The sequence below is a fragment of the Scyliorhinus canicula genome, chromosome 1, assembly GCF_902713615.1.
Source record: "Scyliorhinus canicula chromosome 1, sScyCan1.1, whole genome shotgun sequence".
NCBI classification, from domain to species: domain Eukaryota; kingdom Metazoa; phylum Chordata; class Chondrichthyes; order Carcharhiniformes; family Scyliorhinidae; genus Scyliorhinus; species Scyliorhinus canicula.
The window spans coordinates 118,601,824-118,746,002 of NC_052146.1; the positions used below are offsets into that span (position 1 = coordinate 118,601,824).

Genomic DNA, 144,179 nt, shown 5'->3' on the forward strand with positions numbered 1-144,179 from the left:
CTACAAACAAAAGAGTCTGTTCTGGGCGGGAAGCGAGGGGTCTTTCCCGGCACTTGTAGCGTTGGAAACAACCCCGCTATCTAACAGCACTCTGGGGGCCTTTTCTGCTTCTGGCTGGGAACACCCCACTGAGGCCGCATTTAGCCACATTTCCGGCACTGTGTGTAGAGTGAGATCGGGGCGCCATTTTTAAATGGCCCCCCAATCTCTCAACCACCGCTACACGACCCCGGACTCCCCCAATACCCCAGCTCACCTGTTGGGGGGGTCTTCGAGCCCTCTTGCCCCCACCACATACAGGCAGGACACCCCCAGGCCTGATTTCTACATGGGCAAAATGCCAGCCTAGCACCTTGGCACTGCCAGCCTGGCACTCTGGCACTGTCCCTACCAGCTTGCCAGTACCATATGGGCACTCTGGATGTGCCAGGCTGGTACCTGGGTGGCAGTGCCAGGGTGCCCATGTGGCACCGCCAGTGGGCCAGGCTGGCATGTCAATGTGCCCGAGTGGTACCAGCAGTGACAGGGTGCCAGCCTGGCCAGAGGCTGACCACCTAGGGGCTTCCGATCGCCTGGGAGACCCCTCCCCCAAAGTGCCGGTACACCTGGATCCCGCCGGTTGTGGGGACCAGTACTAATTGCCGCCAGGCTGGGTTCTCTTCAGCCAGGCCGGTAAGATGCCGGGTGGCCTATCGATCCAGCAAAGGCAGATATAAGTGGGTTGTGGGCAGGATCCAGATCGCGTAAATACTATTGGGAATCCGGGGGGGTGCGCCTCTTCCGGGAAATACAAGCTGCATCCTGACCTGGGGCGAAATTCTCCGCGGACCGACGTGACGCCCATTTCCGGCGGGAAAAAGCGGTGCGGATGACTCCGGCGTCGGGGCCTTCTTTTAAGCCGTTAATCTCCGTTCCCGAAAGGGCCAGCAGCAGACTGACGCGATATGCGTCAGTTTCACCCGCTGCGGAAGTGGCGAGTCCCGGCGTTTGTGTGGTGAGGAGAGAGAGACCCGGCCGGGGGGGGGGGGGGGGGGGGGGGGGGGGGAGAAGAGAGAGACCCGGCGTTTGGGGGGTGGGGGGAGAGAGACCCGGCGTTTGGGGGGTGGGGGGAGAGAGACCCGGCGTTTGGGGGGGGGGGGAGGAGAAGAGAGAGACCCGGCGTTTGGGGGGGGGGGGAGAGAGACCCAGCGTTGGGGGGGGGAGAGAGACCCGGCGTTGGGGGGGGGGGAGGAGAAGAGAGAGACCCAGCGTTTGGTGGGGGGGGAGAGGAGAAGAGAGAGACCCGGCGTTTGAGGGTGGGGGGAGAGAGACCCGGCGTTTGGGGGGTGGGGGGAGAGAGACCCGGCGTTTGGGGGGGGGGGAGGAGAAGAGAGAGACCCGGTGTTTGGGGGGGGGGGAGGAGAAGAGAGAGACCCGGCGTTTTGGGGGGGGGAAGAGAGAGACCTGGCGTTGGGGGGGGGGAGGAGAAGAGAGAGACTCGGCGTTTGGGGGGGGAAGAGAGAGACCCGGCGTTGGGAGGGGGGGGAGGAGAAGAGAGAGACCCGGCGTTTGGGGGGGGGGGGGGTTCCGGCGTTCAGTTGAGAGGAGAGGAGGGAGGGAGGGAGGGGGGGGTTGCGGCGTTGAGTTGAGAGGAGAGGGGAGGGGGGGGGGTTGCGGCGTTGCGTTGAGAGGAGAGGGGAGGGGGGGGGTTGTGGCGTTGAGTTGAGAGGAGAGGGGGGGGTTCCTGCGTTGAGAGAGGGGGGGGGCGGCGTTGGAGGGGGTAGGGTGGTGAGGAGGGTAGGGGCGTTGGAGGGGGGTGGGGCGTTGGAGGGGGGTAGGGGTGGTGGGGGGGGTTGGGGTAGGGGGCAGCGGCGTACAGGGGGGGCGACGGATGCCCGGGGCCAACGCACCGTCGCCCCCCCTGCACGCCGCTGCCCCCCTACTCCAACCCCCCCTCACCACCCCTACCCCCTCCAACGCCCCTACCCCCCTCACCACCCCTACCCCCTCACTACCCTACCCCCTCCAATGCCCCTACCCCCCTCCCCAACCCCCCTCCCCACCACCCCTACCCCCTCCCCACCACCCCTACCCCCCTCCCCACCACCCCTACCCCCTTCCCCACCACCCCTACCCCCTCCCCCACCACCCCTACCCCCCCTCCAACGCCGCCCCCTCTCTCTCAACGCCGGTACACACCCATCTCAACGCCGCAACCCCCCCCTCAACGCCGCAACCCCCCCAAACGCCGCAACCCCCCCAACGCCGCAACCCCCCCCAAACGCCGCAACCCCCCCACGCCGCAAAAACCCCTCCCAACGCCGCAACCCCCCCCAAATGCCGCAACCCCCCCCCCAAACGCCGCAACCCCCCCCCCCATCCACCCCTCTCCAATGCCGTTACCCCCCGCACTCGCCCTAGGTCACTGAACGGCATCAACCGTCATCAATGGTTGACGCCGTTTTAAAGCTACTGCGTTTTTCGCCGACGTGACCCATGGCCACGTCGGCGGGACTTCGGCCCATCCGGGCCGGAGATTTGTTGAAAGTAAAAAATCAATGACATCCCGCCGGCGCCAGCTGTTTTCAGAGGCTGCCGACGGGATTTGCACAACGCCGGTTTTTGGCCGCTCGGAGAATAAAAAACCCGGCGGGAGCGGGATTAACGCCGCTGCCGGCCAATTCTCCAACCCTGCGTGGGGTCGGAGAATTTCGCCCCTGATTCTTGAGCAGGACGTGGCAGGTAGATTCCAGCTGAGGCCTAGCCAGTGATTGAATAGATGCTCACGTGCGGTGATATAAAATAAGTAGCGTGGTGCACATCTCAAAGCAATCCCATGACAACATTTGACATCATGAGAATTTATGCCCGCTACCCAAATCTCTATTTACAATATCCAGCCAATCATACTTTTCCACCTGCAGAAATTCACAAGTGTCTTACCAAGTTCAGCCAACAGGAGGAGTGCTGAACACACTTCTCAACACAAGGCAGGAATCGTGTCGCGGCCTCTAGCATTGTACTACATTACAACACAGCTTCTTAAAGAAAGTCCTTGCATTTCTGTTGCACCACTATGACCTCAGAAGTCCCAAAGCCCTGTGCCACCAACAAAGTACTGTTTTTGAAGTATCGGCACTGTTGTAATGTAGGAAACAGAACAGCCAATCAGCACACAGAAAGCTCCCGCAAGCATCAATGTGGAATGACTGCTTTAGTGATGAGGGGTAAATATTAATCAAGACACTGAAGAGAGCTGCCCTGCTCTTAAATATATTTGTGGAGGTTTACTTACATGGCCTATAATCTCCAGATTCCTGCCATTGGTCACACGACATGCCAATCGTCACAGAATCCCGCCTCTCCATAGTCAATTAAAAATCAAACAATCTTCTGCGTAGGTTTCACCCCCACAACCCAAAGATGTGCAGGTTTGGTGGATTGGCCATGTTAAATTGCCTCTTAATTGGGAAAAAAAATAATTGGGTCCTCTAAATTAAAAAAAAAATCAAACAATCTTCGTTGCACCCTAATTGAATGATTCTCCCATGTCCAAAATTTTTTATGGCTGATAAACAAGAGAGAATGAAAATAAACACAGTTAATTTAACTTTTTATTTCTCCTTGGGTTTTGCTGGCAGGGAATCGTGGATATTAATTTTTAATTCCTGGAGACCGGAAGGCAGACCTGGAGGGTTGGCATGGCTAACACTGTGAGAAGGTATCCACTCGTCACAGAAAAGGGGGAGTTTCAAGCCAACTCTTTCTCTGTGGCATCAGAGTTTGTAGCCACCCCTCTGAAGAATTAGTAAGTGGAGCATTCCTGTTGGGTGGGGGGGGCAGTGGTGGTAGGCGGGGAAGGAAGGGTGAAGCTGGTGGTTCAGTCCTAATTCTGCAATGACACAGCCAACAGTTAGTTCATAGCAGTGCTTGTCTCTGGAGTTTATCCTGCAGGAGTGCCTTTAACACAATGTTGACCAGAGAGGCAGCACCGAGAGGACGCTTTCTGCTGGAAATTCCCAGTGATGGTCACAGTCACAGCCTGTTTTGTGGTGGTCAGTGTGTCATTTCATTTCAAATTACTAGTAATATGACCATAATGCGAGGCTTGAATGTGAGATTGCCTGCGTTCAATTACAAGTGTGTTGTTCACTTAACCAGTTCACTTTGTGTGAAACTCTGCTTACCAGGTGACTGGTCTTTTATGATGTCTTGCGTGTCGTATAGCTGTTGTGTTAAACAGGGAGAAGTCTTACAACACCAGGTTAAAGTCCAACAGGTTTGTTTCAAACACGAGCTTTCGGAGCACGGCTCCTTCTTCAGCATTCACCTGAAGAAGGAGCCGTGCTCCGAAAGCTCGTGTTTGAAACAAACCTGTTGGACTTTAACCTGGTGTTGTAAGACTTCTCACTGTGCTCACCCCAGTCCAACGCCGGCATCTCCACATCGTGTTAAACAGGCTAAGTGCTTGACCATATGTCTGGGTGTATCCACAATAAATGAATTTGGTTCCTTTGGGCAGCTACTGTTTAACTTTATGCTGCTGCTGCTCCACAGGTTTCAAATATATTAGGATACAGATAACAGCAAAAGTTAAATAAATATTTAATTGTGCAATTGTACTTCGACAGGATCCTGTTAATCCTACAGGGAAAATTCTTGACTCTAGGATGCTTTCCCTCCTGACTATTCCAGCTGGACGCGAAAGGAAGACTTACATTAGTAAAGCAGGATGTTCCTAAGTGCCAAAAAGCTGGGAAGTACTTTTTGAAAGTTGCGAAGCACAAAGCATAACAGTCAATTAACACACAGCAAACTTCCACAAACAGCAGTTTGACAATAACCAGATACCTGTTTAGTGGTTGGTTAAGGTATAAATATTGGTCAGGGAATAAATAGGGAGAATTTCCCTGCTCTTTGATGTAATGACGTGGGATAACTTATGTCCATCTGAGACAGGAGACGAGGCCTTCGCTTAATGACTTATCCAAAAGACAACACCTCCAATGGTGCAGCACTCCTTCGGTACTGCACTGGGAAGTGTCAGCCTGAGTTATATGCTCAAGTCTCTGGAGTGGGACTGGCAACAAAAGCCTCATGATTTGGAAGCAAGACTGCTTGCTAGCCACTTCCTGCGCTTTTGTCCCTTCTCTCTTGGAGGATCCGTCACCTACAAACAGGGGCCGGGAGTCCCCCTTCTGGGGACTAAGTCCCCATGACGGCGGGGAAAACCGGCGCCAACCACTCCGGCGTCACCAGCCCCTGAAAGTGCGGAGTTCTCTGTATTTTCAGGAGCTAGGTGGCCGCTGGAGGAGTTGGCGCAGCTCCAGCCGCCGCCGACGGGACGGCGTGAGTTCGCGCATGCGCAGACCGGCTGGCATATTTTGGCACGTGCACGGGGGGGTTTCTCTTCTCCATGCTAGCCATGACGGAGTCCTACAGGGGCCGGCGTGGAAGAAAGAAGTGCCTCCATGGAACAAGCCCGCCCGATGATCGGTGGGCCCCAATCGCGGTCAAGGCCACTGTGGGGGCCCCTCCTGGGACCGGATCCCCCCGTGCCCCACCCCCGAGGACCGCCCACACTTACTCACCTGCCAGGTCCCGGCGGTGCGTGAGTTGAGTGATTCACGCCGGCGGGACTGGCCAGAAATGGCCGGCCGCTCAGTCCATTGGGACCCGGAGAATGGCCGGGGGGGTGGGGGGGGGGGGGGGGGGGGGGGTTTACCAACGGCCCCCGACCGGCGTGGCGGGAATCTTGCCCCTGCCCAAAAAAATGGCGGGTCAGAGAATCCCGCCCTACTGGTGCCTCACATAACTGACCCTTCATCCCACAGGCAGTGAGACTACCCGGCTATTCGACTGTGTGGTGCATTACAACTGACGGCTACACTTTTCAGCTGTGCTCAGCAGAGAGCCTCCAGGAGCAGGAACCAGGTCTCATTGTAGTTTTGTGACCCCTCTCTATAATCTACATGGTGCTGAAGTCAGTTGTAACCTGTCCACCAGATGCTGTATTGACATCCCAGCATGTTTTGGAGGAACAGGCGACGTTGGAACGATAAGCTCCAAAACTATGCTCAACTACTTGTCTTATATTTTGGTCCATTGCAGCCTGATCATAACGATCGATTGTTTTGATTGGTCATTAAAGTGGTTATCAGGTGATTACCAGGACAGTAGAAGTGATGGATCTGGGTCTTTTGATTCGAGCCATTCCTATATTCTTGTATCAGGTAGCTCCTTGTGGATAGGAGTTCCCTTCAGTGACATTCCAGTTCTGTTCAGTAGAGCACGCAACATGCTTTATATAATCTGGAGACTTTTGATTCGAGACTCCAGTTTGTGGGTAGAAGAGTAATAAGAAATGGAAATGGGGGTTGGGATTCTCCCCTACCCGGCAGGGCAGGGGGTCCCGGTGTGTTGGAGTGGCGTGAACCACTCCAGTGTCGGGCCGCCCCAAAGGTGCGGATGTATCCGCACCTTTAGGGGCCAAGCCCTCACATTGAGGGCTAGGCCCGCGCCGGAGTTGCCCCCTGCTCCGCCGGCTGGCATGAACGCCCTTTGGCGCCATGCCAGCCAGGGCCAAAAGGACTTCACTAGCCGGCGTAAGTCCGCGCATGCGCCGGAGCGTCAGTGGCTGCTGATGTCATCCCGGCGCATGTGCAGGGGAAGACCGTGGCAAAGGCGGAAGAAAAAGAGTGCCCCCACGGCACAGGCCAGCCGGCTGATCGGTGGGCCCCGATCGCGGGCCAGGCCACCGTGGGGGCACCCCTCGGGGTCAGATCGCCCCGCGCCGACCCCCCCCCCCCCCCCCAGGCCCCCGGCGCCCGCCCGCGCCGCCAATCCCACCGGTCAGGGCGGTGGTTTAATCCATGCCAGCGGCGGGAGAGGCTTGTCAGTGGCGGGACTTCGGCCCCCACCGAATCTTGGGTGTCGGAATATTCGGGGCACGGAGGGGGCGGGATTGACGCCGGCTCCAGGCGATTCTCCGACACGGCGGGGGTCGGAGAATCCCACCCAGGGTTTCAAAAAAATGTTTCGTTACATATTCTCCCCGTGTTTGCGTGGGTTTCGCCCCCACAACCCAAAGCTGTGCAGGGTAGGTGGATTGGGCACGATAAATTACCCCTTAATTGGAAAAAATGAATTGGGTACTCTAAATTTATAAAAAAAAACAAAAAAAATGTTTAGACTAACTTCAAGCTTCTCAGTTTCAGACCTTCATCTCTCAGTAATACATAAACTAATAGCACTGTTTCTTTCTTAATCGCACTGTGGGTGTACCTACTTCAAATGTACAGCTGCAATTCACAAATTGGCAGCTGACCTTCTCATGGGAAATTATGGATGGGCAATAAATGCTGGCCCAGCCAGTGATGTCCACATCCACAGAGCTAATAAATACTTTTAAGAATTGGTAATTATCCCTTACAATCCCCCGAGATCTCTGTGCTCTTCCAATTCTGGCATTTTGAGCATCTCTGAGTTTAATTACTTTGCCATTGCCGGCAGTTCCTTCTGTTGCATAGACCCTCAGCACTGGAATTATCTCCCTAAACCACTCTCCCTCTCTCTCCTCCTTCTCAAATAACACTGACCCATTGCCCATGCTTTGGCCCTAACAAGCGCTCATGGGATTCGGTGTCAAGCTTTGTCTGTTAAAGTTCATGTGAAACACCTTAGGAGATGCAGTGGAGGCCAGAATTGGAAGAGTTCTGAGGTGCGGGAGGATTATAGGACAAGAGGAGATTACAGACGGAGGGAGAGGACAGTCATTGGTGGGATTTACAAACTAGTATGAGAATTTTAAAATTGAGATAATGGATGTCTACACCAGTCAGTGAACTGCTGCAAGTTTGGATGAAAGTCTGGCTTTACCATGTTTACACATTCAGTGCATTGGTTGCAGGCATAGTGCATGCAGCTCAGCCATGCACTGTTTCTTCAAATAGACACAATTATGACTTAAAGTCTCGAGCTGCAAACCTTCCCATGCTTCAGTGGGAAGAGGGTAGGACATGAAAAGATCCACATAGGCAAGAAAAGTTCAGTTAACCACCAGCGCATTTCCTCTCCTACTCTGCAACCACTATCCCAATCTGTATTGGGTTATCTGTGTGGTGATGCGAATGTTTGCTGCTGGCGGTAATTTGCCTCTCAAGGTTCCATGTAGACCTTCAAAAGGGAAGGGACGGGGGTAGATGGATGGCAGAGGCATGAGCCCCTCAGTGGGCTGCCTTAATGATACAGCCAGAGTGCAATTTGGGCACCACGGGGGCGATTCTCCGAGCCCTGCGCCAGGCCAGAGAATCGCCGCAACCACGCCACGATGCCCCTACACCGGCGCGCAATTCTCCGAGGTGCGGAGAATCTGCGCCATTTGCACCGGTGCGTTTGACGCGGCGCTGGCTGCGGGCCACTGGAATCGGCGGGGCCCCCGATTCTCTGGCCCGGATGGGCTGAGTGGCCACGCGGATACGACAGAGTCCCGCCGGCGCTGTTCACCCCTGGTCACTGCCGGTGGGAACTCTGCGCGAAGGGTTGGCGGGCAGCCTGTGGGGGAGGGGGGAGCTGGAGGGGGGCTCCGTTCCCGGGTTGGGGGGGGGACTCCAATGGGGTCTGGCCCGCGATCGGGGCCCATCGATCGGCGGGCCGGCCTCTCCCCCTCAGGCCTACATTCCTGCGCGGCCGGCCCCTGAACACCGATACCATGTTGAGTTGGGTCCGGCGTGCTGAAGAGGTCCCCTGCGCATACGCAGTTTGGCATGGTCCAACTGTGAAGCACTGGTTGGCACGGCGCTCATTTGGCACCAGGAAGGGAGGCTCGAGCGCCGTGCTGGCCCCCTGTGGGGGACAGAATCGGTCGTCCCCATGCCCGTTTCACGCTGTCGTGTTTCACGACGGCGCGAACACTCCATCTCCATTTTGGAGAATCCCTCCCAACATCGGAATCATCTCACAAAAATGTCCCCTCCACCACTAGGACAGGAGCAGCAAGGACATGGGAACACCACCACCACCAAATTCCCTCCAAACCGCACACTATCCTTTTTTTTATTACTTTATCAGAGTTACAAAGCCAGAGCTCAGTGTGGGCAGGGGCAAACCCCTAATCCAGCTCCTTGCCTGCACCAAAAACCATTTCAAATTCAAATTGAATTCCATTCATGGTCCCCACAAGAGAGACATACCAGATCCAGGCATTACACCTGACCTCACCCTCATCTTAGCCAAAAGGCCAAGAAACGATGACCGCACACTATCCTGATTTTGAACTATAACATGTTCCTTCATCACCATCAGGTCAAAACCCTCAAACCTAACAGCATTTATAGAACCCCACACAGCAGAAGGCGGCTTTTCAGCCCATTGAGTCTGCACTGGCCCTTAAAGAGAGCACCTTATTTAAGTCCACGTCTCTACCCTATCCCTGAAACCCAGTAAGGCTACCTAATCTTTTGGACACCAAGTGGCAATTGATCACGGCCAATCCACCTGACCTGCACATCTTCCGATTGTGGGAGGAAACCGGAGCATCCGGAGGAAACCCATGCAGACACGGGGAAATAGTGCAAATTCCACACAGACAGTCATCCGAGGCCAGAATTGAACCCTGGTTCTGGCGCTGTGAGTCAGCAGTGCTAACCACTGTGCCACTGTGCTGCCCGATTGTGGGTGTGTACATGCGCCACACAGACTGTAGCGAATCAAGAATGCCTTCTCGAGGGCAATTCATGATGGGCAACAAATGCCTGTCTTGCCAGTGATTTCCACATCAGAGAATGAATTTAAAAAAGTAAAAAGTAGTATGCAGCAAGACATTTAATTTGTTCCATTATTTTTACCTGGCTCTGTATTTGCTTAAAAGCTGCTAATCTTTTAAGATCTTCCAGTTCTGATGAAATATGAGCAACCTGAAATGTTAACCCTTGTTTCACCCTCTACAACTGTCACCTGGCCTTTTTTTAAATACACTGTCCAGATGTGAGTATCACTGGTCTGTCCTAGCCCGAGATGACCTTGAGAAGGTGGTGGCGAGCCAACTTCCTGAACCACTGCGATCCGTTTGTGTGCTGTTAGGTAGGGAGCGACCTGCTGTACTCGGTTCAGCTTGCCAGCATCGGCAGGGTTTTACCTGGTGTTTTTATCAGTTAACCAGCTGTGTTTATCGGGGAAAGTTCTGCAAAGTGTCTCACCTGAATATCACTGCTCTTACACCAGCACGTCCAATCGAAAGTTTATGGGACATACCGTAAAACTTGGGTGTGCCATGGGATTGTGTCAAATGCTGTTTTTAAAACTACATAGTGTTAACGTTGATTAATGTTAGCAAGATCAGTTTATTTTGAAACAAAAGAAAGTTAAATTCCTAATGAAACTTTAGACAGAGGCTGGGATTGTTTTCATTGGAACAGAGGAGACTGAGGTGTCCAAGGTTGTTGAGGGATCTGGATAGAGTGGATGGAAAGGACCTATTTCCCTTAGCAGAGAGGTCAGCGACTAGGTGGCATAATGCGCTTGGTAGAAGGATTAGAGTTAGATAAGGAAAGCTTTTTCACCCAGAGGTTGGTCTGAAACTCACTGCTTGAAAGGATAGGAGAGGCAGAATGCCTCAATTCCTTTAAAAGATGTCAGGATATGCACCTGAAGTCCTGTAACCTCCAGGGCTACGGTCCAAGTGCTGGAAAATGGGATTAGGCTAGGAAATGTTTTTGGACCGACAGAGGCACAATGGGCAGAGTGGCCTCCTTCTGGTCCATTGAATTTTCTACATTTAAAGGATGCTTGTGCAGGGATGTGGGGAGAAGGTACGGGAGTGGCAAAAGGTGAATTGCTCCTTAAGAGAGCCAGCATCAACATGATGGGCTGAATGGCCTTCTTTCCATGAAAGTTACATCAATTGTCCGATCTAACCATTTTTTTCTTTCTTTTTATAAATTTAGAGTACCCAATTATTTTTTTTTCCAATTAAGTTGCAATTTAGCGTGGCCAACCCACCTACCCTGCACATCTTTTAGCTGTGGGAGTGAAACCCACACAGAAAGGAGGAGAATGTGCAAACTCCACAAGGACATTGACCCGGGGCCGGGATTAAACCGCGTCCTCGATGCTGTGAGGTAGCAGTGCTAACCACTGCACCACTGTGCTGCCCTTGGGCCCAATCTAACCAAATGGAAACAGAGTCCCATAGTGAGTGTATTCTGCTGCTTGTTTCCCGGTGCTCGCTGCGTCGAGAAACACCTTCTATGTCACGCTCATCTGGTTAGATATGGAGCCTCAGCAGGGAGTGCGCACCCGAGGCCACACTTAGCCCTGTTTTCTGCACTGGGGACGTCTGCTCACCGGAACTCCTCAGTGCAGCAAGAGATCGGGACGCCACTTTTAAATAGTGTCCCAATATCCTGAGCTCCCAACGTGGACCCCCCTCAAGCCACAACTTACTATGGTGGGATCTGCAGACCCCCCCCCCCCCCCCCCCCCCCCCACCCAACGCAGAAACCCCCTGGCCCAATCACCACCATGTGAGAAATGCCAGCATTGTACACAGGTGGCACTGCCAGGGTGCTCAGGCAGTATCAGCAGTGCCAGAGCACCACCCTGCCCAGAGGGCAGGCACCTGCGGGTCCTGGGAGACCGCCAGAAGTACTGCTCTGTCTGGTCCCCGTTTGTGGGGACCAGTGCATAACAGCTCTTACCTGAGGTCTCCAAGGCAAGAGAGTTAGATCCCACCGCCTTGATTTCCTCAGGGAACTGCATTTAGACTAACTGTCTCACTCTAATATGCAGATTTGCCAAAATGGTGAGCTTCATATTGTAACGCCTCACGAGATTGTCTTAGATCCCACAAGGCGTAGCGAACCAGGTAGATCCCAGGAGCCGGGTCTACCATAATTTACCAGCCACATTACGCCGTGACGCACTGCTTTTTGGGTGCAGCGTGGCCAGTGGATCACGCTCCAAGTCTATGCACAGAAGCAGACCATTCAGCCCAAATGGTCAATGCTGATGCCTGTGCTCCACATAGGCCCCTTCGCACTGTACTTCCTCTGATTGTATTAGCCTTTCTCCCTCATGTATTTAGCTAGCTTCCTCTTAAATACATCTATGCTACTTGCCTGTGTTGCTCGTTATGTTTTCCTTAATTTTGCTCTGTTTTAATTACTTTTGCTCAAGAGTCGCCAGGTATCTTTCTGATACCATCACAAGGTTCAAAGCCGAATACTGATCAATGACTCTATACACCAATTAGTAAGTTTGAAATCAATGCACATTTATTTACACACAGTCAATCATTACTCATGCACAAACTCTACTCACTAAACTACAACTAAAAGCCTATACTTAGCTTCGGGCGCCCACTCAGTCAGAGGAACAATGGCCGTTGTCCGGTTCTGATACTGCTGGCTTCGGACTGGTATAGAATAGTAGCTAGGAGCGCCTATCTCAAAGCGTGCGTTGACCTTAGACGTACTTGGCTGGTGCTTGGCGGCCTCTCGTCGCTGAGAGCCAAATGCCAAGGTGGAGATGAAGAGTTCAAGAGTTCTTAAGAGAGCGTTCTGACCTTGGGGACTCTGTTTTATAGCTTAAAGGGTTTTGCGCCCATCTGGGCGGACCCTGGACTTGGTCCCAATTAATTGGACCATGTCCCAATCGTTTGTATCGATTCTCTCCAATAACAGGGTTGTTCCCCGATCGCTGGGCGGGCTCTAGGTAACCGTTGGCCTGCCTTTGTTTTAGTCTCCACTGGTGCCGGGGAGTCTGCCCTGGTACCGATTGTTTAAATGTTTCTTTTTTGTCCCCGGAGATAGCTCATTACTATGCTAATGAATTGTAGTTTCAGTTCTGTCTGGACTCTGCAAGTTCCAATCCACAGGAAACCTTGCACCTGCTTGTTTTCCTAGCACTGTCCAATTTTCCCTGTATTCTTTGCGAATGTCCATTTTGGAATCGGTACATGGCCACCCTAGGTGGCTACACCTGTAAATTGCATGTTCTAACCACTCTCTCCTCACTATCCTTTTTATGCTTATGCTTATTGTTTTGGACTCACCCAGAAGTGGAAATTCTTTTTAAAATCTGCCCCATCAAACTCTCAAATTTTTAAACCCCTTCGTCAAGTTGCCCATCTTTTCCAGAGAAAAGTGCCCCAATCTCTTCACCCGTACCTGCTCAAAAACTAATTGAGGTGTAAAAACTACAAATAGCCATCAAATCTAGTAACTCAGTAGATTAATGTATATGCACAGATTAATATAAATGGCTTTGACGAGGAAAACATTTATCCTGATCGCAAGCCCCTGATTCTGTCTAGGTAATGCAAAAGAAAAAGGTTGCGATGCCTGCACAGTGGAATAGCCACTGCCATGCTCAGTTTAATGTTGCACATGGAAAATGGCTGCATGAACAAGTTTTGGAAAAATTTGATCGATATGGCAGCATTAGCTCCAAAGAAGAATCATGAGGACTTGAAACGTTAACTCTCTTTCCGCAGCCAGACCAACTGAGATTTTCCAGCATTTTCTGTTTTCACATCAGTATTATTGGTGTTCTCACAAAGGGTGTTCACCTGAGACAGTAGCCTTTCAGTTCAAGAGTTAGTAAGAACTTACATTTATCTAAGCCTCTTTTAGGTGGTGCAGTGGTTAGCACTGCTGCCTACGGCGCTGATGTCCCAGGTTCGATCCCAGCCCCGGGTCACTGTCCGTGTGGAGTTTGCACGTTCTCCCCGTGTCTGCGTGGGTTTCACCCCCACAACCCAAAGATGTGCAGGTTTGGTGGATTGGCCACTCTAAAATTGCCCCTTAATTGGAAAAAACATAATTGGGTACTCTAAATTTATTTTTTTTGAAACTCATTCTAATATTTAAGGATGGGATAAACAGATTTTGGTCTAATGGAAGCCAGACTGGTGAAGGATACAACGGGCTGAATTCTCCGATCCCCGATGCCGTAATCGCTTTCGGCAACGGGGCGGAGGATCCCCGAAATTGGGGGTGGCGCCGCTTTTGGATTGCTCCGCCCCCCCGAAAAGTGGAGTACTCGCAGGGTATCCACGGCCTCCGTACGTTGGCTGAGGCGTGGATCTCACAGTCTCACCCGTCGGGAACTCAGCGTGGGTTTCACTCTCACAACCCAAAGATGTTCAGGTGAGCTGGATTGGCCACACTCAATTGTCCCTTAATTGGAAAAAATAATTGGGTATTCTAAATTTAAAAAATATTAGGGGCAGCACGGTAGCATGGTGGTTAGCATAAATGCTTCACAGCTCCAGGGTCCCAGGTTCGATTCCCGGCTGGGTCACTGTCTATGCGGAGTCTGCACGTCCTCCCCGTGTGTGCGTGGGTTTCCTCCGGGTGCTCCGGTTCCCTCCCACAGTCCAAAGATGTGCGGGTTAGGTGGATTGGCCATGCTAAATTGCCCGTAGTGTCCTAATAGTAAGGTTAAGGGGGGGGGGGGGGGGGAGTTGTTGGGTTACGGGTATAGGGTGGATACGTGGGTTTGAGTAGGGTGATCATGGCTCGGCACAACATCGAGGGCCGAAGGGCCTGTTCTGTGCTGCACTGTTCTATGTTCTATGTTCTAAGCATCTTTCACAACCTCAGGATGTCCCAAAACATTTTGAGTCCAATAAAAGTGCAGTAACCATTGTAATTTGGAGAAATGTGGTGGCCAGTTTGTGTACAGCAACATCCCACAGACAGTAACGGGATAATGATGGGGCAATCCATGTTAGCTGCTAGTTGAGGGATTAAATATTAAACAGGACACTGGGGAGCATCTCCATGTTCTTCTTTGAAATAGATTTTTCACATCCACTCGATAGGGCCGACTAGGCCTCCGTCCAAATCCAAAATACCTTCCACCGTGTAGCATTCCCTCAGTTTGCCAAAGGCCTGTTGGGCCTAGATTTTTGTGCTCAAGGCTAACGATGAGGACTTGATCTTCCAAGTTTCTAACCCAGAGGCAAGAATGGTAGCAACTGATCCCCTGCGGATTCAGTCATTGGTTTACATTTCCAGCATTTTCTTGTTTTATTTCAGATCCTTCTCACCTCCAATATGTTAAATAGTCAGTGTGGTTAACCATGGCTTCCTGTACCCATTGTGTACCTAATACCCATGATACCTAATACCCATGGTGCCCTTTCCCAACACAGAGCCAGCAGTAATGGAGAAGCATGTAAAAGAAAGGGGTCTTACCATAGAATCTCTACAGTGGAGAAGGAGGCCATTTGGCCCATCGAGTCTCACTGATCCTCTGAAAGAGCAGCCTACCCCCACCCACTCCCCTACCTAACCTGCACATCCCTGGACACAAAAGGGCAATTTAACATGGCCATTCCACCTGGCGCGCTCATCTTTGGACTGTGGGAGGAAATCGGAGCACCCGGAGGAAACTTATGCAGACACGGGAGAAAGATGCAGACTCCACACAGACAGTGACTCAGGGCTGGAATTGAACCCGAGTCCCTGACGCTGTGAGGCAGCAGCGCTAATCACCATGCCACCGTGCAGCCCGTTAGCCTCAAAGAAATCAGCCCGTGTAAGTGTGACACTCTCAAATACTGAAGGGTAAGAACTTTAACTGTTGGGGCTGACACAATTATTACGTCAGTTTGGATATTTTTGAAGGGCATTGGTGCGTTGTGTGGAAGCAAGGCTCCAATTTCTGTCTTCGGATCTATAGAATAAAATCTGTTTTTCAAAAGAAAACAAAATGCATTGTCATCCCCGTAAAGTCGATAAATGGCTGCCGCCTCCAGGCAAACCCCAGCATCGATCCCCTCGGGGTGAACTTAATCTTCTCAAGCCAGAGAAACCCAGCCATGTCACTGACCGCATCCCCGACTTTGGGGGCTCCGCGTCCCTCTATATGCCAATAAATTCCGTCTCCGGGCTACCAGGGAGGCAAATGCCAAGACATTGGCCTCTCTTTCCCCCTGGACTCCAACCCACCAAAAATCACCACCTCTGGAACCCGGAACCACTCTTACCTTCAGTACCTCTGACATATCGTCAGCAAACCCCTGCCCGAATCCCTTAAGCTTCGGACATGCCCAAACATGTGAACATGATTCGCACGCCCACCCACACACCGCACACACCTATCCTCCACCCCTTCAAAGAACCAGCTCATCCGGGCCACAGTCTGGTGTGCCCTGTGGAAAAAAAATAATTGGATACTCTAAATTTATTTTTAAATATTCAACAAACTGTGGGACAAATTACTGCCCTTAATAAAAACAAAGAGCAAATGAAACCTAAAATCATCAAACCAAAAGGTGATTAAAAGGGTCATTAAAGCAACCTAAACCTTTGGGTGCCCACTGGGCATGGAAGACCATTGGTGAGCCCAAGCTGGAGGAATCGGAACATTGAGAACTGAATTAATTCCCAATTTCCATTGTCAAACCTGTCAGCACCAAGGTCTATTACTTTCACCCCTGTAACATCGTCTCTCTCCAACTCTGCCGCAGATCATCTGCTGTTGAAGCTCTCAGCATCTCCTGACTCAGAAATTCTAATACTCACCTGGCTGGTCTCCAACTTGGACCTTCTATAAACCTGAGTTCATCCAAAACTCTGCTGCCCACTTCCTATCTTGGACTAACACACATTCACCCATCACTCCTGTGCTCACTGATTCCAGTCAGACTCCAGCCTGACAATCCCTCTGTTTTTAAAATTCCTTTTCTTGTTTATCAAATCCCTCCATTGTCTTGTCTACCCTATCTCTGCATCCTCGGATCCCAGCCCTGGGTCACTATCCGTGTGGAGTTTGCACATTCTCCCCATGTCTGCGTGGGTTTCACCCCCACAACCCAAAGATGTGCAGATTAGATGGATTGGCCATGCTAAATTGTCCCTTAATTGGAAAAAAATAATTGGGTACTCTAAATTTATAAAAACATCTCTGTATCCTCTTCCAACCCCACAGCTTTCCAAGACCCTTGTGCTTCTCTAGGTCTGTTCTCTTGTGCATCTCCAATTTTTAATTGCTCCACCATTATAGACTATAGATTCACAAGGGGCCATTCGGCCCATTGGATCTGCACCAACCCTCTGAAAGAACACCTCACCCAGGCCCACTCCCCCATCCTATCCCTGTAACCCCACCTAATCTTTGAACACTAATGGGCGATTTAGCATGGCCAATCCACCTAACCTGAACACCTTTGGACTGTGGCAGGAAACCAGAGCACCCGGAGGAAACCCACGCAGACAAGGAGCGTAAGTGCAAACTCCACACAGTCACCCAAGGTCGGAATCAAACCCAGGTCCTCGCACTGTGAGGCAGCAGTGCTAACCGCTGTGCCACTGTTCTGCTGTGCTTTCAGCTCCTTAGCTTGAGAATTATTTCGCTAATCCTATCCAATTCTCTGCTTGAATCTCATCCTCAAAATCTACTTATTTGTACCAAGAGTTTAATCACCTGTCCTAATATTTGCTTATTCGACTGGTGTCAATTTTTGTCTTAATTATATGTCAGCCGTTATTCAGCTGATAGCACTCCTGCGTCTGAGTTGCAAAGTTCTGCATTCATTTGCCACTCCAGACCTTGAGCATTGACGGAGTGCTGCACTGTTGGAGGCGCTGCCATTCAGATGTGATTTAAACTAAGACCCTGCCTGCCCACTCTGATGGACATAAAATAACACATTGGACTATTTTGAAGAGAAGGTAGCTTGACCAATATTTATCCCTTAATCAATATCACAAAAACAGATCATCTCATCATGATTGCATTGATGTTTGTGAGACCTTGCTGGGCACAAACTGCTGCTTTGTGTCCTATATTACAGCACACATCAAAAAGTACTTTCTTGGGCGATAAGTGCTTTGAGATGTCCAGTGGTAGAAAAAAGTTATATAAGTGCAAATCTTTCTTTTTTTTTCTTAATCTATGCTCCTGTGGAGCACTTTGATTACTTTAAAGATGGCATATAAATGCAAGCTGTTGTAGCAAAACAAGAACCTCATTTAAAGTCCGCATAAACAAGAATTTGCTGTAAACATTTATTGTTCAGGGTGGGGCGGCATGGTGGCACAGTGGTCAGCACTGCTGCCTCACAGCTCAAGAGTCCCAGCTTTATTCCAGCCTCGGGTGACTGTCTTTGTGGAGTCTGCACATCCTCTCCGTGTGTGCGTGGGTTTCCTCCGGGTGCTCCGGTTTCCTCCCACAGTCCAAAGATGTGCAGGTTAGGTGGATTGGCCATGATAAATTGCCCTTTAGTTTCCAAAAGGTTAGGTGGGGTTACTGGGTTGCAGGGATAGGGTGGAGACGTGGGCTTCAGTAAGGTGCTCATTCCAAGGGCCGGTGCAGACTTTATCGGCTGAATAGCCTCCTTCTGCATTGTAAATTCTATGATTCTATGGTTTTCAAAAGTACAAAATATAAACAAGTCCCACTAATAAAAAGAGAAACTGTGAATGCTGGAAACTGAAATAAGGTGTCACCTGGACAAAGCACCTGAGAGAGAAAAGACATGTTTACATTTTCACTGGCAATGCTGCCGAAAACTGTCTCCAGTTAGCCAACTTTTCTCTTTCAAATACTGACTGGATACTTTACTGGCTTTGAGTTCCTTTTTTAAAAATAAATTGAGAGTATCATTAATTTTTTTTCCGATTAAGGGGCAATTTTGCATGACCAATCCACCGAGCCTGCACATCTTTGGATTGTGGGGGTGAAACGCACGCAGATATGGGGAGAATCTATAAAGTGCACACAGGCAGTGACCCAGGGCCGGAATTCGAACCTGGGTCCTCAGCGCCATAGGCAGCAGTGCTAGCCACTGTGCCAAGTGCCGGCCCGGCTTTTACTTCCTACGCGTAGCATCACCGAAACAGATTTCATGATCATCAGCATATTGCTGCTTGTGGGATCTTGCTGTGCATCAACTGGCTAACTGTTTTCTACACTTCAGCAATGGCCACACTTCACATAATTCAACTGGCTGTAGATACTTTGAGACATACTGAAGTCACGAAATATGTTATAAAAATGTAAGTCTTTCTTTTTGTGCTTGATCTTTCGCTCACTCTCTTGCTTCTGCTCGCCCTCTTAGTTTAGCTCGCTGGCTCTCTCTTTTGCCCTCTCTCTCCTCCTCTCTTGCTCTGTTCTGTGTGCTCTCTCTCATGTGCTCTTCGTTTGACTCTCTTGCAGTTTTGCTCTCTCTCTGTCTCTCTCTCTCGCTCTCTCACTCTTTTGTAAAACTCCTCACAAATTACAGAATTTTAGCAAAAATTTAAAGTGCCCAATTCTTTTTTTTCCAATGAAGGGGCAATTTAGCGTGACCAATGTACCTACCCTACATATCTTTAGGTTCTGGCGCTGAGACCCATGCAGAGACGGGGAGGATGTGCAAACTCCACACGGACAGTGACCCGGGACCGGGATTGAACCCGAGTCCTCGGTGCCGCGAGGCAGCAGTGCTAACCATTCTGCCACCATGCCGCCCCTTAACTTGCAGAGTTCTTGAAAATCCTTTAAATTCTGTCTTTGCCTGGAACTCAGTTCTTCCAATTTTATCCCTCCCTTTGCCCTCTGCCCCTGCTCCAGCTCAGGCTTTCAGCCATCTTTGCTTCTTATCCTTGCACTTGACTGGCCATCTAATGAGATCCAGGTGCTTGTGTGAAGCTGACTGCAGGGGCTGACATCTGTCTGCACTTGAGAAGCCCAGAGATGTTGTTGTCCCTTCCAGATTGTGTGTTATTGATATCCAGGGCTGTACAGGGCCCTGTGTTACCAACTCTGATCAGTACAGTCCCCAGGCTTCATCATTGAATTGCCTCCAAATGCCTCAACCAATCAAACAATCACATTTGCACATTAAATAGCTTCATAACTAATAGTCCAGGAAAATGAGAAACCATTTTAACCCACCAATGATATTGTCCATGTGTGTTGCTTGCAGCAGTGTCCAGGGAATTGAGTTCAATTCCTGGAGGCTCCACGCCAATCAGGAGGAGTTGGCAACCCTAACTGCCTCAGAAATTTGTGGATCTTTCTTTGTAAATAGTTCATTACAGCTCGATGCTCCTAAACTATGAGAGGCTCCCGACAGAGAACGGCGTCTGAATAAAGCACAGTGATATTTGATTTTAAAGCTTATTCCAGAGTTTTCCATTATTATTAATGAGAAATGTTTGGTGAAGGCCCAAGACCTGTGGAGGCTAACACCAAGTTGGGGACAAAGTGAATCCAGGGTTACCAAGTCTAGGATTGCATTGTATAACCTTCCGTCGACCAGAAAGCTGTCAGGGAAAGTTGTGAATGCGCACTCAGCCCACACTGCGTTATTATTTTACATGCCTTTAGAAAGCTTGAGTTAAACTTTTCTTCCTGTATTCCTGGGCGCTGTCCGAAGAATAATAACAATAATCTTTATTGTCACATGTAGGCTTACATTAACACTGCAACAGTGTTACTGTGAAAAGCCCCTAGTTGCCACATTCCGGCACCTGTTTGGGTACACAGAGGGAGAATTCAGAAAGTCAAATTCACCTAACAAGCATGCCTTTCGGGACTAGTGGGAGGAAACCGGAGCACCCGGAGGAAACCCACGCAGACACGGGGAGAACGTACAGACTCTGCGCAGACAGTGACCCAAGCCGGGAATCGAACCTGGGACCCTAGCGCTGTAAAGCAACAGTGCTAACCCCGGTGCTACCGTGAAATAGACCTTTCGCAATGTTGGTGACCTACTTGACCCTAAGCTGACGCTAACACTTACGTTCACCTTCTTAACGCCACCTGTCTCAGTTAATTTGCTGCTGAAACTCTCAGTCATGCCTTTTGTTATATCAGGATTTAACTATTCCAATGCCCTTCTGGTCAGTCACGCATATTATTCCCTCCCTAAACTTGAACTCATACAAAACTTTAGCTTAGCTTGCATCAACCCCTGTCTTCCCCTCCCTCCTCCATATCTCTGTAGCCTCTTCTGCAATCCTTTTTTAGTATAAATTTAGAGTACCTAATTCATGTTTTCCAATTAAGGGGCAATTTAGTGTGGCCAATCCACCTAGCTTGCACATTTTTAGGTTGTGGGGACAAAACCCACGCAAACACGGGGAGCATGTACAAACTCCACATGGACAGTGTCTCAGAGCCGGGATCGAACCTGGGACCTCGGCGCCGTGAGGCAGCAGGGCTAACCCGCTGTGCCACCATGCTGCCCTATCTCTTCTACAATCCTTTAAGATCACTGCACTTCTGATCTCTTGAGCATCTCTAACTTCCTCGCCATTGGTGGCTCTGCCTTCAGCTGCCTAGGTCTAAGTTCTGGACTTTCCTCCCTGAACCTCTTGGCATTCTTCCCCTTTCTCTTCCTTTAAAATGCTCCTTTACGGGCAGCACAGTGGCGCAGTGGTTAGCAGTGCTGCCTCACAGCGCTGAGGCCCCAGGTTCGATCCCGGCTCTGGGTCACCGTCAGTGTGGAGTTTGTACATTCTCCCCGTGTTTGCGTGGGTTTCGCCCCCACAACCCAAAGATGTGCAGGGTAGGTGAATTGGCCACACTAAATTGCCCCTTAATTGGAAAAAATGAATTGGGTACTCTAAATTTATATTTAAAAAATAATAAAATGCTCCTTCACACCAATGTTTAACTTTGGATTCTGATACCTCTTTACGCAGTGAGTTTTTACGATATAGAATGCACTGCCTAAAAGGATGATGGAAAAGATTAAATTGTGACTTATCAAAAGGCAATTGGATAAATATTTGGATTGGAAATGTTTGCTGTGTTAGGAGGAAAGAGCTGGGGTGCGGGACAAATTGGATAGGTAAAGGACCAGCACAGTTGAATGGCCTCCTTCCTTGCACTGTCATTCTATAATTCTGGCTCAGTGTTACATTTTGTCTGATGACCACACCTGTGACATGCCCTGGAGTATTTTACTGCACTAAATGTGCTATCTAAATACAAGTTAATTGTTTTCATGCAAATCTGTGGATGCAAAACAGTTCCACCCACATAAATGCGATAATGAGAACCTGTTGCTTGTGTTTGCACCAATAATTTACTTCCTTATCCTTTCATGGGATGTGTCCGTCGCTGGCAAGGCCAGCATTTGTTGCCCATCTCTAATTGCCCTTCCCCATTGCTGTGGATCTGGAGTCACCCATAGGTCAGACCAGGTAAGGATGACAGATTCCCTTCCCTAAAAGACATCAATGAATCATTTGGGTTCTATAATAATTGGTGATAGTTGTCATGGTCACCATTACTGAGACATGCTTTATATTCCAGCATTGTTAATTGAATTCAAATTCTACCAGCCGCAGAGCTGAGAATTGAAGCCGTATTGCCCTATCATTCGCCTGGATTACCTCGGTTGGCTAGATGGCTAGCATGTAGTTTGGAGTGGTTTTCTGGGCTCTTTCAGAGGGCAGTTAAGAGTCAACCACATTGTTGTGGTCTGGAGTCACATGTAGGCAAGATTAGGTAAGGATAGCAGGTTTCTTTCTCTAAAGACATTAGTGAACCAGATGAGCTTTTAGGACAATCAATGATAATTTTGTGGTCATCATTACTGAGGCATGATCCAACGGCCAAGTTGCGCCCGAAAAGCAGCTCGCCGTAGTGTAGCGTGACCGTTGAAAGCTGGGAGACCACACCATCATGATCTACCTGGCTCGCAACACCTCACGAGATTCAACGTGATCTAGTGAAACTTTGCTGTGTCAATCCCACCCACAATGGCGGGATCACCTTTTGGCAAATCTGTATATTGAAGCAAGGTAGTTAGCCTCACTCTAATGTGCAGATTCCTGAGGTCCCTGAGGCTTTGGGATTCAACCCCTTTGCCTCAGAGACCTTGGGTGAGCGCCATTCGGCACTGGTCCCCACAAACTGGGACTAAACGCAACTGCACTCATCAGGGTCTTGCAGGGGATGGAAGGCCCTCAGCTGCATGTCTTTTGGACAGGATGGCATGGCTGGTGCCACCTGGGCACCTTGACAGTGCCACCTGGGCACCCTGGTAGTGCAACCTGGGCCAAGGTGGCACTGCCAGCTGGCATGGCCACTGCCAGGGCGCCAGGTTTAGACATGTAGAACATAGAACAGTACAGCACAGAACAGGCCCTTCGGCCCTCAATGTTGTGCCGAGCCATGATCACCCTACTCAAACCCACGTATCCACCCTATACCCGTAACCCAACAACCCCCCCCTTAACCTTACTTTTATTAGGACACTACGGGCAATTTAGCATGGCCAATCCACCTAACCCCCACATCTTTGGACTGTGGGAGGAAACCGGAGCACCCGGAGGAAACCCACGCACACAGGGGGAGGACGTGCAGACTCCACACAGACAGTGACCCAGCCGGGAATCGAACCTGGGACCCTGGAGCTGTGAAGCATTTATGCTAACCACCATGCTACCCTGCTGCCCCAGTGATCTGGCATGTGATCTGGCATTGATGTTGGGTGGGTGTGTGGGGGGCCAGGATGCTCCCATATTGTATTTGGGCTGGGGGGTGGGGGATCGGGTATTGTTTCAGGGGTCTTGGGGAACGGGGCACCATTTACAAATGGTGTCCTAATCCCTTAGCAATGGGGAGTTCCGGCGAGTGGAGCTCCCCACTCTACAAAACGGGGCTATGTGTGGTTTCGCCTACGAGTTACCCATTCAGGCCCCTTATTCAATGTGAATCACATTGACTAGCCATGTGTTTCTCGGCACTGTGGGCGCCAGGATACACGCAACAAAATGTGCTCACGAGGGAACTTTGTTCCCTTTTGGGAGAATCGCACCCGAGTTTCCAATTCCAGATTTGTTTGGTCATTCTCTAAAATACAGCAGGAAATGGCTCGTGGTGAAGTTTTCACTGCTCCACGTTACTTGGGATTTGTCTGGTACAAAACAAGGCTCCCGTCACCTCCTTAGACACAGATATTTTCTGAAGTTTGCGTTAAGAGGACAAAAATTCAGCAGCTGCAGATTCCTGAGCAGATTTTCAATGCGGGATTTCCTCACGATAGCTCTTTAACCTGCGTCGCACATTTATAGCAGTTTATTTTTAGCAGAAGAGGATAAAACAGCTCAAGCAGAAAATATTGGAAAGGAACAACAGGTGAAATTCAGTCAGTACATGTAAAGAAAATGGCAGATCATCCTTAAAATCCCAGAGATCAATTTAACTTAGAATAACACAGCACATTTCCCATTTGGCCTCTGCTGTCTTTTTGAAAGAACAATGATATCAGAGCAGGAGTAGAATATGCTGCTCCCATGCTCAGTACAATCATAGTAAGAAGTCTTACAACACCAGGTTAAAGTCCAACAGGTTTGTTTCAAACACGAGCTTTCGGAGCACGGCTCCTTCTTCAGGTGAATGGAAAGCCTTTCCATTCACCTGAAGAAGGAGCCGTGCTCCGAAAGCTCGTGTTTGAAACAAACCTGTTGGACTTTAACCTGGTGTTGTAAGACTTCTTACTGTGCTCACCCCAGTCCAACGCCGGCATCTCCACATCACAGTACAATCATGACTAATCTTCCGCCTCAACTCTACTTTCCCACCCATTCCCCAAATTCCTTCCCCCTTAACTAATCCGTCCATGTTAAAAATATTACCCCCAAAGCACCCGAAATCAGAGATCTGGGCCAGTGACATGGCTGGGTTTCTCAGACTTGAGAAAATTAAAGCTCGTCCTAAGAGGGTCAATGCTAGGGTTCGTTCAAAGGTGGCAGCCATTTGTCGACTTCTTTGGAGAGATCTAACTATCAGCAGAGGCGGGGGGGGGGCGTTGGGGAGGGAGTTAGATTATTGTTTAGAGGAAGTGGGACTTGTTAGGATGGAGAGGAGTTTTTTTTGCACTACGTTTATACTTATATTTGTACTGTATACCGTTATTATTATAAAATTCTAAAAGCCAAAATAAAATATTTTACAAAAACAAAATTACCCCCAACTCCCGCACCCTTATCTTGCATATTAATCTTTTTGTGGCACCTTGAGAGCCTTTTGGAAATCCAAGTATACTACACCTGCATCCCTACATTTCTGCTCCCCTTTATCTACCTAGTTACATCCTCAAAAAGCTCTAGTGAATTTGTCAACTCCCAAACTAGTCTCAGCAATGGTGACGACAAAAGTATCACTGATTGTGGTAAAAACCCATCTGATTCACCAATGTCCTTTGGAGGAGGAAATCTGGGGGCTGGATTCTCCGATTTGGAGACTATGTCCCCACGTGACCGATTCCCCGTTTTGCTGAGGGCTAGCAGGGAGGCAGCGTAGAGCACCCGGATCTAGCTGCCAATACGGCCTGGAGAATTGCTGGGTCTGTGGCCACGCATGCGCACGGCGGCGGCCTGCAGCCACCGTGCCATGCTCCATGGCAGGTGCCACTCGCGAACCCGGCCTGCAAATTAGTTTCCCCACCACCACCCCCCCCCCCCCCCCCCCTTCAGCTGGCCCGCGTGCAGAGTACGCCGCTTTTCAGGGGGTGGAGCATCGTAAAAGCGTTGCCGCCACGATTTTGGTGTCATTGGGGATTCTCCGCCCCGTTGCCGAATGCGATTTTGGCATCTGGGATCAGAGAACCCATCCCGTGGTATCCTCACCCAGTCTGGTTTACGTTAGACCAAAATCTGTTTATCCCAGCCTTAAATACTTGAATGATTTTCGAAAAAAATAAGTTTAGAGCACCCAATTATTTTGTTTCCAATTAAGGGGCAATTTTAGAGTGGCCAGTTCCCCTACTCTGCACATCTTTGGGTTGTGGGGGTGAAACCCACGCAGACACAGGAAGACTGTGTGAATTCCACACGGACAGTGACCCAGGGATGGGATTCGAACCCGGGTCCTCAGCGTTTCAATATTTTAATGATGCAGCATTCATAACCCTCTGGTGTAGAGAATTCCAAAGGTTTACAACCTTTTGAGTGAAGAACTTTCTCCTCATCTCAGTTTTAAATAATTGATCCTTGTCCTGAGCCTAAATCCTCGTGTTTTAGATGCAGCCAGTGGAGACAACCACTCAGGGCGAGATTCTCCCATCGGGAGACAAAGTCCCAGCGCCGGAGTGAAAACCGGAGTGTTTCACTCCGGCGTCGGAGGCCGCTCCTCGCCCCCTATTCTCCCGCCCCGGGGGGCTAGGAGCGGCACCGCGTCAATTACGCGCACCGGGCCTTGGTGCTGCGCAAAAGCGGTGCCGCGTAAATGACGGCATCCGCGCATGCGCAGGTTGGACGGCGCCAAACCGCGCATGCGCGGTTGCCACCCTCCCCATGGGCGGCCCGCAAGAAATCTTGGATTGATCTTGCGGGGCAGCGGAGGAAAGGAGTCCATCCTTCAGAGAGGCCGGCCCGGCCCGATCGCGGGCCAGACTTCTTTTGAGCGCCCCCCCGGTGCTGGATCCCCCCCCCCTCCCCCCCACAGGCTGCCCCCCCAGCGTTCCCGCGCTGTTCCCATCGGCAGCGATCAGGTGTGGACGGTGCCGACGGGAACACGTCGTATTCGGCAGGCCGCTCGGCCCATCCAGGCCGGAGAATCGCCGCTCGCCCGTTACAAACGGCGAGCGGCGATTCTCCGAGCGGCCAGCTGTAAATCTCGGCATGCCGGTTTGGGGGGGTGGGAGAATTGCGGGTGCCGGAGCGGCGTAGCAGGACTCGCCCGGCGCCCCAACGATTCTCCCACCCGGCGTAGGGGCAGAGAATTGCGCCCTTTGTGACTTCCTCACATGTTGCATTACAATCTAGTTTTGCATCACCAGAAAACTTGGGATGCATTGCTCTCTGCCTCTTTGTCTAGGACATTAATATAGATTGTAACTGTGGGTTTTGTACTCTGGGATAACACAGGCTGCAACTGGATGCAGCTTTAACAAAATGATACTCCAGACCTTGAAGTTAGTTCAATCTGATTTATTGAACCAGTAGCACAGTTAGCACAGTTCTCTATGGGTTTGACTCTCTGCTAACCTAAGTGTGGTTACTCTGTCTGACTGAACCAGACTAGCTCTGAGCCACATGCTGGAGGTGTGATACTGTAAATACACCCTGACTCACTCTGTAGATGGTCATCAGTGGAAAGAGGCGGAGTGTGAGTGCCTCGTGCCTTTTATAATGAGATACCACCCCTGAGTGTCCTGCCTGCTCATTGGTCATGTCCTGTTCTCTGTGTTCATTAGCTGCCTGTCTGTGCCCGTCTGTATATCATTATCTGCATGTCTGCATATCATGACAGTAACTAGCTGAAGCCCCAGCATTGATCCTTGCGACTCTTCAGTAGTTACAGTTTGCCAATTTGAAAATGTTCAGTTTATTCCTACATCTGCAGTAATTTGCTTTTATCCCTAATCTCTGTCCATGAACTAATCCATCCATGTTAAAAATATTACCCCCAACTCCTTGCAACCTTATCTAATATTAATTTTTTATGCGGCACCTCAAGAACCTTTTGGTAATCCAAGTATATACATACCTAGTTACTGTGGTAGTCACCACTGATGTATATATTGTATATAGAGGATGTCAGTGTAGGTGTTTTGTGGTAAGGCCCTGTACTACAGGTAGGGGGGTAGTTCCCTGCCTGCTGGCTCTGCATAAATATTAATATGTGTGCTCCCAGTACAGCAGCCACTTCGCCAGCTGCTTTAGGAGGCCACACATCTTTTTAAATTTAGATTACCAAATTATTTTTTCCAATTAAGGGGCAATTTAGCACGGTCAATCCACCTAAACTGCACATCTTTGGGTTGTCATGTGTTGGGTACTCTGGATCTGTGGAGACTGCGTTTACCCTAGCAGTAACACATATAGGCTACCAACACTTGAAATAGTACAACACTTATTTTATTAAGCTAGGAACTATTGAACATACTTTCACTGTGGGTCGACACTATGTTAGATTAAACTGAAGACCTATGCCTATCCTGACCAGTCTAGACTATCAGCACATGGTGAAGATCTGTGCTACAAGCTGTGAGCTCCTTCCTTCTCAGAGGCTGCATCCCGAATGAGCGGGAAAACTAGTGACCTCTGGCTTTATAGTGAGCGTGCTCTAACTGGTGATTGGCTGTTGTGTTGATTGGTCTTGCAGTGTGTCAGTCAGTGTGCGCCTGCACCATTATATACTAATGTGTATATTATGACAGGTTGTGAGGGTGAAACCGACGCAGACACGGAGAAAATGTGAAAACTCCACATGGACAATGACCCAGAATCAAACCTGGGACCTCAGCGCCGTGAGGCAGCTGTGCTAACCACTAGGCCACCATGCTGCCCTGGAGGCCACACATCTTGCAACCAACTCTCGTCTTTGTCTAATTGATCGTGCGTCAGTTACATCCTCAAAAAAACTAATGAATTTGTAAGCGACGATTTTCTTTTTGTAACAGCACATTGACTCTGTTTGAGAAATAGCCCCACTGTCTCTGCTCTTTCCCCAGGACCCTGCATTTTTTTCCTTCCAGAGTTACCCAAATCTTAACTGAATATTACAATTCAATCTGCATTGACCACCTGGCAATACATTCCTGGGGCAAAATTCTCCGACCCCCAGCAGGGTCGGAGAATCGCCTGGGGCCGCCGAAAATCCCACCCCCGCCGTGGCAGAGATTCTCTGCCACCCGGGAAGTGGCGGGGGCAGGAATCTCGCCACTCCGATCGGCAAGGCCCCTGCGGTGATTCTCCGGCCCGGATGGGCCGAAGTCCCGCTGCTGGGAGGCCTCTCCCGCCGCCGAGGTTTGAACCACCTCTGTAACGGCGGGATCAGCGGCGCGAGCGGGCCCCGGGGTCCTTGGGGGGGCGGGGGGTGATCGAACCCCGGGGGGGTGCCCCCACGGTGGCCTGGCCCGCGATCGGGGGCCCCCCGCTCAGACTCCAGGCCAGTGCCCTGGGTGCACTCTTTCTCCTTCCGCGGCCGCCACGGCCTCCGCCACGGCGGAAGCGGAAGAGAAACCCACATCGCGCATGCACCGGTGGTGACGTCAGCGGCAGCTGGCCGCTGACGTCACTGCCGGCGCATGCGCCGACCGGCGAAAGCCTTTCGGCCAGCCCCACTGCAGGGGGCGCCGTTTTTTTGCACCAGTCTTCTGGTGCCAACCGCTCCGGCGCGGGGCTGGCCCCCAAAGGTGGGGAGAATTCCCCGCCTTTGGGGAGGCCTGACCCCGGAGTGGTTGGCGCCACTCCCCTACTCCGGGACCCTCCGTCACACCGGGTAGGGGAGAATCCAGCCCCTTATTCCGAATGGGTGCCTTAACTAGTCGCGTCAACTATTTCTCTCACTGACGCTGCCTGACCAGCTCGGTATTTCCAATTTCCAGCATCCGCAATATTTACATTTTGCTGACTGTGATTATTGAGCATTCTCCTCCTTTCCTCTTCCCCTCGGTATTTCCAGCTGTTGTTTGCCAATTGTTGTCCTAACTGGTTCACAATGGTGTAAAATGCTTAAAACTGGACAATTACATCATCAACAGGGCTCACTGGAGAGAGTCACTGTTCACAGTGTGAGATGGAGTCAGAGAAGTGCTGGCTAAAATAGTCACACAGTCCCTTCACAGAGATTTTTAACATTCTGAAAATAACCTTTCATTTGGCTTGCTGTGTGTTTCTAGCATTTACAGTTCTGTGTCACTTTTCTTAATGCTCTCCTGGCTGCCCCCCACGTCCCTCAGTAGTAATGATTTATTGTCACAAGGCTTCAATGAAGTTACTGTGAAAAGCCCTAGTTGCCACTTTCCAGCACCTGTTCAGGGAGGCTGGTACAGGAATTGAACCCGTACTGCTGGCTGTGTGCTGCATTACAAGCCAGCGACTTAGCCCACTGTGCTAAACTTGAGCTCATGCAAAACTCTGCTGCCCAACTCTTAAGTCCTCTTCACCCAACATTCTTGTAATAATAATATTCATTGTCACAAGTAAGGTTACATTAACATTGCAATGAAGTTATTATGAAAAGCCATCAGTTAGAAAATTCACCTAAGAAGCACGTCTTTCGGGACGCGTGGGAGGAAACCGGAGCACCCGGAAGAAACCCACACAGACACAGGGAGAACGTGCAGACTCCACACAGACAATGACCCAAGCCGGGAATCAAACCTGAGACCCTGGTGCTGTAAATCAACAGTGCTAACCACTGTGCTACCGCGCTCCCGCTCTGGTCACACCTCGATTTTTAAAATCCTCCTCTGAATCGTCAGATCCCTTTATGGTCACAACCCTCCCTACATGATCCAGCCCTATAACCCACCGAGATTTGTGCTCTCATTTCTGGCTGCATGTGCACTGCTCCAAACTGGTGGCGGTTTTTTCAGTGCAAAAGCCCTGAACTCTGGATTTCCCTCGATCTTTTAGGTTACTTCTTAAATCTACTGCTGACATTTTGATTTCCTGCCCTAATACATTAGAGAGGTGTTGGTGATCACAGAGTACCTGATAGCCCTGGTGTGAGAAGCCATAAACCAGTGAAATTCAGCATCAGATTGCATAAACATGTCTTAATTTAATAAAAGGCTTCTCGGCCTTTTGGTCTATCAGATCAGGTGTAATGCCTGTTCTTTTCAGCTTAGATTTAGTATGTGTCTCTTATGGGGACCATGAATTGGATTTAATTTGAATTAAACCAATTTGAATTGGTTTTTGGAACAAGCAAGGGGATGGATTAAGGGCTCGCCCTGTCCACTCTACGCATTGGCTTTGTAACTTTAAGAAAGGAATAACGGGCGGGATTCTCTGACCCTCCGCGCTGGAATCACGCCCGGCGCAGGGGCGGAGAATAGCCATTCACACCGTAAATCTGGCGAGACGACGCTTCCGCGGACCCGCCAGTCACTTGCGCGGTCGACCCGGCGGCGGTTGGGGGCTGTTAAAAGCAGCCCCCGCGGCGATTCTTTGCGCACGACGGGCAAAGTGCCCGCCGAGTTCTGCCGGCGTGGTTCACATGGTCTCGGCGTTCTGGCTGCGGGGGCCATCCTGGTGGAGGGGCGGGGGGAATCCGACTCGAGGGGGGGCCTCCACGGTGGCCAGGTCCGTGAATGGTGGCTACCGATCAGCGGGTACGCTCATTCCGTGGTGGGGCGTCCGCCTGTTGCGCGGGGGCCGGCGCGGTGATGGCGGTCATGCACATGCGCAGACCTGTGCCAGCCGTGCAGGGCCGCCTTTCGCCGCCGGAGCAGCACGCAGCTCTCCGGTGCTGTCCTAGCCCCCTGAACAGCGGTGAATTGCTGGGCCAGGAGGGCCATTGGCGCCGCCGAACACCACTACGGTGTTTACGCCGGCGTCAACACTTGGTCGGGATTTCAGAGAATCCCAGCCAACATTTTTTTAAATGCCTTAATTCCACCTGCAGTTTGCTCTCTTTCCTGGGATGAAACTGCTGCTTGGTGAGGTACATTTCCACAGGTACAGGTTTCGTATTGGTACTTTACCCGGAACTATCTCAGTTGTGGCTCTGTAACAACAGTCTCATCTGACTCAGAGGTTTGTCGGTTCAAGTCTAGCTGTTCAGACATGAGCACAAAATCTTTATTTAGCACCCTTCACAATTACAGGAAGTCCCAAACAGTTTCACAGTCAGTGAAGTACTTTTGAAGCATAGGAACTGTGGCTGCCAATTTACTCACAACAATTAAACAAATGACCCAGGTCAGCTGTTTTAGTGATGTTGTTTGACTGATAAATATTGGCCAGGACACAGGGGAGAACTCCCTTCCGGTGCAGTTGATCTTTTACATCCACCTGAGAGGACATTTGGGACCTCAGTTTTAACGTCTCGTCAAAAAGGAGCGCACAACTCAGAGCTCACAACTCCCTCAGTATTGTGTTAGATGCGTCAGCCTCAGGGCAGCATGGTGGTGCTGTGGTTCGCATTACTGCCTCACGGTGCTGAGGTCCCAGGTTCAATCCCAGCTCTGGGTCACAGCCCATGTGGAGTTTGCACATTCACCCCCACAACCCAAAGATATGTAGGGTAGGTGGATTGGCCTTGCTAAATTGCCCTTTAATTGGAAAAAGAAATGCATTGGGTACTCTAAATTTAAAATAAAAAGATGTGTTAGCCTCAACTAAGCAACCATGGTTATTCAATGGGCTTTCTCTAGTTACCTAAAACAAACCTCTTGGGAGCTGCATAACACTCCTTGTGAAATAGAATGTACTTTTTTTTGTCTAGGAGTTCTTCAGCAGTCACACCAGTGTAGGCCCAGTCATGGCTAGTTGATAAATACAAGATAATTTCCATGCAGATTAACAGGCAGAGAGAAAATGCCACCTCAGACTCACTGCTCTTTTGTGACAATTCACCATTGCTCCCGGTCAGTTTATACACTTTGACACCTTGCCCACAGATAAGAGAAGAGTCTCCCCTGATGATTGTGTCTAGATGTTCCCATAGAGCACCTTGGCATAGATCAAAAGCTTCAGGCCCAGTCTGTGGAGTTGTTTGGTAGTTTTGAGAAGGGTTAGGATGATTGATTGGTTGTCGTGTTCTTTGATGGACAGCCCGGTAGTTATGGAGTTTCCAATTACAGATTATATTGGGTGGTGTACGTAATTCAAAGGGAGTTTACATCAGTCCTGACCTGCGTCAGGGAGCTATGCTTTTTGAAGTTTTATGTGAACCAGTTGAGGAGCTTGCCAGATTGAAGTTACAAGTCAACTTCTGTTTAAGGTCTCTGCTGGGAGAGGAAGCTATTGAACTCTCTTTATTATTTTGCATATCAAGCGTCGAGGAGTACTGCTCTGTGATATGCTTCATGACATTCATTCATCCACCATTTGCTGAGTGAACAAAACCACTTGTTAATCAGTCGAGTAATTGTGTACATTTAGAGTGTGCTGGAAACACTCAGCAAGTCAAGCAGCATCTGAGGAAACGTGAACTGCTAGCCGCGTTGTGCTCAAGCAAGAATGCAACGCAGCCGGTAGATCCCAGGAGAGGCTCCTGTGGACTTCCCAGCAGCCATTACACTTGACGGAATATACCCATGTCCCACAAGGCATCAGAATCGGAATTCCGCACAAAGAGGGCGTGACCTAATGCTGCGCGCTTAAGTAGGGTTTAAACCTACTTAAGTGAGCTCAGCCAGGATCTACTGGCCTCCCAGTGAGGCTGCAGCCAGGCGCCGTTCAGTACTGGTCCACACAAATATGGACCAAGTGGAATGGCACCGGGGGGAGGGGAGAGGGGCCTCCCGGTGGGGGGTTCTCCCAGGCCATTGGAGGCCCCTTGATGGTCAGGGTTAATGTCTCCCTGGCCCTCTCCCCCGGAGCATGGGCACCTTGGCACTGTCCTGTTGTCACCTTGGCGCTGCCAAGATGCTCAGGTGGCATTGCCAGGCTGGCAGGAGCACCTTAAGGGTGTCAGGGTAGCAGTGCAAGAATGCCAGGTAAAGGGCAGCAGGGTGGCGCAAGTGGTTAGCACGGTTGCCTCACTGCGCCGAGGTCCCAGGTTCGATCCTGGCTCTGGGTCACTGTCTGTGTGGAGTTTGCACATTCTCCCCGTGTTTGCGTGGGTTTCGTCCCACAATCCAAAAGATGTGCAGGGTAGGTGGATTGACCACACTAAATTGCCCCTTAATTGGAACAAAATAAAAATTGGATACTCTAAACTTTTTTTTAAATGCCCAGGTACCATGGTGGCACTGCCAAGGGTCAGGGCCCGAGGGCAGGCATGCCATAAAAGGAGGGTGGAGGGGGATTTTGAATGGTGGATGGTACAGGGCAGGTAAGTAGGGGAGGTTGGGAGGGTGATGGGTATGGTCCTGGAGAGAGGGTGCGGTAGGGGGTGTGGTGGGGCCTGAAGAGGTAGGGCCCCCAGGGACCCCATGGCAGGGTGTTCTCACTGGGAGGGGTGTGGGGTAGTGCCGATGTCTGTGGGGGTAACATTGCCCATGTGTGGAAGGCGTGGGGGACCCAGAAACTCACTTGGAGATCGGGGCACCCTTTCAAAATAGCGGGCCGATCTCTGAGCTCAGTTCACCAGTGCAAAATTATTTTTTAAATTCTTTTTTTTCCCAATTAAGGTGTAATTTAGCATGGCCAACCCACCTACACTGCACATCTTTGGGTTTGTGGGGTGAGACTCACACAAACATGGGGAGAATGTGCAAACTCCATACGGTCAGTGATCTGGGGCCGGGATAGAACACGGGTCCTCAGCGCCATGAGGATCAGGGGTTATGGGGAGAAGGCAGGAGAATGGGGAGGAGAAAATATCAGCCATGATTGAATGGCGGAGCAGACTCGATGGGCCGAGTGGCCTAATTTTGCTCCTATGTCTTATGGTCTTATGGCAGCAGTGCTAGCCCCTGCGTCACTGTGCCACCCCACAGAAAAAAGACTTTAAATGTGGGCTAAACCGGTGAAAAACTTACCGGGACCCCAAAAATTGACTAAGGGCGCGATTTAATTAAATGGGAACAAAGTCCCATAGCGAGCAAGTTTAGCGCCGTGATTTCTGGCGCCGAGGCCACACATAGAACCATCTTTACAATGAGGAGCTCCACTTGCCAGAACGCCTCAGTGTAGTGAGAGATCATAGGCCTCCCACACACACACTCCCCCAAAACCTACACAGGGCACCCTGGTCCAATCACACCCGTACACAAAATGTCAGCTAGACACCTTGGCAGTGCCAACCTGGCAGTGCTGCTCAGGCATCTTGGCAGTGCCAGGTGCCACCCTGCTCAAAGGGCACACACCTGGGGCCTCTTATCCCCACTTGTGGAGGCCACTATTGAACAGCCCTCACCCATGGTCTCCGAGATGACAGAAGTTTATCCCACGCCTCAGGTAACTCGGGAATCTGCACAATAAAGTGAGACTAGCTGTCTTGCTTTAATATCCAGATTTGCTAAAAAGTGATCCCACCCACAATGTGCAGGATTTACATCATTGAATCATAGAACCTTAAAATTTACAGTGCAAAAAGGAGGCCATTCGGCCCATCATGTCTGCACCGGTCCTTGGAAAGAGCATCCTACTTAAGCCCACGCCTCCACTCTCTCCCTGTAAACCAGTAACCCCACTTAACCTTTTGGACACTAAGGGGCAATTTAGCATGGCCAATCCACCTAACCTGCACATCTGCACAAAAACAAACCTGTTGGACTTCATCCTGGTGTTGTAAGACTTCTTACTGTGCACATCTTTGGACTGTGGGAGGAAACCGGAGCACCCGGAGGAGAAAGTGCAAACTCCACACAGACTGTCACCCGAGGCTAGAATTGAACCTGGGACCCTGGAGCTGTGAGGCAGCAGTGCTAACCACTGTGCCACCGTGCAGCCCATAACACATCATAACGTCTCGTAAGATTGCATTAGATCTCGTGAGGTGTTGCGCGCCAGTTGGATCCCAGGAGCAGGGTCTCCCGGCTTCTAATGGCCACACTGCGCTGCAGCGAGCTGCTTTTTGGGCGCTGTTTGGCCATTAAATCACACCAAAGTGTCGTTTGATAGAGGTGGGGAACTCGCCGGCAGATACGGCGGGAAACTCCGCGCAAATGAACTTTGGAATTTTTCCATTAAATTCCACACATTTTTTCTTTCTTTCTCCCACTCTTACTCCTTTCCTCACTCACTGCTTCTTTTTCTTTCTCCCTCTCTTGCTCTTCCTCGAGCTCCCATCCTTGTTCTGTTTCCGTCACTATTGTCCTCTCTCCCTCTCCAACTGTGTGTCTGTCCAGCTTGTGCTCCCTCGCTCCTTTGCTCACTCAAGTTTCTCCTTCTTTCTCTTTTACTTTCTCCTTCACCCGCTGACACTTTAATTTTCTTCCCTGCTGCTTCCCTCCCCTACTCCTTCCCTTTCACTCACTCACATCTGTTCCTCTCTCTCCGTCTTTTCCTGTCTGCCTCTCTCTCTCTCTCCCTACCATTTACTCCCTTTTCTCACTCACATTATTTTTCTACTTCTTGCCCTTCAATTTACTTTCTCTGTGTCCTTCATGCACCTACTCTGTATTTCTCTGTCTCTCTCTCCTACTCTCCTCTCATTTCCTCTGCTGTTCTCTTCTTGTTCATGAATACCCTCCCCTTCCCGCTCCTGTCTGAGTAATGCAGCCTGAGAACAGCTTGCTGTAATGGAGGGTAGCCACTGTTTGATGTGTAGAGGGCAGATCCCAGGAGCCTCAGTGCCGGCCCCTCATTCCTTGAAACTAATGACTTTATTCTGGCCGATTATGAGCCGCGGATAAATCCTGGACCTCCCGACCAAACATGAGAGGGGAGGCAGACAGCAGAGCAAACATGTGTTCACCTGATGTTTGAACTGCAGGGTATTATATGGCCACTCTCACAATTTGAAAGGCAAAATTCCCATGCATTTGCCATGTTTCTTTAGTGCGGTTTTCAGAAGTTGTAAGCTTTTGAGTTCAAGAAACCAAACTTGACACTGACGGCAAATGACAGCAGTTTTACTCACAGGAGATCTGCTGTCACTTTCCTCTTTTCCACATTCTGTCCTTTGCAGGTGTTCTGGGCTCTGTGACTGAAAACAAAGCAACGTTTTGCATTGATATACACATTTAATGTAGGATATGGCATCCCAAGGGATGGCAAATGGCGCAGTGGTTAGCACTGGGACTGTGGCACTGAGGACCCGGGTTCAAATCCTGGCCCTGGGTCACTGTCCGTGTGGAGTTTGCACATTCTCCCAGTGTCTGCATGGGTTTCACCCCCACAGCCCAAAGATGTGCAGGTTAGGTAGATTGGACAAGCTAAATTGCCCCTTAATTGGAAAAAAAAATATTTGGGTATTCTCAATTTAAAAAAAAAAGGCTGCTCTCTTATGGGGTTGGAAAATACCTTGTGCATAATTTTGAAGAAAAGCAGGGGAATTCTCTATGGTGTCTTGAAACATATTTATCCCCCAACCAAACATCACTAAAACAGTTCATCTTCTTAAATACTTGAAGGAGAAGATATTGGAGGGATATGGCTAAAGGAACTGGGGAGTGAGGCTTATAGGATTTGTTCTTCAAAAGAGCCAGTCCAGACTCCATGAGACGAATGACCTCCTTCGGATCTGTGCTGTACTACACTATGTTTGTATGAACACCGACATTTCTGTTGCTCGTTATGCTCTCTCCTTAATTTGCTCTGTTTATGACGGTTAATATGGTCGCCGTCCTTAATTCTAATTATGTTTGCTCAAGAGTCGCCACGTATCTTTCCGATACCGCCACAAGGTTCAAAACCGAATACTGATCAAAGACTCAATACACCAGTTAGTAAGTTTGAAACCAATACTCATTTATTTACACACAGTCAATTATACTCATGCACAAACCCTACTAACTAAACTATCACTACTACTAAAAGCCTATACTTAGCTTCGGGCACCCACTCAGTCAGAGGAACAATGGCCGTTGTCCGGTTCTGAGGCTGCTGGCATCGAACTTGTATAGAATAGTAGCTAGGAGCGTCTATTTCGTAGCGTGCGTTGACTTTGGACTTACTTGTTCTGGTGCAGTTGCTAGGCAGATCTCTCGTTGCTGAGAGCCAAGGCCAAGAAGAACGATTCTGTCTTGGGGGCTTCCTTTATACCCCAAAGGGGCTTCGTGCGCTTTTGGGCGGGCCTTGAACTTGGCCCCAATTAATTGGACCATATCCTAATCATCGGTATTGTTTTTCTCCAATAAAGGGGTGGCTGCCTGATCGCTGGGCGGGCCCTAGGTGACCGTTGGCCTGCTTTTGTTTTAGTCTCCTCTGACGCCAGGGTGTCTGCTTTGGTATCGTTTGCTTAAGTGTTTCTCTTTTGTCCCTGGAGACAGCTCATTAGTATGCTAATTGCTTTGCAGTATCGGTCTTGTCTGGGAGCTGCAAACCTCAATCCACAGACAAACCTTGCACCTGCTTGCTTTCTTAGCATTGTCCAATTTTCCCTTCATTCTTTGTAAGTGTCCATTTTGTAATCGGAACGTGGCCACCCCAGGTGGCTACGCTTCCTGGTGGGATGTTGGAGAGCAGGGCCAATCCAGACGCAAGAAGGAGAAGGCCGAGAGGTGACCTGGTACAATTCTTTGTATTTATAAAGGGGTTCATAGGATAAACAAATTGCAGATGCTCCCACCAGAACCAGGATCCATCAATCTGAGATACTCAGCAACAAATCCAATCAGGAACTCAGGAGGAACATCTTTACCTAGAGCGTGGGGAAAATGTGGAATTCAATACCAAGAGGCAGTGATTAAGATGAAAAGTATAGATACATTTAATGGTAAATCAGATAAACACATCAGGTCGAATGGATAGAAGGATATGTTGATGTGATAAATAAAATAGGGTGACAGGAGATTGTGTGGAGCATAAATGGCCACTTCAGGTGCTTTACTATTGATATAAATGTAGGCGGTGGTTGTTCTTGTTTCGATCTATGTAAAAACATACCCTGGTGATGCTTTGTGTATGGCAGCCTTTAAATTCTGCCCCTTTGCTAGCACCACTGATTTTGTTTATGTTGTTTCTTATTTAAATTTTAAAAAAATTCTTTCTTTTTTTTATTAATTTAGAGTACCCAATTAATTTTTTTCGAATTAAGGGGCAATTTAGCATGTTCAATTCACCTTGCGTGCACATCTTTGGGTTGTGGGGGTGAGACCCATGCAAACACGGGGAAAATGTGCAAACTTCACACGGACAGTGGCCCAGAGCCGGGATCGAACCTGGGACCTCGGCGCCATGAAACTGCAGTGCTACCACTGCGCCACCGTGCTGCCCGCTAGCACCACTGATGACTTAGTGTGGTCGAATTGAATCTTTGGGAAGGCTTGTGACAGTGAAGTGTTTAATAGATGACTTTAAAATGTCTGTAGAGAACAGGAAAGTCTCAGATTTCATAACCGCTCTGTGATAATTTGGCTGGGACATTGATAGGGGAACTGTGAGTTCCACCAAGTTAAGGATCGCCAACCGCCCACCTTGCACCGTCTGTAAACGTGAGCATGTTCAAACTTCTGCTGCAGGTATCATAACACGCACCAAATTGAATCAATCATATCACACTGTGCTCACTGGCTTACATTAGCTCCTGGAAATGCTACAATGTTAAGATTCTCATCTGTGTTCAAATTCCTTCATAGCCTTCGCCCTCTCTATTGCTGTAAGCTCCTCCAGACCCACCCTTTGTATGATTTGCTCCACTCCATTTCTGGCCTCTTGATTACTCTCAATTCTAGCCTCTCGATCACAGCATGGCGGCACAGTTGTTAGCTCACCTTTGATTCCGACCCTGGGTCACTGTCTGTGTGGAGTTTGCACTTTCCCTCTGTGTTTTCGTGGGTTTCCTTAGGGTACTCCGGTTTCCTCCCACAGTCCAAAGATGTGTAGGTTAGGTGGATTGGTCATGATCAATGTGCAGGTCTATGGGAATAGGAAGGGGGAGTGGGCCTAGGATTTGGATTTGTTTTTTTTTAGAAAATATTTTATTAAGGCATTTATAATTTTACCACTTTTAAGCAGAAAAATCCAACAAGACAAAAAATCCACAATAACATAGCCATCCCTCCCAAACACAGACCCCAACCAACATGGTTCATATAAACACTCCGCCTCATGGCCCTCTCTTTGTTGGTTTTCCTACCCTCATTCGTCACTTCCATGCCTCCCCACTTTTCACCCTACGCCCCCCATTCTCCCCCGCCTTTGCTGACAGCTTAATTTTCTTTAAAGAAGTTGTTGAACGGCTGCCACCTCCAAGCGAGCCCATGTAACAAACCCCTTAAGGCGAATTTGTTTTTTCTCCAACCTGAGAAACCCCGCCATGTCGCTAACCCACACCCCCAATTTCGGGGCCTCTCTTCCACCCCCCTCCCCCCCCCCCCCCCCCTCCCACCCCCACCCCCGGGCTCTCGGATCGTCCGACACTCCGAATAACGTCACCTCTGGACTCGGAGTCACCCTCCCTTGGAGGACCTCAGACATGACGTCCGCAAATCCCTGCCAAAAGCCCCTCAACCTCGGACACACCCAGAACATGTGCGTATCATTTGAAGGACCACCCCCCACGGCACCCACACCTGTCCTCCACCTCCTCAAAGAACCTGCTCATCTGGGCCACAGTCATATGAGCCCTGTGGACCACCTTGAATTTGATCAGGCTGAGCCTGGCACATGATGAGGACGCTTTCACTCTCCACAGTGCCTCCTCCCATAGAACAACCTCCAACTCCCCTCCCAACTCTTCTTGCCACTTCCTCTTCACCTCCCCTATTGGAACCGCTTCCCACTGCATCAGCTCCTTATATACATCTGAGACCTGCCCCTCCCCAACTCCTGTTTTTGACATCACCTTGTTCTGTAGCCCCCTTAGTGGGAGGCGCAGAAAGCTCGAGATTTGCCTCCGAACAAAATCCTGAACCTGCAGGTACCGGAACCCATTCCCACCTGGCAACTTGAACTCCTCCTCTAGCTCCTCCAAGCTTTGGAAGCCCTCCTGAATAGAAAGATCTCCAAATCTCTCGATCTCTGCCAACTGCCACCTCCTAAAGCCTCCATCCAGCTTCCCCGGAGTGAACCAATGGTTGTCACAGATCGGTGCCCACACTGACGCCCCCTCCAACCCCGTGTGTTGTCCCCACTGCCCCCACATCCTCAGGGCTGCCACTACCACCGGGCTTGTGGAGTACCGAGCCGGCGAGAACGGCAGAGGTGCCGTCAACAAAGCCTTCAGGTTCGTGCCCTTACAGGATGCAGCTTCCACCCGCACCTCCCACTACCCACTTACTAAACATCGATATATTAGCTGCCCAGTAGTAATTGATAAAGTTCGGAAGAACCAGTACCCCCTTGCCACGCCCCCACTCCAGCAGAACCTTCCTCACCCGCGGGGTTTATCCGGCCCAAATAAAACACGAGATCATCACATTCATCTTCCTGAAAAATGCCTTAGGGATGAAAATTGGGCGACACTAAAACAGCAATCTCAGAGGACTGTCATTTTCATAGTCTGTATAATCCCCGCCAGTGACAGCGGGAGCACGTCCCACCTTCAGAAGTCTCCTTTCATCTGTTCCATTAGTCTATCCAAATTCAACTTGTGAAGCTGACCCCATTCCTGAGCCACTTGAATACCCAGGTACCTAAAGTACCCGCCCATCACCTTGAATGGCATCTCCTGCAATCTCTTCCCCTGCCCCCTTGCCTGGATCGAAAAAACCTCGCTTTGGCCCATATTCAATTTATAACCTGAGAACCAACCAAATTCCTCCAGTATCCTCATAATCCCACCAATCCCCCCCAGCGGGCCTGCTATATATAAAGGAGCAAATTGTCTGCATAAAGCAAGACCCTAAGCGGCATTTTCTGCAATCGGCGCGATGGCGTCAAAAACGGTGCGAACCACTACGGCGTGGGCCGACTGGAAGTAGTGGAATTCTCCGCATTTCCGGGGGCTCGGTGGACGCCGGAGGGGTTGGCGCTGTGCCAGCCGGGGCCGAAGGGACTGCGCGAGTCTGCGCATGCGCCAAAGGACGGGAGTGATCCCGCGCATGCGCGGAACCACCTGCGTATGCTGGCGCATGCGCGGGGGGGGGGTCTACTCGGTGCCGGCCATGGCGGAGCCCTACAGGTTCTGGCGCGGAAGGAAGAGGTACCCCCACAGCACAGGCCCGTATGTACATCGGTGGGCCCCGATCGCGGGCCAGGCCACCATGGGCCCACCCCCCTCCCGGGGTCGGATCCCCCCTGCGGCCCCCAGAGGACCGCACCAGCCGACTTACCTGCCAGGTCCCGCCGTGTGGGACCATGTCCAATCCACGCCGGCGGGACTGGCCACAAACCGGGGCCGGGAGATTTGCGGGCGGGGCCACTTGTCAATGGCCCCTGACCGGATTCGCGCCGCCCCGCCGGGGATTCTCTGACCAGGGTGGGGGGGGGGGGGTCAGAGAATCCCGCCCCTGTGTTCCACTCCCCCTCGCACCATCCCCCGCCAAACGTTTGATGTTCGCAGCACCATTGCCAAAGGGTCTATGGCCAGGACAAACGGCAGTGGGGAGAGAGACACCCCTGCCTCGTCCCCCGAAACAAGCTAAAATACTCCGAACACACCCGATTCGGCCTTACACTTGCCACCAGTGCCCGATGGAACAACCGCACCCAATTCACAAATCCCTGCCCGAAGCCAAACCATCCCAGGACCTCCCATAAATATTTCCACTCCACTCGATCAAAGGCCTTCTGTGCATCCATGGGCACCATCACCTCGACCTCGCGCCCCTCCATAGGCATCATTATTACATTTAAGAGCTGCCTAATATTGGCTGCCAGGTGTTGCCCCTTAACAAACCCTGTCTGATCCTCCCCTATTACCCCTGGGATGCCGTCCTCAACCCATGTGGCCAGGTTCTTTGCCAGCAGTTTAGCATTCGCATTTAATAAGGTCTACATGTCCCACAGCTTTCCGGATCTTTGTCCCGTTTCAAGATGAGAGAGATCGATGCCTGCGATAATGTCGGGAGAAAGCACTCCCAAATCCTTCGACTCATTAAATGCCTTTACCAAAAGCGGCCCCAGCACCCCGGAAAACTTCTTCTAAAATTCCACCGGGTATCCGTCCGGTCTGGGGGCCTTACCTGATTGCATCACCCTCAGCCCCTCTTTTACCTCCTCATGCCCGATTGAGGCCCCCAGGCCCTCACCAGCTCCTCTTCCACATTCGGGAACTCCAGCACCCCCCAAAATTGTTTCACCCCTCCTCCCCGGCTGGGGGGTTCCGATTTATACAACTTACTATAAAAATCTTGAAACACACCATTCACCCCTGCCGGGTCCAAAACCACCTTCGCACCTGCATCCTTTACTTTCCCAATCTCTCTCGCCGTCTCCTGCTTCCTCAACTGATGCGGCAGCACCCTGCTCGTTTTCTCCCCGTATTCATAGACTGCACCCCTAACCCTCCTCAGCTGCCCCACCGCCTTACTTATGGACAGGAGCCCAAATTCTAGCTGCTGCCTCCAGCGTTCTTTCAAAAGTCCATCCTCCGGAGTCTCCGCATACCTCCTGTCCACCTGTTACGATTTCTCCCACCGATCGTTCTAACTCCACCCGCTCTGCCTTCCCTTGTGTGCCCGAATAGAAATAAATTCCCCTCTAATAATTGCCTTCAGTGCCTCCCAGACCACCCCCGCCGACACCTCACCCGTATCATTGATCTTCATATATCCCCGGATGGCCTCCCTCACCCGCTCACACACCTTCTCCTCCGCTAACAGCCCCACATCCAACCTCCATTGAGGGCGCTGGGCCTTTCTTTTACTCACTCGCAAGCCCACCAGTGCGGAGTGTGGTCTGACACCAGTATTGCTGAATATTCAGCATCTAACACCTCTACCTGCAGCGTTTTGTCCATCACAAAGATGTCGATCTGGGAATATACCTTATGTACATGGGAGTAGAACGAAAATTCCTTACTCCTCAGCCTCCCAAATCGCTACGGATCGACCCCCCCATGTGCTCCATAAACCCCCGGAGCTCCTTCACCATAACTGATACCTTCCCAGACCTAGAACTCGACTGGTCCAACCTTGGATCAAGAACAGTGTTGAAATTTCCCTCCATAATCAGTCGATGAGAATCTAGGTCCGGAATCTTCCCCAGCATCCGTCTCATAAATTCCATGTCATTCCAGTTCGGGGCATATATATTCACCAACACCACCAACATTCCCTCCAATTTCCCACTAACCATAACATATCTCTCGCCCCCCCCCCCCCCCCCCCCCCGGGTCTGCCTCTATTTTCCTCATCTCGAACGCCAAACGCTTATTCAACAAAATCGCCACCCCCTTCGTTTTAAAGTCTAATCCTGAATGAAACACCTGCCCGACCCATCCCTTCCTCAACCTAATCAGATCCCCCAACTGCAAATGTGTCTCTTGCAGCCACATCCGCCTTCAGTTCCCTCAAGTGCACAAACACATGGGCCCTTTTGACTGGCCCATTCTGTCCCCAAACGTTCCACATGACCAGCCTGGTTGGGGGGCACCGTGCCCCCCCCCCCCCCCCCCCCCCCCCCCCCGATTGCCCATAGGCTCTCCTGGGCCGGGCCGGTTTACGGCCCATGCCCCGTGCCTCCCTTGGCCTGCCCTTGGGTGTCCACCGTCATCAACCGTACTGTTCCCCCCCCTGCCAGGTATCCCAACTCCCCCCCCCCCCCCCCCCCCCGCCCAACTCCTCCTCCCCCCACCTGACCTTCAGCTGACCCTCCACTGTGCTTCCATGAACTAGCCTGCCCAGCAAGCCTGGCAGCACCTGCCCCTGGCGCCTAGCAACCTACCCCCGCTGAATCCCCCCCCCCCCCACCCCGTTCAAACAACCGTGCAAACAATCAAAGGAAGAAAGAAAAACCCCTCCCCGGGCCCGAACACTGGAACCAACCCTCCCCATCCCTTAACAAAGATACAAAGATCGATAAAGAACCCTGAAGCAGAAAAAGAGAGAAAAGAAGAAGAAAAAGGAAAAGGGCATGGCCTCGAATACCATAAACATTTTTTTTTTCCACAGTACAGTAGAGCAACTTCACATCTCCTTCACCAAAGTTCAAAGTCCTCCTTCTCCTGCCAGTCCATTGTCTCTCATGAACTCCACTACCTCTTCCGACGAGCCAAAATATCGCTCCCGACCCCCATAGGTCACCCATAGGCGAGCCGGATACAGTAGTCCGATCTTTATGCCCTTCCTGTATAGGGCCACCTTGAGCTTATTAAAGCTCGCCCTCCTCTTCGCCAGCTCTGCCCCCAGGTCCTGGTACACATGGATCTCGCCACATTCCCAGGTGCAATACCTCGTCTGCCTGGCCCACCTCATGATACGCTCCTTGCCCCCACCCCCCTCCCAGGACTTGCGCATAGCACCCTGTGGGCTCAATCCACCTCCAACGATTGGTCAAATGCACCTTGCCCATGTAGCTTCTCAAGCATCTTCCCCACGTATGCACCAACATCAGCTCCTTCGCACCTCTCCGGCAGACCCACGATCCGAATGTTCTGGAGACCGGTTCTCCAGATCCTCCTCCACCTTCTCCTGCAGTCCCTTCTGCTGGTCCCTCATCAGTCCCATCTCCGCTGCCATCGAGGTGGACTGTTCTTCATGCTCCCCCGCAGCTCCTCCAACTTCTGGATTGCCTGCCCCTGGGCTGCCAGTCTCGTCTCAACGCGGTCAACCACCGCCTTGACTGAGTCCACCGCCCGGGCCAGGTCCTCCAAACTTTCCTTCCGTTGCTGAGGGAACTTCTCGTTCAAGAAGCTCACCAGCTGCTCCGTCGACCACTGAGCCGGTAGGGCTGACCCCTGCCCTTCCGCCATCTCCGCCTGCGTTGGCAGCACCACACCCATCTCAACCAACTGATTTCCTCTTTTACGGGCACTTCTGGTCCACAGCTCCATAAACTAGGAGGTCAATCTCTCCTGCTCACACTCCTACACCTTTTTCCTTCACAATTCCAACTGCAAACCGGGGAAAAGGCTGCAAAAAGGCCGCCACAAGCGGGAGCTACCACGTATGCGACCACTCACTCCATGGCCGCCACTGGAAGTGATTTGGATTTGTTTATTGTCACGTGTACCGAGGTAGAGTGAAAAGTATTGTTCTGCATATAGTCGAGATCATTCCATACATGAAAAAACATAAGGCATACATAAATACACAATGGGCTGCTGGATTCTCCATTATTGGGACTATGTCCCCAGGCTGGCATCAAAAAGGTAGAATTTTACACCAGAAAAACTGGGATCAAAGGACACGAATTCCTAGCCCTGCAGGGGGCTAGCAGGGACCCGGAGTAGATCTTGCAGCTTTTGCTACTTCCGGGTCGGAGGCCGCACATGCACACGGCGGCGGCCTCCAGCGGCCACGCTGTGCTCCATGGCAGACTCGGACCGCGGAGCTAGACACAAACAATTTGGCCACCCAATCGGCCGCACGCCAGACCCTCAAACCCCGCACAAGCGTTCCCTGGCCGCCTATAAGGCCCGTCTGGCCTCCGATTGGCCCACCCCCTCCCCCAACCAGGGCGGCCGCAGACTGAGTCCACAGCTGCCATGCGAGTATCCCGGCCGGCTGGAGCACATTAGTTCCACACCATCAGGACTTTGGCCGCTCAGGGGCAGAGAATGGTTGAGAGGTGCTCTGGAAATGGCCCCAGGTAGGTCGCAGGCGGCGTGAGTACGCCGCTTTTTGGGGCGCTGGTCCCAATTTCTTGCGGGACCATGGATTCTCCGCCCCCACATCAGCCGCAATTTTGGCGCGAGGATGCGGAGAATCCAGCCCAACGTAAATACATAGACACAGGCATCTGGTGAAGCATACACGAGTGCAGTACTACTCAGTAGAGAAGATGCGTGAAGAGATCAGATCAGTCCATAAGAGGGTCATTCAGGAGTCTGGTAATAGCGGGGGAGATGTTGCTTTCGAATCTGATATGCATGTTTTCAGACATTTGTATCTCATGCCCGATGGAAGAAGTTGGAAGAGTGAATAAACTGGTGGGAGGGGTCTTTGATTACGCTGCCCACTTTTCTAAGGCAGCAGGAGGTGTAGACACTCCTTTTTTTATAAGTTTAGAGTACCCAATTAATTTTTCCAATTAAGGGGCAATTTAGCGTGGCCAATCCTCCTACCCTGCGCTTCTTTGGGTTGTGGGGGCGAAATCCACACAAACATGGGGAGAATGTGCAAACTCCACACAGACAGTGACCCAGAGCTGGGATCGAACCTGGGACCTCAGCGCCATGAAGCAGCAGTGCTAACCTCTGAGCCACCGTGCTGCCGGGTGAAGACAGATCAATAGATGGGAGGCGGGTTCGCGTGATGGATGGTGGCGTGCTCTTTCAGAGGGCCGGTGCATACTCAATGGGCCGAATGGCCTCCTTCTGCACTATAGGGATTCTATGGATTCTAATAGCTTTCATCCCACCATTGGCTCCTGTGCCTTCTGTTGCCTGGGCCCAAATCTCTGGAATGACCTTTCTAAACTCACTGCTGTCTCCAACTCCCAATACTCCTTAACTCTTTGACCAAGCTTTTGGTTCCAACATATCTTTCTTTGGCTTAGTGTTGAATTATTTTTGTCTGATTATAGTCCAGCGAACCTGGGGATGTTTAGCTATGTCAAAGGTGCTATATAAATGCAAGGTGATTGTAGTTGTCTTATAAGTTGCCATGGAAACACAGAAAGGAACTAGACATAAAAGGAGCATGGCTTGGATGGAAGGTTACACTGACCCACGCATCCTGTCCCTGACAATGGGAGTTTGTTGACATTACCTTCTCCCAGTGTGAATTCTCACCTCCAGAGAAGGGAATGAATATTTTAAAGTTCATTGTCTTTATGCACAGCGCCTTGAGGGAAGCAGGAAAGGGTGGAGACGCTAGCACTTTGTATTTGTGCCATGTGTGGAAAAATGGTGAATGCGTTCTTTAAAAAAATGTGTCAACTGGAGGAAATGTTCTCCCCGGGAATGGAAAATTCAGGAACTAATCTGTGCTTCTAGTTTTGGGAGGCTGTTTCCACAAAAAACAGTTCACTACACACATTCAATGCTGATTATGGGATGTGAGACTTCAGGTAAATAGGAGCAGATTATATAGTAAGATTCCCACCACTCTGAGAGACTATTAATAGATTGAAAGGTTATGGACATCTGGTGGTGATGATGATGGCTTTTGAAAAGCCCCTGTGGTTGGCGGGGGTGGGAGCGTCTATAAAACATTGCACCAGTCTCTCCAACTGGCTAATTACAGAGGAACCACAACAGATTGCCTCAAGGTCATCGTAAACCACAGCTCCCTCCGAAAGCTACTGGAAGAAAATGAAGATTTTTCTATTGCCCGCCCATCCTTTCCTTTTTGTCTGATCACTGAGTGGGCCTTATTGACTCTGGAGTTGTTCTGAAGTCTGTGGGAGTTTGAAATTGTTCTCAACACTGCCCTGCCAATTAAGCCCAAGGGAAAAATCATGAAACAAATTTGAAAGAACGTAAGCTTTTACTTTGAAAATGATTGGACAGGGGCGGGGGGGGGGGGGGGGGGGGGAAGTCATCCAGTCACGGATTATAACAAGCCTACCCGCTCTCTGAATCCCTATGGGAAGGCGGAGCACCTGTCATTGTGGGCAGGACATCTGGGGGGGTGCTCTGATGAAACCACTAGTGATGCGCCCCACCAGATTCGGCAACCATGAAGGCCTCCTACTCATTTGTTTTGAGCTACTTAAACGAGAGGATCAAGAAGCAAACGTTGGAATAGAGTTGCCCACGTGCTTGTATTGCGGAGTAATGTCTGAGTATTATTTTGCTCCCCAGTCTTCTTCAGCAAGATGGAGGCAAAGAAACACTTGGGAGGCATGTAACAAAAAAGGAAAAATCCAGAGAAATGAAAATGGAAGAAATTGTTGTTCCAAAAAAAAGAGAAGAGCGAAACAGGGAACAGAAAAGAGAAATAACTTGCATTTCTATCAGCTTCTCCGAACCTCGGCTCATCTCAAAGTCAATGAAGTGGCCAATTTACGGACACTTCCCAACGCCACTGGCATTTATTTCTTGTGGGGAGGGGATACAGTCATGAGGGGAAACCAACAGCTAAATCCTGCAGCCGTTTCGTTAGCTTCCTAGGGGTTGACGGTTGAGGAGTGGGGTGATAACTCCTTCATGGCTGTTCCATGGCCCACCAAGATCCAGCCAGCAGAAATGGCTGCCCTCACAGCAATGGAAGGTTCCCAATTCTGCCCCCACTCCTGATTGCTGTGGCCTGGCCACAGTAATCCGCAATTACTAAACAGCCAGTTTGTAATGTAGCGCAAGGCCAGCAACGTTGGTTCAATTCCCATACCAGCTGAGAATTCTGAATTCTCCCTCTGTGTACCCAAACAGGTGCTGGAATGTAGCGACTAGGGGCTTTTCATTGTAACTTTGTTGCAGTGTTAATGTAAGCCTACTTGTGACAATAAAAGATTATTATTATTTACTTCTTCAATTAAAGTTTTGACCAACCCCTCCTGTCATCTCCTGTTTTAGTTACATAGCAATTTTTCTCTGTAGATCTCTTTTTATGTTGAAGGTGCTTTGTAAGCTTTAGAAAAATTGACAAATGTTAGGATGTTTACTCATTAAAATGAGTTCCCCTTTCTCTCCACTCCATCCTTCCTGCAACCCCGTGTGGCCTTCTCACTGTCCCTTCAGTTTCACAATCATTATCCTCATTTAATGTTCCTGCATATCTCTCAATGCTTCATGTTGCTGGTGACTTCATGACATACACTATTAGTAAGACATTGTTAGGTATGTTCATGTCTCACTTCAGAGACTTGAGCACAAAACTTGACTGCCACTCTGTGTCAGTCTTGAAGGAGTGCTGCACTGTTGGAGGTACTGGTAGCATTCTCTGTTTGGAAGACTAAGGGCATGATTTGTCTGAATGGGAACATAGTCCCATAGAGCAAGCGATTAGCTGGGTGTTTCCCGAATTAGCGCTAAAGGGCTGGCAGCTGCAACTGTTTTTAAGTGCTCCACTTACCACACACACACTACAGCCACGAAAGTGACTCACAGAAGACCTGCCCCCCGTGGCCAGGGGTCCGAGGTTTAGCCACAGCTCCATGTCAGTGAGGAGCGGAGGGACACCCGCCTCCCCAGGGTGGGCCGCAGACTCGAGCCTGCCCTCCTGAACAGTGGCTGGGAAATGGTGGCAGAGACAGTCAGCGTTGCCAGCCTCGCCAAGAGGAGACAGCTAGTGAGGTGGGGAGTCACTGGTGAGGCCTAGCCTCTGAGAGGGGCACAGAATCAGGGAGGGTTCCACAGGCAATGATGCAGGTGTACTAACGCCCAGGAGGACCATGGAGAAACAATCATTGATCTCCATGTGGGTTGTGTGGAGTATGAGCTCCCTAGGAAGGAAGCGCGGAGACCAGCCACCTGGGGCTCATTATGAGCAAGGTATAAAAGCAGGCCCAATTTAGGGCCTGGTGTAGCAAATCCTCCCAGCAAGGATTGCACTTGGGAGTGAGATGCTGCATTACACAGACTATTGTAAATATGTAAATAAATTCATCTTTGTTAACAACAGTTTCCGTGGGAGTGAGTTCTGCTGATCCCCTGCTTCCTCTGCAGTGGGGCAGCGTTTCTGAGAAGTGCCAACACCTGGTGGGCTCCTAATTGTGATTGGCCACGCCCATCCCCTTGATGAAACAGCTGGGGTATGAGATAACGGGAGGGACGGCTTGGGTGGGCTCCCAGATGATCAGAGGCTCCATGAGCATTCAAAGGTCACAGGCAGCACTTAGCCGAGTGAACAGCCAGGAGACTGTAAGGAGCACAAAAGGGGTGCATTTAAAAGACAGACTGAATGGGTGGCACGGTGGCACAGTAGTTAGCAGTGCTGCCTCACAGCATGGAGGATCGGGATCGATTCCAGCCACGAGTCACTGTCCGTGTGGAGTTTGTACATTCTCCCTGTGTCTGCGTGGATCTCACCCCACAACCCAAGGATGTGCGAGGTAGCTGGATTGACCATGCTAAATTGCCCCATAATTGTAAAAAAATAATTGGGTATTCTAAATTTATTAAAAGTATATAAATAAAAGACAGGCTGCAGCAGTAGCAGTCTAAACCAGGCCATCCCAATCCCAAGGGGGACACCCCAAGTCGACGGACCTGGCATCAAGTTGTACCCCGCTGCTGCCCGTGGCCCAGGCAGCCACCCACTAGCAAGCCCGACAACCTTCCAGGGTTTTTCAGTGTTCTTTTTAGCCTTCCACTCCTCCTCGGCAGCCATGGCTCCTTGTCAATACTTGCACTAATTCCAGCCTAAGAGGGGTAGAGCACCGCGGAAGAGCACTGGGGCATACTGTGTCCAAGCCACTAGTGTTATTGAAATCAACGCAAATCTTGGTTTTGCATGGAACTGCGACGCACAAACATCGATACCGCTGCCAGCAAGGAGCCAGAGCATGATTTCTGAATCGGCACCGGATGCAAACCTCGATTTTTGGATTACCTGTGATTCTCCGCCTGATCATGAGTCGCGTTTCCGGCATCGCCAATTAGAGAATTCAGCCCACTGTCTTTTTGATGAGAGTTGAATGGTCATCCAATCTGCCCCTCCAGGTTGAAATAATAATAATGAAAATAATCTTTATTAGTGTCACAAGCAGGCTTACATTAACACTGCAATGAAGTTACTGTGAAAAGCCCCTCGTCGCCACACTCCGGTGCCTGTTCGGGTACACAGAGGGAGAATTCAGAATGTCCAATTCACCTAACAGCACGTCTTTCGGGACTTGTGGAAGGAAACCGGAGCACCCGGAGGAAACCCACGCCGACACGGGGAGAAGGTACGGACTCAGCACAGACAGTGACCCAAGCCGGGAATCGAACCCGGGTCCCTGGTGCTGTGAAGCAGCAGAGCTTACCACTGTGCTACCGTGCCGCCCATACTGATCCCAAGGCACTATTTGGAAGAAAGTAGGGAGTTCTTCCCTGTGTCCCGGCTAGGGAAGCAACATTATTTTTTTTTAGAACAGCTGGTACACTTGTTAAAACATTGTTGTTTGTGGAGCATTGCTGTGCACAAATTGGCTGTCATGTTCCCTATAATACAATGAATTAACAAAAAAATTTAAAGTGCCCAATCCACCTACCCTGCACATCTTTGGGTTGTGGGGTGAGACCCACGCAGACACGGGGACAATGTGCAAACTCCACACGGACAGTGACCCGGGACCGGGATCGAACCCGGTTCCTCGGTGGCGGATGGACCTGAGTTTGATCCTGGCACAGGGTCACTGTTCGTGTGGAGTTTGCACATCATCCCCGTGTCTGCACGGGTCTCACCCCCACAACCTAATATTGCAATGATGGCTACACTTCAGAAGTGCATCATTGGCTAAAAAGAGCTTTGGGACATTCAAGATTTTGAAAGGCACTATATAAATGAAGTCTTTCTGTGTTTTTTTTAACCCCTGGGTTTACGGCGCTGTGGTAAACCAGTGATTGTGAGTTAGGTTTAACCAAGACTTTCCCCTGGTATTATGTTCTGGTATAATAACATGTCAGTCAGGCCAGGATAACTGGGTGGACAGTTTGCAGGCATGACAGACCTCTCTCTCTCTGGGCTGCTCCTAATGTATTCATGATTTCTGTTTCAGTCTTTGAAAATGCTGCCCTGGGTTATAAATTTGGAATGGAAAGTACAACTTGCTGCACATGTTGTTCACTTTGTAGTTCCAGTTGATTACAGTCTCCCCATGTGGTCTTGTGGATAATGTCACCGTCCAGTGTTACAATAAGTCATGGAAATCAGGCAGGTCCCAGATTCAATCAGTGGTCTGAAAGATTTACCTTTACATAGCACTTTTCCCAAATACCAGACATTTCAAATCACTTAAATTTATAGCCATTGAGGTATTTTCCAAGTCCACTGTTGTAATGTAGGAAACTGGGCATCCAATTTCACCCAGCAAACTCTCACAAACAGCAATGTGATAAATGACCAGATAACAGTAGATCACACAGCACAGTAGATAGAATCATAGAATTTACAGTGCAGAAGGAGGCCATTCAGCCCCATCGTGTCTGCACCGGCCCTTGGAAAGAGCACCCTATCTAAGCCCATGCCTCCACCCTATCCTCATAACCCAGTAACCCCACCTAAACATTTTGGACACTAAGAGCAATTCAGCATGGCCAATCCACCTAGCACAGATCACACAGCACCCTCTAACAGTAGATCACGTGTCACTCTCTAATAGTAGATCACACCACACTCTCTAACAGATCAGTGCCACTCTTTAACAGATTTTCACACAGCACTGTCTCACAGTAGATCACGCGCCACTCTCTAACAGTAGATTGTGTGCCATTCTCTAACAATAGATCACACAGTAAGAAGTCTTACAACACCAGGTTAAAGTTCAACATGTTTGTTTCAAACACTAGCTCAGGTGGAAGGAGCTGTGCTCCGAAAGCTAGTGTTTGAAACAAACCTGTTGGACTTTAACCTGGTTGTAAGACGTCTTACTGTGCTCACCCCAGTCCAACGCCAGCATCTCCACATAATAGATCACGCAGCACTCTCGAGGTTCGACATTGTCAGCTTCAATTTTTATGTTCATGTCTTGAGTGGCACTTGAACAGGAAAGCTTGTGATTCCAAGGGGAGAGTACAACCAATGGAGCCATAGTTGACACTGCATTCTGCTAGCTAATCTCAATTTTCTGCAGTTGGTTTAATCACTAGCCCTGTGTTAGCGACACGGAGGGAGGGTGGAAAATTGACCCAATTCCTGTTCCCAACTCTGTTATGTGTGTGGAGAGGCCTGGGGTCATGGCCATCCCTATGATTGGTCAGTTTGTCAATCCTCCCTAACTTGATTTGGGATGCGGAGCAAGCACTTGGGTAAAGTGTTGAAGAGAAAATGGACAGCAAATTATATGGAGTGCTTCAATACAAAATAACTTGCATTAATGTAGCACCTTTTTAACATTGTAAAACAACCAAGGCACTTCATAGAAGTGATTTCAAATCAAATCTGACACCAAGCCACATAAGGGCTTATTAGGATAGGTGACTAAAAGTTTGGTCAATGTGATATGTTTTTGAGGATCTGTTTTAATGTCTGAAAGGAGGAGAAAATTAAAGAGAGTTTAAGAATTGAATTCCAGAGCTGAGGCCCTTAGCAGCTGCACGGCCACCAATTGTGAGGTGAATAGAGTGTGGGATACAGAAAAGACCAGAGTTGGTGGAGCACTGCTGCAATCAAATTGTTTGAGGCATTTTTAAAAATGCCCTTTCATTTTCTTTGAAGATTTTTATTCTAAACATTTTGGAGATGTGGTGGGAAGAAGCTGTAAACCCAATAGCCAAGAATGATCCAATTGAGTAAGAGTCTATCCATTTGCTGATTGCCTGTGGAAAGCAGGGCACTGCGAGAATAAATAAACGTAGTGACCAATGGCATGAGTGTGGGGTTGGAGGCGGAATGACATGCGATGAAACCTCCTGGGACACCTCCAAGTCGGGTTGGTAACCCGAGTAGAGTTTCAAATGTGGTAATGAAACTGTCTGATGGTTCGTTCAATCAGGTGAAGGGCCAGGACCCAGAATGCAGCACATACACCTTCACACATGCTTTGTTTCGGCTTTGTCTACTTTAGTACATTTATGGTGTTTCCACCTCTGTTCATACAACTATTACCCTAAATCACCTTTGCAAAGTTACCATTATTTTCCAGCTTCCTTTTTTGAGATTTTTCAGTCAAGTGCCTCTCTTTTTTTGTTCATAAATTGCAGTCTTTAAATCCTTGAAACACGGATATCGTAAATCAGAACTTGAAATGCACCGAAGGATCTCATTGAGGTGCAATTTCAAGCAGTTTTTATTGGGGGCTGTAAAAGGCAGTGAACAGCTGGGGTCAATGAATCTCTCTCTTCCCGAGTCCTTTGGTCGCATGGGGTCACCAAGTCTGATTATTCCCTGGCCATTTGGCAATGTGGATGACAGGCCATTGAAAATGTGATTGAAAATCTTTACACAAGTCTGTGGTTTTCAGCCAATGAAACTGAGGTCAAAGTGTCAGAGTCGATGAATAGCTGATTACTATTGCTAACACCACAAGCATTTAATTAGTCAAGAAAATGACAGTGAGTTGTAGAGAACTTGTACCAGAAAAGTCCTATACATTTAATGTTTTCTTCATGACACTAGATATGCAGTTCCACAATTTGCATTTGTCTAGTAAACAATCCTATGGTGTGGGATTATCAGACATAATTTGATCCCGAGTCACATAAGGAAATATTAGGACATGGTTCAAGGAGCTTGGTCAGAAGGTTTCAGAGCTTGTTGTGACTGAAGAGCGAGAGATGGAAAGAGTGAAGGAGGGAAATCCAGAGATTAGGATCATGGCAGCTGAGGACATAGTTAACATTGGAGTGATGGGAGAATGGGATGTGTAAGAGATCAGGATTGGGGGAACACAGTGATCTCGGAGAGTTGTATGGTAGGAGAAAGTTACAATTATAGGGAGGGCCAAAGTCTTGGGATTTACCTGCTTTTTTAAAGTAGGAGGGCTATCTAAGGGGCTGGGTTGGCACACTGGGCTAAACAGCTGGCTTGTAATGCAGAGCAAGGCAGCAGCGCGGGATGCATTCTCGTACCGGCCTCCCCAAACAGATGCCGGAATGTGGCGACTAGGGGCTCTTCACAGTAACTTCATTGAAGCCTACTTGTGACAATAAGTGATTATTATTATTAGGAGGAGCTTGATTTTCAAAAAAACACAGAACATTTAGTCACACAGACCAGGGGAAATCAGGTACAAACCGTGGGCAGTGATAAACAAATTGATCGCAGCCTTGTTGGGATTGTTCTCCGATCCCTGGTCTAGGGAAAGGGCATGCGTTGATGATGGGTAAAGAGAAACTTGGTCTGCTTTAAGACCCGCTACATCCAGATAGCGTGCTCACTCAATTCAAAGATCCATCTGATCCCACTGACAGACACTGCCTTCAGGAGAAGAGAAGAAAATTGAAAGGGAAAATGGCTCCAGCGCAAATGAGAAGGTAACTCCAGGAGTACCAACCTCAAAATATCCAGACTTTTGAGTTTTGAAGTTCAAGAATGATCTATGCTCCCAGTTTCTCCATATCCATAGAGAGAAAATAAATATATTCTACTCGATTCCTGTGGGATTACAGTTGGTTTAAGCTTCAATAGGGATGTGAGGTTCCTTAAACAGATGCAGAGATTTCCCAACTGGTTCCAGGAATTAGGAAACTCGGCTTCAAAGCTATGTTGATGGAACTGAGGTTGCGGCTGGAGGCTGAAGGAGGTTGGATAGAGCTGTACAAGATTATGAACAGTACAGATAAGGTATATGATGTGTTGGGTACTCTGGATCTGTGGAGACTGCGTTTGCCCTAGCAGTAACACATATAGACCAACACTTGAAATAGTACAACACTATTTTATTAAGCTAGAAACTGTTGAGCATACTTTCACTGTGGGTCGACACTATGTTAGATTAAACTAAAGACCTATGCTATCCTAACAAGTCTATGCACTCAGCACATGGTAAAGATCGGTGCTACAAGCTGTGAGCTCTGTCCTTCTGAGAGGCTGCATCCCGAATGAGCGGGAAAACTAGTGCCCTCTGTCCTTATAGTGAGTGTGCTCTAACTGGTGATTGGCTGCGGTGTTGTGTGTGTTGATTGGTCTTGCTGTGTGTTAATCAGTGTGTGTGTCTGCACCATCATATACTGGTGTATATTATGACAGTATATAAAGAAAACCTGTTCCTATTAGTTTATAGTACAAGGACCCTCCGACACAGATTTAAGCTTTTCGCAAGAGATGCAGGGGAATGTGAAGATTTCTTTTTCTCTCTGTAGTGAGTCTTAATGACATGGAATTCATTACCAATGAGGGTGGTGATAACAAAATGGTCAATGATTTTAACGGATAAGTACTTAAGCGAAAAAAATACTTGTAGAACCATGGATATCAAATGGGAAAATAGATTGCTCCAAAAGAGCCAGCATGGACTCAATGGGCTGAACGGCCTCCTTCTGTGCTGCATTGACCCCATGACATAAATGTTCATCGATCTAGGAGCTTTTCGGATCGTGTGATGACCACACCTTTATAATTTTCAATCCCTCGTTGTGTTTTCTTGGATGTAAAACGTCTTTTAGTTGTGATTGACTTTTTGCAAGAGAACTTCAGTTGCCAGGTCACTGGTCTCTGTACTATTGTGTTTCAATGCTGCCTCAACACTACAGTAAGTGCTTGAGGGTGCAGGAAGGCATAAACCTGTTGTGTGCTACAAGTCAGTGATGCATCAAGAGGCTGAGGTGATGTCAAACCACCCGGGTAGCTTTATCAAAGTCATCTTGACCCAGAGGTCTTATTCTGTGGAACACCATGTAACTTGTACTGTATTCTGAATAGGTAAACAGACTTAATTATTATTTTGCTGGTTTCTGCTGAAGGCACTGACTCTGTGGTTTATGCATTGGGCACACTCTGTTACTTGAGAAACAGAAAATAGGAGCAGGAGGACCCCATTCGACCCTTCGGGCCTATTCAACCATTCACTATGATCATGGCTGATCATCCAACTCAACAGCCTGTTCCTGTCTTCCCCCATATTCCTTGATGCCTTTCGCCCCAAGAGCATTATGTAACTTCTTCAAAACAAACACTGCAGGATTCTCCGTCGGCAGGATCCTCTGCCCCGCTGGCAGCCCATCCACACCCGCGTGATTCCTGGTGGTGTGGGGTGGCCCACAATGGAAAACTCCATTGGCCGGCTGCGGAAACAGAGAATCCTGCTGCCGCACTGGAAAACGGGGCTGGCGGAATGGAGAATCCCACCCAGACTGTTTTGGCCTCAGCTACTTTCTGCGGTAGCAAATTCCACAGACTGACCACTCTCTGGGAGAAGCAATTTCTCATTATCTCAGTCCTAAATGTCTCCTCAGGCTGTGACCCCTGGCTCTGGACTCCCCCATCATCGGGAACATCCTTCCCCCATCTACCCTGTCTCGTCCTGTTCGAATTTTAGAGGTTTCTATGAAATCCCCCTCATTCTTCTGAACTCTATCGAATATAATCCTAATCGACTCAATCTGTCCTCATATGCCAGTCCTGTAATTTCAGGAATCAGTCTGGTAAACCTTCACTGCACTCCCTGTACAGTAAGAACAACCGTATTCAGACAAGGAGACCAAAACTGCACACAATGGGCGGAATTCTACCCCCCCATGCCTGGTGGGAGAATCGCAGGGTGCCGCGCGAGTCCCACTGCGCCTCCCCGGCACACGCACGCGATTCTCCTCGCCCCCCCCCCCTCTCAAACTAGCGCGGCGAGAATCACGGATTGGGTCAATTGCTGTTAGCAAAAGGCGAGCGTAGATTCTCCAGCCCGGATGGGCCGAGCGGCCGCCCCAACACGACAGGTTCCCGCCGGCACCGTCCACACCTGGTCACTGCCGGCGGGAACTGCACGGGAACACTGAGGAGGGGGGGGCTTGTGTGGGGGGGGGGGGGGTTTCCTGCGCCGAGGGCGCATCCGATGGGGTCTGGCCCGCGATCGGGGCCCACCGATTGGCGGGCCAACCTCACTAAAGGCGGACCTCCTTTCCTCCGCCGCACCGCAAGATCCATCCGCAATCATCTTGCGGGACGGCCTCATGGAGGATTTCATTTGTGCGCGCCGGCCGCGTCATTTACGCGGCGCCGCTTTTTACACGGCACCAAGGTCCAGCGCGCGTAAAATATGCGACGCTGCTTCTAGCCTCCCGGGGGCGGGAGAATGGGGGCTGGGAGCGGGCTCCGACGCCGGAGTGAAACACTCCGGTTTTCACTCCGGCGTCGGGACTTTGTCTCCATTTCGGAGAATCGCGCCCAATATTCCAGGAGTGGACTCACTAAGGCCCTGTAGTAATGCAGCAAGACATCCCTGCTCCTGTGCTTGAATCCTCGCGCTATGAAGGCCAACATACCATTTGCCTTCTTTCGTGTCTGTTGTACCTGCACGCTTACCTTCAGTGACTGATATAGAAGGACACACAGGTCTTGTTGCACATTCCCTTCTCTCAAACTATCTCCATTCTGATAATAATCTGCCTTCCTGTTTTTGCTACCAAAGTGGATAACCTCACGTTTATTCATATTATACTGCATCTGTCACTTACTCAACTTGCCCAAATCACACTGGAGAATTTCTGCATCCTCCTCACAGTTCACCTTCCCACCCAGCTTTGTGCTGAAAGAGAGTTTAATGGTTTTCAAGGCTGCAGAGGGAAGACCTGCCACATGATCCACGTCCTAAGAAAGACCCCCAAGTCTGCCCGACTCCCACCTCAGCTGAAGAACCCCGCACGGCACCCTGGACATAAATGTAGAGAGGGTACTCACCCCCTCACCCCTTTGCTCAACCACTGTGTCCCTGGTGCCCACTTTTAGGGGCTAGTAATGATTTGCACATAGGTGATCGCCCGCTGCAGGGGTGGGGGGAGGGGAGGGGTGGGGGCAGGGGTAGGGGGCGTGCATCGTACACCGGCAGGCATTCAACTTTAATCTCACTAATAAGATTTAAATGAATATAAATGAGTTGTGATCAAGTTCCTGCCCATTGTTCCAGCTGGAGCGGGCTGGGGGAATGGGAAACTAATTTGTAGCCGGCACAAATCCCTTTTCAGGGCTTTCCTACAATTCTCCGCACATAGGATGATTTGCGCCAGGCGGAATGTGGCCTGAGAATCGCCCCATTGAGTATTTAATCTTTTGCTAATGCCACAAATTAATGGCTAGAAGTGATCCAGTTCCCCCATTTTCATTCCCCTTCCTCCTCGGATGGAATTCAAAACTTTAATGTGTGAAATTTTCCTGCTGCAAATAGGAAAAACTTCAGTTGCACGTTTGGAGATAACACAGAAGGAAGATGCGTCCGACTGCGTTTTTCATGATTTCAGACCATCCCAAGTACTTTGCTTTGGTTCTTTTTGAAATGAAGTCACTGTTGTAATGTAAGCAATCAATTTGCACTCTGCACGTTCCCACAAAGAGTAATGTGATAATGGTCAGGAGATCTAGTTTAGCAACGTTAGTTGAGAGATAAATATTGACCCAGAATACCAGAGAGAACTCTCCTATTCTTCAAAATATCAGTGGTGGGATCTTTATGCCCACATGAGAGGGTGAGTTCTCATCTGAAAGGCGCTGGGCAACTGGTGTGACACACCCCTGCCGTCAGCGGGATTCTCCATCCTGGGGTTTCCCATTGTGGACAGCTCCATGCCGTTGGGAAATCCCCGGGCGTGGGTGTGCTGCCAGGGCAACGGAGAAACCTGCCAGCAGAGAATCCAGCCAGGTACCTCTGACAAAGGAATTTCACAGATCCCTTCTCCCAAATTGCCTTGACTTTTAGAACATAGAACAGTACAGCACAGAACAGGCCCTTCGGCCCTCGATGTTGTGCCGAGCAATGATCACCCTACTCAAACCCACGTATCCACCTTATACCCGTAACCCAACAACTCACGGTAGCATGGTGGTTAGCATCAATGCTTCACAGCTCCAGGGTCCCAGGTTCGATTCCCGGCTGGGTCACTGTCTGTGTGGAGTCTGCACGTCCTCCCCGTGTGTGCGTGGGTTTCCTCCGGGTGCTCCGGTTTCCTCCCACAGTCCAAAGATGTGCGGGTTAGGTGGATTGGCCATGCTAAATTGCCTGTAGTGTAAGGTTAATGGGGGGGATTGTCGGGTTACGTGGGTTTAAGTGGGGTGATCATTGCTCGGCACAACATCGAGGGCCGAAGGGCCTGTTCTGTGCTGTACTGTTCTATGTTCTATGTAACTCCTCCCCTTAACCTTACTATTAGGACACTACGGGCAATTTAGCATGGCCAATCCACCTAACCCGCACATCTTTGGACTGTGGGAGGAAACCGGAGCACCCGGAGGAAACCCACGCACACACGGGGAGGACGTGCAGACTCCACACAGACAGTGACCCAGCCAGGAATCGAACCTGGGACCCTGGAGCTGTGAAGCATTTATGCTAACCACCATGCTACCGTGCTGCCCCAAGCAGCACCATTGAATCCCCACCATACTAAATATTTTAATGACTGGAAATGAAAATTTAAAAAAAAAATAAAGCCAGGTTGTCTTGGAAATGTGGAGAATAGGTCTGTCAGCAGGCTTGACTCAGTCGTTAGTGTTCTCACCTATGAGTCAGAAAGGTGTCTGCTGAAGCCCCTTCCAGAGACCACAGCCTATAGTGTAGACTAGCACTCCATCGGAAAGCTATATCCTCTAGCCTGCTCATGTAACATGGGCTAAGCGATCTTGTACTGTGTGGTATGATTCTCTGATACCCTACCTTCACCTTCGTTCCCTTTGAAATCATAGGATAAAGCAACACGGAAGGAGGCAATTCAAGCCATCATACGTGTGTCAGCTCTTTGAAAGAACTCTCCGAACAGTCCCACTTCGATGCTGTTTTCGCCATAATCCTGCTGAGTATTTATCCTATTCTGTTTCAGATATTATTACTCAGTCTGCATCTGAAATGAAAATCGCTTATTGTCACAAGTAGGCTTCAAATTAAGTTACTGTGAAAAGCCCCTAGTCGCCACATTCCGGCGCCTGTTCGGGGAGGCTGGTACGGGAATTGAACCGTACTGCTGGCCTGCCTTGGTCTGCTTTCAAAGCCAGCGATTTAGCCCTGTGCTAAACCAGCCCCTACCATCCTTTCAGGCAGTGCAATCAGTACATTGGCCGGAATTCTCCAGCCGTTGGGATTCTCTGTTCCCGCCAGCAGTTCACCTCCGTCCGCGGGTTTCCCAGTGGTGTGGGGTGGGCTTCAATGGAAAATCCCATTGACAAGAGGCAGGAGTAGAGAATCCCGCTGCCTGTGAACAGCGCACCGTCGAGAAACACTTGGCTGAGGTACCGGATAATCCTGCACATTGTATTTTAATCTCCCTGCTGTTGGTTCTTTTCCCAATTACCTTAAATCTGTGACCTGTTTGTTGGCCCTTCCGCCAGTGGTAAGTGTTTCCCCTTATTTTCACTATACCCTTCATTGTTTTGACACAGCTCCATCAAATCTTCCCTCACCTTCGGTGCTCGAGGTGAAGAAATAGGATGGGCGGACGCTCATAATCTAATTGAGCTGAATGACCCGTTTCTGTACTGCTTATGCAATGTAGCTATATATGAAGCATCAAGACACCAATTAAAACTTATCCTCTGCTTTGATCTTTGTTCTGCCTTGCCCACATGGAGGGTGGAGTAGAAAAAAATTAGGCTGCGACTGTATATGTCTGTCACTATAAAAAGCAAGAGAAAATACTAAGATAGCACTAGCGATGGAGTTTGGGATAGATTTGAAAGTGATTGTGGTCTAAAAACCTGTGGTTTCATACTCTATAAACTGTTTCATTGTGGCGTGCTGTTTTCAACAGATTTCCATTTAAAGTGAAACATCTCAGAAACATTTAACAGGACAGGAAAAGAGGAGATGCTGGTCAGCAAACATACGAGCTTAAATTTTGGTCTGAAGGCACAGCCAAAACAAATAAAAGCAAAATGGAGGTGGCACAGATGGGAATTTAATTCAGAGCTTCATGTGACACCAGTTTCATACGGTGGAGGGTTGTCGGACTGGTGGAGGTTAGACAAATAGTGGGCTGAGGTTATGAAAGGGGTTTGCAAGCAAGGATAAGAAGTTTAAAATTGAGGCTCCATTAGACAGTGAGCCATTCTAGGTTGGCACGGGGTGATAGAATGGATGGGATTGGCCCGGGTTAGGATGTGAACAGTACAGTGTTGGATGTGCTCAAGTTAATGGGGGCAAATCTCCGAGCCCCGGGCCGGAGAATTGCCGCAACTATGCAACGACGCCCCGACACCGGGGCATGATTCTCCGAGGTGCGGAGAATCGGTGCCATTTGCGCTGGCGCGGTGCTGGCCACGGGCCACTGGAATCGGCACGGCCGCCGATTCTCCGGCCCGGATGCGAGCGGCCACACCGATATGACAGAGTCTCGCCGGCGCCGTTCACCCCTGGTCACTGCCGGCAGGAACTCTGCGGGAACGGTCTGTTGGCGACCTGTTTGGGGGGGGGGGGGCTCCTTCACCGGGGACGGCCTCTGATGGGGTCTGGCCTGCAATTGGGGCCCACCCAATTGGCGGGCCGGCCTCTTCCCCCCCCCCCCCCCCCCCCCCCCCCCCCCCCCCCCCCCCCCCCCCCCCCCCCCCCCCCCCCCCCCCCCCCCCCCCCCCCCCCCAAGTCTACTTTCTGGCGCGCTGGCCCCTGAACACCGACTCCATGTTGAGTCAGGGCCTGCATGTTAAAGAAGTCCCCCGCGCATGCGCAGGTTGGCGTGGCGCCCATTCGGCGCTGCAAAAGGAGGCTGGAGCGGCATGAACCGCTCCAGTGCTGTGCTGGCCCCCTGGTTCGTGCCGTCATGAAACGCGACAGCGTTCACGACGGCACAAACACTTGGGCTCCGTATCGGAGAATTGCCCCCTAGAAGTTTGCTGTTCTTCATTGACTGGCAGTCTCATGAGGAAGACTTACATTTATGTCCGAGAATTGCTTTGCCCCTCAGCAATGCACGAAGCTGGTAATTCCCAGCACCTCCCTCAATGCAGAAAGAGGGGAGGCAGGACATCATTGTCATCAAGGCTGCAGTTGTGGTGCAGTCCAGACAATGGCTCACATTGTTCAAGAGTGTCTGCTCAGGCAACCTCAAAGAACACCATCCAACCACAGACTAGGAATTACTTGGCTTTGTGACTATAAACATGCTAAATAAATTAAATGAATTGCCATGGTGGCATAGTATTTCTAACATTCATTGTGATAGTGAAAGCTTTTGATTAAAATTGCAATTGTCTCAATAGTAAAATGTCATAGAAACGTAGAAAATAGGAGCAGGAGTCGGCCATTGGGCCCATCGAGACTGCTCTGCCATTCAATGTGGCCATGGTTGATATTCAATCTCAACCCCATACTCCCGCTCTCTCCCCATACCCCTCAACCCCTTTAGTATCTAGAAATCTAACTATTTAGTTTTAAAATATGTTCAATGACTTGGTCTCCACAGGCTTATGTGGTAAAAGATTCCATAGGTTCACAGTCTGTTCTCATCTCAGTCCTAAATGGCTTACCGTGTATCTTGAGACTGTGTCCCTTTGTTCTGGACTCCCCCCCACACTGCCCCCCCCCCTCCCCCCTCACCCACAGCCAGAGGAAGCATCCAGTTTGTGCAGCCCTGTCAGAATTGTATACATTTCAAGTAGATCCCCTCTCATTCTTCCAGTGTTTTCCAGTTGCGGAAGTCCCACCAATGTCTATGGCGCTTTGCGTGGCATGTCTGTACCGCCACGACGGAACTCACAGTGCGGAAGATCCTGTTGGCAGGAAGGACTGCAGAATCATGCCCAAGGGATGTTTGCTTTATAAGTAGTGGTATCAAGTTCAAAAGCCAGGAAGTTGTGTATAAATCACTGGTTATAAGCTCCGTCGGGTAGTATTGTGTACAACTATGGACAACACATATTACAAAGGGTGTCAAGAACTTGGAGAGGTTGCAGGGGAGATTTACTAGAATAGTCCCACGAGATGATGGAGTTCAGTTATATCGCGAGATTAGAGGAGCGGGGATTGCACTCTTTTGAATGAGAAGGTTCAGGGTAGACAAAAACAGAAAATGCTGGGAAAACTCAGCAGTTCTGGCAGCAACTGTGGAGAGAAGGAGTAGAGTTTTTTTTAAATAAATTTAGATTAGCCAATTATTTTTTCCAATTAAGGGGCAATTTAGCGTGGCCAATCCACCTACTCTGCACATTTTTGGGTTGTGGGGGCGAAACCCACGCAGACACGGGGAGAATGTGCAAACTCCACACGGACAGTGACCCAGAGCCGGGATCGAACCTGGGACCTCAGCGCCGTGAGGCAGTTGTGCTAACCACTAGGCCACCGTGCTGCCCGAGAAGGAGTAGAGTTAACGGGCGCGAATGAATGATCTGTGTGCTGGGCGAGATCCAGATCTAAATATTTAAATGAGCTAATGCCTAATTTCAAAACCCAGATGCTGGATTTACTCGGCGCCCGGGACTCAGTGGGCGTGCCTGTGAGACCTCGTCAGGGCATCATCTAGACCGACGTGGGTAACGTCACCTGGGGGGGTCTTCCAGGCCATTGGAACTCCTGTGCGGTGGGGTACAGGGCAGGGTAGTACCCTGGCACCCAGACATCTTGGCACTGCCAGGATTCCAGACAGACAGTGCCAGGCTGTCCAGGTTGGCACTGCCAGGGGTCGGATCTAGAGGGGGGGGGGGGCTTCGCCAAGTAGAGCGGGGGTAAGGGGGGGGGTGGGGGGTTTGCATTTGCTTCCCCAAGGTTGGGAATATCAAAAAGGTGGGGGGTAGGGGGGGGGGGGGGGGGGCTGAAAGGACAGAGGTGGGGGGGAAGATCAGGGCTGCTGGACAAACTCTGTGAAGAGCCTTTCCTGACGGTGAGATAAGCTGGCCAGCAGGAAATTCCTCTAAGTGCAGCTCCGGTGGAGAGAATCTCCCCAAGATAAACAGCAAGGTGCGTTGGATAGCGGGATGTTTCTTGGCGCTGCAGCTGCCGTGAAACACCCTGTTAAACGTGCCATTCAGCAGACTTTAACTTCAGTCCGCTGAATCGCACCCAACGTTTCATGTGATTCCTTCAGATAGCAGAGGCAGATTCAGTCATAACTTTCAAAAGGAATCTGGATGAAACTTGAAGGGAAAAAGGTAATGTTGTGAGGAGAGAGTAGGGGAGTGGGAGTAATTGGATACTTCTACCACAGAGCTGACAAAGACACATTGGATTGAAAGGCTTCCTCCTGTACTGTGCTGTGAATTACTCTAAAATTATATTGACCCAATCATAATCTTAAAAACCCCAATATGTCACCCCTCCTCCTTCCGTTTGCTAGAAAAATGAGCTCCAACATATTCATTCCTTCCGTTCATAACCAGAACCTTTCAGTTCTGGTATCTTCCTCATAAATCTTTTTAGCTTCTATATCCTTAAAAGTGACGTTATCCGAATTGCCTAAATAGGTGCAGAACATGCATTTCTGGCAAAAAAAGCATTTCTAAGTAATTCTGCAGGGTTGCACAAGTGTGCCTTTGAGTGAAGCTGCTTTAGAAGGTTGAGGGATAATTGGCTGCAGTGTGAAGGTATAACAATTTTAATAGGTTTTCAATATGAATGTCTTTTTTGAACGGTTCAGAAATCTGCTTCCTTTCAGTAACCAGTCACCACACAGCCTAACTCCAACAGGACAGAAGTGATGTCTTCCAGGTGCCCCTCTTCATCTCCCCCAAATACCCCACCCCAGCAACATGCCCCCTTTCGTACTCTGACCAGATTGCTCTTCGGTCTAGCCCTGTCCCTCTGTAAGCAATGGGTTGCCCTTCTCTCTGCTACCCTTACATATGTCTTCTTCCCTCCCTTTAAAAGTGGATTGTGCTTGAACAGTTTATACAGCCAGGTTGTTGTTAAAGCTGCCCAGGCACTCTGAAGAAAAGCAGGGAGTTTTCACCAGCTTCCTGGGCCAACACCCACCAGTTAATTAACCTGATTAGGAGCAATGTAACTTGTTATTTTTCAGATGTTGCTGTGTGTAAAGGGTGTGCATTATTAACCCAAGTAACAATAGGCTGCAGTTTTTCTTAATTAAAAAGATCATTGGATGTGAAGAACTTTGGAACATCCTGAAGATGTGATATGAATGCAAGTTTTCCTGTTATATTAATGATTGGTTGATTGGGATATTGCTGTACATAAAACAGCAGTTGCAATTGCTTACGCATCATGATAACCGGTTGGATTAACACTTTTGTTAGGCATGTGATATAAACTCATTAACATGGTCATTATCAATATCACACCGTGCCATTTCACACCAAGGGTACTCTAACAAAGACAAGTCAAAAATTACTACCCTCATGGAATCAATCCCAAATGATGTTTCAAATGTTTTAAAAATAAAAGCAAATTACTGCGGATGCTGGAATCTGAAATGAAAGAGAAAATGCTGAAAAATCTCAGCAGGTCTGGCAGCATCTGTAGGGAGAGAAAAGAGCTAACGTTTCGAGTCCAATGACTCTTTGTCAAAGCTCAAATGTTTTGTCAGAAGATTTTCACAAACCTAAGCAGTAAACTTCACCGAGCAAACATCCAAACAAAAGAATACTACGCAGCAACAGAGAATAGAATAAAATCGTAAAATCATTACGGCGCAGAAGAAGGCTATTCGGCCCATCAAGCCTGTACTGACTCTCCTAAGTAGCAATTCACTTACTGTCCCCCCCCCCCCCCCCAATTTTCTCCCCACATCCCTGAACACAATGCTGATTGCAATTAAAGAAACCCCCCATAAATCCAGGCGGGATTCTCCCATCTGATGCCGAGTGTTGACGCCGTTGTAAAAACTGAAGAGTTTAATGACGGCGTCATCGGACCGCTATGTGTAGCGATCCTCTGCCCCACAGGAGGCCAGCACGGCACTGCAGTGACCCACGCCGCTCCAGCTGCCGATACTGGCATCAAATGGGCGCTGCGGGTCTGCGCATGCGCGCTTCGACCGGCGCGAATTTGTGCATGCACAGTGTGACCGGCGCGAATGCGCAGTAGCCTCCTTCACCGCACCAGCCCCGATGCAACATGGCATAGGGCTACAGGGGCCGGCATGGAGCAAAAGAGGCTACCCACCTGGAGAAGCCGGCCCGCCGATCGGTAGGCCCCGATTGTGGGCCAGGCCATGGTGGAGGCCCCCCCCCCGGGGTCGGACCCCCCTTCCCCCCCAACCAGGCCGCCCCCGACAGGATGGACGCTGGGTAAAACCAGATGTGAACGGCGCTGGCGGGACTCACGCTTTTTTGGGCGGCCACTCGGCTCTTCCCGAGCAGAGAATCGCCGGGGGGCCACGCCGACCGCACCAGCGCCAGTGCCGCCGATTCTCCGGTGACTGGGGTGTCACGAGAATCGTGCCTGGCCCGGCAATTCTCTGAACCGGTGTGGGCTGAGACAATCCCACCCCTCATCTCTTGATATTGACTTTCATGATATAAATTTAAAATGGAACAAACTGAAGTCCACCTTTGGCTGGCAGCGGGATCTTCCAGTTCTGCCGCTGTCAACATGTTTTCCCGTTGTTTACAACCTCCATTGCCGGAGAACCCGTAAAATGCCAGTGGGACTGGAGGATCCTTCAGGTGGGAGCGGCCAGAAAATCCCACCGCTGTTTTTTTTAAAGCTGTAGTGAAGATCCGTCATTGTGTTGTGAAGTCCCTTGAACAACAACAACCTTCATTTATATCATGCTTTAAGACATTTTCACAAACATTATCAGGCAACATGAGACACCAAACCAAAGAGGAAACATTTGGGCAGGCAACCAAATCCTTGGTCAAAGAGGTAGGCTCCAAGAAGCATCTTATGAAAAGAGAGGCAGACAGATTTGGGGAAGAAATTCCAGAGCTTTGGGACCAATCAGCAGAAGACACAGCTGCCAATGGTGAGGTGAAGAAAGCGGGGGCTTCGGGAGACCAGAATTGGCTCAACACTGATCACGGACTGGAAGGTGAGAGACATTTCAGAGCCAGGAAAGGGAGAAACCAGGAAGGCATATGAACCTAGCACAGTAAAAAAAAAGCACGCTGGCACAGTGGCTAGCACAGCTGCCTCACAGCACCAGAGACTGGGGTTCATACATTCTTCCCGTTCCTGCGTGGGTTTCCTACAGGTGCTCCGGTTTCTTCCCACATTCCAAAGATGTGCAGGTTAGGTGGGTTGGCCACGCTAAATTACTCCTAAATGGGGTTGCGGGGATAGGGTGCTCTTTCCAAGGGTCAGTGCAGACTCGTTGGGCCATATCATTCATCTTCTCAGGCTCAGAAAAGGAACAATTGAAATTGCAAAGTTTCCTCCTGCAGGTAGCATATTGTTGTCAAGAGTTTTTTAAAAATTTAAAGCATATTTATTTTTCTTTCATTTTCTTGTCTCCCTTAGGCAATTAATCCAATCTTTCTTTCCTTCTCTTTATTTCTCTGTATCGGATTTGACTCTGGTTCACTCTATTTCTTTTACAGTTATTCATCCGTTGCTTTCTCAATCCTTAAATCTCATTGGTTAGGGAAATAGGTTGCTGGCACAGCTGTTCACTCAGGGCCCATTGCCCTTGTTCTGCTGTAGTCAGCTCGTACTTCCAGCAAGTTATGGAACTCATTCAGCAAAGGTGAAAGTCATTTGGCCCATCATGCCCACACCACCTCTTTGGAGAATGTACTGTAGGAAATGCAGCAACCAATTTATACATTCCTGCAGTCTCCTGGGGCTGGTTTAGCACAGGGCTAAAGAGCTGGCATTTAAAGCAGACCAAGGCAGGCCAGCAGCAGGGTTCAATTCCCGTAACAGCCTCCCTGAACAGGCGCCGGAATGTGGCGACTAGGAGCTTTTCACAGTAACTTCATTTGAAGCCTACTTGTGACAATAAGCGATTTTCATACACAGCAAGCTCCCACAAACAGCAGTTAGATAAAGGCAATCGGTTTTTGTGAATGGACTGACACTTCAGTGCAGTGCTGAGGAACTGCTCCATTGCCAGAGATGCCACCCAAGTGCCTATTTAATGGTCAGTCCACCTCAAAATAATTCATTGTAATTCAAACACAGCCATTTCTGACCAATGTGTTAAAAATTGTCAGACATATGCAAAGCTCTCTTTGCATATACAGATATGGCAAACGGAATAAATGTATCTCTGTGTTAGGGCAGCACAGTGGTGCAGTGGTCAGCACTGCTGCCTCACAGCACTGAGGTCCCAGGTTCGATCCCGGCTCTGGGTCACTGTCTATGTGGAGTTTGCACATTCTCCCCGTGTCTGCGAGGGTCTCACCCCCACAACCCAAAAAGATCTGCAGGGTAGGTGGATTGGCCACGCTAAATTGCCCCTTAATTGGATACTCTAAATTTTAGAAAATGCACTGAACTATCGGCATGACATTTCTTGATGACTAGTTTTGCCCTTTTCTCATGAGTGGTGGCTATGGTTCGCACTCCTGCCTCTGAGTCAGAAGGTTGTGAGGGTTCAAGTCCTACTCCAGAGATTTGAGCACAGAATCTAGGTTGACCGTCCAGTGCAGTTTTGAAGGAGGCGCTGCACTGTCGGAGTGCTGTGGTTTGGATTAAACCCATCTGCCCTCTCAAGCAGATATATAAAAAGAAAACCCCATGATAATGTGGGGTAGTTCTTCCAGGTGTCCTGCTCAACATTTCTCCTTGGGTCAAGCTAAAGATAAAATATCTGGTCATTATCATATTATGGGATGTTTCTGTGTGCTGATCGGCTGCTACGCTTCCTTATGCTACAATAGCAACTAAACATAAGGTGCCTCATTGGCTGTGAATTGCTTGGTGAGGTCCTGAAGTCATGAAAGGCGTTATATAATTGTACACTGTTTCTGTTGGTTGCAGAGAATTCATGTCACTGGGCTTTGTGTGTATGTCTCTTGCTTGGAGGCCGTCTCTCCCTGGTGCATTGTGAGTTTTGGTTGCCTTTAAGCTAAGCCAGCTGACCCTCCATGTCAGCTCAGTACTGGTGCTGGTGCATTGGATCTGTCAGCACTGAGAGACAAAATAGCTTTTAGTGTGAAGTCCAGAGGCTTTGAACTGATCCACGGCATACTTTGATTTATTTTTCAGGAGACTGCATGAAGCTGAGAGGAAAGTTCGGTGAAGCGTTCCAGTTGAGGGTCGAGTACCTTAATAGAAGCATGCTGAAAGATTACTATCGTTTCGCTTGCTGTTTTCTGCAATAAAGAAATCATTGAGGAGTCTGCGTTCTCATACTCCACCAAAACAAAACTTACAAGGCTTTATTCAGGTAACCCGATTTCAGTGGCTTGGATATGGGAGATTTGGTCTGAATGCTGCTGTGGGGCACAGCTCTGGGCTTGTCGTATTGCCCTCAACTGCTAGCAAAGTGAAGAGAATGAAGCCAGTCACTCCAGTCAGTTCCCCATCGCCTCTCAGGCTCCTGAACAAAGGCCCTGAGTATCTACGTAGGCAGATGGAAAGCGACAATAGGGGTCGGACGCTGAGTGCTGTTGAGAGGCTTGAAGCTGACAAGCCAAAGTATGTTAAAAGTCAGAAAGCGATGAACACTAAGCAAGAGCCCATCGTCAGTCCTTGTGTGACTCCGCAGTCTTCTGCTGTACCTTGGCTCAGATCAGGTGAGGCGAGAGATCCATGCCCAGGCTTTGATACCAGAAAAGAGAATGCCAATATGGAACAGTTTAACAACGTCAAGAACATCTCGGTGGACAGGCCGTCCCTCGACCCAGCGGTTACTAGGAGGACCACCTCCAAGAGAGTCTTGAGGCCTGACTCCTTAATCATTTATCGACAGAAACGTGACTGCAAGACAGGAAGCAACGACAACTCCAGGGGCTACAACTTCATCCGACGCCTGTTTCAGGGGTCCATGAGGGACAAACAAGTGACCTCCCTGGAGTTTCCAAAGATCATCCTGAAGGAACACAGTAGGCCCTTTTCTGAAGGTAGCTCCCCACTGTCGCATATGTGTCACCTCAATGACAATGAAGCAACAAAGGTCGAGAATCATTGCGTCAATCTCTTCATCCACAAAGAAATCGCAGGTTCAGTTTCTCCAAACCTTCACATAACTAGAACTCAAGACCTGCCAAGCGACCCCTCTGAAGCAAATGGCCGAGCAGCTTTGAGAAGCAGGGCTTTGCAACGCACAAACTCGGACCTTCTCCTGCGTAACTCAGTTGCCCTGTCGGAAGAAGAAAGGTTTTTTAATTATTGCGGGCTTGACCCGGATATGGCAGAGCATCTCGGGTTGGTGAACTTCTCTCCCACTGCCTCGGACTCTATCTCACCCCAAATTCAGCATGTCAGTATGACTGAGAGCGACGGCAGTGAATTATCTCATGGAAGCAGAGGTGGTGAAGGACTTTATGAAGAAGAAATTCATGAGCAGGTCTCATTGGGGATATCTGTCATTGAACGGAACGCACGGGTCATCAAGTGGTTGTATGGTTGCAAAAAGGCCAAAGAGGGTCCAAAGGAGTCAACAGTGTAGGGAGGAAAAGAGGAGAGTTTATGAATTACCCCAACACGCTAAGAGGACATTTTCACAAAGTACACTACTGCTTCATTGATAACTTGGGGAATTGAAACAGAATCTGTCTTGAACTCAACCATTTGGCACATATATAAGAAGTTTTATTTTCTTAATTTAACTCCTAAACCTGATGTTCAGATTTGGTATGAAAGTTTTGGCTGAAGTAATTCAATGACACACACACACAAACTTACACACACTTCAACAGCAAACGCACACACCCTTCAACAGCAAACACACACACACTTCAGCAGCGAACACACACACATTCACACAATTTAACAGCAAACAGATACACAATTCAACAGCAAACACACATACACAATTCAACAGCAAACACACAGACTTCAACAACAAACACACATACACAATTCAACAGCAAACACACACTTCAACAGCAAACACACACTTCAGCAAACACACAGACTTCAACAAAATACACACACACTTCAACAGCACACACCCTTCAACAGCAAACGCACACAAACACTTCAACTGCAAACACACTTCAACAGCAAACACACACAATTCAACAGAAAACACACAAACTTCAACAGCACACACCCTTCAACAGCAAACACAAACACACACACTTGAACAGCAAACACACACATACTTCAACAGCAAACACACACACAAACACACAATTTAGCAGCAAACACACACACACTTCAACAGCAAACACACACACACTTCAACAGCAAACCCACACTAACACTTTTCAACAGCAAACACACACTAACACTTTTCAACAGCAAACACACACAAACACTTCAACAGCAAACACACACATACACTTCAACAGCAAACACACACTAACACTTTTCAACAGCAAACACACACATACTTCAACAGCAAACACACACATACACTTCAACAGTGAACACACACTAACACTTTTCAACAGCAAACACACACAAACACTTCAACAGCAAACACACACATACACTTCAACAGCAAACACACACTAACACTTTTCAACAGCAAACACACACTAACACTTTTCAACAGCAAACACACACAAACACTTCAACAGCAAACACACACATACACTTCAACAGCAAACACACACTAACACTTTTCAACAGCAAACACGCACATACACTTCAACAGCGAACACACATACACAATTCAACAGCAAACACACACTAAAACTTTTCAACAGCAAACACACACATACTTCAACAGCAAACACAAACACACACACACATCAACAGCAAACACACACTAACACTTTTCAACAGCAAACACACACATACTTCAACAGCAAACACACACATACACTTCAACAGCGAACACACACACAAACACACAATTTAGCAGCAAACACACACACTTCAACAGCAAACACATAAGAACATAAGAACTAGGAGCAGGAGTAGGCCATCTGGCCCCTCGAGCCTGCTCCGCCATTCAATTAGATCATGGCTGATCTTTTGTGGACTCAGCTCCACTTTCCGGCCCGAACACCATAACCCTTAATCCCTTTATTCTTCAAAAAACTATCTATCTTTACCTTAAAAACATGTAATGAAGGAGCCTCAACTGCTTCACTGGGCAAGGAATTCCATAGATTCACAACCCTTTGGGTGAAGAAGTTCCTCCTAAACTCAGTCCTAAATCTACTTCCCCTTATTTTGAGGCTATGCCCCCTAGTTCTGCTGTCACCCGCCAGTGGAAACAACCTGCCCGCATCTATCCTATCTATTCCCTTCATAATTTTAAATGTTTCTATAAGATCCCCCCTGATCCTTCTAAATTCCAACGAGTACAGTCCCAGTCTACTCAACCTCTCCTCATAATCCAACCCCTTCAGCTCTGGGATTAACCTAGTGAATCTCCTCTGCACACCCGCCAGCGCCAGTACGTCCTTTCTCAAGTAAGGTGACCAAAACTGAACACAATACTCCAGGTGTGGCCGCACTAACACCTTATACAATTGCAACATAACCTCCCTAGTCTTAAACTCCATCCCTCTAGCAATGAAGGACAAAATTCCATTTGCCTTCTTAATCACCTGTTGCACTTGTAAACCAACCTTCTGTGACTCATGCACTAGCACACCCAAGTCTCTCTGAACAGCGGCATGCTTTAATATTTTATCGTTTAAATAATAATCCCGTTTGCTGTTATTCCTACCAAAATGGATAACCTCACATTTGTCAACATTGTATTCCATCTGCCAGACCCGAGCCCATTCACTTAACCTATCCAAATCCCTTTGCAGACTTCCAGTATCCTCTGCACTTTTCGCTTTACCACTCATCTTAGTGTCATCTGCAAACTTGGACACATTGCCCTTGGTCCCCAACTCCAAATCATCAATGTAAATTGTGAACAATTGTGGGCCCAACACGGATCCCTGAGGGACACCACTAGCTACTGATTGCCAACCAGAGAAACACCCATTTATCCCAACGCTTTGCTTTCTATTAATTAACCAATCCTCTTGTAATCATCAGTAGGGTAAAACTAACCTGTCTCACGACGGTCTAAACCCAGCTCACGTTCCCTATTAGTGGGTGAACAATCCAACGCTTGGTGAATTCTGCTTCACAATGATTCACAGTGAACACACATACACAATTCAACAGCAAACACACACACTTCAACAGAAAACACACACACTTCAACAGCACACACCCTTCAACAGCAAACACACATACACAATTCAACAGCGAACACACACACAAACACACAATTTAGCAGCAAACACACAATTCAACAGCAAACACACACACACTTCAACAGCAAACACACACACTTCAACAGCAAACACACATACACAATTCAACAGCAAACCCACAGACTTCAACAGAAAACACACACACTTCAACAGCATACACAAACGCACACTCACACACACTTCAACAGCAAACAGACACTAACACTTTTCAACAGCAAACGCACACAAACACTTCAACTGCAAACGCACACACACACTTCAACAGCAAACACACTTCAACAGCAAACACACATACACAATTCAACAGCAAACACACAGACTTCAACAGAAAACACACACACTTCAACAGCAAACACACTTCAACAGCAAACACACTTCAACAGCAAACACAAACACACACACTTCAACAGCAAACACACTTCAACAGCAAACACAAACACACACACTTCAACAGCAAACACACACTAACACTTTTCAACAGCAAACACACACACTTCAACAGCACACATACACTTCAACAGCGAACACACACACAAACACACAATTTAGCAGCAAACACACAATTCAACAGCAAACACACACACACTTCAACAGCAAACATACACACTTCAACAGCAAACACACACTAACACTTTTCAACAGCAAACACACACACTTTCAACAGCAAACACAGACACACACACATCAACAGCAAACACACACTAACACTTTTCAACAGCAAACACACACATACTTCAACAGCACACACCCTTCAACAGCAAACACAAACACACACACACATCAACAGCAAACACACACTAACACTTTTCAACAGCAAACACACACATACTTCAACAGCAAACACACACATACACTTCAACAGCGAACACACACACAAACACACAATTTAGCAGCAAACACACAATTCAACAGCAAACACACACACACTTCAACAGCAAACACACACACTTCAACAGCAAACACACATACACAATTCAACAGCAAACCCACAGACTTCAACAGCAAACACAAACACACTTCAACAGCATACACAAACGCACACTCACACACACTTCAACAGCAAACAAACACTAACACTTCTCAACAGCAAACACACACACACTTCAACAGCAAAAGCACACAAACACTTCAACTGCAAACGCACACACACTTCAACAGCAAATACACTTTAACAGCAAACACACATACACAATTCAACAGCAAACACACAGACTTCAACAGAAAACACACACACTTCAACAGCAAACACACTTCAACAGCAAACACAAACACACACACTTCAACAGCAAACATACACTAACACTTTTCAACAGCAAACACACACAAACACTTCAACAGCAAACACACACATACACTTCAACAGCGAACACACACACAAACACACAATTTAGCAGCAAACACACAATTCAACAGCAAACACACACACACTTCAACAGCAAACATACATACTTCAACAGCAAACACACAGTAAACTCCCAGAAAAGTAAATCTGACAATAACCACTTATTTTGTGACTGATAGAAGGATTAATGTTGGTCAAACACTGGGAAGAACACCCCTGCTCTTTAGAAAAGCTCAATGGGCACTTTTATACTCATCTGGAGGACAGACAGGGCCTCCGTTTCAAGTCCTACCCAACAATTGACACCTCAGTATTCCCTCAGTAAAGCATTTGGAGGGTCAGCCTCGATTTTGTTCTCGTATCTCGGGAGGGGGCACTGAACCCACAACTTTCTGCCTCTAGGATGAGAGTGCTACTCACTGAGCAGCATGGTAGCATGGTGGTTAGCATAAATGCTTCACAGCTCCAGGGTCCCAGGTTCGATTCCCGGCTGAGTCACTGTCTGTGTGGAGTCTGCACGTCCTCCCCGTGTGTGCGTGGGTTTCCTCCGGGTGCTCCGGTTTCCTCCCACAGTCCAAAGATGTGCGGGTTAGGTGGTTTGGCCATGCTAAATTGCCCGTAGTATCCTAAAATGTAAGGTTAGGGGGGGGGGTTGTTGGGTTACGGGTACAGGGTGGATACGTGGGTTTGAGTAGGGTGATCATTACTCGGCACAACATTGAGGGCCGAAGGGCCTGTTCTGTGCTGTACTGTTCTAAGTTCTAACAGGCACACCCAGTGCAAAATACAAATTAGAGGCAGAGTAAAGTTCTTCTACAGTTTCCTCAATATGTCTCGGACATAACCTCACAAGAACATCCTTTACTGTACCAACATAACCATCTCCAAGTAGGGCAGCACGGTGGCCTAGTGGTTAGCACAACCGCCTCACGGCGCTGAGGTCCCAGGTTCGATCCCGGCTCTGGGTCACTGTCCGTGTGGAGTTTGCACATTCTCCCCGTGTCTGCGTGGGTTTCGCCCCCACAACCCAAAAATGTGCAGAGTAGGTGGATTGGCCACGCTAAATTGCCCCTTAATTGGAAAAAAAAATAATTGGGTAATCTAAATTTATAAAAAAAAAGAAGAAAAAAAAACCCATCTCCAAGTGAGATTGTCAAGTTAGGGACAGTCCTGTTGCCCATCAAACACACGATTGTGACTGCCCAAACTGATCTCTTGTGGGACAAGTAGGAAGAAGAGTGCCTTTTGTTTCTTGGGATGAATTTGAACCCAGGCCCTGGAACAATTCAGCAACTTTAAGGAAAATCCCAGTGTTGGACCAACACCGTTTTATATATTATAGAAAACATGCAGCAAAAGGTTAAATGAAGTGGAGATCCTGGAACGGAAGCAACATCACATTGCTTCCCAAACACAACGTGACAAATGATGTAAATCATATCTCAATCGAACCTAAAATTAAAAGGACTTTTTTTTCAGAGGGGTTTTAAAGCTTTTTCTTTCAAAACTAAATTCTATTAAGGAAATTTTTAAAAAATGAAACCAGAATTTGATTTTGATCGATTACTTGCTGAGGGAATAAAGATGTTTGGTGCGATTCTCCTGTCTCGTCTGTGGCGGGACCCATTTGTGAGCGAGACTGGAAAATTTGGCACTCCAGCCAAAATTCACTCGCTTTTAGCGACAGTCGTGAACGAGGACAAAAATGAAATGAAATAAAATGAATGAAATTCGCTTATTGTCACAAGTAGGCTTCAAATGAAGTTACTGTGGAAAGCCCCCAGTCGCCACATTTCGGCGCCTGTTTGGGGAGGCTGGTACGGGAATTGAGCCGTGCTGCTGGCCTGCCTTGGTCTGCTTTCAAAGCCAGCGATTTAGCCCAGTGTGCTAATCCAGCCCCTAAAAAAGTCGTTGTCTCAGCTTCTGATGCGGTCATTGCATCAAAGTGACTAGTTGGTTTAACCCGTGAAAGAGAGGCTGAAGATTTCTCTTTCATTCCAATGTTTCCTCCTCTCCGCTCGGTAAGGCAATTCTATGGGCGCTGGTGACCCACCTGTGCGATGTGTGTGAGTACCATGACCATGGGAGACATTGCATTGCACCCTGACCTAGTTCATACCCAATATTCACACACATGGGCCGGGATTCTCCCCTACCCGGCGGGGCGGAGGGTCCCGGCGTACCGGAGTGGCGAGAACCACTCCGGCGTCGGGCCTCCCCAAAGGTGCAGAATTCTCCGCACCTTTAGGGGCTAGGCCCGCGCCGGAGTGGCTCCCGCTCTGCCGACCGGCGCCAATGGCCTTTGGACCCATGTCGACCGGCGTCAGGGCTGGCCGAAAGGCCTTCGCCGGTCGACGTGAGTCCTTGCATGCGCCAGAGCCTCAGCGGCCACTGACTTCACCCCGGCGCATGCGCGGGGGTCTCTTCCGCCTCCGCCATGGTGGAGGCCGTGGCGGTGGCGGAAGAAAAAGAGTGCCCCCACGGCACAGGCCCGCCCGCCGATTGGTGGGCCTTGATCGCGGGCCAGGCCAACGTGGGGGCACCCCCCGGGGTCAGATCACCCCGCGCCTCCCCCAGGACCCCGGGGCCCGCTCGCGCCGCCTACTCCCGCCGGCACCAGAGGTGGTTTAAACCACGTCGGTGGGAGAGGCCTGACAGCGGCGGGACTTTGGCCCGTTGCGGGCCGGAGAATTGCCACGGGGGGCCCGCCGACCGGCGCGGCGTGATTCCTGCCCCCGCCAATTCCCGGGTGGCGGAGAATTCCCCCTGCGGGGGTCGGAGAATTCCGCCCATGAACCTTCCAGCTGGGGTCACTGGAGCTCTGCTGATACCCGCAGCACCCCCCCCCCCCCCCCCCCCCCCCCCCTCCTCAAACTTGCTCTTGCAGCCCAGCTTTCCTGGGCCTGACGTGTGTCCCACTTTCATGTCTTGGTGTGATTGCATAGAGTGTACAGAATAGAACCAGTCTGCTCGAACCATCTGGTTTATGCTGGCCTTTATTCCACACAAGCACATCCCATTCTAATTGCTCCCTTCCCATCCGTCCTCACCGTATTCCTCCCCCATGGTGCATGTATCACCCTCCCCTTTAATGTGCCACTGCTCTCTGCTCCAACCACCCCCATATAACACACCACCCTGTGTGAGGAAATTCCTTGTTCTGTGGCTAGGACCTTTCCTGTGGTGGGACCCACTGCAGATGGGAATGGAAAACTTGGCCAGCCAACCATAAGGCGATTGACTTATTGGCGGCACCGTAAAATTCCAGCCACGGGCAACTCCGGTTAAAATCCCAGCCTTTATTTATTTTAGATTTGTTGGTGCTAGCTACCTCTTACTTTTGTCCACTCCCTTGTCCTGGATTCACACACAGGTGGAATCCATCTATCCTCTCGAAACCCTTCATAATTTTTAAAGGTCTTTATTGGGTCACCCCTCAGCCTTCAGTTTTCCCATTTTAAAAAAAACCCAGCCTGCTCAATCTATCTGGATAGTTGCACCCTTTCAATTCTGGTTGATCTTTCTTAAACTTACCAGCTGAACCGTTTTATAAAATCATCTTTGTAATACCGAAAGCTGAGCTGCACAGGGTGTGGTCTAACTAACTCAGCGTAGTTCTTTCCATGGAACCAAGGTGATGACTTTGCTCCATCTAATACAGGGAGATGAAGTTATGGTTTAAGTGGGTTGCACATTGAATCATTGGGGGTAATTTTAACCCCCTAGAATGGACCTGATGGTGAGTCAACATTTCATCTAATGATTTATATTTTTAACCGGAAAGCACAAGTGAAAGAGAAGTGAGTTCATCAATTAAACTAATTTATGGCACTGGATGTGGGCCAGAAGAATCATAAAATCCCTACAGTGCAGAAGGAGACCATTCAGCCCATTGAATCTGCACCGACCCTCTGAAAGAGCACCCTACCCAAACCCGGCAACCCCACCTATCCCCGTAACCCCAATTTTAGCATGGCCAATGCACCTAACCTGTGCATCTTTGGACTATGGGAGGAAACCTGAGCACTCGGAGGAAACCCATGCAGACACGGGGAGAAAGTGCAAACTCCACACAGCTACCCAAGGCCGGCATTTAACCCGGGTCACTGGTGCTGTAAGGCTGCAGTGCTAACCACTGTGCCACAGTGCCATGCTCTCATGGCTTATTCTTGGAAGGTTCATCTCCGATAGGCACCCCAGCTCTGCAGCCTTGTTCCTGGATCGTGGTGCTAAATCCCACCCATGGACGCCAACATCCTAACGCTCTGGCTACCCATCCTGAAGAACCAAGATAAAGTCGCTTGGGGATATTTATACAAAACAACATTGGTTCAGTAACAGATAGTAGGACAATCGCTTGTCAGTCCTTTGTTCAATCAATAGTCGGACCTTGCAACAATAAGCAATTTCGAGACCCACACCTCCATAATTCATGTTTGGTGTAACCCAAGGGTCATCCTGTGATGTTGATACACATTATTAGAAGCAAAGTAGAGGAAGCTTTACTCTGCACCTACCTGGGCCCACCTATAAATGTCAGGTTCTTATAATTACATTTAGAATTACTGATGTTAGAAACTGCCTCCATTGGAAGGAGGGTGCGTTATGAGGGGAGTGATAATTGGTTAAAAAAAAAATTTAATTTGTTATGGGCCAAGGTTTAGAGAATCCCAAAGTGTATCATGGAGTTCACCTGACCCACAACCTTTAATAGATTATGGTATGGGGAACACACGGTCCACTCTACAGGTGTGGGCTAGCAGAAACGGTAAAGTATTTTTAAAAAACAAAACAATGTTTATTCTATGAACGCAAGTTAACCTTTTTAAAACATACAGTGAACATCTTAGCAACCATCAATTCAAATACAACCCCCAAAGAATATAACACTGAGTAATTCTTACTTTCCTTTTAACATCCATGAGACTTAAAACACCTTTTAACAGAAGCACATCAGGTTAAAGTCACTACTGAGAGCAGTTATTAGTTTTAAAGCACCAGGTCTGATTTACAGTCTTTAGATTACAGAGAGGGATTCAGACACCTTCTGGCTGTGACTGCAGCTATCCAGCTCTGAAAACGAAACTAAAACACACCCTGCAGCAAACAGCCTAAAATAAAAGTAAAAAACTGACAGACAGCCCAGCTCCACCCACTCCCTGACGTCACTGCAGTAATAAACACCCATTTCTCAAAGGTACTCTCACGACAGATATTTATATACACACCCATTTATAAACACCCATTTCTTAAAGGTACTCTCACATGACAAAATGCAGCAATTTATGATCAGGGCGGCGTGAACTGTTGGTGGGAGTAAAGTTTTTTTAAAAATTTCGAATGTCCAATTCATTCCTTCCAATTAAGGAGCAATTTTTTTTCAGCATGGCCAATCCACCTACCCTGCCCACCTTTGGGTTGTGGGGGCTAAACCCGTGCAAACACAGGGAGAATGTGCAATCTCTCCACGGATAGTGACCCAGAGCCGGGATCGAACTGGGACCTCGGCGCAGTGAGGCAGCAGTGCTAACCACTGCGCCACCGTGCTGTCCTTGCTGGGATAAAAGTTAATAGTAACTTTCATGCGAATAGGATAAATACCAGAGAAAGGAAAATATTGCAAAGTTATGGGGGAAGAGCAGAAAAGCCAATGGGCCAAATGGCCTCCTTGTGTGCTGTGAGATTGTGGGCGGGATTCTCTCAGGCTGGGGCTGGGCCGGAGAATCCCAGCGACCGGCGCGAATCGCTCCATGCCGCCCCGATGCCTGGTCGCGATTCTCCGCAGCCCTCCCGCCGATCCTCAGCAGCAAAACACCCGGGTCCCGCCGGCGGCATGCTAATCTGCTCTAAACCTGTGGGACCTCGGCATGGAAGGGTCTGGGGGCGGCCTGTGGGGGTGGAGGGGGGATCGACCCAGGGGGGTGGGGGGCCCTCCGTTGTGGCGTGGCCCGCGATCATGGCCCATCGATAGGCAGGCCGACCTCTCGGGCTGGGGGCCTCCTTTCTTTCGCGCCAGCCTCTGTCGCCCTAAGCCATGTTGTGTCGGGGCCAGCGCGGAGAAGGGTGCCACTGCGCATGCGCGGATCCCGCGGCGCCCTGTTCATGACACGATCGGCAGCTGGAGTGGCGTCAACCGCTCCAGTGCCGTGCTGGCACCCTGTATGGGCCAGAATTGCTGATCCTGAGGCCGTGTTGATGCCGTCGAGACATGCAACGGCGTGTCCGACAGCGTCAATTCTTTGCCTCAGGATCAGAGAATCCTGCCCCATATGTTTTTTAATATTTTCAGGAACATACGGGAGGAGAGCACGGTAGCATTGTGGATAGCACAATGGCTTCACAGCTCCAGGGTCCCAGGTTCAATTCCGGCTTGGGTCACTGTCTGTGCGGAGTCTGCACATCCTCCCCATGTGTTTCCTCCGGGTGCTCCGGTTTCCTCCCACAGTCCAAAGATGTGCAAGATAGGTGGATTGGCCGTGCTAAATTGCCCTTAGTGTCCAAAATTGCCCTTAGTGTTGGGTGGGGTTACTGGGTTATTGGGATAGGGGGAGGTGTTGACCTTGGGTAGTGTGCTCTTTCCAAGAGCCGGTGCAGACTCGATGGGCCGAATGGCCTCCTTCTGCACTGTATGATAAGGAGATAGAGTTAGGGATGGGAAACTCAGAAGTACAGGTTTGCTGCAACACCATTTGCATTTTTTTTGTATGCCTTTCCTGCCCCACCAGCCAGCTTGATAACCAACCTCATTAACAGGCTGGCTGCCTGCTTGACAGCCAGAAATCCTGTAACAGGAGGAGATGGTCGAGAAGCAGGAAGGGAGGGAGGGAAAGATCACGGTTGTGAGAAGGGGGTGTGTAGTGTTCAGGATAGGCAATTATTGGTGGCAAGGTCAGGTTTATGAGGTAAGATTTTTGGCCTTGGACAACGCTCCTGCTCCTCATGTTGTCACGTTTCTCCCTAACGCTTTGTCTATATATATTGGCTGGGATTCTCCGAGCCCACGCCGGGTCGAAATTCGTCAGGGGAGCGCAGGAATCCCGCCACGCCGCTCCGACGCCAGGCCGCCGATTCTTCGGCAACCGTAGAATCGGCGGCAATCACGTCCGCGGGGTCGCCGCCGCGCTGGTTGGGGGCTGCTCCTCTGCGCCGGGCCCCTGTAGGACTCCGCCATGTTGCCCGGGGGCCGGCATGAAGATGGCCGTGACGTGCATGCGCGGACCCCCGCTGGCCGTGTAGGGCCGGCTCTCGGTGCCGGAGCAACACACAGCACTCTGGCGCCATTCTAGCCCCCGAGGAAGGGGTGAATGACTGGGCCTGGAGGCCCATTGAAGCCGGCATCGCTCGCGCCGGTTTTGACACCGGCGTCAACACTTGGCCGTGATTTCGGAGAATCCCGGACATTATATTTCTCTCTTGACGTTTCCCTTACTGTTCACTATGGTTCACTTTACCTCATTCTCCGTCACTCTTTCACAAGCAGTGAACTTCATTCCAGAACTTTGAAAAGAAGAAACTAACTCAGGAGAATCTGGTACTCTTCAAAACATGAACCGCACCTGGTACCTCTGATTAAATAGTATTTTGATGGTGGTGGAGGGGGCTGATGGAAAAAAACGAATGCAAGATGTGTTTAGTGCAACATGTCGAGAGTTAAATCCAGATTGTGACTTGGGGCCTGACCTCAGTCTGGTCACTGCAACACTGTTTATACTCAGGCCTCTTACTTGGCCAGATGTTGTTTGGGCTCTGGAGTGGTACCAGTCTGTGAGGTGCTTTTTTCCGTTCTTGTGAACAGCAGTTTGGGAGAGAGTTTATCTTAGAGCTGCCTCTTGACAACTGTATAGAGCTTGATAGATTAGAAATTCCTCCAAATGCTTCATTAATTCCGATAGACAGTTGAACAAGTAAGCTTGCAACAGTTTAAGTGATTCAAAGTCTCCTTCAAGACCGGGTCACTTTAAAAAAAATATTTAGGCTTCTCATTTGCTCACCATCTAGTTCTCCAGTTCTTCCATCCCAAAATTCACTCTTTTAGTCAAGTTCCATCATTTACCTCATCATTCCCTACCCTGTCCCCCCATTCATGGCTGAGTGGCCTACTCCTCCACGTTCGCATGTTTATATTGTCTCCTTCCACTGCTCCATCATTAGAGTTCGAGCCATTATCCACCTTTACCTCACAATATATTTCTCTTCATAATTATTTCTACTTAGTCACCTCTCTCGACGCATTCAAAACTCTCCTCACTACTGAGCTTGATAACGGTGTAATCTTTCCTTCCAATTTGCCAGCCTTCCCCATCTTGTTTCCCATATTGGGACATCATACGAAAGTTGTTGTACAGAAATGGGGCCTTGCAGTCCCTCAAACCTGTTCACATATTCAATTAGATCATGGCTGATCTGTATTTTAGCTCCAGTTAACCTTCATAGTTCTGTAACATTTGAACCATTGATGAACAAAAGTCTCTGGGTGCGATTTTCCCATCCCCACCCCCCGCTCCGTAGCGTTTTTCCCTGAGGCTCGCCATTGGCCGCCAGTATCTTCCATCCTGCAGATGTCTGTGGTGTTTTGCATGGATCGCCCGTCCCGATGCTGGGGAACCCTCTTGAGGGTGGTTGTCTTTGAGGGAGACCGGAAGATTCCACCGGCAGGAAGGGCTGGAAATGCCGCCCTATCAATCTTAGTTTTGACATTTTCAATTGCAACCTTCCTCTCCCCAGCTTTCTGGGGGGAATGATTTCCACTACCCTTTGTAAAGAAGTCCTTCCTGACCTGAGCCCTGAACAGCTCAGCTCTAACATTACGATTATGGCCATTTATTTCGGACTCGCTGACCAGAGAAAATAGTTTCCCTGGATCCACCCGATCAAGTCATCTTTTTAAAAATAAATTTAGAGTACCCAATTTATTTTTCCAATTAAAGGGCAATTTAGTGTGGCCAATCCACCTACCCTGGGTTGTGGGGGTGAAACCCACGCAAACACGAGGAGAATGTGCAATCTCCACACAGACAGTGACCCAGAGCTGGGATTGAACCTGAGACCTCGGTGCCGTTGAGGCTGCAGTGCGACTCACTGCGCCACCCTGCTGCCCTAACTCCTTTAGTCATCTTAAGCACCTCAGCAAGATCACTCCTAAGCTTCTATACCCGAGGGAATACAAGCACAACAAACAGGCTGCATATGGAGTGAATCTTTCCAGTTGTGGGAGAATCCAATACTGGGGCCGTAAATGTAGGATAGTTGCTGATAAATGTAATAGGGGAATAAAGGAAAAGGTCTTTACTCAGAGATGGGTTTGAAATTTCTTAATTCAAAAGGAGACCAAATGAGAATGAATGGAAACAGAATAAAAGTTATGTCGAAAAGTTGAGGTGTGGTTGATAGACTGGGATGAGATTTATGTGGGCCAGGGTCTTCTGAACAGCGTCAATAACAGTTGGACTGCCATTCCACATGAAAGTTTCCCCCAACTTGATGCAGCTGCACGTTTCTTCCAGGGTTTTCCGAAACTGGATTTGACGGAAATGTGCCGCACTGCATCCCTTTGGGAACTCTGTCAGAGGTAGAGTTGGAAATAGACAGGATATGCCCCTTTTTATGGCACTGGCGGCTGAAAGGTAACTTTATCTGTGGAATTCCCTGTGAAGCCGCTACCACGTTGAATGTTTTTAAGTCAAAAATAGATAGCTTTTGGACCTGTAAATTAAGGGAGATGGTGAGCAGGCAGGTAAGTGAAGCTAAGTCCACAAAAAGATCAGCGATGATCTTATTGAATGGCGCAGCAGCCTCGAGGGGCCAGATGGCCTACCCCTGCTTCTAGATCTTATGTTCTTCTGTGTCAAAGTCTTTGAATGTTGGTGAATGAGTAAGTGGGCAGGTAGATAGGGCATGTATGTGGTGAGTGGGTAGGTTTTCAGGGGAGTAGTTGGGTTGGTTGGGTAGTCGGGTCAGAGGTTAGTCTGGTCAGGTCCTGAGGGGTATGCAGGTAGGAGGTTAGTCAAATCAGGTCGGGAGTGTAGTCAGGTGGATTGAGAGTAGTGCGGTGGTGAGGAAGGATAGTCAGATCTGGTAGGAGGTTAACTAATTGATTGGGAGGGTAGTCGGGTTGGGTTAGGTAGGGTGGGCGTAGTTAAGTGTCGGCTGGAAGGGTGATCAGGTGGTTGGGAAGGGTAGCTAGTTTCAGAGGGTAGTCAGGTGGTTGGGAGGTATGGTCCAATCAGGGGGTAGTCAGGTGGTTGGGGGGTAGTCATTCTGGTTGGGAGGGTCGTTAGGTGGTCGAGAAGGCTAGTCAGGCCAGGTGGGGTAGTCAGGTCTAGGTTGGGAGGCAGTCGGGTGATCAAGTGATTAGTCAGGGGTCAGGCGAGGTGATTGGCAGTCAGCTGTTGAGTTGCCTCGGTGTTAAACTAGGTTTTGCTCTGTCTAACAATTCCTGGGTCACTATCCAGGTAAATACCACAGAACTGCCTGATGTTTCTGACTCTAGCTCAGAGTTGGGGACATTCACAGGGGGTCCTGGGGAGCAGGGAAGTTCCATGTTGAAAGTTTAAACCTCCTGGCCAATTCCCACGTAGGAGCATGCATCAAGACCTCCGCAAGGTTGTGACCCTGATCTTGAGTCATCTGTCTGCGTAATATTTGGCCCATGGAGTGTAAACAAAGTACAGTCTAGTTGGGCTGAGTGGCTGTTTCTGTGCTGTATATACTGTGTAACTATTCATTCTCAGGATGTGGGTGTCATTAGCTAGGCCAGCATATATTTTCCATCCCTATTTACCCCTGAGAAGGCGGCGGTGGGCCTGCTTCTTGATCCCAACAAGGTACAGTGTGAGTAAACGGGCAGAGAGCTGGGGTATGGCAAACCATCTCTGAGTCAAACTCACTGACACCAGAACACTACTTCCTGTTCTGAGTCATTGCTCAGTGAGAACTCTGGAATGAATACATAGGATGAATTGATACTGTTCAGTCAGGTTCGACAGAGAGAGACTCTTGCGTATTCTCTGCCTCTGGAGGCTGACGTCAGAGTTTAATGCTTTGGCAATGCTAAATCTTCTCTCTGCGCAAACACATACACAAACACACACACACACACAGCCTTTATAGTGTTGAGAGATCCTAAACATTTTTAAGACAGTGCCAAGATTGGAACAAGTAGGAAAGAAGCCGAGCAGCTTTGGTTTTAAAAGACTCAAGGGTTTTTAAATGAAGGGAAGACTGAGGAAGGTAGAGTTCCATAGTTTGAAGGATCAACAAAGGAATTCCGCTTTCAGCAGTGCAAATATGGCTACATAGCACTCATGGTGAACATGATTGAAAGGAATGAGCGTGGGTAACATGGCCTAACATGGTTCAAAGGGCATGGCCTTGGGCACGATTCAACCAAAATTCAGCTTCACAGCTGAAGCCTATTTCAAATGAGGAATTAGCCTTGTTAGTTGTGGTAGCACTTCACACTCCTCAATGCTCAAGTGCCTCCTTGAGGGCACATGTGCCATTTCTCAGAGAATGATGTGTGCACTGAATGTCCAGCAAACTTTGAAGTCTGAACTCTGCCTGAAGTCCAGTAGCCTCAGCAGCATGGAGGCTGCTGCCAACAATCAAACACTAAAGAACAGGGCTTCAGCACTGTGGATTTTCTCACGGAAGGGTAAGTGTGTAGTTGAGTGTAGGGCAGCTGAGCACAGTCTCTGTAATGTTCTTGGCAGAGGTCTGGGGTCTATTTCACAATCTACAGCCCACAGGTGCCTCCGTGAGGTTACGGATGCTATGTATGTCTGGGTACCCGACTGTATCAACTTCCAGCTTGACCAGGCCCACCAAGATGCCCGGGCTACAGGATTTCCTGCTATCACCAGGATGCCCCAGGTCCAGAGGGCAACCAATGGCACGCATGTCGCCTTGCAAGTGGGGTGAATTCGTGGCCTTTATTGACAGGAAGGAGTTCCACTCCCTGCATGTTCAGATTATGTGCGAGTACCACCTCCGAATCATGCACGTGTGTGCCCACTACCCAGAGACTGTGCATGACAGCTACATCCTGGAGCACTCGCAGATCCCCAGTGTCTTGTTGGCTTGTAAGGGGACAAGGGATAACCGCTAAGGTCATGGCTGTTGATGCCAGTGCATCAAGAACATCATCACAAATTCTAAATGGAAGTAAGTTATTCATGAACTAAACCAGTGAGGAAAACAGATTTAACAGCGGCCATTTTGCACCCGCATTCGCCGTGAATGCCAACAACGATGCGGGCGCAAAATCCCCAGATAATCGGAAAACGAGATACTTTCCGGCAAGATCTCATTTTCTATTTATCCCCTCCCCTTTGCCGGTGACACAACGAGTTTCCATTTAAATGTATTTACATAAATTTAGATATATTTAAAGGGAATCCCCCTTATATGCCCCCTCCACAAATAAGGAACTGCCCATCGCCCACAGCACATCACTTTGGTGAGATTTACAACAGCTATTGCAAAACAGGACGTAGTTGTAGCTGAGCGGAACCCACCAAGGCACAAAGGTAAGTATAGCCCTGGGGGGAAGAAGCACCCCTGGCAGTGCCAACCTGCCAGCAGCTGAGCCAGGGGTGGGCCCTCTGGGGAGCTCCACTGGGGAGAGTTCCCCTTATGTGTGTGGGGAGGGTTGCCCCCATTGTTTGTGGGGAGAGGGGGTCACCATGTCTGTGGCGGTTGTGGGGGGGGGAGATTTTTGTAACTCAGGAAATCAGGAACAAATCAGGAAGCTGAAATCAGGTACAAAGCAGTAGATGATTTCATGAGGTACGGGTTTATTAATTTGCCAATGCAAATCCGGATGCAAAGCCCTTGTGTGTTATATGCAGGGAAGTACTGGCAAATGAAAGATTAAAACCCTCAAAACGTCAAAGGCATTTGAAGACTAAGTTCGAGGATAAGCCTCTTTATTTTTTTCTTTCCTGACAGATTTTTTTCTTTTCCCCTCAGTCTTGGACACGCCCAGTACATGTGGGCATGGTTCACGGGACCCCGCGCACCGCTTGGACACGCCCAGAACATGCGGACGTGGTTCACGGGACCCCGCGCACCGCTTGGACACGCCCAGAACATGCGGACGTGGTTCATGGGGCCCCCGCACACCGCCCACAGCTATCTTCCACCCCCGGAAAGAACCTGGCCATCGTCACCACCGTCATAGAGGCCCTATGTACCACTTTAAACTGTATAAGGCCCAACCTCGCACATGGCGAGGTCACGTTCACCCTCCACAAGGCCTCTGCCCACGTCGCAGCCTGTACCTCCCCACCCAGCTCCTCCTCCCACTTGTGCTTAATATCCTCCATGGGATGCTCTCACTCTCCATCAATTCCTTGGAAATATCCAATACCCTCCCCTCCGCTATCTCACCTCCGACAACACTCTTGATTTTTTTCAACGGATGCAGTGAGAACTTATATCATCAGCTGAAGTTCTTAGCAGAAATGTAACACTGAATGAAAAAGTCAGTGAGATCGTGATGACCAAATAGAATCAGCTGTCACATTAAATTAAACAATAATGGTGGGTTGTGAAGTTCGGGCGGCGTGAGTCCTGAAGGTCGGTCGGCATGGGTCGCCAAATGGGCCGGCGTGGGTCACAATGGCCGGCTGGTGTGGATCCCGCAGATGGCCGGTTAGTAAAAATGCGACCCAGACAAAAAAGTTCTTGTTTAGCGCAGAGACATTGGACGTGATTTAACTACAGCGCCAAGAAACACCACCCTATTCAACGGCACTTTGCAGTGTGATTTGGCCTCACATAGTTTCTCCCCGCCGAGGCCACACTTAGAGTAATTTCCTGTTGGAAAGGATCCTTGCAGATCAGGGCGCCATTTTGTCTGGCTGCCCTGATCTCCTCCCCCCCCCACCCCCCTTTCAACCTCCAGTTTTAAAACCCTTCATCCCCCCCAACCTTGAGGGTGCCCCCACGAACACCCCGTCATCCCCCTCACCACCCAACCTGGCACCCTGGCAGTGCCAGGGTTTGCACGGCCAGGGTGCCTGAGTGTCACTGACAGGCTAGCAGTGTCAAGTTGCCTAGGTGGCAGAGAGAGTACCAGGGTATCACCCTGCCCTGTCCCTGACCACCTGCGGGTATCCAATGGCCTGGGAGGATCCCCCCAGGTGCCATTGAGACTGGTCCATGTTTGTGGAAACCAGCATTAAACAGCACCTTGGTGAGGTCTCCCAGGCACGACCATCAGATCTCAGATGGTGGGAAAATATTTAAATGAATCAACTATGCTGATCTGGATCATGCCCAGAGGCCCCTCGTGAGATTCAACAGCCTTATCCCGCCATCAAGTCGGGCGCGACAAGGCCGTTAAATCATATAGTGAAGGGCGGCACGGTGGAGTACTGGTTAGCACTACCGCTTCACGTCTCCAAGGACCCGGGTTTGATCCCAGCCTGGGTTCACTGCCTGTTAAAGTTCTGAAGTGATTTGCCATTGCCTTCTGCAGTGTGGCTCACCAGGAAATGCTCCTACTCTTACTGCCTGCCATTAGGCATACTGGGATAATTGGCCATGCTATGAATCCATGATCATCAAGTCTTGAAGTGCGACTTTAACCCAGATCATCCGGTGAAGATGTGGAGATGCTACCAACTGTGCCACAGACCTCTCACTTGATACTCTTTCACCTGACAAAAAGTAATTGACCTCAGCCTTGAAATTTCAATTGGCTCCCAGCATCTGCAGCCTAATGGGGGAGATACTGAGTTTTCCAACTCTATAAGATGGGCCATCTTGTGACACTGCCTTCTTGCACCAGTTGGAAAGCAAAAAGACTCATTATCCAATTGGATGATGCTTGACTGTCAACCAAGCAGCCCTTTTTTCCCCCATTTTCAATATTTTTACATCTTGTAAAGAGAAATATTCAAAGAATTTTTTTTTAAATCGCTCATTTAAAAATTTTTTAGAGTACCCAATTATTTCTTTTCCCAATTAAGGGGCAATTTAGCATGGTCAGTTCACCTAACCTGCACATCTTTGGGTTGTGGGGGTGAAACCCGCGCAGACACGGCGAGAATGTACAAACTCCACACAGGCAGTGACTCAGAGCCAGGATTGAACCCAGATCCTCAGTGTCGTAAGCAGCAGTGCTAATCACTGCGCCATCATGCCGACTCAAAAAATCTATCTTTTTCAATTTCCCGATGACTTTTCTCCAGGGTCGCTCACAGCAGTCTTCCAGAGATTGATCTTCAATTTCTGGAGACACCAGACAGAATCTTACCAAAAAACGGAAAAGTGTCAGGATCACACAGAAAATTGGCATGGAAGTCTCCAGTTCCACAGACCAGTTTTCTCACGGAGCCCTGAGACACTTTGGCAAAAAAAAGTGAGTGGGCGTGGTTTACGCCGCCACTCTGGCGGGCAGGGGCTCTTAGAACTGGGAACCGGTTCCTAAGAGACTGGGGCAGCATCTGTAAACCAGCCCTACATAGTAACGGCCCCAGCGCATATAACACAGGATGGGGGACTGTCTCCTCCCAGCCCCCCAACATTAATTCCCCCTACAGCTTCACCTCCCCCCACCCCCGCCCCCACATTAATCGCCGGCAATACAATCCCCCTCAATGTCCGGTTTCCATGCAGCATCCCCCCCACCCAACACATGTAGACGCAACCCCCCCCCCCCGTCCATGGGGCTCCCACTATGGCCGGTTCTGGCACTCCCCCCCACCCCCCCCCCCCAACACAGGTTGACAATGCCAGTTTGGTAGCACTGCCAGGCACTATCCCCCCCCCCCCCTCTCCTCGAGGGCTATACTTACCTTTGCATCTCAGGAGGGCTCCCCTCGACTGCCTCAGGCCTGGCCTAATCTGTTGCAAGACTTGCCGACGGGGGATCTCGTGTGGGGTTGATCATTTGGCGGGGGAGGCACTAATAATGTTAAAATGAATGGAAATTTATGGAAATGAGGCTCACGTCCTTTTGTGACACCTCCGGCAAGGGTTGCGGGAAAAAGGAAAACCTGATCTCTCCAGCAAGAATTGCATTTCCCGATTCTCGTGTGGTTTTCCGCCCTTGCCACCAATCCTATTTGCAAGGGCGGAACTTCGTATTTGCTTCAATCACTCTCTGAGGTAACAAGTTCCACATTCTTACCACTCTTTGGTAAAGTGGTTTCTTTTGATTTACTTCTTGGTTTATCAGTCATTATTTCATATTCATGTAAAATAAAAGCATAATTTTGTCAAGGTTCTGGGAGTGTGGAGTAGTTGCTTACGTTTGTGGTTCCTTTGGAGGGGCAGCCAAGCATGTTGCGGTGACGGAACAGGAAGGCTGATACTCATGTGATTTATTAGACAGGTCAACCACCATGCCGGCGTCATGAGGAGAACAAATCTTGCTCAGAGCCTTTTATCAGGCGAAATGTAAACATTTAAAAACTCTCTGCAAGATACGCAAATTGTTGCAACAACACAACCACAGAAGCAGGCTCTTGATTTTGCAATGAAAGGAGGATTTATTTTCGAGTTTCTGTAACATTGCAGGAAGAGGTCAGCTAACTTCACCAGAAACTAATTCACTTGTGGGATCCATAGAATTCCAACAGTGCAGAAGGAAGCCAATCCTCCATTCTATCCCCATAACCCCACCTACCCTTTGGACACTATGGGGCAATTTAGCATGGCCAATCCACCTAACCTGCACATCTTTGGACTGTGGGAGGCAACCGGAGCACCCGGAGGAAACCCATGCAGACATGGGGAGAACGTGCAAACTGCACACAGACAGTCATCCGAGGTCAGAATTGAACGCGGGTCCCTGGCGCTGCGAGGCAGCAGTGCTAACCACTGCACCACCATGCTGCCCCTTGCAGTTTCACAGTCAGCATTAGACTTTTAATTTCAGAATTTTATTGAATGCAGATTTCACCTTCTGCCGAAGTGGGATTTGAATCTTGGTCCCCAGACATTGCCCTAGGTCTCTACATTACTAGGCCAGTTACAATACCAATAAACCACCACCTCCGCCTCATGCTGTTGAAACCATCATCCATGCCTTTATTACCTCCAGACCCGATGATTCCAATGCTCTGCTCGCCAGCCTTGACCTTCGACTCTTCAGTTCATCCAAAACTCCGCTCCCGGGACTAAGTGCCCCCACTGTCGTGAACGCCGTCGCGTTTCACGATGGCACGAACAGGGCCCAGGCACAACAGGCGGAATTCTCCGCTCCCCACGCCGGGCGGGAGAATCGCAGGAGGGCCTGGCGACTCACGACACGCCCCCCTGGCACCCCCCGCGATTCTCCCACCCCCCGCTCGGATGAATCTCCGCTCGCCGTTTTTCATGGCGACCGGCGATTCTCCGGCCCGGATGGGCCGAGCGGCCTGATGTACCCGACCGGTTCACGATGGCGGCAACCACACCTGGTCGCTGCCATCGTGAACATGGGCGCCAAATGCTCGTTTGTGGCTTGTGGGGGGCGGAGAGGGGAGTGAGCACCACGGCCGTGCTTGGGAGGGGACTGGCCCGCGATCGGTGCCCACCGATCATCGGGCCGGCGTCTCCAAGCGACGCACTCTTTCCCCTCCGCCGCCCCACAAGATCAAGCCGCCACGTCTTGCGGGGCAGCGTAGGGGAAGAGTACAACCACGCATGCGTGGGTTGGAGCCGTCAGCCGTCGTGACATCAGCCACGCATGTGCGGGTTGGAGCCGGCCAACCTGCGCATGCGCGGCTGACGTCACTTAGGCGCCGCCGTTGCGTCATTCTCGGCAAGCGTCAAGGCCCAGCAGCCGAGAGTTACAGAGCGCCGCTCCTAGCCCCCCCGGGTGGGGGTGAATAAGGTGCGAGGAGCGGCCTCCGAGGCCGTCGTGAAACACGGCCGAGTTCACGACGGCCTTCCCGATTCCACGCGGGAGCAGAGAATTCCGCCCAACCTATTCTGGCTCCCACAGGGGGCCAGCATGGTGCTGGAGCGGTTCACGCCACTCCAACCTCCTTACACGGCGCCAAACCCGCGCATGCGCAGTTGGGGCAGCTCATTCCTGCGCATGCGCAGTTGGGCCACGCCATCTTGCGCATGCGCGGGGAACTTCTTACGCACGCCGGCCCCTCACCAACATGGCGCCGAGGTTCTGGGGCCGGCCGCGGGAGGAGGTAGGCCCGGGGGAGGGGGTGAGAGGCTGGCCCGCCGATTGGTGGGCCCCGATTATGGGCCAGACCCCATCGGAGGCCCCCCCGCCGGTGAAGGAGCCCCCCTCCCCCCCTGCAGGTCGGACCCCCCCCCCAGTGTTCCTGCACACTTCTCGCCAGTAGCGACCAGGAGTGAATGGCGCCAGCGGGACTGTCATTGTTTCCGCCGGTCGCTCGACCCATTCGAGCCGAAGAATTGCCGCTCGCCGTTTGCGGCGATTCTCCGAGCGGCCTGGCGCGATTCTCGCGCCGCTGGTTTTGGGGGGGGGGGGGGAGAATCACATGCGGGTGTCGGGGCGGCGTGCCGCGACTCACACGGCGCCTCGGCGATTCTCCCACCCGACGTAGGAGGGGGTGGATACCGCCCTCTGTTCTTTTCCGAGCTCAATTTAAATGAGAATGACAGAAACCCTACAGTGCAGAAGGAGGCCATTTGGCCCATCAAGTCTGCACTGACACTCTGAAAAAGCACCCTACCTAGGCCCCCACCTCCACCCTATCCCTGTAACCCTGTAACCCCACCTATCCTTTTGCATTCTAAGGGGCAATTTAGCATGGCCAATCCACCTAACCTGCACATCTTTAGACAGTGGGAAGAAACCAGAGCACCCGGAGGAAACCTAACTGACACAGGGAGAACGTACAAACTCCACACAGATAGTTACCCAAGGCCAGAATATAACCCGGGTCCCTGGGGCTGTGAGGCGGTAGTTTGGCCACCCAATCACATTCACTCATCACACCTGTGCTCATTGACGTGCATTGGTCGCCAGACCTTCCACGCCTTGATTTTAAATTCTAAATCTTTTTATCAAATCCTTCATGAACTTGCTCTCTCTATCTATGTAATCTCCTCCAGCCCTACAACCCTCCCAGCCTTCTGTGGTCCTCCAATTCCGGCATCTAGCACATCTCAGGATTGGTGTCAGTGCCTTTTAGCCTCCTTGGTCCTAAACTCTGGAATTCTCCCCCAAATCTTTCCACAGTCAGCTCTTCCTTCAAGGTATTCCGTAAGACCTACCACTTTGCCCAAGTAATAGGACACCTCTCCTCATACCTCTTTAGGCAGCCCAGTGTTAATTTAAGTTTGATAATGCTCCTGTGAAGCGCCTTGCAATGTTTAATGCACAAAATAAAGTTATTGTCGAGTCAGAGGTGAAGGTTTTGTGCCAAATTGAGGTATTCCTGGCCTGGTCCCCAGTTATGGCTGACATTCAGTCGGGTACCAATGACCAGAGTGACCACTGACTCAGAAGGTTGACTTTGAGATACAATCCAGACAGTCCCAGCAAACAGAAGCTGACTTTGAGCATTGAGTAGATATTCAATGGAGATAATCTACTCCCAAGGGCTGAAATGCACCTTCCCACCATTGTGAAGGTTAGCTAGGACACTTCAACCTTGGTTGCAGCCCACTCTGGGAGAAAGTACTATGAAGTTACAAACTGTGTGGAAGATAATGGAAAGCCAACTCAGCTGCTTCTCTCTGGTATATGGCTTAAAACTCTCATGTACTTGAGACTCCGTAAACTTGAGGTCATCCAATTTTCAGCTGCCCTGATGTTAACACTCACCCTTATGCTTACTGACTTACAATGGCTCCCTGCCAATCAACATCCTGACTTTAAAATTCTCATTTTAGTTTTCAAATCCCTCCATGGTTATGTCCCTCACTATCTTGGTAATCTCCTCTCTGGCCCGGCGAACATCCGAGATATCTGCGTTCATCTAATTCTTTTTTTTTTATTTTAGTTTTTTAAAAATAAATTTAGAATACCCAATTAATTTTTTCCAATTAAGGGGCAATTTAGCGTGTTCAATCCACCTAGCCTACACATCGTTGGGTTGTGGGGGCGAAACCCACGCAAACACGGGGAGAATGTGTAAACTCCACACGGACAGTGACCCAGAGCTGGGATTGAACCCTGGGACCTCGGCGCTGTGGGACTGCAGTGATACCACTGTGCCACCGTGCTGCCCTGCCCTCATCTAATTCTGACCTCTTGTGCATTCCCGATCATAATTCTTCCACCATTGGTGTCCTTGCCTTCAGTTTTCCCAGCCCCCAGGCTCAGGAATTCCCACCCGATGCCACTGCCCCTCTCTATCTCACTTTCCTCCGTTAAGACACTCTTTAAAACCTAAGAAAAGAATCTTTGACTAAGCCTTTGGTCATCTGTCCTATTTCGTTCTTGGGCATGTTGTATTATAATGTTCCTGTGAAGCTCATTGAGAGGTTTCATTATGAGAAAGGCTTTGCATCAGAAACATAGAAAACAGGAGCAGGCGGAGGTCATCCGGCCCATCAAGCCTGCACTGCCATTAATTATCATTATGGCTGATCATCCAACTCAGTAACTTGCTCCTGCTTTCTCCCATATCCCTTGATCCCTTTGGTCCTAAGAGCTATATTTAACTCCTCCTTGAAAATACATGTTTTGGCCTCAACTACATTCTGTGGTAGCGAATTATACAGGCTCACCACTATCTGAGTGAAGGAATTTCACCTCATCTCAGTCTGAAATGGTTTATCCTGTATCCTTAGACTGTGACATCTGGTTCTGAACTCCCCTGCCATAGGCACCATCAATGCTGCACCTACCTGAGCTAGTCCTGTTAGAATTTTATAGGTTCCAATAAGATCACTCCTCATGTGTCAGTCCCACCTGATATGGGCCAGGGTTTAGAGAACCCCAAAGTGTATCATGGAGTTCACCTGACCCACAACTTTTAATAGATTGTGGTATGGGGAGCACACGGCCCATCTACAGGTGTGGTACAGCAGAAATGGAAAATAATTTTTTAAAGCAAAGCAATGTTCATTCTATGAACTCAAGTTAACCTTTCTAAAACAGTGTACATCTTAGCAACCAGTAAATCAAATACACCCCCCAAAGAATACAACACTAAGTAATATGTATGCTGTTCTTTTACCACCCAGAAGACTTAACAAACCTTTAAACAGTAGCACATCAGGGTTTACATTCAATACTGAAAACATTTATAATTCTGAATTCACCAAATGATCAAGAGATACTCCTTCATGGCAGAGATCAATAGTACAGCTTCTTTTTCTGACTTCAGCTGCAGCACACTGAAAAACAAATCTAAAAAGACAGACACACCCAAGCTTTTCTCAAAGTGAAACTAAAAAGCAGAACCAGAGCTCAGCTCCACCCATACTCTGACATCACTGCAGCAACATGAACAGCCAAACATTTCTTAAAGCGACATTCTCATGACACACCATCCCAGGAATCAGTCTGGTAAACCTTTGTTGAATCCCCTCTAGCAAGAACATCCTTCCTCAGATAAGGAGACTAATACTGCACACAATATTCCAGGCGTGGTCTCACTAAGGCCCTGTATAATTGCAGCAAGACATCCCGGCTCCTGTACTCGAATCCTCTCGCAATGAAGGCCAACATACCATTTGCCTTCTTTATGCCTGCTGTAACTGCATGCTTACTTTCAGTGACTGGTATACAAGAATACCCAGCTCTCATTGCACATGCCGCTCTCTCAATCTATAGCCATTTGGATAATAATCGGCCTTCCTGAGTTTGCTACAGAAGTAGATAACCTCACATTTATCCACATTATACTGCATCTGTCACCCAACTTGTCCAAATCACACTGAAGCATCTTTGCATCCTCCTCACAGCTCACCCTCCCACCCAGCTTTGTATCATCTGTAAATTTGGAGATATTACATTTAGTAGCCTCATTTAAGTCATTAATTTATTTTGTGAATAGCTAGGGTACTAGCACTGATCCCTGCGGTACCCCATTAGTCACTGCCATGCCATTTGGAAACAGGCCCTTTAATAAGGGCACGGGGTGTACACACCGAGAGAAATAACAAACTTTGATTCATTGTTTATTGTTTATTGAAATAACAAACTTTGATTTATTTACGAATACATTATTTACATTCCCAGTAGATCCCTACCGGGTCTCTCTCTGTGGTCAGTGCCTCACTGGCTGACCTTTTATACAATGCTAAATGGAGTTCCCCACCTCTCAGCGGGGGAGCTCATACTCCGCGAGAACCACAGGGGGAGATAATCATTTCCACCCCGTAAGTACCATGTGGGATACTACAGATCTATTTATTCCTCCTCTTTGTTTCCTGTCTGTCAACCAGTTTTCCATCCATCTTAATACACTACCTCCAATTCCATGCATTTTAATTTTACATCTCTTATGTGGGACTTTGTTGAAAGCCTTCTGCAAGTCCAAACAAATCACATCCACTGCCCCCCCCCCCCCCCCCCCCCCCGGTCAACTCTACTCGTTACATTCCCAAAGAATTCCAGTAGATTTGTCAAAAAATGATTTCCCTTTCATAAACCCTTGGTGACTCTGTCCGATCCTGCCACCGTTCTCCAGGATGATTCCTTTCCCGGCCTCTGATGGCTATCCTGTCCAGTCATTCAATAGAAACCTTGGGCACATTGTTGGCAATCACAGGCCCAGATCCATTCCCATTACTCTGTGGTGTAGCATTGTTGACATAAGTTCTTGGTTGTGATACATACCTCTGTGTACCCTTCCCTAGTGCTTCCTCAAAGAGCTCTCAAACTTCCAAAGTTGCAGAAGCTGGAAGTGATAGTAATCATGCAATCTAACAGCACAGGAAGACAGTTAGCCCAACATTCCAATGTTGTCTTTTAGAACGAGATGTTCAATTAGCCCTACCCTCCTCCAGCTCTTTTCTCATCGCTTTGTCAATGTTTATTTCTGAAGCAAATCTCCAATTCCCTTTCGAAAGTTACTGCGTCCACCAGCTCCAGATCTTAAACAACTTGACGCGTAACAGCAATTTTTCCTCATCTCCCCCTCTCTAATACAAAAATAGAAAATGCTGGAGGCACTGGGGGACTGGTCAGATGAGTTGACATTTCCAGGGTTGGACCCTCATCCTGTATGGAGGGCAATGATGGTGCCATATGCCTTCAATCAGAAAGCCATTCTTCGACCATCAAAGCAGTGTAAAGGCTCTTTCTTCTTTGGAACAAGTGCCAAGTTCTAATCTGCATTGTTGATGGACAAGAATTGCTGAGTGGAGGGATCATTGAGCAGGATATCCGGTTACTGCGACTGAATGCGGGAATTATTTTGCAATCCCACCTGATCGAGTTGAGCAGGCAATGGTCACAGGGTATCAACACGAAGGCAAGGAGATATTGTCTGGCAAATAGCAATTACATTTACCAAGGAGAAAGTTGTTCTTTACAAGGATACCATGATATTAATATAATGTAAAATAAAAACAGAAAATGCTGGAAAATCTCAGCAATGTCAGCGTCTGTGGAGAGAGAGAGTTAACGTTTCGAGTTCAAGTGACTTCTTCAGAGCAGAAATTATATTAATTGCAGGACTATGGAGGAAGGGTAGGGGAGTGGGGTTGATTGGAAAGCTCCAACAAAGAACGGGCAAAGCCACAATGGGCTGAATGGCCTCTTTCTGTGCTATATTCTATTGTTCGATGGTTCTGTGAGGTCTGTCTCTGTGATAGGTGAGGTCAGACTTTTTCGGATTGCCAACTTTGGCTGGATATATTCCTGAAGGTTTCAATGGATGGACACTCACTTCCAACCACCTTGCCGTCACACACCAGCCATTGTTCGCCTGCCATAGGCATCCTCGCAGTATCCCCTTTGCCATGAACAATTGGGAAAGACTCTTCATTACTCTGATTGGATGATGCTTTGCCCTCAGTCAGTCATTTCTGCACCTCTTCCCCTACTTTGGGGGATGGTTTATGAGGGGCTGGTTTAGCTCACAAGGCTAAATCGCTGGCTTACAAAGCAGGCCAGCAGCACGGTTCGATTCCCGTACCAGCCTCCCCGGACAGGCGTCGGAATGTGGCGACTAGGGGCTTTCACAGTAACTTCATTGAAGCCTACTCGTGACAATAAGTGATTTTCATTTTCTTTGTGTTCAATAGAACATAGAACATAGAACATAGAACAGTACAGCACAGAACAGGCCCTTCGGCCCTCAATGTTGTGCCGAGCCATGATCACCCTACTCAAACCCACGTATCCACCCTATACCCATAACCCAACAAACCCCCCCCCCCTTACTTTTATTAGGACACCGGGCAATTTAGCATGGCCAATCCACCTAACCCGCACATCTTTGGACTGTGGGAGGAAACCGGAGCACCCGGAGGAAACCCACGCACACAGGGGGAGGACGTGCAGACTCCACACAGACAGTGACCCAGCCGGGAATCGAACCTGGGACCCTGGAGCTGTGAAGCATTTATGCTAACCACCATGCTACCCTATAATATACTAACTTATAAAAACAAATGAAAAGAACACACCTGTTATTTCTCAATTATTTACCAAAGTTTCTTTTGAAAGATATTATCGAATCTGCTTCTACCACCTTTCCGTAAGTGGGCTGGACTCTTCAGTCCCGCCTGCTGCAAGATTGCCACGGCGGGACACGGACTATGTAAAGGTCCATTGACCTCGGACGGGAATTTCTGGTCGGTGGGCAGCGTGGCCGGAGAATCCTGCCCAGAGTGTTCTAATTCATCTGCCTGCATTAAAAAAACCTGTTTTCTCCCCTGTCCTCTGATTCTTACGCCAGTCACATTCTTGTGACCTCTGGTTGTTGACCCTACCGTCGGTGAATGGTTCCTTCACAATCTAATCTGACAAAACCATTCATGATTTTATATTCTCCACTGAATCTTCCCTCAACCTTTTTTGTTCTTTTTAAAAAATAAATTTAGAGTACCCAATTATTTTTTTCCAATTAAAGGGCAATTTAGCGTGGCCAATCCACCTACCCTGCATATCTTTGGGTTGTGGGGGAGAATGTGCAAGCTCCACACGGACAGTGACCCAGAGCCGGGATCTAACCTGGTACCTTGGTGTCATGAGGCAGCAGTGCTAACCACTGCGCTACCGTGCTGCCCAACCTTTTCTGTTCTAAGGAGATCTCTTAGAATCATAGAATTTATAGTGCAGAAGGAGGCCATTCAGCCCATCGGGTCTACACCGGCGCTTGAAAGAGCACCCTACTTAAGCCCATCCCCGTAACCCAGTAACCCCACCTAACCTTTTTGGACACTATGGAGTAATTTATCATGGCCAATCCACCTAACCCGTACATCTTTGGACTGTGGGAGGAAACCGAAGCACCAGGAGGAAATCCACGCAGACACGGGAAGAAAGTGCAAACTCCACACAGACAGTCACCTGAAGCCGGAATTGAATCCGGGTCCCTGGAGCTGAGAGGTGGTAGTGCTAACCACTGTACCACCGTGCTGCTTTTCTCCAGTCTCTCCACATTGTTGAAAGTCCTTTATCCCTGGTACCATTCTGATAAATCTCTCTTGCACCCTTTCAATTCCCAACAAATCCCACTATTATTACTTGCTGATTTGGGATGTAATCTGGGATCCGTCACATGAATCTTACCAAAGAAATAGAAACATGTTGACGGGATTTCTCACGGAAGTTTGAGCCTCTTTGCCAAAACAAAGTGAGTGGGTGTGTTTTACCCCATCACTCTGGCAAAGCGGGGACGCTTGGAGCCAAGAATCCTCTCCGAACAGATGGGGGCATCATCTTTAAAGAGCGCCCCGACCAGTGCTGCAGCCTAACGGCCCCAGCCCACATCACGCAGGTCTTGGAGGCTCTCCTCCCCACCCCCCAACATTCCTCACTGGCATCATCCCATCCCGCCACTGAGATTCATAATTGGCATCCAACATAGGGCACCACCCAGCTTACCCACTCTTCCAACTTCTTCCATTGGGCAGGAGATACAGAAGTCTGAGAACACGCAGGAACAGACTCTTTCCCGCTGTTACCAGACTCCTAAACAACCCTCTTATGGACTGACCTCATTAACACTACACCCTGTATACTTCATCCGATGCTGGTGTTTATGTAGCTTATATTGTGGACCTCGTGTTGCCCTATTATGTACTTTCTGTTTCCTTTTCTTTTCATGTACTTAATGATCTGTTGAGCTGCTCGCAGAAAATTACTTTTCACTGTACCTCGGTGCACGTGACAATAAACAATTCCAATCCAATGTCTGTTCTCCCCTCCGCCCATCACACATATACACAGTGTCTCTCCCCCCTCCCTCCCCCAAACCCGGGGTTACCCTAGGGATTCCTGGCATTGTCTCCCGGCATTGTCTCTCGGCATTGTTTTGCATGACCAGGTTGGCAACTCCGGGTTGGCACTGTCAACCTGTTAGTGCTAACCTGGCAGTGCCAACCTGTGCCAGGGGAGTGGGCATGTCCCTCTACTCCCCCTAGGGCTATACTTACCTCTGTGCCCCCGAAGGGCTCCCTTGGACTGCCTCTTGCCTGGCCAAACCTATTGTAAATAAAGCTGGCGTGATGTCACGATGCCACCCAATAAATATTCCACAAAGGGTGAAGGTCCGGAGTGAGTGCTCGTTAATGACATGTTAATATATTAAAATGAGTTCCCGGGCTCCTGCAACCCGCACTATTACAGAGAGAATGGGCTCAAAATTGTCCGTATTGCCTTCACTTATTGGTAATTTTCTGCCTGCTCCTCCCATAAATAGGCTGCCTCACAGGGTAACATTCCATATACAAGTAGTGCCTCTCTGGTACCCCCCCAAGCAGATATTCTTCATATGTGACTCCAGACATTGGGTTTTGGCTGGCTGTTCATAGAATCATAGATGGACTGCAAGGGGCATCACACATTCACAAACATACACATTCACACACATGCGTAATCACAAACACGTATTCACCCACAGAAACAGAGACATACACACGCACACTCTCACATAATCACACACAAATACACTGACTAGAGACCCTCACACACATACACGCAGATATACTGATAGAAACTTGCACACACATACACGCATATCTAGTTAGTGATGGACCACAGAAAAACTGGCTGATTTCTTTTCACCTTCACGGCCTGAAGGAGCTGAGGACAATTACTGAGCCATTCCCATCCCATCTGGGGTTGGTTAACTGAGGTTCAGACCAGTTACCGACTGAGGGACCTTCCTGATCTGTATAACTCAGTTCTGTAATATATGTTCAGCAAGCCCAAGTTCTTTCGAACACTTCAGTCAAACCCGTTTCAAAAGAGGCGCTGGTTTGATTTACTTCTCCCATTAACTATAAGTGGGAAGAACATTTGAATTGTGTCGGACCCGTCACAGCACTGCAAGAATGCACTCAGCACCTGGCCCAGCAACACGGCTTCACCACGGCCCTTTGTAAAGATGGTGATCTCATTTCCTCTCAGACATTACTGCCGGACCCTGTGAGAAACAGCCGGCAGGTGTTGACGGTTAACTTTTGGATAGGTTTTACAGCCTCAGTTACTGAAAGGAACAAAGCACACTTTGCAAATAAAGCGGTCGCTAAAAAGCAAAAAAGAGAGCTTTTACCAGCCTCAGCCTAAAGCGGTTAAAAGCAGTTTTGATGAATGGTCACAGTTGCAATGCAAGAAACACGGCAACCAATTGGTGCACAGACGACCCCCTCAAACAGCAATGAGATGTTGACCATGGAGTCTATTTTAGTGATGTTGCTTGAGTGATATATATTGATCAAAGGATCCCCGTGAGAACTCCTCTGCTTCTTCAAATAATGCCATGGATCCACCTGAGAGGGCAGACATGTCCTGGCTTCAGTATCTCACACAAAAGATCCTCTGGCAGTGTGGCATTCTCTCTGCACTGCAATAGAAATGTCAGCCTAGATTTTGTTCTTAGGCCCCTGGGGTGGGAGGTGAACTCATAACCAGAGCAGTCTGAGGAAGGCATTCTTTGCTTGCATTCTTGAAATGCTGACTGAGAAGTAAGAGTGTTACCATGGCCACAGGTAGGACTAACTGGGGGATGCAGGATAAAGTGTTCCTGGTACAACAGGGACTAATTTCAATGCAGTCCAATAGTTCATTAGCTATGAAACGCTTTAGAATAGCCTGGGGTTGTGTTCTTTCTTTCTTCTTTATTTTAGTACCTCGATTACTTGACCAGCCTTTGTTAATTGCACGAGGGAATGAGAAAAGCTTGTAGCAGTTTAGTTTGAATGCGTCTCGAGTTAAAATCTATCCCACCTCTGTGAAGGAAAGAGCCCATCTCAATATTAAATATGATAGGGGTAGGGGCACTTTAACGGACAAATAGGTTTACAGAAATCTAACTATCAGTAGTCTTGACTCCACTTCAGACTCTTCTCAATTACGCGCATGTCCTGGGGTTAAGTGACCGATTCCAATCGCAGCTAACCGAGACGACTGTGCCACTGAATGAGAGACACTCTGGAGAGCTGAAATGAAATCCTTCATGGAGCCAGACTTATGGCCCTGTAACAGGAACCAGCTTGAAAATGTCCACCATCAGAAAGAAACCCTATCCATAAATCCCGGGCTGCTGATTTTTCCAGGCTCACCTTTGCCCTTTCACCCTGAGGCCACCGTCCTACATAATCATCCTCAGCCTGTTATCTCTGATTAGTTGCAGTCTTTAGCTGCAGTCAGTCGCCCTGAGTTAATAGGAGCTATGGGGAGGGAGACACTTTACAACAAATAGCCTGTGAAATACCCCCCTCCCCACCCCCAACCCCCCACTGCCCCAGCAGATTTAACTGTTTTCTACATGTTCCCATTCCCTTGACAGTTTGAGGTTATATAATGAACACGTCTCCTATTTTCTGTCACGCAAACACTCCATTTATGTTAACTCTGAACCATCTATCCTACTGACCCACTCCACGCTTTGACATTTTTGTCTTTGTTTCTGCCCTATTAAAGTTGCAGGATTGGAATCGCACATAGACTAGTATGTCTAAGTGAGGCAGATTTCATTTCCTGAAGGTCATTTATGACCCAGTTCTATTACATAGAATGCATAGCGCAGAAACACAACATTTTACATAACTGGTATTTGCGTTGGTGTTCATATTCCACACAAGCTTCCTCCCACCCTACTTCTGTTGACACATCCTTCTATTCTTTTCTCCCTCATTGAACATCACCCCAAACTCATCTATGCTATTTTACTCAACCACACCAATATAGTGGCCAGTTCCACAGGATTCTCCTAAATTTGTGAATGGATTTCTAATTGACTATCTCATAGCTGTGAGCACTACCTAGTTCTGGACTTTCCCAAAAATATCGAGCTGAATTTTCCCAGTTAGTTGTAATCCTGACTTTGGCTTCAATTCCAGAGCGGGAACCTGGAAGTGGCCTCGATGAGAAGGCGGTCACGACCTTCCCAGAGGCAGCCAATTTGGAAGTCACATAGGGTGGCGCAGTGGTAGCACTGCTGCCTCACGGCGCCGAGGTCCCAGGTTTGATCCCTGTGCTGGTATGACTAGGGGTATTACGGTATCTGGGAGTGTGAGCTGCCATTGGTGCAGAGGGCTCGCTCCCCATTGTCCCAAGTATTGTGTTCTCTGTATTCTCATTGGTCGAGAAGAAGGTAGCTCCGCCTACGAGGCAGGGTATAAGAACCCATGTTCACCAGCAGCCAGGCCATTTCTGTACTCCGGCTGCCGGGGTCACTTCTTGCTGATTAAAGCCTTTCGATTCGGACTACACCTAAGGTTCGTGTCCATTGATTGTACATCAATCCCGACTCTGGGTCACTGTCCGTGTGGAGTTTGCACATTCTCCCCGTGTTTGCGTGGGTTTCGCCCCCACAACCCAACGATGTGCAAGGCAGGTGAATTGGCCACACTAAATTGCCCCTTAATTGGAAAAAAATAAAAAAATAAAAAATTGTAAATTCACATTCAGAAGCCCAGGCCAATTAAGGATGGGGGGGGGGGGGGGGGTGCCAAGGAAGCAGGAGGGCATAAAGTAGGACCTACAGTGACGTGAGCTGGGCAGCCCCACTGAGAGAAGTGGACACTGCTGAGGCAGGAGACTGTGAAGGCACCTCAAAATGGAAAAGCTCTCTGCACTATTGGGAAAATTAAGAAAACAGCTGTTATGCCATCAGTCTGGAGGAGGAACCCATCCATTGGATGCCCTCGGCCATGGCTGTGGCTACAGCATCCTAAGCGGGTCCTTGCTCGGATAATTGACAAGAGTTCATGCTAGCCTCCAGCCTCTATAATCTGGAAGTTCCTGGCAGCTCCATCAACGTTCCCTCCCCTTGTCCATTGGTCTTAATTTAAAAATTTAAAAAGATAAAAATTTAGAGTACCCAATTCGTTTTTTCCAATTAAGGGTCAATTTAGTGTGGCCAATTCACCTACCCTGGGCATCCTTTGGGTTGGGGGGGTGAAACCCACACAAATGCGGGGGGGAATGTGCAAACTCCACACAGACAGTGACCCAGAATCGAACCTGGGATCTCAGCGCCGTGAGGCAGCAGCACTAACCCTGCGCTACCGTGCTGCCCATCCATTGGTCTTAATTGACTACCCATCACTATTGCATGGGTTGCCTCTACTGCTTTCACCTCACCTCTTGCAATATCATTCAGAGGAGGGAGCATCTCAGGTAGCCGACTTGACAAACTACCTTAAAACTTTGCCCCCTGTCTCCCTCCCTAAACCAGCCCTGCAGATCTGGGAGAATTCGGCCTATCTTCTCTCTCTGTCAAAAATATTTTAAAATAATGTTATTAAACATATTGCCAGTGTTGCCAACAGAGGAGAGTCCAGCCCAAAGTCTCTTAACTTGTAGGTTCATCCTCAACTTTTCTGGATCCACCACCCCAAACCACACGCCACTGTTATACTCGCCAGCTCCACAGTTAAGACCTGGTAAATACGTATACCAGCTCCAGCCCAATGCACCTCTCGCTGCTGCTTCGCCCGACTTAGGACCTTCTCCTTCATATGATACCTGCAAAATCAAATTATTACCACTTGGCGATTCTTTAGCCTTCGGTTTAAGTCTCAGCGACCGATGAGCCCGATCCAGTTCCTCCCGGGAAGGATCTTCCTCCTCTCCCAACAGCTCCGCCAACATCTTGGCAAAGTACTCAGTCGGCCTCGGGCCTTCCACCCTTTTGGACAGAGCCACAATTCTTAAGTTCTGCCGCCTGGACCTATTCTCCAGGCCCTCCACCTTCGTTCTCAGACTTTTGTTGGCCTCCATCACCCTCCACAGCTCCTCACCCATCGATGTGGGCTGATCGCTGTGTTGTGACACGGCCTCCTCCACCTCCTTCAGCTTCTCTCCCTGCTCCCGCACCTGCACATCATACATGTCCGATGCCCAGGTAGGGTGCATGGCGCAAACATCCTGGTGCACTTGTCAGTTCCCGGCACCTTCGAGGTGCACCCCCAGGTGAGGGGTTAGCTCTTGGGTGATAAGGTTATCCACTGAGGTCTTGGCTAATGACACCTTTCCAGAGGCTCCAGACCGACACGGAGAACCGCTATATCTTAGCCCATGAACCAACTAGGGGTGTCATTGAGTGGTGATTTGGCATCCTCAAGATGCACTTCTGATGCCTGGACCGGTCCGGTGGAGTGCTCTAATACAGCCCAGGATGGTCTCTAACATCGTGTGGCCTGCTTCGTCCTGCACGGCCTCACCTAGCAACCCAGCCTCCACCATTTTTCCTGCTGCCGACCCTTTTGCTCGACGGCGAACTTTCATTTACCCCCTTCTTCCCGAGGGCCTTCTTCGGAGTCTGAGACACACCCCTCATTCCTTATGTCTTCCTGCACCTGTTAGTTTAAAAATTGTCCCTGGGACCGGGCATTAAGTTCCAAAAACTCGAGCCTCGAGCCTCGAGCTGCCCAACGTGCGATTTCCGCCTACATGCTGCCACTGGGTGTTCGAGCCTCGGTTTCATTCATTTTTTAAGAATAAATTTAGAGTACCCACTGCATTTTGTCCACTTAAGTGGCAATTTAGCATGGCCAATCCACCTAGCCTGCACATCTTTTTGGGTTGTGGGGGCGAAGCCCATGCAAAGACGGGGTGAATGTGCAAACTCCACACGGATAGTGACCCAGAGCCGGGATCGAGCCTGGGTTCTCGGCGCCGTGAGGCAGCAGGGCTAACCCACTGCCCCACTGTGCTGCCCTCTCTGCTTCATTCATGATCCAAATGTTTATACCTCCCACAGCACAGCACTGGAGTGTTAGCCCAGGTCATGTCCTCAAGTCTGTGGGGCAAACCTGAACCTTATGCTATGGAGGCATGGAGCCAAAGCTGAACGATAGACAGTTTTTCACCCAAAGGGTTGTGAGATTGGACTGTCCCAGGAAGCCATCGATACATAATCAATTGAGCTGTTTAAAAGGTAGATGAAAAGTTATTTGGCAAGGAAGAGTTCCAAGGATTAGGGAGAACAGGCAATAAATTGGTATCACTAGCAAGGTGGGAGGATGGAGATAATGTGGGCTGCATGAGTGGGTCTATTCCAAGGTCTCCCATGACATTTTCTCTTAAGAATGGATTACTTTCTCCACAGGATAATGGAGATGAATGAGAGAGCCACAGCAGTTAGCACTGCATCAATTAAATATTTAAAACAAAGATGTCATGGCCAGCAATGGACAGAAATAATTACTCTACAGTCTAAGGGCTTCTGGGACTGCGGGCATGCCATCAATGGAATGCAATCAGTCAGGGCTGATTAAAGTTAGCTTCAGATATTAGATTGAGCCACACTGGGTTGCCTCGGGGAATAAGAACAGAGAGCTCCCTCTCTTTAGAACAGGACTCTCCAAGCTATGACCTGTGACCTCCGCTGATGCAAACCATGAATGCCTGAGCAGCTCAGACCTATTTTGCCTGTATTTTTTTATTTATTGCTTTGTCCTATTTATGGGCCCTGGTGGCTTTTGAAGACGTCTCTTCAAGTGTTGTCACATTGGTGGATAAATCTTAAATCAGATCACCAGTTTGAGGACACGGCGCGATCCAATGGCCATGCTGCTCTTGAAAAACACCTCGCCATGGTGCAGCGTGTCCGATAGAACACGGGAGACCCCTCTCCCGGAATCTAAATGGCTCGCAATGTCTCGCGAGATCCAATGTCATCTCGTGAGACGTTGCACTGTAAATGGGCGGGATCATGTTTTGACGAATCTGCACATCAGAGCGAGATAGTTAGTCTCACTCTAATGTGCAGATTCCCGAGGTACCTGAGGCGTTGAGCTTCAGCCCCTTCGGCTTGGAGACCTCAGGCGAGAGCCATTCAGCAGAATAGCACTCGTGGGGCTCTCCCAGGAGTTTGGATGCCTCCAGGTTCTTGCCCTTTGGGCAGAGTGGCACCCTGGCAGTGCCAAGCTGGCATTTTTATGTGCGATTTGAGTTGGGGGTACCCTCCCTGGGTGTTTGGAGGGGGAGGGATGCTGGGGACCCTCCTATAGTGTGTTTGGGGGTATTTGTTTTGGGGGCTATGGCTATGTGCGACCTTGGCTATGTGTACACTAGGAATTTCCATGGGCATAACATTTGCGTATGTTTGGCGAAAATCCAATTTACACCAAAGTTGGAGAAGCCCTCAGGAAATTGATGGTTGCCAAAATTAGTGCATCAGGTCATTGTTTTGCGTTCAATTTTCACTTCGAAGACTTGAACGGCAAATGCTGCACTGTTAGAGATGCTGTATGAAATTCTGCGTTTGTGAGACTTGCCGGCATTGAATTGCGTGCGGTTCGCATTCCTGCACGGAGCACTATTTGTTGAGCAATTCAGGACATGCTAGTGGAGCAGCACTCTGCCCACATGAATCTTGAGCAATTCTGATCCCTGTCAGCATCGGATTCACTGGGGCCGGAATTGGGACTAGAGAGATTATGTGCTGGAGCTGCTTAAAAACACTCCACTCCCCACACACTCTCATTCCAGCCAAGACAATGGCTCAGGGAAAGGCAGCACCATGCTTCACCAACTCGAAGCTCAATACAATGTTGGATGCAGTGGAAGAGAGACGGGACACCGTTCTCAGGGTGGGCAGGAGGGTCCTTCCGCAGTCGTCAACTGGGCCTGCGCAGAGGTGGGAGAGGTGGTCAGTGCTGTGAGCCTCACCAGGCACACTGGCACGCAGTGTCACAAGAAGAAGAACAACCTCCTTTAGGCAGCTCTGGTGAGCCAATACCTTTGCTGCCTTGGCATCAGCCCTGTCCCTCATTCCTCACATCACACCCCCACTCCCACAGAGACCAATCAAAACCCACCTGCCTGCATCTTCCTCACATCCCATCATGGATCAAACCCAACACCTGTATTGGCCTCTTTGGCCAGGTGCCTTGCACACTCAAACCACCAGATACAGACCTCCTGTGTAAATCACCTCTATGCGTCTCACCATATACTTTATCGCAGGAAACTGCTGTAGCTTGGACAGGCATCACGTTTCTTGAAAGTATGATCCCATCACTGTTGGAGATGCAGATGCAGAGCCAGGATCTACAGGAGGGGGGTGTCAGTAACTTTCCAGAACCTGCAAGTACAGTTGGAGAAGTCCAACCGCTTCAGGTTTGGATTTGGATTTTCTTTATTGTCACGTATAGCGAGGTACAGTGAAAAGTATTTTTCTGCATGCAGCTCCATCAGATCATTTAGTACATGAAAAGAAAAGAAAATACATAATAGGGCAACACAAGGTACACAATGTAAATACATAGACACCGGCATCGGGTGAAGCATACAGGAATGTAGTATGAATCAGGTCAGTCCATAAGAGGGTCGTTTAGGAGTCTGGTGACAGAGGGGAAGAAGCTGTTTTTGAATCTGTTCGTGCGTTTTCTCAGACTTTTATATCTCCTGCCCAATGGAAGAAGTTGGAAGAGTGAGTAAGCGGGTGGGAGGAGTCTTTGATTATGCTGCCCGCTTTCCCCAGGCAGCGGGAGGTGTAGATGGAGTCAATGGATGAGAGGCAGGTTTGTGTGATGGACTGGGCGCTGTTCACGACTCTCTGAAGTTTCTTGCCGTCTTGGGCCGAGCAGCTGCCATACCAGGATGTGATGCAGCCAGATAGGATGCTTTCTATGGTGCACCTGTAAAAGTTGGTATGAGTCAATGCAGACATGCTGAATTTCCTTAGTTTCCTGAGGAAGTATAGGCGCTGTTGTGCTTTCTTGGTGGTAGTGTCGATGTGGGTGGACCAGGACAGATTTTTAGTGATGTGTATGTCATAATATACACACAAGTATATGATGGTGGACAGACAGACATTGATTGACACACAGGATGACCTATGAACACACAGAACACAGCAGCCAATAACCAGACAGGGCACGGCCACTATAAAGCCAGAAGGCACCAGATTTCCCGCTCTCTCGGGATCCAGCCTCTGAGACAGTCAGAGCCTGTGAGCAACAACTAGACCATCCACCATGTGGTAGTCAGATAGTCTGGTCAGGTTAGCCTCAGGTCTCCAGTCAACTCAGCATAGTGTCAACCCACAGTTTAAGTATGTTTAACAGTTGGTAGTTCAATAAAATAGAGTTGCACTTCTCCAAGTGTTGGAAGCCTGTGTCTCTCACTGCTATAGTAAACGCAGTCCTCGCAGACCCAGCATACCCAACATATCAGTGCATACCTAGGAATTTGAAGCTGTCAACCATCTCCACCTCGGCCCCATTGATGCTGACACGGGTGTGTCCAGTACTTTGCTTCCTGAAGTCAATGACCATGATGCACTATCAATGACCACAGAAACGAGGATGTAGTCCGAATTGAAGGCTTTAATCGACAAGATTTTTCCCCAGCAGCTCAAGTACAGAAAAGGAAGCTGCAGAGGAAACACGGGTTCTTATACCCCGCCTCAATGGGCGGAGCTACCTTACATTCTGACCAATGGGTTACAAACCATTGAGCCAATGAGCAGCGAGCCTTCTCCACCAATGGTGGCTCAGCACTCCCAGGTACCGTAGTACCTCTAGTCATACTACCACATTCACCCCCTGTTGAAAAAAAGAACCGAGAGTGGGGGGAGGGGGGGCTGCTTGATCGTCCAGCCATAACTGGCGGTCCGTGCGGGTGGAATAGCATAACTGGTAGTATGACTAGTGATAGGGTACTGCACTCCTCTCGTAAGGCAGCTGCCCATTGGCCCGTAACTATTTACAGAGACATCTACAGTTCTATAATTCTGGCAATAGGTTGTGTACATGTCACATTCAAAAGAGTCCATCAATAGTTCATAGTGACTCACGGTAGCATGGTGGTTAGCATCAATGCTTCACAGCTCCAGGGTCCCAGGTTCGATTCCCGGCTGGGTCACCGTCTGTGTGGAGTCTGCACGTCCTCCCCGTGTGTGCGTGGGTTTCCTCCGGGTGCTCCGGTTTCCTCCCACAGTCCAAAGATGCGTGGGTTAGGTGGATTGGCCATGCGAAATTGCCCGTAGTGTAAGGTTAATGGGGGGATTGTTGGGTTACGGGTATATGGGTTTAAGTAGGGTGATCATTGCTCGGCACAACATCGAGGGCCGAAGGGCCTGTTCTGTGCTGTACTGTTCTATGTTCTATAACTGGTCGTCCTGCTTGAGGCAATGCCCTTGCTGAGCAGGAATTGATGCAGTTCGTCGCTCATGAAGGAGGACCCCCTATCACTGTGTATGTAGGCGGGGAATCCGAACAGGGAAGAACTGCTGTGGAGGCTTTTATGATGGTGGTTGTGGTCATGTCGGAGCAGGGGATAGCGAACGGGAAGCGGGAGTACTCGTCAATCACGTTGAGGAAGTACGTGTTGCAGTTGGTGGAAGGGAGGGGACCTTTGAAGTCCATGCTGAGGCGTTCAAAGGGACGGGAAGCCTTTATCAGATGCGCTTTCTCCGGTCGGTAGAAGTGCGGCTTGCACTCTGCGCAGATGTGGCAGTTTCTGGTGACTGTCCTGACCTCCTCGATGGAATAGGGCAGGTTGCGGGTCTTCACGAAATGGAAGAAACGAGTGACCACCCGGTGGCAGAGGTCCTCGTGAAGGGCTCGGAGGCGGTCCACTTGTGCGTTGGCACATGTGCCGCGGGATAGGGCATCAGGAGGCTTGTTTAGCTTCCTGGAACGATACAGGATCTCGTAGTTGTAGGTGGATAATTTGATCCTCCACCGCAAGATCTTATTGTTCTTTATCTTGCCCCGCTGTGTATTATCAAACATGAAAGCTACCGACCGTTGATCCGTGAGACGGGTAAACCTCCTGCCGGCCAGGTAATGCCTCCAATGTCGCACAGCTTCTACTATGGCCTGTGCTTCCTTCTCGACCGAGGAGTAGCGGATTTCGGAAGCATGGTGGGTGCGCGAGAAGAAGGCCACGGGTCTGCCCGCTTGGTTGAGGGCGGCTGCCAGAGCTACGTCGGACGCGTCGCTCTTGACTTGAAAGGGGAGGGACTCGTCGATGGCGCGCATCGTGGCCTTTGTGATATCTGTTTTGATGCGGCTGAAGGCCTGGCGGGCCTCCGTCGACAGGGGGAAAGTGGTAGTTTGTATGAGAGGACGGGCTTTGTTGGCGTAATTGGGGACCCACTGAGCGTAATAGGAGAAAAACCCGAGGCAGTGCTTCAGGGCCTGGGAGCAGTGAGGGAGGGGGAGCTCCATAAGGGGGCTCATGCATTCCGGGTCGGGGCCTATCACTCCATTTCGCACTACGTAGCCGAGGATGGCTAGGCGGTCGGTACTAAACACGCATTTATCCTTATTGTAGGTCAGGTTCCGGAGTTTTGTGGTCTGGAGGAATTTGTGGAGGTTGGTGTCGTGGTCCTGCTGGTCGTGGCCGCAGATGGTGATATTATCGAGATACGGGAATGTTGGGCGTAAACCGTATCGGTCGACCATTCGGTCCATCTCTCGCTGGAAGACCGAGACCCCGTTTGTGACACCAAAGGGAACCCTTAAGAAGTGGTAGAGTCGCCCATCCGCCTCGAATGCAGTGTACTTGCGATCGTCCGCACGGTCGGGGGTGTAGGCGCGGGCGTTTTGGGAGGCAACATCCAGTGAGTTCACGAGGGCCCGTGCCTCCGTGAGGCCCAAAGTTTCTTTTTCTAGAAGTCTCTGGCGGATTTGTGGGGACTGCATACTCGCAACATAAGCGTCTCGGATCAACAGTTCTGTGTGTTCGTTGGCCGAAACTTGCGGGCAGCCGCAGTTCCTCCCCAGTACAAGGAGCGCACGATAAAATTTGTCTAATGACTCACCAGGGCTCTGCCGTCTCGTTGCCAGTAGGTGCCGGGCATAGACTCGGTTTACTGGGTGGATATAATGTCCTTTGAGTAGTTCCATTGCGGAATCGAAGTCAGTAGCATCCTCGATGTGCGTGTAGACTTCCGGGCCCACTCTCGAGTGCAAGACCTGTAGTTTCTGCTCTCTCGTAGGGGTGCTTTCTGCCGTGCCGAGGTAGCCGTTAAAACATGCTAACCAGTGCTTAAAGGTTGCTGCTGCGTGAGCCGCGTGGGGGCTGATCTGTAGACACTCCGGCTTAATGCGGAGCTCCATCCTTTAAAATCTTATCGATTAAATTGATGCACTATCAATGACCATATAAACGAGGATGTAGTCTGAATTGAAGGCTTTAATTGACAAGATGTTTCCCCAGCAGCTCAAGTACAGAAAAGGAAGCTACAGGGGAAACACGGATTCTTATACCCCGCCTCAATGGGCGGAGCTACCTTACATTCTGACCAATGGGTTACAAACCATTGGGCCAATGAGCAGCGAGCCTTCTCTACCAATGGTGGCTCAGCACTCCCAGGTACCGTAGTACCTCTAGTACAGACCAGCTCTTTAGTTTTGTTGGTAATGAGGGATAGAATGTTTTTTGTTTTTTTTTAAATTTAGATTACCCAATTATTTTTTCCGATTAAGGGGCAATTTAGTGTGACCAATCCACCTATTCTGCACATTTTTGGGTTGTGGGGGTGAAACCCACGCAGACATGGGGAGAATGTGCAAACTCCACACGGACAGTGACCCAGAGCCAGGATCGAACCTGGGACCTCAGCGCCGTGAGGCAGCTGTGCTAACCACTAGGCCACCGTGCTGCCAAAGGGGGATAGATTGTTGACATTACACCACTCAACATGGTTCTCTTTCTCCCTGCTGTAGTCTGACTCATCATTATTTGAGATCTCACCCACCATGGTCATGTCATCAGTAAACTTGTAAGTGGAGTTGGAACCAAATATTAGAACATAGAACAAGTCGGCGCAACATCGCGGGCCGAAGGGCCCGTACTGCGCTGTAATGTTCTATGTTCTATACAGTGCAGAGTGAGGCCATTCGGCCTATCAGGTCTGCACCGGCCCTCTTAAGCCCTCACTTCCACCCTATTCCCAGAACCCCTCCTAACCTTTTAAGGTCACTAAGGGCAATTTATCATGGCCAATCCACCTAACCTGCACGTCTTTGGACTGTGGGAGGAAACCGGAGCGCCCGGAGGAAACCCACGCAGACACAGGGAGAACGTGCAGACTCCGCACAGACAGTGGCCCAGCGGGGAATCGAACCTGGAACCCTGGCACTGTGAAGCCACAGTGCTATCCACTTGTGCTACATGCAGGAGATGGTGCCGGTAATGCATGGTACCCAGGCCAATACTGAGCAGGTGCCGCGCATCGGAAGCCTTGGGTCAAAAAGTCATAGCCATGGGTTAAGATGTTCAAGGCTTGGGATGCACTATGCCGTCGTTGGCTGTGGCTTACGACAGGGGAACCCAGTCACAGGCAGCCATGTACCGGACCCACATGGACATTACTGTGATGCTCCAGAGCTTAGCCCAGTCACAAAGGGCAATGTCAGAGGGCAATGGGAGCGTTGACCAGACACTGACTGCCCTGGGCCAGTCACAGAGGGACAAGACCTAGGCAGTGACTCACTCACTGAGGGATATGGCCCAGTATCTGTGCTCCATGGTTAATTGCATTGAGACCCTGGTTGAGATGATGGTGGGCCTGCAGGACTGGCAGCGCCAGGTGACGATGGAGCCTCCAGAGCTCACTCTGGCTTCACCGTCCCATGGAGTAGCTTGGGGCCATTGAGCACCCCAAGGGAGGAGGGTGTGTTGGGGCCCATGTCCGTGCCTCCTGCAGGGGAGGTGCTGGAACACCTCAGTGTTTCTGAATCCCCCGCCACCTGGCACTGGCGAATCCAATGGGCAATGGGCTGAACAGGTTGGCATCTCTTCACCCAGGTCTAGGCCCTCCAGAGGATGGCTGCCAAAGGCATGTCAGGTCAGAGGGCGAAATACAGCAGGCTGCCTCCACATCTGATGTGCTGTCTGGGCATCTAGAGCAGCGGTAGGCCACATAAAATAAGAAAGTTAGACACTAGTTTAGTTGGCACTGGTGCAGCACATATGCACAATAATGTATAGTCACTATTAAACACCCTTTCACCAACATTCCGATCTGTCTCAATCCTCTGTCTGAGGGGTGTGAGGAAGGATGGGCTTGGCTGGGTGTAGAGGGTGTGCCAGGTGGGGGTGTGTGGGTGTTAGAGAATGGCATGGGGCAGGGCCGCTCAGACAATTGAAGGTTCCACCGAGGGTCACCCTCAAGATGCGGCAGGTAACGGGCCCAGAGGTTCGAGGCCGCCTTGTAGGGCAACATACCTGAAGTGTTGGACACTGTGGATTCGTGAAGCAGACATATGCCACCAACACTGGAGATGGTTCAACACTATTTTATTAACTCTTATAAAATGCTAGACATACTATTACTGTGGGTTTACACAATGCTAGTTTAACTAGAGACCTGTGCCTGTCTGAGCCAGTTGAATCTCTCAGAACTTGATGTGAGTCTGTACTGTACTTATAGATAGATAGATAGATAGATAGATAGAACAGTACAGGCCCTTCGGCCCTCAATGTTGTGCCGAGCCATGATCACCCTACTCAAACCCACGTATCCACCCTATACCCGTAACCCAACAACCCCCCCTTAACCTTACTTTTATTAGGACACTACGGGCAATTTAGCATGGCCAATCCACCTAACCCGCACATCTTTGGACTGTGGGAGGAAACCGGAGCACCCGGAGGAAACCCACGCACACAGGGGGAGGACGTGCAGACTCCACACAGACAGTGACCCAGCCGGGAATCGAACCTGGGACCCTGGAGCTGTGAAGCATTTATGCTAACCACCATGCTACCCTTGATAAGCTCTTGTGCTTCTGAGAGGCAGCATCCAGAATGAGCGGGAAAAGTGATGCCTCTGACTTTATAGTGCGTGTGTTCTAACTGGTGATTGGCTGCGGTGTTTGTGCATGTTGATTGGTCCTAGTGTATGTCCATCAGTGTGTGTGTCTGCACCATGATATACTGGTGTATATTATGACAATACCCAGTAAGTCACCCATCACCCCTCACCACCCCACTAACTGCCCCCTCCCCTCCCCCCTCCCTATCACCCCAAAGAATATATGGGCCCGTGAGATAGAGTGGGCAGCAAACATGTAGGGGTCACCCGGTGATCCTGAAGGCAGAAGTCAGACTTTGTTTAACGATGAGGAGCTGGCAGCACGGTGGTGCAGTGGTTAGCACTACTTCCTCACGACACCGAGATCCCAGATCCGATCCCGGTCCCGGGTGACGGTGTGGAGTTTGCACATTCTCTCTGTGTTGGTGTGGGTTTCGGCCCCATAACCCAAAGATGTGCAGGGTAGGTGGATTGGCCACGCTTAATTGCCTCTTAATTGGAAAAAAGGAATTGGGTACTCTAAATTTATATATTGAAAAAAACTGAGGAGCGGCAGAACTCATTGCACAGTGAGTCATCATCATCCTCCATCCTACGGATAAGATCCGCTGATACTGCCTGTCCAAGGCCAACACCCTGTAGTGAGGTGGTCGGACCTCAGACAGGGGAGGGGGAGGTGGGGTAGTGGGATGGAGTGAAGGGAGGTGGGACAGGATAGGATATGAGTAGCTATGGGGAAGGGGGTCCACTCGGAAGGTGGGGGGGGGGGGTTTGAGAGGATATGGAGAGGTAGGACAGGGTAGCGGAGCAGTTGGTGGCCACGCCTTCTAGTAGGCTAACCTGTAGATCATAGAATCTTAGAATCATAGAATTTACGGTGCACAACGAGGCCATTCGGCCCATCGAGTCTGCACCGGCCCTTGGAAAGAGCACCCTACCTATGCCCATACCTCCACCCTATCCCCGTAACCCCATCTAACCTTCTTTGGACACTAAGGGCAATTTAGCACGGCCAATCCACCTAACCTGCACATCTTTGGATTGTGGGAGGAAACCGGAGCACCCGGAGGAAACCCACGCAGACACGGGGAGAACGTGCAGACTCCACACACAGTGACCCAGTGGGGAATCGAACCTGGGACCCTGGAGCTGTGAAGCAACTTTGCAAACCACTATGCTACCGTGCTGCTATTTGATGAAGTTGTCCCGTGTGCTGGAGCACAGATTGGGTGGCTGGCTGGTTACACACGGTTATTCCTGGAATTCCTCCTCATCCTCCTCGTCAGGTTGGGCCAGGGGTTCTTCCTCCTTCAGCATGAAGGACACCATCTCAGACTAAAGGGACGATCCTTTAAAACAGGGATGAGGAGGAATTTCTTCAGCCAGTGGGTGGTGAATCTGTGGAACTCTTTGCCGCAGAAGGCTGTGGAGGCCTATCCACTGAGTGTCTTTAAGACAGAGTTAGATAGGTTCATGATTAATAAGGGGATCAGGGGTTATGGGGAGAAGGCAGGAGATTGGAGATGAGAAAAATATCAGCCATGGTTGAATGGCGGAGCAGACTCGATGGGCCGAGTGGCCTAATTCTGCTCCTATGTTTTATGGTCTTATGTGCCCCCTGTGCTGCACGATATTTTTCAGGACGAAGCAGGCCACACGATGTTAGAGACCATCCTGGGCTGTATTAGAGCACTCCACCGGACCGGTCCAGGCATCGGAAGTGCAACTTGAGGATGCCAAATCACCACTCAATGACGCCCCTATTTGGTTCATGGGCTAAGATATAGCGGTTCTCCGTGTTGGTCTGGAGCCTCTGGAAAGGTGTCATTAGCCAAGACCTCAGTGGATAACCTTATCACCCAAGAGCTAACCCCTCATTTGGGGGTGCACCTCAAAGGTGCCGGGAACTGACAAGTGCACCAGGATGTTTGCACCATGCACCCTGCCTGGGCATCGGACATGTATGATGTGCAGCTGGTGGTCACACACCAACTACACATTCAGGGAGTGGAAGCCCTTCCAATTGATGAAGAGCACCCCTTGTTGAGTGGTGCTCGTAGGGGGGCAAGTGTGCCATCGATCACTCGCTGGGCCTGGGGCATGCCAGCGATGGCCGAAAATCCTGCTGCCCGGACATCCTGGTGTGCCTGATCCAGACTGCAGTTGATATAGTCTGTTGCTCGGGTGCATAGGGCATCCATGGATGCACCTGTGTACGGATGGCTGAGAGATCCCAGACAGGCCCTGCTCATTCCCTGGGAAGACCCAAAGGCATAAAAGTTCTGGATGACCATCACCTTGATGGCCATTGGGAGCAGTTAATTCTTTCATACCACTACAGTGCTAGGTGCACAGGTGGCACACGGTCTCCCTGGCTAACCAAAGTCTTTGGCAGCAGAGGCGGTCCGGCAGCTCCTCAAAGGACAGGTGCTGACGGTAAACACGTGGCCTGATACGGCGCCTTCTTCGCACCTCCTCCTCGGCCTGTTGGACAGCTAGCATTCGTGCCTCACCGGCTGACCCCTGCTCTTCTGAGGCAGGATCCTCTTGTGCAGGGTCCTCCCCCTGCAGGTAGTATACCTCCAGCCTACATGTGTCTGCAATGGCAGCCGTGACCAGGTAGATAGTGAGCATTTCTGGCTGTACTCCGAAATTCATTCTCTGCAGGGGCGACAGAGAAGACACGTTAGCAAGATGAGAATTCCCTCATCCATCCAAATCCAACAGGCCACATGGTGACCCTGAATTGCGCTTCAGCTCCACCATCCACATGTTCCCCTAACCCCACCCCTCAACTGTTCCCCCCGGTATGCTGCCGTCCTCACTGCACCCCTGTCCCCAGCAGTGAGTGGCCACCGTGCTTAGAGGCTTGTGTGTGGGCAGGTCCTACAGATGGGGGTGAGGCAGGGAAGTGTGTGTCGGCTGAGAGTGTAGCTGCAGTGTGATGTGGGTCCTGGGTGTGGATGGGAGCAGGGTGCAGAGGGCAAGTAGGACTTTGAGCCAGCTGATGGTCCTGTGGAGTGGGCTGGTTGATAGTGTCACTGGTGAAGCCTCTGCCCTGAGAGGGGCAATGTACCAGGGAGGGTGCCAAAGACCACGGTGCATGTGTCCTTTGTTTGGGGTGGGCTCTGTTATTTTACTGCCTCCCCTACAGTGGGGCTGCACTTCTGATGAGTGCACCGAGGAGTGGCAGCACCTGGTGGGCCACTGATTCAGCTTGGCCACGCCCATCCCAGTGATGGGTCAGTTGGGGACTGAGGGTTTCCAGAAGGGTGTCCTGGGTGGGCTCCCAAATGACCAGAGCCTCTGTGAACATTTACAGGACACAGTGAACAGTCAGCAGAGCGAGCAACCAAGGGTCTGTAACTTGTACCAAATGGGTGCATTTAAAACAAATACTGCAGCAACGGCAGCCTGAGCCAGGCCACACCGATCCCGAGAGGCCAACCCAAATCCACAGAGCTGTCACCAAGTCACTCCCTGCTATCCCCCCCCCCCCCCCCCCCCCCCCCCCCACCACTGCCATCCCCTCCACCCCCAGCCCAGGCAGCCACCCCTCAACAAGTACTACAATTTGTGACAGTATTTCAAACTTTGCTGACCTTCTCCCTTCCCCTCAGTAGCCATGGTGCCCTGTCCCAATTTGTAAATGTCTGTAGTAAATCAGAGCCATTGACTTTTGCCTGGGAGGGGCGGAGCATCGCAGAGGCCTGGGTCATAGTGGTTTGAAAGCGCAAAATACATGTAAATGCACGCAAATACTGGGGGCTCGATTCTCCGCTGGCCGGATTGTGGTGAATGTGATTCACACTATATACAGTTGCCAATATCACTCCATGTATATATGTTCATTATCTACCCTTTGTAAGATCAATGCTGTATATAGTAGCCAATATAACTCCGTGTATATATGTTCACTATCCACCATTGTAAGTGCAGTTGCACTATCCGACCACCAAGGGGAGTCGCTCTGGGAGTACGCGAGAGTTTGTACTGGGCTCCTCCCTTGGCTCCACCCAGGACTCCTCCCCCTGGGACCGATGTATAAAGATCAGTGCCTTAGAGCCAGCCTGCCAGTTCATCTGAAGTTCAACGATGAATAGGCTGGCTCTGTTGTAAGTGTATTAAAGCCTCTGTTCAGATCCAACTACACGTGTTCGCTGAATTGATGGTTCCATCACGGATGCTCCGTTTTGTCGTCAGCCCATGGGTTTCCCGACGGCGTGGGGCTACCCCACACTGGGAAACCCCATTGAATACCGGTGTAACGGAGCATCCCGCCGGTGGGATGAACCGGAAATGTGGCGCGGCGGGGCAGAGAATCCAGTCCCAGTTTTCTTTTATGCCACCGCTGACGTAGGGTGCAAACCCCGTTATTGCCACCAGCAAGGGCGCAGAGCACAGCCCGAATTGGCGGCAGGCGTAGACCTCGATTTTGGCCGGATGTCTGATTCTCTACCCAATCGTGGTGCGCGTTTACGACATCATGAGGTGAGAATTTCGCTCACTGCCTTAATTCCCAAAGGCCCCATTTGCCCACTCAGGTGAGAATACAAAGATATCCCATGGTACTATTCTGAAGAGGGAAGGAGATCCCCAAAATTTATCCTTTAACCAAAATCACCAAAACACAAAATCTATGGTCGATTAACTTAGTACTGTTTGTGGGTGATAGCTGTGTGCACACTGCCAATGCTGTTTTCCACAGTGACTACACTTTGAAAAGTAATTGAATGGCTGTCGAAAGCCATGTGATTGCCTGAGGTTCAGAAAAGCACTAATTAATACAAATCTTTCTTTCTTTCATTGGTCTCCCCCAAGTTGTACCAGTTCTGCTCCAGTTTATTTTGAATGACAAAGAAGCAAAGAAAAAGCTGCATTCATTTCACGAGCTCAGAACTTTCCAAAGTTCTTTACAGTCTAAGTACTTTTGAATTATAGTCACCTTTGCAATGTAAAGAAATACATGTGACGTCCAGGGTGAAGTAGCAATACAGAGATTAACGCCTGCCAATTGGTGGAAAGGCTTGGGAAATTCCTCTCTGACTCCTTTGGGTGATCAAAGGTATTTCAGGGGATAAATCTGACCCTTTCAGAGAAGAGGGCCAGGCTGTGCACTGGTTTCAAACTGTCCACTGACTCATGTTACTCGGCTGCAGAGGTGGCAGGCTTGGGCTGACATTGGCAAGTTACATTGGTGCCGCACAAGTGCCAGGTAATGACCATCTCCTACAAGAGAGGATCTAACCATCGCCCCTTGACATTCAATGGCATTACCATCACTGAATCCCCCACAATCAACATTCTGGTGGTTACCATTGATCAGAAACTGAACTGGACTAGCCATATTAATACTGTTGCTACAAGGGCAGGTCAAAGGCTGGGAATCCTACGGCGAGTAACTCATCTCCTGCTCCCCCAAAGCCTGTTCACCATCTACAAGGCACAATTCAGGTGTGTAATGGGATAGGGCAGCACGGTGACACAGTGGGTACCACTGCAGCCTCACGGCGCCGAGGTCCCAGGTTCGATCCTGGCTTTGGGTCACTGTCCGTGTGAAGTTTGCACGTTCTCCACGTGTCTGCGTGGGTTTCGCCCCCCACAACCCAAAGATGTGCAGGGTAGGTGGATTGGCCATGCTAAATTGCCCCTTAATTGGAAAAATGAATTGGGTGCTCTAAATTTATTTTAAAAAAGTTATGTAATGGAATACTCTCCACTTGCCTGAATGTGTGCAGCTCCAACCACACACAAGAAGCGCAACACTATCCAGGACAAAGTAGCCCGCTTGATTGCTCCCCATTTCACAAACATTCAAACCCTCTATCACTGACGAAGCGTGGCAGCCGTGTGTACCATCTACAAGACGCACTGCAGTGACTCACCAAGGTTCCTTAGACAGCACCTTCCAAACCCATGGCCAGTACCATCTAGAACGATAAGAGCAGAAGATACCTGGGAACCCCACCAGCTGGAGGTTCCCCTCCGAGTCACTCACCACCCTGACTTGGAAAATATATTGCCGTTCCTTCACTGCCGCTGGGGCAACATCCTGGAACTCCCTCCCTAACAGCACAGTGGGTCTATCTACACCTCAAGGACTGCAGCAGTTCAAGAAGGCAGCTCACCACCACCTTGTGAAGGGCAACAAGGGATGGGCAATAAATGCTGGCCTAACCAGCGACGCCCACATCCCGTAAGTGAATAAATAAAAAAAAGGTTAGTCAGTAGTATGCATGGTACCTTTGGTAAGGGAGGGTGGATGACCTCGTTGAAAATTTACCCACGAGTCAGCACTTTCAGAAGTGAGGGCAGAGACGAGCTAGAATTTAAAACATAGATTTTCCCTATCTTTCTTAACATTGCCTATGTTGTTCCTTTGTTTAAGAAGGGTAGCAAGGATAATCCAGGGAACTACAGGCCAGTGAGCCTTTAATCTGTGGTAGCGAAGTTACTGGAGAGAATTCTTCAAGGCAGGATCTACTCCCATTTGGAAGCAAATGGACGTATTAGTGAGAGGCAGCCCGGTTTTGTGTAGGGGAGGTCGTGTCTCACTAACTTGATAGAGTTTTTCGAAGAGGTCACAAAGATGATTGATGCAGGTAGGGCAGTGGATGTTGTCTATACGGACTTCAGTAAGGCCTTTGACAAGGTCCCTCATGGTAGACTGGTACAAAAGGTGAAGCCACACGGGATCAGAGGTGAGCTGGCAAGGTGGATACGGGCACTGGCTAGGTCATAGAAGGCAGAGAGTAGCAATGGAAGGGTGCTTTTCTAATTGGAGGGCTGTGACTCATGGTGTTCCGCAGGGATCAGTGCTGGGACCGTTGCTGTTCGTAGTCTATATAAATGATTTGGAGGAAAATGTAACTGGTGTGATTTGTAAGTTTGCAGACGACACAAAGGTTGGTGGAATTGCAGATAGCGATGAGGACTGTCAGAGGATACAGCAAGATTTAGATCATTTGGAGACTTGGGCGAAGAGATGGCAGATGGAGTTTAATCCGGACAAATATGAGGTAATGTATTTTGGAAGGTCTAATGCAGGTAGGGAATATACAGTGAAAGGTAGAACCCTCAAGAGTATTGAAAGTCAGAGAGATCTAGGTGTACAGTTCCACAAGTCACTGAAAGGCGCAACACAGGTAGAGAAGGTAGTCAAGAAGGCATACGGCATGCTTGCCTTCATTGGCCGGGGCTTTGAGTATAAGAACTGGCAAGTCATGTTGCAGCTGTATAGAACCTTAGTTAGGCCACACTTGGAGTATAGTGTTCAATTCTGATCGCCACACTACCAGAAGGATGTGGAGGCTTTAGAGAGGGTGCAGAAGAGATTTACCAGGATGTTGCCTGGTATGGAGGGCATTAGCTATGAGGAGCGGTTGAATAAACTCGGTTTGTTCTCACTGGAACAACGGAGGTTGAGGGGCGACCTGACAGAGGCATAGACAGAGTGGATAGTCAGAGGCTTTTTCCCAGGGTAGAGGGGTCAATTACTAGGTGGCATAGGTTTAAGGTGCGAGGGGCAATGTTTAGAGTAGATGTACGAGGCAAGTGTTTTACGCCTTGAACTCGCTGCCGGAGGAGGTGGTGGAAGCAGGGACGATAGTGATGTTTAAGGGGCATCTTGACAAATACATGAATAAGATGGGAATAGATGGATACGGACCCAGGAAGTGTAGAAGATTGTAGTTTAGTTGGGCAGCATGGTCGGCACGGGCTTGGAGGGCCGAAGGGCCTGTTTCTGTGCTGTACTTTTCTTTGTTCTTTAGTTCTTTGTTCGTTGCCTCTCCAGCTATCTGGTCCACAAGGAGAAATAAGAGAGACGGACCCCGAAAGCACAGCTGAGCAGGTAAAAGGCAGACATAAGCATTGGCAAAATCTTTTTCAAGACAAGCATTCCCATGGGAATTAGGGTATAGGTTTCATTCATTTTTACAGTGATTAAGTTGAAATGTTGACCTTTGGGGATAGCAATCATCGAAATACACATTCCACCTCAGTCACACTGAATTCACTGAACAGCTGTAACATTCTGTAAATAGATCAAGAGAGACTTGTATTATATATAGCACCTTTTACAACCTCATGTCATCCCAAAGTATCTTTTAGTCAATTAAGTATTTTGGAAGTGTAATAACTTTTAATTTAGGAAATAACAGTTAATTTATATACAGCAAGGTCCCACAAAATGATAATAATCAAATAATTTTCTTTTAGCAATGTTACCTGAGGGATAAATTAGGACATCAAAGGAGCACCCCTCTGTCCTTCGTAATAATGCCAGGGGATGATATACGCTCACCTGAGAGGGCAGATGGGATCTTGTTTCCACATCTCACCTGAAAGACAGATAATGGGCCAGATTATACAACCCTTCCCATCAGCAGGATCTTCTGGGCCTGCCGAAGGCAACCCTCCGCCGGCGGGTTCCCCGACAGAGGGATAGAAAACAGGGTAGACATCGGCAGGATTGGCGGATCTCACCGGCAGCCAATTGCAAACCACCTCTGCTGCTGGAAAACACACCGCGATGGGGGCCAGAACATTCCACCCAATATGTTTAAATTTAAAGGCTAAATAAACACAGTGCAGAGTAAAATGATGCACAACATACTAACTCCGAACACATATGCCGTGGTACCAAAGTGTATGATCTTACCCTGTCTGGCCCACATATGGCTTCAGATCCACAGTGTGCTCTTAACTGTCCTCTGAAATGGCCTAGCAAATCGCTCAGTTGGATCAAATTGTCCACAGAAAGCACTACACCACCTGGACTGCCACAGTTCACGGAGATGAATCATGGGCAGGATTCTCTGATCCTGAGGCTAAGTGTTGATGCCGTCGTAAACACCGTCGCGATTTACGACGGCGTCAACAGGCTCCCAGTGCTTACAGCCGCCGCCACCTTGTCCCAGGCATCATTGGCTGCCCTGTGCCTGACCCTCAAGGAAACAGGACATCCCTCCTGGCCTCCACTGCGTCTAGGATCCTCTCCAGATCTGCATCCTCGAATCTTGGGGCCGATCTCCTGGGGCGCCATTGTTCCGAGCTGGCTGGGGTTGGCTGAGCAAGTGCTGCTTGAGTCCTGCTCGATCTTGTTAGCAGGTGGCTGGCGAGCATGGTGACGGCGAATCAGCTGGCGAGCATTCATTTGTGGCGAGGAACCCATGAGGCCCCATTAAGTGGATGAATTAACATTGAATAGAGGGCAGCACGGTGGCGCAAGTGGTTAGCACAGTTGCCTCACGGCGCCAAGGTCTCAGGTTCGATCCCGGCTCTGGGTCACTGTCTGTGTGGAGTTTGCACATTCTCCCCGTGTCTGCTTGGGTTTCGCCCCCACAACCCAAAAGAGGTCGAAGGTAGATGGATTGGCCACGCTAAATTGTCCCTTAATTGGAAAGAATTAATTGGACACTCTAAATTTATTTTTAAAAACATTGAATAGCATTGCCGGCCTCGCTGGGCCGAGAGCCGGGAAGCTCGCAGCAGTTCCCACTCGCTACCACACTTAGAAATCTTTCCGGAGAATCGCGCCCACGAAGTACCCAGTTGAAGGGCGCAGGAGTTCTCAGAGGCTTGTCGGACTGGAGGAGGTTGCAGGAAGAGGTGGAGCTCTGGAAAGTTCTGGAGACAAAGGTGAGAATTTTAAAATTGAAGCATTAGCATCAGAGAATCTATGTACCTGAAGCCACTGTAGATCAGTGAGCACAGGGGTGATGGGTGAATAGCACTCGGTGCGAGTTCAATACAGTCAGCAGACATTTGGATCAGCACAATTTTATCATTGAAAGGTTTCAACCCTGGAGCAGGAGATGGAGTAACTGGACCAGGCAAAAATGGCTTTTGGCATGTCAAAGACAGAGTCAAGCTGAGGTTTATTTCAGTAAGAGTCGTTGGATTGAAAACTCAAAATACTTTCTTGGCAGAGTCAGCGTATACAAGTGGAAGATTAATCACTGCTGTTACCTATTAGTCAAGGTTTGAAGAAAAACCGTAACATTTCAAAGGTCTGGAATGAAAATAAAGGTGAATTGGTCTGTTAATTATCAAACCCTGGAGAATAACCCCCAGTGTTATTAAAACAGGAACAGGTGGTATTTCAGAATAATATTAAAGAATGTGCAGAGTTAATGGGACACTCGCTGGCAGGAAAGCTTGTTCCTGAAACATTATTATGGGAAACTGTGGCTCAGAGGAACAGTCAATGCTGAACAGACGCAATCTATGTTCAGCAGTCATGCCCATCCATCACTGGGCTAGTGGCTGAAAGTGCTTTAAAGATGAAATCATCAAGACTGTTTTAAACGAGGAAATCCTGTCAGGGTGACCACTTTACTGGTTTCACCCAACAATTATCATCAAACACTCCCAGGGCAGGTACAGCACGGGTCAAGTACAGAGTAAAGCTCCCCCTACATAGTCTGATCAAACACTCCCAGGGCAGGTACAGCACGGGTCAAGTACAGAGTAAAGCTCCCCCGACATAGTCTGTTCAAACACACCCAGGGCAGGTACAGGATGGTTTAGAAACAGAGCAACAACCACCCCAAGACCACTGTCTGCACCGTTCCATCAAACTCTCACAGGACATGTGCAGTTTTGGTCAGCTACAGAATAAAACACACTCCACACCATGTAATCAAAGGTTCGCAGTGCAAAAAGCCAGTTATTTAAGGATAGACGGCACTTCAGTATTGTGGTAGTCACCACTGTTGTATTATATTGTATATACTAGTATTACGGTACGGCCTCTGTACTACAGGTATAGGGGTAGATCCCTGCCTGCTGACTCCGCCCAGTAGGTGGAGTATAAATGTGTGGGCTCTCCGAACAGTAGCCATTTCGTCAGCTGCTGTAGGAGGCCACACATCTCAGTGTAATAAAGCCTCGATGACATTCTACTCTCTTCTCGTCGTAAATGACAGTGCATGAATTTACTACACAGAGCTTTATCAAAGATGGACCTCCGCATCAAGCCAGATCGCCTGCAGCTGCATCCTCAAGCAGACAACGACAAAAAGGATTTTGAACATTGGCTAGCTTGCTTTGAAGCGTACATCGGATCTGCGACAGACCCAATCTCAGAGGCACAGAAGCTCCAGATTCTGTACACGCGGCTGAGCTCCAACATCTTTCCCCTCGTCCGGGACGCGCCTACCTACGCAGAGGCCATGGCGCTACTGAAAGAGAACTACGCTCAGCAGACCAACAAGATCTACGCCAGGCACCTCTTGTCCACGCGGCACCAACTTCCCTGTGAGTCTGTTGAAGATTTCTGGCGTGCCCTGCTCACCCTGGTGAGAGACTGTGATTGCCAGGCCGTTTCGGCCACTGAACATTCAAACCTGCTAATGTGAGACGCATTTGTTACGGGCATAGGGTCGAATTACATCCGCCAGCGCCTCTTAGAAGGGGCCACGCTTGACCTCGTGGCGACCAAGTAACTAGCGCTCTCGTTCACAGTCGCCTCATGCAACGTACATGCTTATGCCCCCTACCGCACGGCCCACCCCTCATGTGCTTCGTGGACCCCGCCAGCAGCCACCCCATCGTGGACCCCATCAGCGATCACCCCCAGCCAACCCCACGCCTGTGCCGCGCGGCAGCCAACCAACCCCGGGGGACACAAGTGCTACTTCTGCAGATAGACAAAACACCCCCGGCAGCGCTGCCCGGCCCGGAGCGCGCTCTACAAGGCCTGTGGCAAGAAAGGACATTTTGCTGCAGTGTGCTAGGCCCGCTCAATCGCCGCTTTTGTCCCTGCCTTCCCCCACATGTGGCCAGTGGGCGCCGCCATCTTCCTCTCCTCAGACCACATGCGGCCCGTGGGCGCCGCCATCTTGCTCCACCCACAACACGTGCGGCCCGTGGGCACCGCCATCTAGCTTGCCTCAGAACCAATGGGCGCCGCCATCTTGCCTGCCCCAGGACACGTGAGGCCCAAGACCGCTGCCATCTTGCCTGCCCCAGGACACGTGCGGCCCGTGGGCACCGCCATCTTACCCGCCTTAGGGCCCCTGCCGGTCGGGCCCTCATCGGGCCGCTCATCGCCTGCAACCACCGACCAACCGCGTTTCGACTCCGTCACGATCGACTAGTTGCGACCGCACAACCTCGCGACTGCGTTGACAAAGGTGAAAGTCAACGGGCATGAGATATCCTGCCTTCTGGACTCCGGGAGCACTGAGAGCTTCATCCACCCCAATACGGTAAGGCGTCGCTCCCTCGCGGGACACCCCGTTAACCGAAGAATCTCCCTGGCCTCCGGATCCCACTCCATGGCTATCTGGAGGTACTGCATCGCTACCCTCACCGTCCAGGGCGTCGAGTTCAGCGGCTTCCGGTTCTACATCCTCCCCTACTCGGCCTGGACTTCCAGTGCAACCTCCAGAGCCTAACCCTGAAATTTGGAAGGCCCCTACCACCCCTTACTGTTTGTGGCCTCACGACACTTAAGGTCGACCCACCTTCCCTGTTTGCAAACCTCACCCCGGATTGCAAACCCGACGCCACCAGGAGCAAACGGTACAGCAGCCAGGACAAGACCTTCATCAGGTCTGAAGTCCAGCGACTGCTTCGGGAAGGCATCATCGAGGCCAGCAACAGCCCCTGGAGAGCCCAAGTGGTAGTGTTGAAAACTGGGGAGAAAAACAGGATGGTCGTTGACTACAGTCAGACCATCAATCGGTACACACAGCTCGACGCGTACCCCCTCCCATTCATATCTTATATGGTCAATCAGATTGCACAGTACCGGGTATTCTCGACAGTGGACCTGAAATCTGACTACCACCAGCCCCCATTCGCAAGGTGGACCGGCTATACACTGCGTTTGAAGCAGGCGGCCGCCTTCACCATTTCCTTAGGGTTCCCTTCGGCGTCACCAATGGAGTCTCTGTCTTCCAACGGGAGATGGACCGAATGGTTGACCTGTCTGGACTGCAGGCCACCTTCCCGTACCTGGACAACATCACCATCTGTGGCCACGACCAGCAGGACCACGACGCTAACCTTTCCAAATTTCTCCACACCGCCAAACTCCTCAACCTAACTTACAACAAGGAGAAGTGTGTGTTCAGCATGAACCAATTAGCCATCCTCGGCTATGTGGTTCAGAACGGAGTTCTGGGGCCCGACCCCGATCGCATGTGCCCCCTCATGGAACTCCCCCTTCCCCACTGCCCCGAGACCCTCAAACGATGCCTGGGGTTCTTTTCGTACTACACACATTAGGTGCCTAACTATGCGGACAAGGCCCGCCCACTCATCCACTCCACCGGTTTCCCACTGACGGCCGAGGCTCACCAAGCCTTCAACCGGATCAAGCCGGCATCGCCAAGGCTGCGATGCACACGGTTGACGAGACGCACCCCTTCCAAGTTGAGAGCGATGCATCAGACGTCGCTCTGGCCGCCACCCTCAACCAGGCAGGCAGGCCCATGGCATTCTTTTCCCGCACCCTCCATGCCTCCGAAATTCGACACTCCTCCATCGAAAAGGAGGCCCAAGCGATCGTTGAAGCTGTGCGACATTGGAGGCATTACCTGGCCGGCAGGAGATTCACTCTCCTTACTGACCAACAGTCGGTTGCCTTCATGTTCAACAACACACAGCGTGGCAAGATCAAAAGTGATAAGATCTTGCGGTGGAGGATCGAGCTCTCCACCTTTAATTACGAGATTTTGTATCGCCTCGTAAACTCAACGAGCCCCCCGATGCCCTGTCCTGAGGTACATGTGCCAGCGCACAAGCAGACCGGCTCCAGACCCTGCACGACGATCTCTGTCACCCAGGAGTCACCCGCTTTTACCATTTCATTAAGGCCCGCAAACTGCCCTACTCCATCGAGGAAGTCAGGGCGATCACCAGAGACTGCCAGGTCTGCACGAAGTGCAAACCGCACTTCTACCGGCCAGACCGGACGCGCCTGGTGAAGGCCTCCCGCCCCTTTGAACACCTCAGCGTGGACTTCAGAGGGCCCCTCCCCTCCACCGACCGCAACACGTATTTCCTCAATGTGGTCGACGAGTATTCCCGATTCCCCTTCGCCGTCCCACGTCTGCCACCATCATCAAATCCCTCAACATCATCTTTGCTCTGTTCGGTTTCCCCGCCTACGTCCACAGTGACCGGTGATCCTCATTTATGAGCGATGAGCTGCGTCAATACCTGCTCAACAGGGGCATTGCCTCGAGCAGGACGACCAGCTACAACCCCAGGGGAAATAGGCAGGTGGAGCGGGAGAATGGGACGATCTGGAAGGCCGTCCAGCTGGCCCGACGGTCCAGAAATCTCCCGGCCTCCCGCTGGCAGGAGGTCCTCCCCTTCGCACTTCACTCCATTCGGTCGCTCCTGTGTACTGCGACTAATGAAACCCCCCATGAACGTCTCTTTTTCTTCCCCAGGAAGTCCACCTTCGGGGTTTCTCTCCCAAAGTGGCTGGCAGCTCCAGGACCCATTCAGCTCCGCAAGCACGTGCGGCTCCACAAGGCGGACCTGTTGGTTGAGAGGGTACAGCTACTCCTCGCAAACCCGCAGTACGCCTACGTAGTGTACCCCGACAGCCACCAAGACAGTCTCCCTGAGGGACCTGGCACCAGCTGGGCCCCCACACACTTCCCCCCCTCTGCTCTGGCGCCACCCTCCCTCCCCCCAGTGCAGCCCACCACAGTCCCCGCTCCAGGACAATCCATTCTCCGCTTGGACCCACCCGGGGATGAAGAGGATGTCGACTCGCTCCTGGAGTCACCGAAGACCAAGCCGATGCCTGAGTCGCCACCAGCACTGTGGCACTCTCAACGACAGATCAAGGCGCCCGATTGTCTAAATTTGTAACCTTCTCTGTAATTTTAAAGCCAACCTGTATGTAAATAGTTTTTCCACCACTCCCGCTGGACTCATTTTTAACAGGGGGTGAATGTGGTAGTCACCACTGTTGTATTATATTGTATATACTGGTATTACGGTACGGCCCCTGTACTACAGGTACGGGGATAGATCCCTGCCTGCTGGCTCCGCCCAGTAGGCAGAGAATAAATGTGTGTGCTCACCGAACAGTAGCCATTTCACCAGCTGCTGTAGGAAGCCACACATCTCTGTGTAATAAAGCCTCGATTATATCCTACTCTCGACTCGTCGTAATTGATAGTGCATCAAGTATTTATTTACAGAGTTACATATTTCATGCACATACCTCCGAGCTCACAACATCAACTACAGTGGTTCAAAATGGCAGCTCACCACCACCTTCTCAAGGGAAGTTAGGGATGGGCAATGAATGTATGCCTAGCCATTGAAGCTCACATCCAAGGAATTAATAATTTTTTAAAAACCAGGACAGGTATAGCATGAGTCAGATGCAGAGTAACGCTCCCACTACACAGACCTATCAAACAGTACAATGGCAGATAAAATATATATAATAACCAGATAATTTGCTTTAATGATGTTGGTAAATATACTTGCCTGGCAGGGGTGAAACCACGATCAAGAAGGTGGTTTGCCCAGGGTGCGGCTAGCCCATTGCACTTCGGGTGTGCTGATGTCTGCGATGTCGCCAAATGCGGGACACTTGACGACAACATTTGTGGTAGTGGAGTACTGCATTCGTGGTCTCCCCTGATTCGTAAATCAGAAATACAATAAGCTTACTTAATGCTTTTCCCACAACAGTGGAACACTGCACAATTTCTGCTCCTCTGCATTGTCCACGATACTACTTATAGTCTCTGAATTTAGGTAGTCTTTCCTCCCACATAGCAAACACATAGTACCCTTTATTTTCCTCCCTTCCATTGTCAACGAACAAATATTCTTTCTCTGCACGGTTTATTAAACTGCCTGCAAATGACCCCCAGACCTTCCACAACTGGATTCTTGTCCCCAACAAAAAAAATGATGTTGGTAAATATTGACCAGGACATCGAAGTGAACTTGGCTGCCTTTCTTCTAAATTCCATTGACGAGGGTAAAAACAACATGGATTGCTTGGCTAAACCACTCTGTGACCAAATGAGCAGTGGCCTGAATTACGTGGCACTTTATTCCCCATTAAACTTAAAAAAAAAATTTAGAGCCCCCATTTATTTTTTTCCAATTAAGGGGCAAATTAGTGTGGCCACTCCACCTAACCTGCACATCTTTGGGTTGTGGGGGTGAAACTCAGGCAGACACAGGAGAATGTACAAACTCCACACAGACAGTGACCCGGATCGAACCCATGTCCTCAGCACTGTAGGCAGCAGACCCAACCACTACTCCATCGTGCCACCCTAGTCCCCATTCCTTCAACCACCTGTCAATCCTATTATTAAATGTTGATGTTGTTTCTGCTCCAACCATTAGTTCAGGTTGTACATTCCGCAGCCTCACAATGTTTCTCCTGCACTCTGTCTTAAAGCTGATGCTTTTAATCTTATATCTACCATTCTCTCAGTCTAGTCTCTTCAGTCACTGACAATCACTTTTTCCAACTGGAATTCTCTTCCTCAAAAGCCTGAAGGGGAAAATTGAATCTTTCAAGACCGAGACTGATAGATTCTTGTTGGACTAGCATTTCAAACGAAATGGTGTAAAGGCACAATAAATGGAATTAAGATACAGATCAGCCATGATCGATTCTTTTTTTAAAAGATGTTTTTATTAAGGATTTTCAAGTTAAACAAAACAAAGGCAATTGTGAAGATGCGTTGAAAACAACAGAAAAAAAAAAGAAGTTACGTATGCATTGGTTGTCTTTTGCTATTTACACCGCTTGCGGCTTCTTGTTTTGCATTCTCCACTTGGCGCTTATTCCCAGCTGGGTCACCAATCTTCCTCCCTGCCCCCCCCCTTTCCTTCTCAACACCCCTCCCCTTCTAGTAATCTGGCGTGCCCTTTTTCCCCTTCAGCTCCTAAATCTTGTTCTGTTTGGTTGCCGTGATGCCGTGTATTTTGTTGTTTGCTGAGCCTGGTTGGGCTTCATGTTTCTTCGTCCCCCCCCCCCCCCCCCCCCATTGGCATTCGTTGTTGTGTAGTGGCTTTCAGCTCCCTCTGGTTTACTGGCTGTTGGCTGTTGGCTGCAAACTGGTCTTGGAACAACTGATTGAATGGCTCCCATGTTTTGTGGACGCCTTCCTCTGACCCCCGGATGCCGAATTAAATTTTCTCCATCTGGAGAAATTCTGATAGGTCGGACAGCCAGTCTGTAGCTTTGCGTGGTGCTGTTGATCCCCCACCTGAGCATGATTCTCCAGCGGGTGGTGAGTGAGGCAAAGGCAAGGCCGTCAGTCCTCCTCCCCAGGAAGAGATCTGGCTGCTCTGAGACCCCAAAGACTGCCACTCTCGGGCATGGCTCCATCCTCAACCCCACTGCCTTGGACATCACCTCAAAGAAGGCTGTCCAGAACCCAACAAGTCTGGGACATGACCAGAACATGTGGGCGTGGTTGGCCGGTCCTCCCTGGCACCGTTTACATTTATCCGCCACCTCCGGGAAGAACCTGCTCATTCGGGTCCTGGTTAAGTGGGCTCTGTGTACCACGTTTTTTTTTTTTTAATTTAGATTACCCAATTATTTTTTCCAATTAAGGGGCAATTTAGTGTGGCCAATCCACCTACTCTGCACATTTTTGGGTTGTGGGGGCGAAACCCACGCAGACACGGGGAGAATGTGCAAACTCCACACGGACAGTGACCCAGAGCCGGGATCGAACCTGGGACCTCAGCACCGTGAGGCGGTTGTGCTAACCACTAGGCCACCGTGCTGCCCTCCCTGTGTACCATGTTTAGCTGCATTTGTCTTAGCCTTGCGCATGTGGAGATGGAGTTGACCCTATGCAGTGCTTTGCTCCTGATTCCCCACCCTATTTCACATCCTAAGTCCTCATCCCATTTTTCTCTTGTCTCGTCCAGTTTTGTGTTTACCCTTCTCAGCAGGCCATATATGTCGCCGCAGTTCAACTTCCCTAAGATGTCCGCATCCAGCAGGTCCTCCAGCAACGACTGTTGCGGTGGTTGTGGATATGTCCTCGTTTCCCAATGTAGCAAGTTTTTGACCTGCATAAATCTTAGTTTGTTCCCCCCTGTCAGCTGGAATGTCTCGGTTAGTTCCTCGAGTGTTGTCAGTCTGTTGTCTGTGTTGTCTGTCCCTGTCCAGTCATGAGTCCCAGGTAGCGGAATTTGTGCTGGACCTTTTTAAATGGCAGTCCCTCCAGCTCTGCCCCTCCCGCTTACGGGTTCAACAGGAATATCTCACTTTTGCCCAGGTTGTGTATGTAGCCCGAGAAGGCTCCACACTCTCTCAAGAGCGCCATGATTCCTTCCATGCTGCTTTGTGGGTCTGAGATGTCGAGGAGCAGGTCATCCGTATAGAGTGAGACTCTGTGCTCTCTGTCTCTTCTCCGGATCCCTTTCCAATTCTTTGCCTCCCTGAGCTCGATCGCCAGTGGTTCGATCGCTAGGGCGAACAGCCACGGGGACCTTCTGTGCAGTAGGAAGTACTTAGAGCTGGTGGTATTTATCTGTACTCTCGCTGTGGAAGCAATATACAGGCGTTTCACCTAGGCGGTAAACCCCTCTCCAAGCCCGAACCGCTCCAGTACCTCAATGAGGTACTTCCATTCGACTCTGTCGAAGGCCTTTTCAGCGTCCATGGAGACGATCACCTCAGGTGTTCTCTCCCCAGATGGGGTCATGATCACATTCAGCAGGCGCCTGATGTTCCAAGTTAGCTGTCTGCCCTTGACAAAGCCCGTTTGGTCTTCTGCTTACACCTCTGGTACGCAGTTCTGCAGTCTCCTAGCTAGGGTCTTAGCCATTATTTTCATGTTTCGCAGTGAAATGAGTCTGTAGGACTCGCATTCTGATGGGTCTTTGGGCGGAATTCTCCCACCCCACGCAGGGTCGGAGAATAGGCGGGAAGCGGCGTTATTTCCGCTCCCGCAGGTTTTTGAATTCTCCCGCCGGTCATAAACCGGCGCTGTGCAAATCCCGCCGGCAGCCTGTGAAAACAGCTGGCGCCGGCGGGATTTCATTTTTTTAAAACTTACCTCAAATCTCCGGCCCGGATGGGCCGAAGTCCCGCCGCTGGGAGGCCTTCTCCCGCCGCCGAGGTTTAAACCACCTCTGGAACGGCGGGCTCAGCGGCGCGAGCAGGCCCCCGGGGTCCTGGGGGGGGGCGGGGGGCGATCGGACCCGGGGGGGTGCCCCCACGGAGGCCTGGCCCGCGATCGGGGCCCCCCGCTCACTCCGCGGGGCAGTGCCGTGGGGGCACTCTTTCTCCTTCCGCGCCGCCACGGCCTCCGCCATGGCGGACGCGGAGGAGAACCCCGCATCGCGCATGCGCCGGCAGTGACGTCAGCGGCCAGCTGCCGCTGACGTCACTGCCGGCGCATGCGCCGACCGCCGAAAGCCTTTCGGCCAGCCCCGCTTCCGACTGCGCCGGGTGTTTGCGCCAGTCTTCTGGTGCAAACTGCTCCGGCGCGGGGCTGGCCCCCAAAGGTGGGGAGAATTCCCCACCTTTGGGGAGGCGCGACCCCTGAGTGGTTGGCGCCACTCCCCTACGCCGGCACCCTCTGTCACGCCGGGTAGGGGAGAATCCAGCCCTTTGTCTTTCTTGTGTACCAGCGAGATTGAGGCTTGTGCTAACGCAGGCAGCAGGGTGCACCCCGCCAGCGAGTCTCTGAACATCTCCCGCAGGTGTGGGGCCTGTGCTGCACTAAATGTTTTGTAGAAGTTGCTGGTGATCCGTCTGGTCTCGACACCTTCCCCCCTGCATGGAGTTTAGAAAAATATAAATTTAGAGTACCTAATTCATTTTTCCAATTAAGGGGCAATTTAGCATGGCCAATCCACCTACCCTGCACATCTTTGGGTTGTGGGGATGAAACCCATGCAGACACAGGCAGAATATGCAAACTCTACACGGACAGTGGCCCAGAGCCGGGATCGAACCTGGGACCTCGGCGCAGTAAGGCAGCAGTGCTATCCTCCTGCCTGCATGGAGTTGGTGCTCTCCATGACTTCTCTCAGTTCTAGTGGTGCTTCCAGACCCCGTTTCCTGTCCTCCCCCACGACTGGTATGTCCAGTCCATCGAGGAACTGTTTCATCTTGCTAGAGGCCCGGAGTTGTACAACTTGAATGCCTCGTTTACTTTTTCCGGCTCCACTACTAATTTCCCCCTGTTGTCTCTGACCGGGTTATTTCCCTCATGGCTGCCTGCTTTCACAACGGGTCAGCCAGCAGGCGGCTGGCCTTGTCTCCGTGCTCGTACAAGGTCCCCCATGCCGGGCGGAATTGGTACACTGCTTTCCTCGTGGAGAACAGGTCAAAGTCAATTTGCAGCTTTTTCCACTCTGCCAGGAACTCCACGGTCGGGGCTTTGGAGTGTTGCTGGTCTATCTCCAGTATTGAGTCGACTAGCTGTTGCCTAGCCACCCTCTCTCCTCTATTTCTTTGTGCTTTGTGAGCAACAATTTCACCCCTGTTCAGCGCCTCCCAGAATGTGGAGGTGGATAGGCGGTATTCCTCGAACCAGAAAGGCCGCCATGCAGTTGCGCACGCTGCTGACTGCCCAATGTGAACTTAGAGGTCACCCCAGGGCAACCCCCGGGTGCCCTCTGGCCCCAGTCGACCCATCAACTGTATAGATGTGCTCCACAAGCAGTGCCACCTTGTTGGCTGGGATGAGTGTGTGTGGGGAGTGTAATGTGTATATGCGGCTGCAGCTTGTCAGCCTCCCAAGTGTCAATCACAGACCCGGTGAATCCTGCACTGTTTCTCATTGGAATCGATTGTATTCCACGTGGCACTGGTGCTAACCCCTCCATGCTTGCTGAATCGACGGACGCTAATTTTGCTGTCATGAAAGATCCCGAATTCTGCTTCGGCGTCAACACTTCTCCGATTTTGAGGCTATGACTGGAGAATGTGCCCAGTCTTAAGATGAAAAAGTTAGCGCCACCCCCACAATTATGCTCCACCCAGTGGGGGTGCTGCACCATGTAAAACCCCCGCCGATCCCGAAAGGAATGGCCGGAGAATTGCTGGGTCCGTGGCCCGCATGCGCACGGGGACGACCTGCAGCAGTCGCGCCGTGTAGCATGCGCGTGGTCCCGGCCTGCCAGGTAGTGCCCCCCTGCAACCCGCCCCCTCGCCACCCCCCACCAGTTGCCGCCAAAGCCCCCCCCCCCCCCCCCCCGGCCAGCGGAACGGCTCCCCCACCCCCGGCTGTGGCGGTCCTGGACACAGTCTGCAGCTGCCACGCGAGGTTGACGAAAACTCAGACTATAAGTCATCCACGCCGTCGGAAAGTCGGCCCATCAGGGGCGAAGCATCGGGGAAAGGCCTTCAGGTGACGTCCGGAGGCCGTCCCAACGGCGTGTGGCATACTCACCAAGGATGCCGTTTTGGAGGGGATAGAGCATCCAAAAACAGGCGGTGCCTCCAATTTCGGCATCAAAAGGAACTCTCCGCCCGATCGCCAAATACAATTTCGGCATCGGCAAGCCCCAGGACACTGACCGGCTCTAATATCTTCCACCAACTTCCACTGTGAAATTCTGTTGCCAATGCTCCTGTGAAAAGGTTTGCTTTAACAGGTTGAAGGTTCCAATAATTATAATCTTCTGTTGTTTGTAAACTCCAGACTTCAAACCAATTCCTTTCTCAAGCTAAAAGGGATGACAGTTTACAAAGTTGCCAAAAGGTGGGAATTTCTCCTGTAGAATAGAAAAAGTCAACATTCCAGCCATTTTTTATGTTACCAAGGCATTATTTAGGCTGCTTATTCAGCACACAGCTCATTTAAGTAGTTACTCCTTTGAACCTCTACATCATTGGTCCCGAGGAGCTAAACCTGGGATCTCTCTGCAGATACGATTCAAGCACTCGGTATCCACACTGCTTTCATCTTTATTCTGCAAAAATCTTTAGTATGTTTACGATTTAAATGATCCTAATGCCTTTTATGACTGTGGTCCCTCATCCTTTCTATCATGCTGAAAGAGTCCAAGTGTCTGTGTCCCTTGCAGACAGACAGATACCATGTGACTGATTTTCACAAGAGCAGGCATTCCAATCTTTTAACTGTTTTGGGAGAGTTTAGCTGAGGTCAGACTAATAGATGGTTAAATAATTAAGTGCCGCTGACAGCAGGTTTCAATGTTCAAACTAGTAGTTATTACTAAATAAAACAGATTTCATAAAGCAATCAGCGTTTTAATTTCAGATGAACTTTGCTCAAGAATTGCGTATCCCTCCTTGGAATTGTGATTGAAACTGTGTCGATCAGGAAAAATAAATGAAAGGTTTGAATTTATATGGAGCATTTCATGACTTCAGGGCATCCCAAAATCCTTTACCGACAGCAGAATGCCTTTGACAGGTAGTTCATGTAACCAAATTGCACACACCAAGGGCGCGATTCTCCGCTCCCCACGTCGGGTGGGGGAATCGCGGGAGGGCCGGGCGAATCACGACACGCCGCCCTGGCACCCCCCGCAATTCTCCCACCCCCTGCTCAGAGAATCGCCGCTCGCCGTTTCTTACGGTGAGCGCCGATTCTCCAGCCTGGATGGGCCGAGCGGCCTGACGAACCCGACCGGTTCACACCGGCATCAACCACACCTGGTTACCTCGCGCCCCAACTTTCTACCATTAGCAATCCCGTAACTTCTGGCTCCCCAGTGTCAGATTTGGGGGGTACCCCAACGATATGCTGGGGAATCCCTCTCGGATTATCTCAGGTAAGGCTTTATGTGGCAATTGTCCAGAAGTGTTATCTTCTGGTCAATTGCGCTTGGCTGAGAACCATCGACCAAAGCGATTTACAATGCTAACTTTGGATGGTTCTGCCAGTTTTAACAAATAGTTACTCTGAAAGAGTTACAAGAAATAAATCTACTTCTAACTTCAGCGTATTTATTTTAAACATTCAGATGGAGCCCCGCACAGGACACGCCCCCACCCCCCTCAGACCCCCACCCCCTGACTAATCAACCCCCAGGGTATTCCCAACATCCTTTCCCCGCCCCACCTCCCCCAACCGCACCGACCACCCCACTGGGATTCCACCCCACACCCCAGCCCCAGCCGCATGGGAATCCACCCCGTCCCCTCCAACCCGCCAGCCTGACTCTAAGCATCACTCCACCCCAATCTGAACACCCCCCCCCCCCACCCCCATCCCCTTGCCAACTCGGCCCCCACACCAACTCACCTTCTGGATCAAACCTGACCAAACGCCACCCCTCTCCCCCTCCCACCAAACTCCCCACCCCGCCCCTCCAGAGTGGACCTGGGCCAAAAGCCCTCTCTGAATAGGCCCAACACTCTCCCCTATCCGCCAACCCACCATGAAGTGGAGCTGACACTCTCCCACCCAAACCCATCCCCCCTTACCTCGACCAGGCCTAACACACCCCCCCCCCCCCCCCCCCCCCCGCAAATGGATCACCACCCAGCGGCGGTTTATTTACACAAGATGAAGACGTTTCGAGAGCTTGCAGTTTATGCTTTCGATACTTTAAAGCAGTGTTTTTGAAACTTTTTTCCTCGGGACCCACTTTTGCCAACTGGCTGATCTTTGGGACTCACTTGATGACTGGAACAGATCTGATGGACCGAAGGGCCTCTTTCTGTGTTCTGTGTTGTAAAGCTTGATGACTCTATGAAAGTAGAGATATATTCAAATTGCAGAGAACCACGAGGTTGATGTCAATGTCTGAATTATGAAAAAGGAACAAGACTTCCATTTTTCTACCACCTACATGAGTATAACGTAGTTTGCAACCAACGAAGTACAGTCACTGCTATAATGCCAATTGATGCACAGCAAGATCCCACAAACAGCAATCTGAAAAAGAACAGATAATCTGATTTTGTGGTGTTAACTGAGGGATAAATGTTAGTTGGGACATCAGGGATAATTCCCTACTCCTATTCAATGTAGCTCCATGGAGTGTTTTACATCCACATGAGAAGCAGAACCTCCATGTAACGTGGTAATTGGAAAATGGCATCTCTAGCAGGGCAGCATCCCTGCAATATTATACTTAGTCTAGATGTGGAGGTGAACCCACAACTCTCTGAGGTAGAGACAAGAGCATTACCCACTGAGCCACAACTAACACAAAGGAAAGATTGCAGAAATTTAGGGTTAATAGCCCTTAATCTTAAGGATAATCTTGCAGGAGAAGATGCAGAATGTTAATAATAATATTTTATTGTCACAGGTATGAAGTCACTGTGAAAAGCCCCTAGTCGCCACATTCCAGCGCCTGTTCAGGAATTGAACCCGCGCTGCTAGCCTTGTTCTACATTACAAACCACTTGTCTAGCCCACTGAGCTAAACCAACCCTTAAAGGGTTGGGGAAGATGAATCCGGAACATTACTGTAAATGAAACTGTGAGGGTAAGACAAAAGCGTACAGGTTTCTTAGAACAGCTGCTTTTGGGATTGATATCAATATTTTTTTCATTTAGGATGCATGATTGTTTTTTTTGGGGGTGGGGGTGCAGAAAAAGGCAGCGAGTTTCCATAAATTTCTGAGGATTTTCCTTCATAACTTGTGTGGAAGAGTCCGAGTGTGATTGTTCTGTGACAGGTTTGCAATTGTACAGTTTAAACCTTTCAATACAAAATTCAGATTTCAGTGAGTTTTGCTGCGGGTGAGGATCGACACCCAAACCCAGAAAGAAAGAAAGAAGACAGTTTTCTTCAAACCCTATTGTTCCTCACAGATTTTGAATGGATGTGTAAAATGTCCAACCTGGTGGGTGGCTTCCTAAAAGCTCCTTCAATGAGAGGACCAAGAGAGAGAGAGAGAGTGTGTATGGGGAGGGCTTGCTGGGTGGGGGTCTGTACAAGCTTCTCTACAGAAATGGAAACCGAGTCTCTTGGTGGGTGAACCTGAAAAGCTACTCAATTTAATTTTAGTTAATTGAAAGATTTCAGTTCAGTGAAGAGCCGGATTGATTGGTGACGACCCGATGGCCCGTTACTCGGCAACAGTCTTGCCTGTGTGATGGTTCCAAATTACAGCTAACCGTCTGGCTTGCTGTTGGGATGTCTATCAGCTGGCCAATCCAATCTCATTCTCACTCCTCGGCCATGCTTTCTTCCGTATCTCCTCTCACAAAATCTATTTTGTGGAACTTTTTCTGTTTGCCATCCTGATCTTACCTAGTAGTTGAGATACCTATGTTAATTTCAGGGTGTGCCACAACCCTTTTTACACTTACTCGACACCCACCCGGGTTCACAACCCCCACTTTAACTCTACTCCAATAAGCCCTATACTCTTCAAGGGATCCACTTGATTCCAGCTGCCTATGCATGTCATATGCCTCCTTCTTCCTTTTGACCATGGCCTCAATATCCCGAGTCATCCATCAAGTTGAGAATGTCGGCCGCTACCAGCCTTTAAATACGAATGCTGAATTCATCCCACCAGAAGCAGCAGCAGAGAGCAAGTCACACGCATGGCATGTACACGGACGTCACACGCCCTGTACATCCATGCTTTGGACGCAAAGTTACAGAGGAGAGATTCCTCCATTTTGTAACTGCCAGCAAACAAACAACGGGACTGTGAAGAATTGAAGATGAATCATTTTGTAATAAGGAAGAGAGGGCGCCTGTTCGGGTACACAGAGGGAGAATTCAAAATGTCCAAATTACCAAACAGCACATCTTTCAGGACTTGTGGGAGGAAACCGGAGTACCCAGAGGAAACCCATGCAGACAAGGGGAGAACATGCAGACTCCGCACAGACAGTGACCCAAGCCAGGAATCAAACCTGGGACCATGGTGCTGTGAAGCCATAGTGTTACTGACTGTGCTACGCTATGACCCCAATGGTGAGTCTGGAAGGCTGTAAAGTGCATAGTTGAAACGATGGTTTGCCTGAGAAGAATTAATATATTTCCTTGTCCACTGAGGGCCATTATTTTCTCCATCATCAGTCACAAATTGTTAGATGTTTGGTGCGGGTTAGTTCAAAGCAGTGAAATCGATAAATCTGGTGTCATTACAGCTGCTGCTTCCTGGAAGGGTCTTACCTATATTGTTACAATGCTCTCCTGGCCAATCTCCCCTGCACCTTGTACTCTTTATTCATCCTAAACACTTGCTGCCCGTATCCTAATGCAGTACCAAGTCTCTTGCGCAACCTTGATTTCCTTGGCCAGGCCTTCAACTGACCTAGGCCCCAGGCTCTGGAGTTCCCACCCTAAATACTTTTCCCTCTCTATCTCTCTCTCCTCACAAGTAACAATGCAATGAAAAACTACAAAAGAAATGATCAATAACCTCCTTTCACACAAATGCTGCTGCATCCCCAATGGAGCTCAGATAATAACTGTAATGCTGGACCCCATTACATGCCCTGGGTTTTATTAGACCTAAACACTTCTCTACTGTCCTTAATAAGCACCTTACATTTGTTGGCAACCATAATCATTGAAAAAGGAGATCATTACTGCTGCATGTTTGCTCAAAATACGTGATCTCTTCGTGTGGCCTATACTTTAACCTTTAGTTCAGATGGCAACTTGCTGAGTTGCTTCAAAGATCTGTCACAGATTTTACTAATTTGGTCTATCGCTTAAACTGAAGTGGATGAAGGAAATAATCGAAAATAAAAATTAAATTAGATTCGTAAATACAGGAAGGTCTGAGCAGGACAGAGGAAGACATTTAACGTTTCAGATCAATGAACTTTGCTCCAATCACAGAGCTTCACAGTTTATCTGCCCCACCTCACCCCACACCCACCACCGTCCCGTATTAACTGGTTTTGAATTTGCCTCAAAACTGTTAAACCTCTAACATTTCACAATTCTTTTTAAAGAAATTTAAAGTGCCCAATTCTTTTTGTCCAATTAAGGGGCAATTTAGCGTGGCCAATCTTCCTACCCTGCACATCTTTGGGTTGTGGGGGTTAGACCCATGCAGACACAGGGAGAAGGTGCAAACTTCACACGGACATTGACCCAGGGCCAGGATCGAACCTGGGTCCTTGATCCCGTGAAATACCTAACAATTCTAATGAAAGGTCATCAAGTTGAAACATTAACACTGTTTTGTCTGATCTCTCAGGTGGACTTAAAAGATCCCAAGGCACCATTTTGGAGAAGAGAATCGGACATTATCTGGTGTGCCCTGGCAAATATTTATCCTTCAATCAACATCATGAAAGGCCAGAATTGCTTTGCTGAGGCCTGTGGTGCAGTGGGTGGCATCTCT

At 49.6% G+C, this 144,179-nt stretch overlaps 1 protein-coding gene, 1 non-coding gene and 1 pseudogene across 2 annotated transcripts; all 3 read left to right on the forward strand.

Annotated features, from left to right (window-relative positions):
* The first annotated feature begins 3,897 nt into the window (after positions 1-3,897).
* Positions 3,898-71,941, forward strand: fam110d (family with sequence similarity 110 member D). The gene is made up of 2 exons (XM_038798752.1): positions 3,898-4,034; positions 70,188-71,941. The coding sequence occupies exon 2, from the start codon at positions 70,477-70,479 to the stop codon at positions 71,590-71,592; it is 1,116 nt and encodes a 371-aa protein (XP_038654680.1). The 5' UTR covers positions 3,898-4,034; positions 70,188-70,476; the 3' UTR covers positions 71,593-71,941.
* LOC119978936 lies at positions 30,452-30,671 on the forward strand (annotated as a pseudogene).
* A 60,466-nt stretch (positions 71,942-132,407) lies between the features above and the next one.
* On the forward strand, positions 132,408-132,571 carry LOC119978575. Its single transcript, XR_005463493.1, has one exon. It is a non-coding gene; the product is annotated as a U1 spliceosomal RNA (small nuclear RNA).
* The last annotated feature ends 11,608 nt before the right edge of the window (positions 132,572-144,179 follow it).

Excerpts from the sequence above, each read along its gene's own strand:
- fam110d (XM_038798752.1), top strand. The coding sequence starts at position 70,477 with ATGAAGCCAGTCACTCCAGTCAGTTCCCCATCGCCTCTCAGGCTCCTG.